Genomic DNA, 142,817 nt, shown 5'->3' on the forward strand with positions numbered 1-142,817 from the left:
CACTGCCTGGTGTGAGTGGACGCCAAGAGTACAAAAGGACTACCCTGAGGCTATGTAGGCTCTGGGCTTGCTTCCAGCCAAGGCCTTCTAGGCTATGCAGCAGCTCACCTGCCCCGCTCCGCCATTCCTAGGCATAACAGATCATGTGCACATCAGATTCACCCAAAGGAATCCCCTCCCCCATCTAGCTGTGAAAAGGAGAGGCCACTGGCAACGCTTTCCTGACCTCTTCTTGACCTCTCTTCCTCTTTTCTTTGCTTTTTAGAACCTCAGGTCTCTCTCTTAAGCAAATCCTTCCACCTCTACAAAGCCCAAGCCTACTCTGCAGAGACCAGGGGAAATCTGCTTGTCTATGACCTAGTGACCCTGTTAGTAAGAGAAGAATAACTTGCCTGCTGCTTTGGGGAACTGTCAGGGGTGCCAATGAGACTGTGGGTGACACCAGAGCTCCACGTGTACCAGGCACGGTCCTGGGAGCTACCTTTTTATTTGTTTCTTTCATCTTTGCCATAAGCCTCAAAGAAGTGTAGCGTTACCCTCTCCTTTTCCATAGGTGAATACTGACGAGTGTGCGGAAGACACAGCTGCCCTTGAGCAGAAGTGGGACTTGAACCCAGGGAGTCAGGCTGCTGCCTGTGTGCCCAACCCACAACACCAAGCTGTCCCAAGCACTCTACAAACATGGAAGTGTTTCAGGCAGTCTGCATACCGATCCCCTCTCCTCACCGATCCTGGCCACAGCTAGATTAATGAACTCTGCTCTGTGCTGGGCAGTAGAGGACGGGAGCCAAGCAGTGATGTACAACCGCCTGCCAGGGGGAAGCCAGCCTAACACCTAATCGGATCAGACACCCCTCCCAGGCCTTCCTCTACCTCCTCCACTCAGCTCCTACCCCCCCCCCACACACACACACACACACCCTGCAGTTCTACCCTGCCTGAGGTCTGCAGCTGCCCTAGTTGATTTTATAAATGGCCCTTGCAGGAGGTGGGCACCTTGGCTAATTGAATCAGCGCCCAGGAGGCAAGAGGCAGGAGGCTGGTTAGCATCACCAATGAAAAGTGGTGGCAGCCACAGCTTGAGTGGAGTCACCGGGGAGGAGCCTAAGTGAGCCAGAGAGGCCCAAGCAATCTGGGCCCTGCCTAGATGCTGAAAGTCCACAGTGGAACCTCCTGAGACACCCCGCTGTAAGCATGGGGCAGGTTTATGCAGATCACACCCAACACACACAAGCAGCTTGAACACTCTGGAGAAAGTCGGAACGATGGGAAAAGAAAGAGTCAGAGAAGAAAGGAAGAGAGAGAGGAGCATAGCACATTGGCGGTCATGAATTTGGGTACACACCTCTAAGCTGGGGGACCTGTGTTCTTACCTGCCCTGAAGCCACTGCATAATTCAGTTGAGTGTCACACAAGAACTTCTCAGTCAACGGCAAGCTGTATATAAAACTGTAAGAATAAAGTAAATGAAAAAATTCCTCCTGTCTGGTTTGTTTGTTTGTGTTTGTTTGTTTGTTTGTTTGTTTGTTTTGGTTGGTTGACTGGCTGGTTTGTTTTCAAGACAGGGTTTCTCTGTGTAACCTGGCTATCCTGGAACTCACTCTGTAGACCAGGCTGGCCTCGAACTCACAGAGATCTGCCTGCCTCTGCCTCTTAAAGGCATGAGCCACCACACTGCAGCCTAGTATTTTCATGGTTCCTCGTCTATGCTCAGATGTTTCCGTACACAAATACCATTGTGTAACTATTGCATGTACTATTTCACACATGAACAAGCTCTACTTGTTTGTATCCTAAGTGAAACAAGCTATGCTATACATATAAAATATAAATATTATAGATATAATGATTATATAAATGTATATAAATTATACATTGTACGCATATATATGCCATTTAGTATATAGCAATTATATTAACACAGAGACATATATAAGCATACATACACACATACTGTATACCCCAAGTATGCAGTTAGATGTCATCTAGGTATAAAATTCAGTGGTGACAACAGGTAGTGACAAATTTCTCTCAGTGCAAGTCCCTTCATTAAGTAACCTATGACTGCAATTAAAATATTAAGGCCATCTACAAGTGTCTTAGATACAGCTAAGCCTCTCGTGGTATCAATGGATACCAAGCAGCTTGCCTTGAGCCCAGAGACCCTCTCTGGGCTGATGTCCTTTGCGGTTCCATTGCCCTGGCCCACAAAGGCAGGTCTGTCTCCTTACCTTTGAATTTGTCCCTAGCAGCCTAGCTGGCTCAGTAGTTCTTCAAGGAGGCCTTGCCTCCAGGTGTCTGCCTGAGCTCTTTTAAGCTGCATATCTCCCAGACCCATCAGTAGCCATCTCTGCTCACTGCTCTCCACTGAGAGAACTCCTTGAGTTGGGTCTGGGGCTGTGGAGCCTTCCAGAATCCCCGCTTCTGGGTGAGGGGGACATACAATGGGAGACGCTTTGTGGTGTTTGCTGAATGAATGATGCACGCATCATGGAGACACAGTGGCTAAAGCTGGCTAGGAGGCACTCAGCTCCCTTGCAGAATGGGGCACACCCACTGGCTCATTTCCTCTCAGAGGGCATCGAAAGCCTAGTCAGCGTTTCCCCAACAGCCCTCTAAAGACTTTCATTGCCCCTCCCAGCTTCCCTAAATGCTCTACTTCCGCAGCTACCAACCCTCACCCCACTTTTCCCCAGTCAAGCTGGCCACCACTTCCCCTTGTGAGATCACGTGATCTCAGAGTAGCGCGCCCAGAAAGTTCTGTCTCTTGAAGGTGAAGGGCGCAATGGGACAGGGATTGGCTCAGAATCCCGTATCTTGAAAGCGTGCACACACTTCCGGAGTAGAATTCTGAAGGTCTGAAGGGACCCGCTCTATAAAGCAGACTCCTGAAACTGCCCCCAGATGCCTTCAGACAGGGAAATTCGTCCCTCAGGACTAGGCACCCACCACGCCTGGCAAGCCTTGCCCCTGCTTGCAGTTTCCACAGGCTGACACTGCCCCCTGCTGGTCATATCCAGCATGACCACGTCAATGCCACCTGAGGAAATTAGTAACGTGCTCTGAGACGCGTCTACCGGACTCCTGCACCAATGTTCTTCACCCATAACCTGAGGCACCGGGGACCCTTGGAGAACTGAACCTACACGGATCTCGGAACTCAGATTGGATGCAAACCTTAGCACAGACAAAAGGGTCAGAGAAGCCTCTCACCCAGTCCAGCTTACCTACTCCTTCATTAAGTGGCAAAAGCTCCCAGAAAACAAAACCTAGGTGGCCACACACCTGAGGTCTTGAGGGCATTGATCCGTGCGTCTGTTGCTCATTGCTCTCCTGAATTCTAGAACCTCCTCTAGCTCCATCCCCACTCTGACTGGACATACTTCGGCCATCTTAATCCCAGTATGTGAGGAGCTAAGTCCTCGCTGGAAACCTCCCTTCTTCGTGGGCCACATCCAGCAGACACTCATGCTCCACCGGAGCTAACTCTCTAAGACATTTTGGATCCACTGGAGGACTTAAGCTCCACCTCTCACCCCCAAGTCCACTTCCTGCAGCTGCTAGAATTACTGTCCTAAAGATTTGGCCCGGTGGGATTCCTCATCCAAAAGCCTTGACCCTTACCCCGCCCTCCTTACATATTCTGAATCTGCCATGAAGATGCTACTCCTTCACTTACAGTAGGTTTCTGTGTTGATAAGATCTCCCAAGGTTCAAGCTATCCTAAGTCAAAATCGCATGTGACACACCTGACCTACAGAGATCGGAGGTCATTGCCAATGCCCAGTACTGGGGAAAAGCAGTATTGATGAGCAGGGAAGAGATCAAAGTTTAAGGTTCAAAACTGTGGTTTCCACTGGATGTGTATTGTTTCCATGTTATCACTAAGTCAAAACTCCAACCGAACAGTGATGGATCAGGGATTGGATAGTGTCAATCAAGCCTTCCCGCCACCGAGTCTCCAACTGCTTCCTGACTCCTCCTCAGTGTCATCATCATTCTCCCCAGCCAGGATCTTTTCTCCTCAGACCCCTGAAGTACCATCAAACTCCTTCCAACTCTGCAAGGCTCGCCATAAACACCACATTTGGCTATGAAACCTTTCTTGGTCTCTCAATGCTTATCTCCTCTGAGGCACACGGCCTTGTTTTGCTTTGTGTGGCATTTATGTCCCCTTCTCAAGGATGGGCATCTGTGCCTTGTCTCTCTGAGCTCCTCACACCCTGAGGCCAGGAAAGTCTACAGCTTCCTAGACATCATGTTCCATTGTATGGGCTGGCCAGACCAAGATGAGAAATACATGACCATTCCTCTGTACCAGCTCAGGTTTTGATCAGGAGAGAAACCATCAGGACACAAAGTCTGTGGGGAAATGAGACACAAGAGAGTCTTGTGCCCTAAGGGTTTAGGGGAAATTGCAGGGCTGGAAGGGCTCCTGGCTCCCATGGTATCACAGGCACCCTCAAATTACAAAGGGCAGGTCTGGGGCAGGAGAGATGTCTCAGCAGTTAAGTACTTGCTGCTCCTCCAGAGGACCCAGGTTTAGTTCTAAGCACCCACATGGCAGCTCCCAACTGCCTGTCAATATAACGCCTTCCTCTGGCCTCTGCGGGCACTGGGCATGAATGTGGTATGCATACATACAGAAAAAGGGAGGTGGCCAAGTCAAGTCCTAGGAAAAGCTGGCCAGGGCCACACAACAGGTAAGTCTTATTCCTAGTGCTTAAAAGACACAATAAGTAATTCCAAGTCTTGGGACTGATAAGATGGTTCATGGGTAAAGGTCACCATGACTGATGACCTGAGTTCAATCCCTGGAACTCACATGATGGAAGGAGAGAACTGACTCCAGCAAGTTGTCCTTTGACCTCTGTGTGTGCAATGTGGCACAAGCCCTGCCTGCCCATATACACTAAATAAGTAAATCAATGTAAAACAATGTTAAATGCCAAGTGTTCCCAGCCATCCAGATTTTCTACCAAGCCTTCATCCATCCACTGCCATTTTTTTTTTGGTCCTTGCGAAAATCAAAGTCTCCAAAGTTATACGCTCATGGGTTTGGAGGTGGGGCCTTTGAGAAGTGACTGGGTGATGAGTGGACTGCCTTTGTTGACTAATTAAGTCACGCGTGGGCTAGTGCATTATCCAGGGAACAGCTTTGCTCTCCCTGGTATACTTGGTGTCTTCTTGGCACCTGGTGTCCTCTGTGGTATTATCATGCAAGAAGAAAAGGCCCTCACCGGATGCCCACTCTGTGTTTGTGGACTCCGCAGCCTGAAGACCCATGAGCTGACAAAAACCCAAAACTCTTTTCTTCATAAACTACCTAGCCTGTGGCATTCAGTTATAGCAACAGAAAACATCAAGATAGACATTTTCCTATGGCACCCAGACCTTCTAGGGCCTCTGACCCAGTCTAGGCCCAGGAAAGACCTCACGGCTAGGTGAAGAAGCATTCAGTGGGCCAGCCAAAGCATCCACCCCACCTCACAGCATTCACGCCACAAAGGAGCAGTTTAAAATGAGTTTAATGACTAGAGGTTGAGGGACGACAGCCACCCTCCCTGCTAACCGGAAGCCAGGGTTGTCCCAGGGAGGGAACATCTGTAGGTGGGAGGCCCACACAAGCCAAGGAACCAGGGGATCTGTGGAAATCCTTTTGTCTCCTAACAGAAATGGCCTAAGTTCCCTTTAGACCCAAGGCAGGGAGAGGAAGTGGAAAAGTCGTAGGAGGAGGGTGGGTCCCTCCAGGGCCCTCTTCCTGCTCTGGGCTGGTGACTCACACTGTAAGCAAACACTGCAGCCCAAGCCTAGGGCTCAGGACGGGGCAATGACCAAAAGGACTCCAGCAGAAACCCCCTCCACAGCTTCCAAAGACCTCCCTGGGGACCACATCTTCCTTCTCCCAGCCACCCCCCTTACTTTGGGCCTTTTTTAAGTATGACATTGTCATACTCCGTTACCTGTGGCCAGCCAGGCACAGAGGAGTCTTGCTGGAGTGGGTTGGGACCCCCATCAGCAGTGGCCTGCTCCCTCCACGTCTCCCCCTGGAGCTCCCGTGGTCTGTCATAGAGGGAGAGGGCAGCCACGCCCTCAGGCTCGTCGTATATATGGTCGGGTGGAGGGGCCACAGGACCCTCCTGGATGCTGTCGTAGAGCGGGTCAGGAAGGAGCCGTGGAGGACCTTTCAGGATGCCCCTGAAGCTCTTCCCCAGGGAGAGAGCCACTGTATCGAAGGGTACGGCATATTCGCCCTCGAGGCCCCCTGGCCTCATGCCGGGCACCGGTGTGCCAGGGGAAGGAGAAGGCAGAGAGTCGTGGGGCCGGGAGTAGGGGCTTTCGGGCCGAGGCAGCACGGTGGCCATCATGGACCCTGTGGCTGGCAGGGTTGGAGGCCCAGAAGGGGCGGCATTCTTCTGGGCAGCAATGGCCTCTTCTAGGGCTTGGAAGATCTCATTGCCTTGTCTTGTTTCAAACTCAAAGCTGCCTTCTCCAGAGACACAGCGTCGGCCAGCCTCGAAGGAAAAGGTCACCTGTGGGAAGGGGGGAGGACATTCTTTCAGCACCGTTGTTTTCTGGACGTCCACCCAAACACAGATGTTCTGGCCCCGGTCCCCCTCCATCAGAGATTTCTGTTCAAGCGCTCGTCCCTCTGCCCCCGTTTGCTGGGGTTGGCTGGTGACTATTTAGGGAAAGGCTCTCACTCTGTAGCCCAGGCAGGGCCTCCAACTGTCTCTGCCTCAGCCTCCTTAGTGCTGACATTAGCTGTGTGCCACTACATCTGGCCAACAGTTTCTCCTGACAAGAACACTTACTCTCTCTCTCCCTCCCTTCCACTCAAGCATCAACTGACTGACAGACACTCAAGAAATGTCAGCCGCGCCTCGGCCCTCCCCACCCCTTCTCCACCTCATCTCTCTCGTCACCCAGACCTCTTAGGTTTCACTCCTTTCCCCTCCCTGGTTCTCCCCCCACCCTACCCCGTCTCTCTGGCTGGCCCTCCCTTCCTTCCATTCTCCCTTTCTTTATTGGCTTTCTGGGTCTTTCTGGCTCTTCCTCTTAGGGAGCTCATCTTTGGTCTCAACCTGCCCAGTTCCACCCCTCGCTCACCTTGTCACGCCCAAAGCGCCGAAGAAACCTGTAGGGCCAGTCATATAGCTGTGTGCCTGGCTCAGGGCCACCCCATAGCTCCAGGGCACTCACCCCGGCCCTGAGGGTATAGGAGCCTCGGAGCCGGCACCGCTCACTGGCTTCTGTGGGCCTCATGGTCACAGCATATTCCTTACAGGTCACCCCTGGGGAGGAGGAGAAAAGGAAAGAGGCAGCTACAAGAAACAGTGGGCCTCCTTCCGTGGTACCCATCTGAGGCAAGCATGCCAGAAGTTCTCAAGGAAAACTTGTGACCTATGACCCCACCTCGGATCTTAAAGCCTGGACCGCTGACCTCACCTCTTCCCCTAGAAGACATCTCTCATGCCCTCAGCCACATCACCCTGATTCTGGGCCCACATCCTTCCTGCCAGCACTGCCAGAGCCACAGCTTGGTTTTCTGTACTCCATCTCTCCCCTAGTCCCTGCAGTCAAACAAGCTACAGGTAGAGCCTGACCCCGCCCTCCTACTACCAATGCCCCTCCCCATGGGTGGAGCTTAAATGGAAGAGCCCCTCCCCTTCTCCCCTCCCTCCCTCTCTCCCCTCTGTCTCCATCACCAGCCCACAAAGCGAGAGCTAGGCCTCCCTTATCAGCACTGGGTTCTCTAGTCACAGGACACCTGCACAGCCAAGCCCAGACAGACAGCAATTCTTTCCGCATACAATCACTCCGCTGCCACAAAGAGAGGGTCAAGACCAAGACCGTCGGCCTCCAATCAGGCAGGACAGGGTGAGCCCAAGGTGACATGGGGGCAAGCTGGTCTCCAACCACCTTTGGGTCACACCAAGAAGCCAGGAAGAGGCACTTGTAAGCAGGGCCCCGGGGTGACCACAAGACAGGAAGGCTTGACCCCGCAGCCAGTCCACACCTCCTCCCACCCTCCTGCAGGGAGAGAGTGCCCCCTCGGCCCCTCGCCCTCACCTGTAGTAGAGCTGCTATACAATTCATTCTCCTCCATGCAGGGTCTGTCCTTCTTTTCCTCCAGTCCTGAGGGCTCCTTCCTCTGCCCCTGAGGAGGTGGTCCCAGGTCTTACGGCCAAATCCCACCCCGAGGCCACTCTGACCCACAGTCTTTCAATGTGACTCTGACTGCACTTTAAATAGGGCTCCCATCAAGAAGAACTCCCCGAAAAAGGGCTTTGTTTCTTCAAGCCCCTGCCCACAGGAAGTATCTAACATTGCCCTCTCTAGTGTGTCCATGGGCTGCTTTGTACCCCTCACCGGGAAAGCCAACAGGCAGATGGCCTGTATCCAGTCACTGCGCTCTGCTGAGGGGGCTGCCAGCAGGTACAGACGCTCCTTGGTCTCCAGGATGAAGGCACTGGTGTCCCGGGGACTGCTGGCCTCACTGCCTGCCTCAGCCACCCGTAAGCAGTCGCTGAGGCGGACAACCTTCCGAGTGGCCTCTCCTCGCCGGGTCTTCTCTGGGCCATCCTGGAGCTCCAGTCTGGCCAGGGCACAGCCAGACTCTCCATATAACACGGCTGTGAATCGGCGCCACTTCTGAGCCCAGGCATGACAGGTAGAAGCCAAGAGGGAGTCATCAGAGGTGGAGAGACAGTCATTATGGGGAGAAGAGGGACCGTGGGAAAGGGAGTGGGGTGGGGCAGCAACCCGGGATGTGGAGAAATAGGGGTGCACATCACAGAAGAACCAGAGAGGCAGTGAGGACAGTGGAGACCGTGGAACGGGAACGAGAGAGCTAAAGATTAGTCAGGAGACCAAGATCTGCAAGCCGGGTAAGGACCACAGTACCTGGCCTATGGATGCAGAGTGCAACAAGACAACAGGCCCATCTGTCAGGTACTGGGGAAGAGAGCCTGCCTGAGTCACGGAAGCCCAGAGAGGAACAGTAAGGGGAGGGCAGGCTAGACCAGAGACAAGTGTCCACTCCATAGGAAGGCTCTGACTCCAAGGACTTCCAACAACTTTCCTTTTTTGTCTCACCATTAACAAGAAACCAAGAGCTAGAGACCCAGACAGGGAGAGGCAGGGACTGGGTGACAGCAGGAAGCAGAGGATCTTCTCCTTCAAAGAGGCTAGGGAAGGAGGGGTTGAACACCCTGGGGGCACAGCTTCATAGCAATCAAAGGTGAAAGGAACCTCCACTGTCATCCCCAACTGGCCCCCTAACTCTTCCTTCCATACCCTTCCACCTCACCTCCCCCCAATCCAATGAGCAAGAAAACAAAGAAAAAGATGAAGTTGGCGTCTGCTTCCTTCCCCCAGTGCACACACACGAGGACAAACAGCCCTCAGCAAAGAGGGTGATCCGGGGCCTGGTTTAGGAGGCAAAGCACCTTCAAAAGGCGGGCAGGCATCTTCCCCACGTTCTTGTCCAAACTGGTGGAGCACATGGTCTCAAGAGGGTCAAGGACATCAAGATCCCCTCTACCCCAGGAATCAGCGCACCCTCCCCCACCCCCAAGCTGCCCTGCCCCGCCCGAACCCCCCGCCTTGCTCTTACCTTGCCGAAGGTCTGCTGCTGCTGAAGATGCAGGAAGCCTTGCTTCACCGCCACCTCCTCCATCCTGACCATCACCGGTTCAGCGCCCCACGGCCATCGCCTCTGCCCTCTCTCCTCTCTCTTCGGGGCCTGTTCCCCCTTCTCTCTAGTTCATTTCCTCTCTGCCTAGAGTTTTCTACACTATTCTAGTCTGCTTGATGACGACAGGCTGATAGGCCCTGTGGTTTCTTGCTCTGTGTGTGCTTTTTTTTTTTTTTTTTGAGTACACTTCAGGCTGAAGCTTCCTTCCTGCATTTCCAGTGAGTAACATACAATTTCCAAAAAAGCAAAATCTCACACTTCTGCCGAAGCTGGTGTGAGGGACTGAAACAGAAGAAGGAAGAGGCCCCCAAAATCAAGTGGAACAAGAAAGCCGGCAATGAGGGCTCTGTACTGCAGGCAGGATGCTGACTATATCAGAGCTGGAAGAGACCTCAGGAATCAGTCCACACGACCTACTCACCGCAAAGAGAGAACTAAAGGTAGGGATGGTCTGAAGGGCCTGTAAGGCTACCAGCCAGGTCCCACGTCTCCCAACTCAGGCAAAGCTAAGCCATATTCCCAGTAATGTACAGAAACAGACATAAGACTGGCAATTGGGGATCCCCAGCCAGCTACACACACACACACACACACACACACACACACACACCAGTCCCATTATATAAAAGTATTTCCTACCTGCCAACAATACACAGCCCTGTGGATAGTCTAGGATAAGAGCATTCCCTCTAGAGAAGATTTATTCCTCAAGTACATCTCAGCTGTTGGCTGTCTTCCTCACGGGTGTTCCACAGACACTTGGGATTCATGTGGAACTTACCTCAAATCACGGGAGCTTCAGAATTCCTCATTCTCTTTCAAAAGCCATATTTCAGTCCTTGACAAAGGCAGGCCAGGCAGGAGCACATCTGTTCGCAACTTACCTGAGATCACAGAACTGAGATGGGGTAGATTGTTAATGCAATGGAATTTTATTTATTTGTTTGTTTCATTGGTTGGTTTTTGATGTTTAGAGACAGAGTCTCAAGTAGCCTGGGCTGGTCTCCAATACATGTGTAATCATGCCTAATTAATGCGATTTTTTTTTTTTAAATCTCACGTGTGTGTGTGTGTGTGTGTGTGTGTGTGTGTGTGTGTGTGTGTGAAGCATACCTGTGGAAGTCAGACATCAACCTCAGGTATCCGTCCTCACCTCCCACCTTGTTTGAGACAGGGTCTCTTGTTTGCTCCTCATAAGCCAGAGTAGCTGGCCCACGGGAGGAGGCAGCTTCTGGAAGTTCCCTGCCTGCGGGGATTGCAGACACTAATTTAATATCGATTTACGTAAGTTCTGGAGATATGAACTCACACCCTCATGCCCGCATTGCAAGCCGTTTGCCCGCTGACTCATCTTCCCCGCCCTAATGCAACATCTCTCAGGCCCTAAGCAGAATGCAGATGCCATACAGAAAGAGAATCACTCTTAGGAAAAGTCATGTTCCATGGAGAAATTCACCTTAGAGCCAGATGGCTTGAAGAAGCAGTCTGGAATAGTTAGGGGAACTGAGAATTAGACCATACTTCTGGGGGTAATCCCATAAATGGTGTTTATATAACTCAGCCCATTTCTTCTACCACGGGGTTTCAGTGGCACACTGCTCATGCCGTCTGCTGTAGACGCCATGTGCAGACCAAAGCAGCTCCGAAAGATGAATGGGACAGCTCTGGGTTTTGGGGGGCAGGGGTGTTACTCTAGCTCATTACCATCAGCCTTGCTGCCAGGGTTTGAGCAGGTTGGACCAAACACCAAGGAGCACCACGAATGTTGTGGTGGGAACACTGACCTGGGAAGTGGCTAGGAGTATGAAACGGGGCATGGATGGCCTCCCCTGTCTTTGGAGCATCACAGACTCTTCTCTTCCTTTCTCACCTGAGAAATTCTACTCGAACCCAGGTATACAAAACGGGTATACAAATCAAGCATTTACTGATAATCAAACATAAGGGAACATTTTAAAAAGAAGTCTTTGGTATATGTGTATTGTTTATTAAAGAAAGAAGCAAATTTCCATACTGAGATAAGTACATTTGCTCATTTTTACACAAATAACTACATGCTGGCTGAATATTTGATAATGTATGACACGAAAACCTCATTAATCAATCCCCACAACATACTCATTGAAAACGAGGGACACTGGAGCTAGTGGTGGTCTGGAGGGCTCCTGCAAGTCTACCAAACCAGAGCCCAAGTCTCCCAACTCGGGCAAAGCTGAACAACATACCCAGTATTGAAATTCTCCTGCCTGCCTCCCATCTTGCCTGTAGGGATCGCAGATGCTACTACAGTACCAATTTACAGAACGCTTGTCCTCAGGGCTTTTCAGAGTGGACTGATACTCTGATTTTACAGAATGCTTGTCCTCATTGCTTTTCAGAGTGGACTGATACTCTGATTTTACAATCATCAATGCTGAGAATTCACTTCACATTCCCACAGAACAGCTGGGCATGGTGGCACACACCTGTAATCCTAACGCTTGGGAGGTGGGGCCAGGAGGATCAGGAGTTCAAAGTCATCCCTAGCTACACAGCTAGTTCACAAGGTAAGCCTTGGAAACAAAAGATCCCTCCCCCTCAAAAAACACATACATACATACATACATACATACATACATACATACATGCATACGTAGTATAAAATGGCAGTAGTATGTTTAGGGTCATTTCAGAAGTTGTTGGAAATCCTACGCAAATCCTAAGCCAAAATACATGTAATAATCTTTTGTGAAACAAGTCAGCAATTCAAAGAGCAGTGTTTTGTTGTTGTTTTGAGAATTTTTTTTCTGGTTGGCTTTTTTGTTGTTTTTTGTTTGTTTGTTTGTTTTCAAGACAGGGTTTCTCTGTGTAGCCCTTGCTGTCCTGGAACTTGTTTTGTAAACCAGGCTGGCCTCGAACTCAGAGAGATCCACCTGCCTCTGCCTCTGCCTTCCAAGTGCTGGGATTAAAGGCATGCGCCACCTCCACCCAGCTCAAAGAGCGGTTTTTAAAATCAAATATTCTAACAATACAATCCAAGGACATACTAATTTTACAGGTGCTGAGGAATGAATGACTGTAGGAAAATATTCTTTTTTTTTTTCTGTTATCAAGCCGTTATGTTTCTATAGCAGCAGAGAACCTGGTGTGTGCAGTGAAAGTGCAGCAGTTTGTGGCATATAATAATCTCGGATCTGAGCTAAGTGTTTCAGGCAGAGTCTCTGGCACTCCATGGTTTGACAGTATGCACAGCAAACAGTGAGCATGTTGTCGGTTTAGAAGCATGGCTACAATGAAGTCTTGCAGAGCAATGCAGGGAAAGCACTGCCAGAATCCCCTTAGATTCATTACACATTTGGTTTAGAATTAATTGTTAGTCTTGCATGTTCAGAGACCTTTTACAGTTGCCTTTTTTTTTTTTTGCTACTCCATCCCCTATGTTCAGTTTCATGACCCCATATAGGGTTATGACTCAAGAGTTTAAGACCCCAGGCTCTAGAGAGTCTGGTTTACCTGGAACCTATGTGGTCTTTGCCTCTGCCTCTTGGAAAAAGATGGGGTTTGGAGTCACCCTGAGTGCAGGCAGAGCAATAGCCTTCACACTCTAATGGGCCAATCTTATCAAAAGCACAGGTTCCGGCGGTGGTGGCTCATGCCTTAATCTCAGCACTTGAGAGGCAGAGAGAGATGGATCTTTGTGAGTTCAAGGCCAACCTGGTCTACAGACCAAGTTCCAGGACAGCCAGGGCTACACAGAGAAACCCTGTGGTTCTGAGCAGTGTGGGAGTACATGCCTATAATCCCAACGCTTGGGAGGTAGAGGCAAGAGGATTGCAATAAGTTCAAGGCCAGCCTGGTCTTAATGGTGAGTTCCAAGCCAACAAGGGCTGCACAGCAAGGCTGTGTCTCAAAGCATCAAAAGAAAATCAACCCAAAAAAGAATACAGATTCTTACTGGATGGCTCTGATGTGATACTGCTGTGGAGTGGGCCAGCCCATGCCTCACAGGTGGCGCACGCCTTTAATCCCAGCACTCGGGAGGCAGAGCCAGGCGGATCTCTGTGAGTTCGAGGCCAGCCTGGTCTCCAAAGCGAGTTCCAGGAAAGGCGCAAAGCTACACAGAGAAACCCTGTCTCGAAAAACCAAAAAAAAAAAAAAAAAAAAAAAAAGAATGCTTTCTTTCTCAACCAAGCCCCAATCTTCCAACCTGAAGGTAAACCGGATATATTCCACTCAGAACCACAGGGGGGCGCCCAGGTTTACCAGATTCCCTGGAAACTTTTTAAACCTGGCCTCACAGATTCCAGACACCCGGATCCCATCCCTGGCCTGCCCAAGCTGGAGAGGCACTCTTTCCACAGCCATAGTCTGAAAGGGGTAAGGAGCTAGAGGCTACTAAGAGGACACATGTCTTCCATCAAGTTCAACTTCACCCGGCCAGGTTGGGAATCCTGAAGTGGAAACACTAACCACAGTACCTTCTGCCTGGCCTCTGGGGAACCACAGAGCAGGAATCAAGACTCCGTTCCTACAACAGAGGTGTAGAAAATGAGAAGGCTTTGGGGTCTCCAGGCCCCAGTGTCGGGAAGCAAAAATGTCACAAAGGGTTCCCAAGGTTCATACTGAGGGACAGGTGGGGTTTGGGCTAGCCCTTGGCTTCCTTACTCAGAGATTAGGTGACTCCAAAAGATCTCTGAGGTGGGGGGCAGCTACTCAATGGGCAGCTCTGGGCACACAAGAGAAAGGTTTAAAATGGGCAGAGAGATGATGTGGACAGGAGAAGGATAAAGGACTGGGCAAAGTAAGTGAGGATGAGGACAGGTGCCTGCCACCTCAGCTCCAGTGGTTCCTGACTGTGGAGGGTAGGACAATACACACCCCGGGATTCACTGTTAGCCCTGCCACCTCAGCTCCAGTGGTTCCTGACTGTGGAGGGTAGGACAATACACACATCCCGGGATTCACTGTTAGCCCTGCCACCTCAGCTCCAGTGGTTCCTGACTGTGGAGGTAGGACAACACACATCCCAGGATTCACTGTTAGCCCCGCCCTTTCCCCCATGAAATATGTACAATGGTCCTCCTGTATCCATGGTTTCACAGACTGTAATTCAAAATCACTAAATGGAACACTCCAGAAACAAGCAATCCTTTAAAAAAAAAAAAAAAAAGTAAAATGACACCTTTCACTGTTCTACTTCATTATCTATCATTATTCATCTTATTGTGGCTACTTTATAACTTTATCTTTTGTATATATGGGGAAACAGCATATAGATGTTCCCTCCTGTGTAGTTTCAGGCAATGTATCTTCCAAGGATAAGGGAGGCATATTGCACTACGAAAAGAGAGGGTTCAGTTCTCAGCACCTTGGACCAGGAAAGGCACCGAGTAACTTTAAGAGCAAACTGGCCAGAACTGAGCCAGAACTGAAGAGTGTGCATTGTGAGGGAGAAGGGTATAGAAGAGATGAAGTCAGACCACACGGCATCTATTCAGTGAGAGTCCCTTGAAGACTTTAAACAGGAGTGTAAATTGTCTGTACTTGAGGTTAATTTTGCAGAGGTATGGAGAGGTACAGGAAGAAGGGAAGCTATAACAGGAACCAAAGTAGGGCTTAGAAGAAATGTAACAGGGATATCAGCAGTGAAGATAGGAGCCGAGTGGGGTGTGAATTAGATATATGTTCAACTGGACATGAAGGTGAAGACTGTGGAGAACTATGAGGCCGAATAATCAAGATCATTCCTTAGTTTATTTTGAGAAACTGGGTAAATTGGGTGAGGTACCATTAGAAGGGTAAGAGAAAGGGAGAACCAAGTGTATCAGGAGAGACTGGACAGGCACCTGAGTAGTCTAGCCTACCAGAAAGCTGTAATGTCTACCCAATCAGCCAAGTAGGGAAGCCAAAGAATGTCACTGCCACCGAGACCCCAAGAATCTACAACTGCAGAGCAACACAAAGCAGGGAGCCCCTGATTCCACCTCCCCTTACACACACCTTTGCCACTTTACAGTCATGGAACTAATGATTGGCCACTGGAAGGCTGAAGAAAGAGAGGGGGAGAGAGGGAGAAAAGAGGGCGAGAAAGAGATTAACAGGGAGAGCTTGCCAGAAACAACAGTAAGCTCTGTCTTACTTCTGCGTCCTAAATCTTCTGAGTCAGTCTCATTCACTGAGCCAATTTTGCAGGCTGAACCCCAGCTACAGGGAAGTCTGGGTAATGTAGTTCCTACTTGTCCTACCTTTGCGAACCAGAAGACACACTAGGAGGTAGACGGAGGTTGAAACGACAGATGAAAACCAGCCCAATATATCCGCAACAGAAATACTGTGGGCCTCATTACCATCCTCATTTGCACCGCAAGCGGCAGCCCCAGTAACAAGGCAGGTTTGGCTCTGTTAGCAAACTTAAAATAACTAATGTTGTCGAAATCCTGCTGATTTAATCTGGGAGCCTTGAATATAAGCCCGAGTGGAATCCAATGGAAAATAGGAATCGACCTTCTCTAGCACAGAAAATTGGTGGAGACTTGGGCCTCGGCGTGCAGATATTGACCTCACCCAATCCAAGAAGGATAGCTTTCCCCTTCAGACAGGGGATCCTAAGCACCTCTCCCAGCATCTGACCCCTCCCGGGGGGCTGCCTGTAGCACTGGTCAAAATAGCAATCGTTTTTTGTAAAATTAAACGGCGGCTCTCTACATTTTTTTTATCATTGCTAATTGGAGGCTATATCCACGGCTGTTGGTGGAGGAGAAAAAGACATTAATAAAAACAAGGCGATCGCGACTGGATTTGCTAGTGAAACCCGGATCAGAAACAATGACCCTGGCCCCCTAGAACAGGCTAGAAAAAACACAAACGCGGCCTGGTTAAGAACAGTGTTCCGGGAAGTCATGAACGGTGCAGGTAACCCAGGTGGAGGTCTTTGGCCCTGGGGCAGGGACGTCCAGCGGCAAATCAAGCAGGCCGCACGTGGACAGGCGAAGCAGGGTGCAGGGTTCCGGGTGTAGCCCTGACAGCACAGGGAACGGCAGGCAGCGTGGTCCACTTCCACGCGGCGCCCGCCCGCGCGCGAGATCGAGCGCGGCCCCTTTAAAACCCATGTAAACAAAGCTTTGTTCCCCCAGCTCCCCTCCCTTGCGCTCCCCCGGCCCTCCGCTTCCTCCCACCCGGCGTCTCCGGGCCGCTGACGTTGCCCGCGCCTCTACGCCGTCCCAGCCGCGCTGCGCATTCTCCAACCCAGGCCGGCCGGCCGGGGCCTGCGCAGCCGAGCGGCGCTACGCCACGAGCGTAGAGCGCCGAGGCCCCAGCGCGCAGGCGCAGCGGCGACGGCGGCGGCAGCGGCGGCGGCGGCCCCGGCCGAGGTGCGCGCTGGGGGGGAGGGGGGGCCTGAGAGGAGCATGAATGGAGCAAAATGGCGGATCATGTGCAGGTGAGCGAGCGGCGGGGGAGGGGGCGGCCGCGGGAGCGGGGCCGAGGAGTGCGGGGCGCACGCGGGGTCCCAGGGCTCGAGCCCGCCCGGGGCCCGGCAGGCCGCGTCGCCGCCGCTCCGGAGAGGCCGAGCCGCCGCCCGTCCCGCAGCTCGGGGCCTTTCCCGCCTCCCGGACCGGGGGCCTCCGCCATCCCCTCCCACCCGGCCCCACGCCTCACGCGAGGCGCTGGAAGGGCAGAGTGGTCAGCTGGCGCGCAGAGCCGCGGCCCGAGGCCTCCGCGCAGCCCTTGGGGAGCCCCCCCCCCCCACACCCCAAGCCGGGAAGGAGAGGACCCCCTCGCGGACTGTCCTGAGGGGGCCCCCCCAGGTCACACCGCCGGCCCTCCGTGATCAACAAAAAGAGAGCCTCACTTCGCGAACCCCTCTCTCTCGATTCTTTCCTGTCGCCATCCTCCTCACGCCCCCGAATCCGAGAGACCCCCCCCACCTCCCCCGGCCGGTCCACTACCCCAGCCCCGAAGCGTCCTCCGCTCCCACTTCCCATTGGCACAACCGGGAGGCCCGAGCACCCCGTCCTCCAAAATGGGAGCTGAGGCCTTGGCCCGCCTCCCCTCGCATCCCCCTTGCCACAGCCTAGGAGTTGAGCGCCCACACCTCCCGTGAAACACGGGGTGGAGGGGGGTGTGTCTGAAACCAGAGCTGCAGGGTTGGGTGCAGGCAGCACTCGGGAGGGTCTTGATCCTGCTCCAGAGCTGATGGTGGGTGCTTTGGGGCCAGGCCACTTTTTCCCTCGTAGATACAGCCAGACCGGAAAAAAAGGATAACCCACACCTAACCCAGTAGTAGCTGGAGCAAGTGCCAGCTGTTTCTTGCAAACTAGGTAAAGTTTTTGCTGTCTGGGGCTTCTACTCTCTGACAGTTACTGATGCAAATCCATTGTCAGGAATCTTTGGGTTTTCTGTGTAACAAACCCCACAGCTTTGGGGCTGTGGGAAGTAAAGATGAGAGAGCAGAGTCGCCTTTATTTTGCACGCTGTGTGGCATCTTTCCCCAAGTTCAAAGAGTAGTCTTATTCTGAGTGTGTTCAAAGAAAGTGGGATGGTGGGACTTCTAGTCGTTTCTTTGACAGAAGAAACTGATTAAAGACTCACTTCATAAGCTTGAGATTGGTGGAGCTGCACTCTGGAGTGGGTGGAACTTATCAGGATAGAATTATATCGCAAAACTTAACCACAAATGGAAGACCACAAGATTCGTGTTCTGCAGCAGTGTGGTGGCCTAATTCAGAAGGAGCAGTAAAACATGGCAGAGTGATGATAATAATAGCGTAGAAGCTACAGTAGTAGCTGTTTCTATTGTAAAGGCATGAAGGTATTCATACGATTTCCTTTTTTTTAATTTTTTCATCTTAAAAAAGTCGGTAGTTCAGAATTAGCTCTTACACTTAAAGGAACAGAGCCAAAGCACAGAACTGATGTGAGACTTGCATAAAGTAAACCCAGGCGAGCCGGGTGGTCTTTGACGCATGCCTTTAATCACAGCGCTCAGTAGGCAGAGGCAGGCAGATCTTCGAGTTCGAGGTCATCCTGGTCTACAGAGCAAGTGCCAGGACTACATGGAAAAACCGTGCCTGGGAAGGGGGTGGGGGATAGAACCCAGGTGAAACAAAGTTTTTGAGTCCAGTCTTTTTGCTAAAAGGGGAAAATGTGCAATGAGTATTCCAGAACTTTCTGATTGTACTAGGGATCAAATCCAAAACTTTGAGAGTAGATCTCTTGAACACTGCTTCAGGGAGTGCAGAAGTCATAACTTTTAAGAATGCACACACGCACACATGATGTTTGCACATACGTACTTAGAGAGATGGCTCCTAGCACCCACCAGGTGGCTTACAACTATCCAGAACTTCACATCCAGGGGATCAGACACCTTCTGACCTCCACATCAGGCACACACATGGAATACATACATACATACAAGCACTCAGACATGTAAATTTTTTAATTTTTAGACAGTATATCTGTGGGTTCCGTCTCTAAAAGAAGAATCTCTTCACACCCAGTCCAGTATTTTTTTAAGCAATACTGTTGTCATTTTGCATTAGAATGTCAAAATGCATCAAAGCCATCTATCTTCTTAGTCTTTTGCCACAAGGAAGGTCTCATTTTTAGTGGGCTGTTTTTCTTCCACCCACCCAAAAATAAATAGACCAAAGAAAGAATTAATCAGCTTCTCTAAAGGAAGGAAAGCATACTTAGGTATTTTGTTTTTATTCTTTATTTACTTTAAGACTTTAATGTGTCACTCTGAATTAATTTGGAGTGCTGGAACATGCTGGATTTTGTTTTGTTTAGACAACCAAGCTGAGTGTTAGTTAGACCCTTTATGGTGGTATTTTAATATGAAACCTTGCCATGAAAAAGATGCATTCTTCCCCAGGTTGGTTAGAGACTAGTCTGCAGCACCCCGAAGGGGGTACCTGTTAGCACTGTTGCACACACAGCCTAACAAAGGACTCTACCGCTGATGATGGGGAGCTGCATGTGCAGAACTAAGGAGTTGAGTATCTATACTTTTCTGAAACCAGGGTGAGCAGTTTTTTTAATGCCAAATAAGTGTTATGATTGTCAGATCTTCTCAGGCTTCTGAAATCTTAAGACATTAATTTTGTAAGGTTGGTATGGGTTTGGGGTTCTTTTTGGTGGGGGACGGGGGGCGTGGAGATGGAGCCCTGCTGACCTCAAACTTCCTATGTAGTCAATGTTGGCGTTGAACTTCTGATCCTCCTTCCTTTACTTCCCAAGTGCTGGGATTATAGGTGTGTGCCACCACACCCAACTCAGGTTGTGTTTTATTGAGAATTTTAAGTACCATGAAACTTTAGTCATGGAAAAATTATAATACTTGGTTGGTTTGTCTGTGAGCCCTGTTATCGTCATAGTCAAGGGCCTTTAGAAGAGTAGCCCTAATGTAATGCTTTTCTTACTTAAAAGGTGTGATCTAACTTTGAATAGTGTAGTTACAAAGTATTACCTGGGGAGAAAACTAAAACTAAGCAATCATGGTAGATAGATAGGCAGGCAGATAGACTAAAACTCATGTATTTGCAATCACGATAGATAGATAGGCAGAGAGAGAGAAAGAGAGAATGTTATATAAAGTTAAGTGAAGGTGATAGTGATTCAGTATCTTCTCATACAGGCCAGTGAATGCAAAGAGATAAATATTACTCAGAGACCAGTGGTATCGAAAAAATTAAGGAGGACCAGGCAGTGGTGGTATACTCATTTAATCCCAGCACCCGGGAGACAGAGGCTGGTAGATCTCTGAGTTCGAGGCCAGCCTGGTTTACAGAGTAAGTTCCAGGTCAGCCAGAGCTGTTATACAGAGAGACCCTGTCTCAAAAACCAAAAAGAAAAGATTAAGGAGGATCTTGCCAAAAGGAACTTGAGAAGAAAAGGAAGGAATCCAGTATAATTAGTTGAGTATATGTACATATATTAGGCATATAAATCTAATAGAATAATTCTGGAGTTTTGTTGACGGAGCTCTGCTTTATAACTATAACAGGAAAGACTTTGCAGAGTAGTCATAGTTTGTTTTAAATTTCAGGTGCAGTAATTAAATATTGACTGCCAGTGTAACTCTAGGGAGTTAGAAGAATCATTACAGCTGGCAGGTTAAAATTTAACAAAGTCCAGAAATTAGCCTGGTTATATAGCAAAAGTGATTGTTGTTTCGGGTTTTTAAAATAAACAACAACTTTAGTAGCTTTTTTGTTTTTGGAGACAGGGTTTCTCTGTGTAGCCCTGGCTGTCCAGGAACTCACAGAGATCCCCTTGCCTCTGCCTCCTGAGTGCTGGCATTACAGGCGTGTGCCACCATTGCCTGGCTAACTTTAGAAGCTTTTTCAACTGAACAAATTGGTATGAAAATTCTTACTGTTTACTGTGCAAAAGATGTAGAATGAGAAAATCCTGGAGCCTGAAGCTGAAGTGCTGGATTCTCGTGTTCTCTTTGCACAGCCTCAGAAGCAAGCTTCAGCCACACAGATGTAGACAGAGGGAATGCATTGTTTACCCTCCCCAGATCCCTCTCAAATGTGGATTTACAAAATAATGTCTGTGATTTATTTTATTTTTGTCATGGAATCTCCCAGTATTTTCCTGGCTGGCCTTGAACTCCCAGGTTCAAGTGCTTCTCATTCAGCCTCCTAAATGACTGGAACTACAGGAGTATGCTACTCTGCCAGGCAAATATGTCTATTTTAAAATCATCTGTTTATATTTACTTGGTAATTCTGATATCTGTAGATTTCCTCTTGTGGGAATAGCCTTGAGAACAATTAAAGGATGTATCTATGCATGTGGGTACCATGCGAATACTTGAGCAGTAAAACAGAAAGTATGTGAGGAGGGTAAAATCATCTCTAATTTAGTTTAAGGTTATAGAAGCCTCAAAAAGATCCTTGACAGTATCTTACAGGAAATAACTTCCATAGTGATCAGCTAGGTTTTCTGTCCTGGTTGAATTTTGAAAGTAATACTGTACCATTACCCTTTAAGAAAGGAGAGTAGCCCATTTAAACCAATAAGCCAGTATCTCTCTTTAGGTATAGCTACTTTGCTCCCTTCAATATGTGTAAAGAAGATAGTGTTTGTGGTTTTTTTCTTATTTTTAAAGCCAGACATTTGTTATCTCACAGATTTTCCCCAGGGTCAGGGACCTGGGAGTGGCTTATCTCAGATGGTCCTGGTCCAGGGTCTAGTTGACAAGGTTTGAAAGTGCAGCCCCAGCTTGATTGAGGATGGAGAGTCTGCTGTCAAATGCACCTTCTTTGATAGGCTCAGTTCTTGGTAAGCTGTTGGCTGGAGTAAGGGCTTTAGCTTCTCACCAACTGTGTCTGGAGGCTTCCATTCACCACCACCTTACCTAGTACACCATCTTTACAGGCTTTCCTTTTTTTAAACTCTCCAGTGATGTCCATTCAGTATAAGTGACTCATCTGTGTCCCCCCCCCCCCCCTTTTCAAGACCAGGTTTCTCTGTGTAACAGCGTCCTGCAACTTGATTTGTAGGCCAAACTGGCCTTGAACTCAGAACGATCGACCTGCCTCTGCCTCCTGAGTGCTAAGATTAAAGGCAAGTGCCACCACCACCTTTAATCCTTTTCTGATTTACTGAAACATGATCTACCTAAAGACAGGTTTAGAAATTTTCATTTTTCAGCTTAATGAAGTTTCGTAAAGTCAATATTCCTTTGTAAGCAGCTCCCACATTAATATTGTCAGTACTCCGAAGGCCTCCTGATGCCTCTACTCATACTCTGTCACCCCACCACCACCAGGATAACTCCTAGCCTGTCATTTAGTTTTTAAATAGGCTTTCACAATTCAGGCTGAGTAAGTTGAGAATTTCAACTTGGAAGCCAGGGAAAAGGTAGTAGTTACTCATCATGTAGGGTATTTTTACTCATTTTTGAGAACACGATGGAAGCTATGTTAGTATTCTGATGAGAGGAAAAGGAAGTCTGTGTAGCTTTGGACCCTGTCCTGGAACTCACTCTGTAGCCCAGGCTGGCCTCGAACTCACAGAGATCCACCTACCTCTGCCTCCCGAGTGCTGGGATTAAAAGCATGCACTACCACTGCCCAGCTTACAGCCTCTTAAAAAGTAAGAAATGCTTAACAGAATGAGGATAGTATGAGGGGGCTGTCTTAGTAAGGGTTTCTATTGTTGCAATAATACACCATGACCAAAAAGCAAGCTGGAGAGGAAAGGGTTATTTGGCTTACACTTCCAGACCACTCTTCATCATTGGAGAATATAAGGACAGGAATTCAAATAGGGCAAGAACCTGGAGAGGCCACACACAGGGCTGCTTACTGGCTTGCTCAGCCTGCTTTCTTATAGAAACCAGGACCACCAGCCCAGGGTGGCACCACCTACAATAGGCTGGGCCCTCCCACATCAGTCACTAATTAAGAAAATGCCCTACAGCCTAATCTTGTGGAGGCATTTTCTCAGTTGAGGTTCCCTTCTCTCAGATGGCTTTAACTTGTGTTGAGTTGACAAAACTATCCAGGACAGGCATATATCAAAGTCATAAGGAAGGGAAAGGAATTGTTAACCACAAACAACACTAGACCCTTAGTTATTCCGATACCTTCATCCTTGGCTCTTATCCACTTCATACATATGTACTCTTACATATGCCCAAAAAAACACATACACTCTTACTGCCGCAAAATGAAAAGTATATACTTTCAAGAAAATAGAATTACAAACTACACATTAGCACTACTTGGACTTTTAGGTGCTTGCCATTTAAGGTTCAGAGCCGTTCTCTTAAGATAGGTATTGTAGAGATGTTAGGAATGGATTTTTCCTTGAAATGAGTTGACTAAACAAAGAACCGCTATCCCTAGAAGACTAGAGAACTATTGGAAGATTTGGATATGATTATGGTGGTTGTAACTATCAGACTTAATCGGGTTGGGGAAAGGAGGATATCACCATTGGGCCCTTCACAGTAGTTTTCAGACTTCTAATATATCTTCTTTGAAAAAATGTCACACATCCTATCCATTGCCTGAATTTTGGGAGGGGTGAGTACTAACCCAGCATGTTTCTAACCAAAGCCCAGATTGGCAGGAACCAAGACTCAGAAATTACTTGATACATTTTGTTTGCTGTGCCATTCTGGGATTTCTATGTACTGTCCAAATGATAATCGCTGGCAACAAGTCACTGTTTCAGTTATATTAAAAATTAAGTTCTTTAGTCATATTATATGGATAATGGTTGCCATAATACATGCAGATATAAAATATTTACATTGGTAGACGTAGGGTATCTTTCTCCATACTCCATCTTATATTTCAGACAGGGTCTCGCTGAATCTGGAGCTCACCAATTTTGGCAATACTAGCTGGCCAGCAAGCCCCAGGGATCCTTCTGTATTTGCCTCCCCAACACTGGGATTATAGATACCTCCCACTGCACTTGACTTTTTATGTGGGCGCTGGGAATCTAAATTCAGGTCCACATTCTTGCATGGCAGCATTTTATCAACTGAACCACCTCCTTAGTCCTATCATTGACATTTCTTTTGAACAGTGCTAATCTAGAGTAAGTATGCTTTTGAACCAAAGAGGTGTAACAAGCAGAAATGGAATATGGGTTAGAAAGTTGTATTCTCACGAGCCAATAAAAATAAGCTAAATTATCCTTTCAAATGGGTGTGATACACATAGACATATTGGGTGAGTTTTTTAAGATTACTTCCAGCCAGGCAGTAGTGGTGAATGCCTTTAATCCCAGCACTTGGGAGGCAGAAGCAGGTGGATCTCTGAGTTTGAGGCCAGCCTGGTCTACAGTGAGTTCAGGACAGCCAAGGCTACACAGGGAAATCCTGTCAACCCTTTTTTGGGGGGGGGGGGGGCGTGAAGGATTACTCCCTATATACTGCGTTCTGTTCTCTTAGCCAAGTGATGACAAGAAGCAGTGTACATATAAACAAAATTTAATAACTTGAAAAAAGTCAACTTAATGTTTTGCCCAGAGCACTTAGCAAAAGCAAGCCTAGGTGATACTCTTTATAAAATAGGTGTAAATAAAAATACGTCACAAACATAAGGGTATCTTAGAGGCTTCTAGAAAGGTACACATTAAAACAGCTCTAGTCATTTCCAATTTCAAACATAACTTGTCACTTTATTACATGACTTGAAAGTAACAAACTGGCATTGTTTAGGACAGTATTACTATATTGGTGATTTGGTAAGGTGAAAAAATGGTGGCTAAATAAAGTCATCAGTAAGCATTCATTAATCAGTTTTTTAAAATCATATTCTGCATCAAGATTGCTAGGCATATGAGGATATAAATGTGAATAAGATATAGCTCAAAGACCTTAACAGCTAGAGATGTATGCCACTAATGGTTATAAAGTGATATCAGAGATATGACATATGTATGTTGGGGTGCACCATGTAGTGCAGGTCAGTTGAAGAAAGAAGGCATTCCCAAGATGAAATTTTAAGGCCTATGTGGCAGCAGGAAGGTCTCCCTCTTCTGATGGACTGAACCCCAAACAGCCATACAAAGGCATATTTATTAAAAGTTACACAAAGTATTTCTTCATCCCAAGGTCCCTAATTTAATTTACACGTCTTACTGAAGGAGAGCATCACATGCTCTCATGACTTTAGTCCTTATTATGTATCATGTGCAATGCACAATAATCCAAGAGCTTCAGGTGTGCCTGAGGCGTCGTGTGACCACAGTCCTGGGATGGCTGCAAAGCCCCTTCAGCAAAACAATCACTGTTATCCACAAGGATTTTTCAAGGTCAAAGTACTTCTGAAAACAGTTGTTCATTCTAATATCTACCCCAGATACAGTGACTGCTAAATCCCTTCAACATGTGTACACATAGAACATGAGACACAGGTGTCAGCTCTACTTCACAGAGCCAAGAAAGGCTTCTTATTCTAAAATGGTGTATGGTCAAGCTAGCTCTAAAAATACCTGGCATTCTCCAAGTTGATAAGCACACACTGCCAACCCTTATGCAGAGAGAGTACCATATGCAAAGTTATTATGTTCCTTGATCATTGCAGGACGATAAAGAGAAATATGGTGAGGGATGAGGCTGACTGTAGGAGACCGGAACATGAAGAATCCTGGTGGCAGAATAACTAACTGGCAAATGTGGAGAAAACTAACTCAGTATCAACGAAGTAGAAAGTGAGGCAATAGTATATGCTAGAAACAAATAGATCTTGAAGAAACTATTAACTGGGGGGTAGAAAATAGAGGCTAAATCCTCTAGGAGTCATTTGACAGCATGTTTATGTACATGTTAGTGGGGGTGGGGCGCATGCGCGCATGTGTAAGTTGCAGGTATTTGTACACCAGAGGTTGATGTCAGGTAGCCTTCTCAATCCCTCACTCCCTTATCTTTTAAAACTGTCTCTGAACCAATTAATAGTGATACGAATGGAAAGAAAGCCAGCTTCCACATTTCTGGGCTGCTGAGTGGAGGAGTGACTAAATAAAATACTGAAGCAGGGAGTGAGATGAGTGTCAAGAATGGAGTTTGAGGTACTTAGATACATTTGAGCACAAAGACATCCATTTGGCATTACGTTTTTCAGTTACCACATTGAGTTAGAATCCATATTTTCTCTATATGTGTTTTGTTTTGAGACAGGCTTTCACTGTGTAGTGAGCCCAGGCCAATTGCAAACTCATGGTGCTGCCTCAGCCTTCTAGTTTCTGTAATTTCAGCCATGTGCTACCTGTGTTCAGCTTAGAACCCACATTTTCAAAGTAAAGGCCATTTCAGTAGCCTTAGATGTTATAAATATGTTAAGTGTTAGCTGGTCACAATGTGTAGCTGTCTATTTCCTTTGTTTTTGTTTTTCAAGTCAGAGTTTCTCTGTGTAACCCTGTGTAGCCCTGGCTGTTCTGAAACTCACTCTGTAGACCAGGCTGGCCTTGAACTCAGAGACCTACCTGCCTCAGCCTCCCAAGTTCTGGGATTGGCTGTCCTGGAACTAGCTCTGTAGAGCAGCCTGGCCTCAAATTCAGAGATCTGCCTGCCTCTGCCTCCATCTCCCAAGTGCTGAGATTAAAGGCATGGGTTCCCACCACCCAGCACCACTAATTTCATAACTCCAGCTAACCAGCATCAATTGTCCCAGTAAAGCAAAGGTTTCACTTGAGTGATTCTGGTATCTTGTTAATCACAGCTGATTCTTCAGCCTCAGCTAATCAGAACCACACATTCTTAACTCAAAATATGCAGCAGCTCCGCTAGTCTCTAGCTAGTCTCTAAGTAGCTCACCTGCCTCTCTGGAACTTGACGAGCCAGGTCTTCATTGTCTGCATTTCTCTCAACAGTCTTCCAGACTCCCACAGAACAGCTCACCGAGTTTTTAAGGCGCAATGGCTCTTCTAGCAAGTCCTTCCACAGTCCTTCCCAAAATATATGTTCAGGTCTCTCACAGCAATGCCCCACTATCCTGGTACCAGTTTCTGCTTTGTTAGGGTTATCATTGCTGTGAAGTAACACTATGACCAGAGCAGCTTGGAAGGAAAGGGTTTATTTGGCTTACACTTCCACGTCACTGTTCATCATTGAAATCAAGACAATAACTCAAGGCAAGCACCTGAAGGCAGAAAGCTGATGTAAAGACCTTGGAGGGAAGCTGCTTACTGGCTTGCTCCCCATGGCTTGTTCAGCCTGCTTTCTTATAGAACCCAGGACCACCAGCCCAGGGGTGGCACCACCTACCATGGGCTGGACCCTCCCGCATCAATCACTAAGAAAATGCCCTCCCACAGCTGGATCTTACTGAAGCATTTTCTCAATTGAGGCTCCTTCCTCTCTGTTGATTCTAGCTTGTGTCAAGTTGACATAAAACTAGCCAGCACAAGTAAACTCAGATTCTGTTAACATTGGTAAGAGCAAAATCTTTGTGACAGTCAGTATTGAAAGTGGCATGCAGTTATGCAAGAAGAGCTCATATTCTTAGGGGTTTGAATAAACTATACAACATTGACCACTGTGATCGCTACCACCTCTTAAAGGTTTTTGTGTTAGGACAAGTGAAAACAATTCTTGTTTTGAGTAAGTTTGTTTGTGAGATGGTCACAGTATGTATCCCTGTCTGGCTTGTAACTCACTGTAGAGACCAGGCTAGCTACTTCCTCACAGAAATCTTGCTGCCTCTGTGCTATTATGCCCAGCAACTAAAAGTAATTCAACATTAAACTGCCCTTGATTTGTGTTATCTGTATAGATGAATGGATGTGGTTAGCTCTGGAGTCTTGGAATTGAACCCAGGGCCTTACACATTCTAGGCAAGAACGCTATCAAGCCTCCCCATCCTATTTTTTCCTCTTGGAAAACAGATTCCCTTTTCTATAGTCACTTCATCTGTTTATCCCCCATCAATTTGTTTTGGGAATATTCATAACATAAAAGACTTTTTAAAACTCTTTTCTTCTGTTAGAAGAGTATTCTAAATCTTACATCACAATGTATCTGGTCTTTCTTATTTGCTGACTTAATTTTCCTGAAAAGTATTTTCATAATTTATACAGCAGTGTAAGTTTGAAAAATGAATTGAAAATTTAGAATTCCAGAGACTGAGAAAAACCAGCAGTGTGTGGGGTGTGCATGCCAAAGCCTTTCAAGAAATATCCACTTATAATTCTTTTACTTTTTTTTCTGAGAGTAAATATGGAACTATGATTTTTTTTTTTTCCTGAGAATCAAAGTACAGGACTCCAAGATTAAGTATTTCTGATTTCTTTTATCTTTTTCTCTTTAATGTTCTGTTTGGGATTTTCTTATGACTCTGCCTTGTTGAGCCTTCTAAAAGAGTTCAGAGTGTGTTCAGGGTTCTCTCGTGGGAAGAGATAAGGAGAGATGAGAAGCTTTCTTGTGGATTTTTATGTCAGTAAGAACTCGGTGTCCTTTTTTTGTGCCTATATTTCTTATCTTCTCTCTTATTCTTCATAACTTTCAAATGTTTGTATCAGGAGTTAGGCTACATGTAAGTAGGCCAGAGGAGATCTAAGTCTTAAAATACTAGCAGGTAATCTCAAAACTATAGGTTGTTCATTGTGTGTGTATATGAGTCTAAAGAAATAAAATCCAAAAAGAGATCATTTAAGGAAAGTTGGCTGTATGTTAACCTCTATTAGGGCATCAAAGAGACGTGTTTTCTTGTATTACAAGAAAGTATTATTTTATGTATGATATCCTGTTGCACTGTACTGCCAAGATTGTAGACACAGATCACAATCTGGGACTTTATAAGATAGGTGAAATTGCCTTCTCATTTTGGTAGATTTTTTTATAATTAATTTTATGTGTATGGGTATTTTACCTACAAGTGTATCTCTACACCACATGCATGTCTGGAGACTGCAGAGGCCAAAAGATCTCCTGGAACTAGAGATAGAGCAAGTTGTGAGTTGCCATGTAGTTGCTAGCAATCAAATTCCAGTCTTTTGGAAAAGCAGCCAGTGCTCTTAACTCCCATCTTTTTGCTGGGATTATATGTTAGATTTTTACTGTTCTTTAATAGATGATGTACTATCATTTGAAAATTCTACTACTTTGAGGCTTCAAAGCTATATTAATTTAAAATTTATATATATATATTAAAAATTATATAATAATAATATTATTATTAATATTTTAATTATATTATAATATTAAATATAATTTAATATTAATATAAATATTTTATTAATAATATATATATATTTATATATAAATATTATATTATATTTAATATATAAATATTAATAAATATAAATTATAATAATATTATAAAATTATTATATTATTTAAATTATATATAGATAATTAATTTAATAAAAATATTAATTATTATTATAATATAAATATTAATATATAAAATTATATAAATATATATATTAATATATATAAAGTTATATATATAATATAATATTTATTAAATTTATATATTAAAATATATTAATTATAATAAATTTTAATTATTAATTAATTTTAAATATAATATATAAATAATATATTAATTAATATTAAATATAATATATTTAATTTTATTATAATATTATATAATAATATTTATATTATAATATATATATTATATTTATTATTAAATAATTATTATAATAAATATATAATTAATAATTATAATTTATAATTTAATAAATATTATATATAATATTAATATATATTATTAATTTAAAATTAAATATATAAATTATAAATTATTATATTATAATATTATAATAAATATATTAATATTTATATTTATTAATAATTTTATATATAATTTTAATTATAATAATATATTATTATATTAAATTATAGATTATAATATTATATATAATTATATAATTTAATATTATAAAAATTAAATTATTTATATATAAATATTAATATAATTATAAATAATTTATTATATAAATTATATATTATAAATTAAAATAATTTATAATATTAATAAATAAATATATTAATATATTATATTAATTTATTATTATATAAAATCATTAGTTCCCTAGGAGTGTGTACATGTTTGTTTTAACATTGGAATATTGTCCTGACCTTTTTCTATTTGTTTTTGTTTGGTTTGGTTTGGTTTGGTTTTTCGAGACAGGGTTTCTCTGTGTAGTTTTGGTGCCTGTCCTAGATCTCGCTCTGTAGACCAGGCTGGCCTTGAACTCACAGAGATCCGCCTGCCTCTGCCTCCCAAGGGTTGGGATTAAAGGCATTCGCCACCTCTGCTTGGCCCTGACCTTTTTTTTTAAACAGAGATGGGCCAGAGAAATGGCTCAGAGATTAAAGAGTACTAGTTGCTCTTCCAGGGGATCTAGGTTCCATTTCCAGTACCCACATAGTGACTTACAACTTTCTCACTCCAGTTCCAGGCGATCTAACGCCCTCTTCTGGCATTCATAGGCACCAACTGCACACGTAGTACACGCATTTAACATGTTGGCAAAACCTATTTACATAAAATAAAAATAAAATTTAAAAGCCCTAATTATATAAAACAGTAGCTTGTTTCATGTTGAGTATTGCATTTTTATTACTATATGGATATATTAAGAGAGCATTTTTTAACTGCTTTTATTTATTCTTTCACATCATGCCTCTCAATCCCACCCATTCCTCCCCACAAAAAATAAAGCAAAATAAAATGTGAGAGAAAAAAAAGCGAGGAGAAGAAGAAAGGAGAAAATCTCATCATGGAAGCTACAGTGAGTCATACAGCAAACCCCTTTATCCATACATTTTTACACACAGGCATTTACCACAAAGAATCATTGGTCTGGTTCAAGGCCTGTGGTCTGTGCTTCACCATCATTGCTGGGCCCTCACTGGGACTCTACTTGGATATCCCATTCCTGCCATGTGTCTTGGAGATCCTACGCCTTGGGTCTACAGGACCAATCTGGGGCTCCAACAGATTACAGATGGGGTTGTTGCTGGTGTAGGCCAACAAATAACCCTGGTTCTGGGCCTAGGTAGTTGCAGGGTTGGTCAGCATGCCAGCTCTCCCTTGTCTTTGCCTCCAGGGTGAACTAAGAGAGCATTTTCAAGTAAACATTTCTCTGCCAATCTGCTGTTCTTTTTTTTGTTTATCTAGACCTGAATATTTGGAATCTTTCATTTATGAATGCAATAAGTTTACTACATGCCTGTATTTATCTGAATAATAGCTACCAGACTAATGAAACAGAATTTTTTTTATTTTATGTATATGTTTTTCTGCATTAATGTATATTACCACGTGTGTGCCTGGTACCCAAAGGTGCCAGAAGAGGGCTTCTTTCTGATCCCCTGGAACTGGAGTTAGACAGTTTTGAGCTGCCATGTGAGTACTGGGAACTGAACCGAGGTCTTCCAGAAGAGCAGCCAGTGCTTTTAACCATTGAGCCATTTCTCCAGCCCATTTGTGTGCCACCTGAATTTCAGTTGCAGGGGTGTTATAATAGCAAAAAGATTAAGAAAGTATACAGCAAAGCAGATCATCATTATCTTTGTGGTTAACCAAAGAAAGTTTGTTTTCAGCTTTGCTGCTTGTTAGAATTTGCTCTTACTTTTTTTTTTTTTTGGTTTTTCGAGACAAGGTTTCTCTGTGTAGCTTTGCGCCTTTCCTGGGACTCACTTGGTAGCCCAGGCTGGCCTCCGCCTGCCTCTGCCTCCCCAGTGTTGGGATTAAAGGCGTGCGCCACCACCGCCCAGCCTTTTTTTTTTTTTTTTTTTTTTAAATAACTTTTTTTTTTTTTTAAAAGATTTATTTATTTATTAGGTATACAGCATGTATGACTGCAGGCCAGAAGAGGGCACCAGATCTTGTTGCAGATGGTTGTGAGCCACCATGTGGTTGCTGGGAATTGAACTCAGGACCTCTGGAAGAGCAGTCAGTGCTCTTAACCTCTGAGCCATCTCTCCAGCCCCAGAATTTGCTCTTGGCGGTGGTGGCACACGCCTTTAATCCCAGCACTCGGGAGGCAGAGGCAGGCGGATCTCTGTAAGTTCGAGGCCAGCCTGGTCTACAGAGCAAGATCCAGGAAAGGCGCAAAGCTACACAGAGAAACCCTGTCTCAAAAAACCTAAAAAAAAAAAGAAATAATACAAATTACACTGAAAAACCAAAGAAAAAAAGAAAGAATATAAAGCAGGGCATGGTGGCACCTGCCCTTAATCCCAGCATTAGGAGACAGAGGCAGGTGGATCTGAGTTTGAGGTCAGCCTGGTCTATAGATCAAGTTCCAGGGCAGCCAGGGCTACACAGAGAAACCCTGTCTCCAAAAAACAAAAAAGAAATAACTAAAAGAACTTTTACATTAGTAAAAACTATCTTTGAATAAAATGCCATTTTCCCTCATGATGATTTCTCTCTTAGCACTGCACTAGTTATGATAACTGTTTTCTAAAATGCTTAGCACCAGAGATATTTCAGATGTGAGATTTAGGGAGGGGCGTTGTTTGTTTTCATTTTGAAATTTAGGCCATATATATTATGAGATCTTAGAGATGGAACTGAAGTTTAAGCATGAAATCTGTTCTATACATATGTTTTGCTTATGACCTAATTATAATTTTATCCAGTAATTTCAGTGTACTTGGGCTGTGACCCCTCACTTAAGGTCACTTAGAGAATTTTCCATTTGTGGGTTCATATCAGCATTCAGAACGTTGTTTTTTGGGTCTTCAGACTAGGCATGACTCATCTGCATATTTAAGTTCATGTTGGCACATGTGTGTTCAAGTGCAGATGCATGTACACACAACTTACTATGTCATAAAAATACAACTTAGTATTTTTTGTTCCAAATAGTTCTTAATATCTACTCTAATATTTTACAGTAACCCAAACTGTTCTTATTAAAAATATTTAAGTCAGGCAGTGGTGCATGCTTTTAATCCCAGCACTCTGGAGGCAGAGGCAGGCAGATCTCTTGAGTTCCAGGCCAGCCTGGTCTACAGTGTGAGTTCCAGGACAGCCAGGGCTACACAGAGAAACCCTGTCTCAAAAAAAAACAAAACAAAACAGAAAGACTATTTAATGTTCTTTGATTGAATCTATTCCACATTGCTTTTTATATGAAAAAAGTAGAAATGTATGTTTTGTTTATAATTGAAGTCATGTTGAGTCAAGTCTTGCTTCCCCACCCCGAGGAACTTTGTCAGATTTTAGTAGTGCAGTCCTCTTAACCTTTGTCTGGGATCTGAGTCTCTGTCCCTGTGACAGAGTTTCCTTTCTTAGTATTTAATGGGATAAATCCACGGAGTCTTACTTGATCAAAGGAATTTCTTTGGGGGTTAACTCACAACCAGAATAAAGGAGTTGGTCATGGAATCCTGGAGGAGTGGGGCACCAGCATCCAAGACCAGGAGGTAGCAAAGAGAAAGAGCACATGCAGGTCTTAAGGGTCCCTGGCGGCCTCCCTAGGGACAGTGGGTGCTTCAAGGCATGGCACAAAACCATCTACTACAAACAAGTATTTGCTCTGAGAGGAGAGAGAGAGAGAGATCCTATACCTGTGATTTTCTTTTCTTTTTTTTTTTTCTTCTTCTCCCACCACTACCCTTATTTGTTCTTTTCTAGAACAGAAACCATAAGATTGATATTTTACTTCAGTTTTGGTCTGTCTGCTTGCTTGCATGTGGTGCTGGGGGTCAACACAGGCCAGGCAAGAGCTCTTCCACCGAGTTGTATCCCACCCCGCTAGCCTGATAGTTTATAAGTGGGTCAGTAGATCAGTTCAGGTTTTGTTTTCTTTATTTATAATAAGTTGTATTTTTCTAAGTTATTTTATATTTTCAAAGATTTCTAACAGTCATAATATTTACACAATTGTCGTTTCTTTTCTCCTTTACTTTCACAAGAATGAACTTCTTTTTTCGTATGTGTCTGCTTTTACACCTTGTTTCTACAGCGTATTTGAAAAACTGTCTTCTTTTGTCTGGAGCTTTTTAAATTTAGCTTTCACTTTAGAGAAGTAGTAAAGCTGGGTATAGAAACAGGAAGACCAGTTGTCAGAGTCTCTCACCCAGTGATGAGATGGTTTATTGACTTTTTGAGACATGAGTCTCTCTGTAAAACCCAAGCTAGCATTTTTGTAGCTTGGGATGGCAGACTTCAGACCCTGTTGCTTCCAGAGAGCTAAACTGCAGATGTGTGCTACCACACCTGGCTTTCCATTGTCTTCTGGTTTGTTTTTTTTTTCCTTTATCCAGAGTTCAGATCAAGACACACACACTTTCTTATCTCCCTGTAGCTGCTGAGATATTAAATTAACACTTTCAGAATAATTTTCTTCTTAGTGGCCTGTTTATTGAGAATACTTTTCTCCCTGACAAATTAAGAACCCTAGAGATTTGCTCACACCTCTCCTGAAGATGCAGAGCAACTCATGTCCTTATAGACTTCCCAAAACACAAGCCCCTGGTTACCTAGACCTCAAAGCAGCACTCTTCTGTGTGACATCAGAATAGTCACAGGTTAGCTTTAATGTTTGCAATCTTGTTTTTAGTTCTTCTTCATTTTGGGACCTAGTTGTTTAATCCTATTATGCTTTAATTAGTGCTACTGTGCACTTTAAAGGGTTCTTATAGTGTTTAAATACCAGCTGCAGAGATTTGTGGTGGGAAAATTCGAAGCTAACTAGTTTGCCAATTGCTGGAACCAAAAATCCACTCAACCTTATTTGTTTGTTTGGTTTGTTTGTTTGTTTGTTATTGCAGAGTCTCGCTGTGTAACCCTGACTGGCCTGAAACTTACTTTGTAAATCAGGCTGGCTTCATGTTCTCAGAAATCCTGCCTGCCTCTGCCTAGGTAGTGCTGGGATTAAAGGTATGCACCACCATGCCTGACTCACTCAGCCTAATTTGCAGCCTAATTTTCACTTTTTTTTTTTTTTATTTCAAGGTTCAAGCTTAACAAATTAATTGGAAAGTGACATTTTTAGTCAAAGTCATACAACCAAAGTGAACTGCAGTTAAAGTTTTAATCTCCAACTTCATGGTGGTTTAAATGAGAAATATCCCATAGTCTCTGGCATTTGAGTACTTGGTCAGTTGGTGGTGATCTTGGGAGGTTTGGGGGTATGGCGGTCTAGTGCACCCTCCTTTCCACTAAAAGCATAGGGTTTTAGCATATATTTGGTATACACACACTATTTTTACTAAAGACAAAATTTTCTCCTTTCTCATAGTTAGGACTTTAAGGGACATTACTTATATAGTGTAGTGTGGCAGAACAAGCATTGGATTTGAAGAAAGACCTAGGTTTTAATACATTTAATAGGGGTATGACCTTGGACAAGTAACTTTAGCCCTTGGAGCTTTAGTTTTCTTGTACATAAAATGGTATTGAAGCTTTATACTAACTAAGTCCATAGGATCATTATACCTGTCATGGTCCCAGAAAGGAGAATGTGTAGAAGATGAGGTCTGACTAGCTGACCTGCCTACTCTACCCCTTGTCTGTTTACCTAACTCATATTAGGTGGTCCTGGAGACTTCCTTTTCCTTTTTTTTTTTTTATTATTTATTTGTGTGAATGTATCCTATATGTGTGTAGGTGCCCATGGACTCCAGAAAGGGGCCTTGAATCCTCTTGGAGTTGTAGTTACAGATGGTTGTGAGCTACTTGACATGTGTGCTGGGATCCAAACTCAGGTCCTCTGCAAGAGGAACAAGTGCTCTTAACCACTGAGCTATCCCTCCAGTGAGACTTTTTCCAAACACAATAATAGCGATTTAAAAAAAAACAAAAAACAAAACAAAACTGTAGGGTTTCTCACAGGGCCTTTGTTCCTCAGGCCGTTTTACTCTTAACCACTAGTGGATAGACTGATCCACAATAACAACAGCAGTTCAGCATCTCAGGTGCTGGAATCATGGACATGTATCACCATTCCATGATGCTCAAGTGAGAATTTTTATTGTGGCAATTTAATTTATTTTTTAAATTTGTACCCTCAGGTGCTTCTAGAGATAATTATTCTCTGCCACAACCACTCTATGTCAGTAGATGTAACCACTGGAAAAATTCTATCTTTTTGTTTTTCCACGACAGTTTGAGCCATAGAATCTGTGGTCCTGCATAACATCCAGGTCACTAGTTTTCTGTCCTTTAAAGAAACATCATATACAGGCTTTCTTCACCAGTATTAACTTGCCAGGATTAAATAATACAGTCAACAATCTGGAAAGATTAATCTCCAAAGGTGCCAGAAAAGCAATGTTTCCTAAGTATTTCATGCCTCATAGGTCATAGAAATTGGGAAACTGTATATTGTGTATCTCTTAGAAAGTCATGATGTGTATTAGCGTACTAAAGAACCTGAGACATGCTTTAGTGTGAAACTGCTTCTACTTTTCACTTGGCAGTTCCCAAACTGAAGTTTCTTTGATTCACAGAATTGTAATAGCAAATATAGAATGCTTGCTGTTCTGTAGGTGAAGTTTTCTAGAGGTGTTTGGTTTTGTTTCCATTGGGTATAGAGGATAATACCTTCCTTACTGTGTGGTGTTGGGGGTCAAATGCAGGTGAGAGTTGAGAGGTGAACACTGAGTGGTTTTCTGTGCTCTGCTCACTGTCTAGTTCAGTGCCTGTTACACAAGACGTGTCTTAGCACAGGCTAAACTTCTCTGGAGCCAGTAGGATGGCTCAGGGCACAAAGGCACTTGTTGCCGAATCCCTTATGGCAGAAGGAGAAAATTGACTCCTGCAAGCTGTCTTCTGATCCTCCTTGCAAACTATAGCACATGGGTACACATACATAAAGAAAGTATATTTTTTAATTAAGTGCAATTCTTTTAAGTTTTTATTTTATGTGTATGGATATTTATAATATCTGTGTATCATGTGCATGTCTGATGCCCTTGAAGTCCACAAGAAGACATCAGATTCCCTGGGATTGTAGTTTACAGATGTTTGTGAGCCACCATTATGGGTGCTGTGAATCAAATTCGGGTCCTGGAAGAGCAGTCAGTGCTCTTTAACCATGAACCAACTTTGCAGCCCCTTAAGTGGTTAAAAAACAAAACTTACTCTGTCATAAATCCTAGGTCAGTCTTTTTGGTCTTTCAAGACAGGGTTTCTCTGTGTAACAGCCCTAACTGTCCTCGAACTTGCTATGTAGACCAGGCTGGCTTTGAAATCACAGAGATCTGCCAGCCTCTGCCTCTGAATGCTGGGATCAAAGGGGTGCACTACCATGCCCAACCTTAGGTCAGTCTTGATAGACTCAGGCTTCATCAAATCTATGTTCCAAATTGTATTATCTTCTTTAATGGTGAGGGTAACAAGGGCTCAAAGAAAATTCAGACTTGCGTGTCTTCATTAGTTTTCAACATGTACAAAAACTGTTTAGAATAATGTCTTTAAATTTATACAATTAGGGGCTGGGGAGATGACTCAGTGGTTATGAGCACTCACTGCTGTTCCAAAGGTCCTGAGTTCAATTCCCAGCACCCACATGGGAACTTACAACTGCCTGATGCCTTCTTCTGGTGTGCAGATGTGTGTGCGTACTGACAAAGCACCCATATATATATAAAATACATAATAAATCTAAAAAAATTTATACAGTTATTGATAGATTGTAAATTACTACTATGGAACATACACAAATACATATTGGTTACATTAATCAATCATTTTTATTTGGTTATTTCTAAAGTGTACTTGAAGCAAAGCATTATGACACACACCTTTAGTCCCAGCACTTGGGAGGCAGAGGAAGGCAGATCTCTATGAGTTTGAGGCCAGCCTGATCTACATACTAAGTTCCAGCACAGCTAGAGCTACATAGTGAGACCCTGTCTCAAAAAAAAAAAAAATTGAACTCCATCATGAAACTATTTCATTTTTAAGGTACGTTGAACCTTAAAACCTTTTGCTTCTCAAAAGAAGAAACTTGTTAGTGCTCGTGTGTAACTAACATTTAATTGATGTTTTGCTGGCAGACCCTGCAGGAGCTGGGTTTGGTGTCCTTTTCAAACTGTGCTTGTCTAGTTCCTTTAGATTGCAACCAGCTGGTGGCATGGTTATTTCTTTTTTGAGTTTATTGGTTACTGAAAGATCTGCTAAAATCACTAGAAGTTACTGCCTACTAATTTGATTTGGTTGTACAGGATCAGGTAGAAATTAAAGTACCCTGAAGCAACAAGAAAGTTGGTGCCTAATTGAAGGTGTCTTTGTTCCTCTTTGATAAAACACTGAGACTTCATTAAAAAGGTCCTGTGTCCAAATAGATAACGCAGTTTTTGCCAGTAGAATGTTATATGGCTAAAGGAAATTCTGAGGCCTTGGAGTGATTTATAAAGGAATTATAAATTTTGCACTAAATTCCCACTTTTAGGGCTGGAAAGATAGCTCAGAGGTTAAGAGCACTGACTGGTCTTTCAAGGGTCCTGAGTTCAATTCCCAGCAACCACATGATGGCTCACAATCATCTGTAATGAGATCTGGTGCCCTCTTCTGACCCACAGGGATACATGCAGCAAAACACTGTATACATAATAAGTAAATAAATCTAGAAAAAAATCCCACTTTTATTACTGAATGTCAGAAATAGGATAATGTTTATGAGTTTCATGTCAGTTTTTCTCAAACTTTCTTAATATGTAGCCCCTTTTAAAGGGCCCAGTGGTGTCTCACAGACCTAGTATTTTGATTTTAATGTGATAGATATAAACAAACATATAACTAGGTATGAATTCCATGGGGCTCCCACTATTTTTTTTAAACAAAGCCAATTGCATTAAAATTAGCATACATTTAACGTGTTAGATGGTACTGTCTGTATTACTGATTGCAATCCTATACGTTCATTTTGTTTCTACTGAGATAAAATTCACCACTAGAAAGTAAGGCTTACAGTACAGTCACAGTGGTGTGCACCCATCAGCACCTTCTGATTTCAATTCAGAACATTTTCATCGTACTTAAAATAAACGATGACCACTAAGCAATCACTGTAAATTCAGTTCAGCGTGCCGGTACTCTGCCGTGCAATGACCCAACTCTCATTCCTGATGTAATGCCGCCACTATGTGACAGACGTGTCCTCTACATGCCAAGCCTCCCTCTGCTCCTTTTTAATTAACCCTCAGTTACTAAAGTATTCCTGTGTGTCAGTAGGCCACCAGGAAACACGAGTGTATCCTAAAAGCTTGAGGAAGTCATTTAAAGTGATCTACCAGATGATCCAGAATATACAGTGTTCCTTTTTTACTACCCATCAAATGAAAATCTGTTATTTTAGATGCCCACAGAGACCTGGCAGATCTCTAAGACTATTTAGAAAAGACCATTAGCAGTCATTCTTGAGATTCTGCATGTGCTTCTTCATGAGAATATGGAGGATGGCTGTTCTAAACCCCTTACTACACTTTTGAATGTTTATAGGAAAATGGCCCTGCTGTCTGCAAAATAACTTTGGAGGCGGGGGAGTTTTACTCATTTCTCATTTTGGTAAAAATAAGATTTTAGTTACATAATTATTTTTCTCCTGGGAACATAAAAATACTCTATTTTGAAAATTTAAAATGGGTAATGAGGTGATTTTAAATTTATTCTTTATATTCTTTCTTTGCTCCCTATATTAGGTTTTTTGGGGCTTTTTTGTTTGTTTGGTTGGGGTTTTTTTGTTTGCTTGTTTTTGTTTTTTTTGAGACAGGGTTTCTCTGTATAGCTTTGGAGCCTGTCCTGGGACTCACTCTGTAGACCAGGCTGGCCTCGAACTCACAGAGATCCTCCAGCCTCTGCCTCCCAAGTGCTAAGATTAAAGGCTTGCGCAACCACCACCTGCCTTATTAGTATTCTTTATAGCTTAATAAACAGATGTAAATTTTACCTATACAATGTGTCCATTGTCTTCAAGGAGTAGCTATTTTTGGATTTAGAGTGTATGTTTCTTTTTGAACTTTACTGTTAGTAAGATGGGATTTAATTTGTTTCATATACCCAAATAAAGTTGGTTGATTAATGTATTCAGTATGGATTTGTGTGTGCTCAATAATGGTAATTTATAATCTGTCAATAACTATGTAAGCTATCAATGTTATTCTAAACAGTCTTTGGCCGTGTTGAAAACTGTAGAAGATAAGCAAGTTTGGATTTTCTTTGAGCTCTTGTTACACCAGTAAAAAAGATAATACAATTTTAGAACATAAATCAAATTAAACCTAAATCAATTAAGAGTGACCTAAGACAGAGTAAATTTTGTTTAAAATATTTAAAGAAACTGAAGGACTACTCCTCCAGAGGTCCTGAGTTCAATTCCCAGCAACCACATGGTTGCTTACAACCATTCGTAATGAGATCTGGTGCCCTCTTCTAGACTCTAGGCAGACATACAGGCAAAACGCTGTATACATAATTAATAAATAAATAAACAAGTAAATAAATAAATAAATCTTTAAAAAAAAAAAAAAGAAACTCCAGATTTGACTCAACAGTTAAGAGCACTGGCTACCATGTGGATGCTGAGAATTGAGTCCAGATCTTCTCTGTAAGAGCAGTCAGTGCTTTTAACCACCGGGCCATCTCTCCAACCCCAAGATAACTTTCTAAGCTTTCACATGTGGATGAAAACAATAGTAGTATTTGTCTTTTTTCATCTAGTTTTGTTTTTGGACATTATTAAAAGCTAGAGTAATCACTTGTGACAACTGAGTCTTGATTTTTTTTTCACAATTGAGCCAAGTTATTGTAAAATAATTGTGATAGGAGGTGATTCCAGGTATTGTGGCAATTCTTAAACATTCTATCAGGAAGATAGCATATTTGAGGCAGACAATTTTTAGAAAATTTTATACTATCCTGAAAAATTAGAGAGCAGGTAACATGGTAAGAGAAGAGGTAAGTGAATTAAACTCATGAGGATTTCTTGTTTGGTTTTTTTGGAGATAGTCTACTCTGTAGTTCAGGATGGCCTTAAACCTGGTTTGTGAGCCTACTTCCTTCCAGTCCCCCAAGTACTGACTGGGGTTACGGGCTTGCACCTCACTGAGACATTTTGTTTTGTGGCATTTATTTTGTTTTGTTTTTTAAAGAATGTTCTGTTGTCTTTTTTTCCTTTTTATACCTAACCTTTTTATTGAACATAGACTTTTTCACATATAATATCCCAATTATGGTTTCCCCTCCCTCTACTCCTCCAAGTTCCCCTCCCTCCACCTCCCCTTTCATCCAGATTCATTCCCTTTTTGTCTCTCTTTAGAAAACAAACATTCCAGGCCGTGGTGGTGCACACCTTTAATCCCAGCACTCTGGAGGCAGAGCCAGGCAAATCTCTATGAGTTTGAGGCCAGCCTGGTCTACAGAGCAAGATCCAGGACAGGCACCAAAGCTACACAGAAAAACCAAAAAGGAAAAAAAAAAAAAAAGAAAACAAACAGACTTCTAACAGATAATAATATAATAAGATTAAAGAAAAACTCACATGTTGGAGTTTGACAAGACAAACAGAAGGAGAAGAGACCAAGAAAAGGAACAAGAATTAGAGACCCACTCAATTGCACACACTCAAAACACTAAACTAGAAGCCATAATATACACACAGAGGACCTGGTGCAGACCCGTGCAGGCTCTGTGCATGCTACTTCAGTCTCTGGGAGTTCATAAGAGCTTTGATCATGTTGATTTAGAAGACTGTGTTTTCTTGTTATCTCTGGCTCTTATACTCTTTCCACCTATACACTCTTTCTACCTCTTCTTGCATAGGGTTCCCTGCACCCTGGGGGGAGGGGGGTGATGGAGACATTCCATTTAGGGCTGAGTGTTCCAAGGTCTTTCACACTGCATAATATCTGGCTGTGGTCTCTGTATTTGTTCCTAACTGCTGCTGAAGGAAGCTTCTCTGATAGCTGAGCAAGGCACTGATCTATGAATATAGCAGAATGTCATTAGGAGTCATTTTATTGCTAGGTTTGTTTTTGGGGTTTGGTGTTGGTTTTTTTGTTTGTTTTGTGTGTGTTTATGTGTGTGTTGTTGTTTTGTTTGTTTTGTGTGTGTGTATGTGTGTGTGTTAAAACAGAAATATTTGGTTTTACCTTAGGTCCTTGGGCTACCTAGTCTCTGGTTCTTGGTCACCTATGGGTTTCATCTCGTGGAGTGGGCCTTAAGTCACATCAGATAGATTTTGGTTGGTTACTCCCACAAGGTTTGTGCCACCATCATCCTGCCTTATCTTGCAGGCAGGACAGCACTGTAAATCAGAGGGTTTATGGGTGGCTTGGTGTTTACATTTCTCCTCTGGTAGTGTGCAAAGTACCTTCCTGTACTAAAAACATTAGAACGTGGGTTAAGTAGGTATGTCTTCAGAGCAATGGAGATTGACGTCAGATTGTGGAGAGCAACCTATAGTCTTGGCAACAGTAGATTCCCTTTGGCCAACAACTCAATTAGGTGTAACCCAAACCCAGAACTGGAAGCTTCATTGGTGACAAGAGATGGCCAGTTGGGACTCTGCCTCCCCCATTATTTGGTGATTTCATTTAAATTGCCTTTATATCTATATTTTTTTAGGAAGCTTCTACTATATTAGGTTTCAATACTACCCCTCAAAGATCCTTAATTTTAACTGTGTCTCCCCATATTCCTTCCCTCATTCCCCTCTCCACTTCCCCTCCCCACTTGATCCTCCTATTCCACCCACCCCCATCCACCTGTAACTAACTATTCTGTTTCCCTTTCCTAAGGAGATCTAGCTGTACCCCATAGGCCCTTACTCAGTGCCTAACTTCTGGTTCTATGGTTTGTAGCTTAGTTATCATTGACTTACCAGTTAAAATCTACATATAAGTAAATAAATAACCTTAAATGTCCTTCTAGGTCTGGGATACCTCACTCAAGATGATTTTTTTTTTTCTAGTTCCATCCATTTACCTGTGAATTTCATGATTTCATTTTTTTGTTGTTTTTGTTTTGTTTTTGTTTTTTGTTTTTCGAGACAGGGTTTCTCTGTGTAGCTTTGCGCCTTTCCTGGAACTCACTTGGTAGCCCAGGCTTGCCTCGAACTCACAGAGATCTGTCTGGCTCTGCCTCCCGAGTGCTGGGATTAAAGGCGTGCACCACCACCGCCCAGCCTGGTTTCATTTTTTTAATGGCTGAGTAATACTCCATTTGTGTAAATGTACCATATTTTCTTTACCATTCTTCTGTTGAGGGACATCTAGGTTGTTTTCAATTTTGGGCTGTCATAGAGCAGCAATGAACGTGGTTGAGCAAGTGTCTCTGTGGTAGAATGAAGCATCCTTTGGTGGTATCTCTGGATCTTGAAGTAAATCAATTCCCAGCTTCCTGAGGAACCATCACACTGATTACCATAGTGGCTGTACAAGTTTGCACTCCCACCAGCAACGGATGAGTGGTCCCCATATTCCACATCCCCACCAGCATGAGCTATCACTTGTTTTATTGATCTTAGTCATTCTGACAGATGTAAGATGAAATTTCAAAGTAGTTTTGATTTGAATTTACCTGGTGGGTAAGGATGTTGAACATTTCTTTAAGAGTTTTCGGCCATTTGAGTTTCCTCTTTTGAGAATTCTGTTTAGATCTGTACCCCACTTTTTAATTGGATTATTTGTCTCCTTGATAAACCTAGTTTTTTTAGTTCTTTATATATTATGGATATTAGTCATCTGTCAGATGTTTAGTTGGTAAAAATCTTTTCCCGTTCTATAGACTGCTGCTTTATCTGAATGATGGTGTCCTTTGCCATGCCAAAGCTTCTCAGCTTCATGGGGTCCCATTTATTGATTGTTGATCTTAGTGCCTGTGATAATGGTGTTCTGTTCAGAAAGTCTTTCCCTGTACCAATAAGTTGAAGGCTATTTCCCTCTTTCTTTTATATCAGGTTTAGTGTATCTGGTTTGTTTTGTTTTGTTTTGTTTTTTGGTTTTTTGAGACAGGGTTTCTCTGTGTAGCTTTGCGCCTTTCCTGGAACTCGCTTTGGAGACCAGGCTGGCCTCGAACTCACAGAGATCCGCCTGGCTCTGCCTCCCGAGTGCTGGGATTAAAGGCATGTGCCACCACCGCCCGGCGTGTATCTGGTTTTATGTTAAGGTCTTTTTTAAAGTGTGTGTGTCACTGTGTGGTTTTGTGTGTGTCTGTGTGAGTATGTGCAGTGAGTGCAGTTGCCTGTGAAGGCCAGAGGTATCAGATCTCCTACAGCTGAAGTTGCAGGCAGTTGTGAGATTCCTGATATGGGTGCTGAGAATTGAACTCAATTCCTCTGGAAGAGCAGTATGCGTGTGCTTCTTAACTGCTGAGCCATCTCTTCAGCTTCAATGTTGAGGTCTTTGGTCCATTTGGAGTTGAGTTTTGTACAGGGTGATAAGTATGGATCTATTTGGATTCTTCTACATGTAGCCATCCAGTTTTACCAGCACTGTTTGTTGAAGATGCTATCTTTTATCCAGAATGTGTTTCTGTCTTCTTTATCAAAAATCAGGTGTCCATAGGATGTGATATTTGTCTGGGTCTTCAAGTAGATTCCATTGATCTATGTTTCTGTTTTTGTACCAATACCACTATTAAATTACTATAGTTCTGTAGTGCAACTTGAAACCCAAGAGAGTGATACCTCCCACAGTTTGTTTGTTTGTTCGTTTTAATTATTTAGGATTGTTTTAGCTATCCTGGGTATTTGTGTTTCCATATGAAGCTGAAAATTGTCCTTTCAAGGTCTGTGAAGAATTATGTTGGAATTTTAAAGGGTATTGCACTAAATCTGTAGATTGCTTTTGGTAGGATGGCCTTTTTTACTATATTAATCCAAGTTGACACATGAGCTTAGGAGATCTTTCCAATTTCTGCTGTGTTCTTAAATTTCTTTCTTAAATGACTTGAAGTTTATATCATTCAAGTTTTTTACTTGCTTGTTAGAGTTATACCAAGAAATTTTACAGTTTTTGAAGCTATTGTAAAAAATCTGTTTGTATATAGGAGAGCTAATGATTTTTGTGAATTAATTTTGTACCTACCTACTTTGGTGAATGTGTTTATCAGCTGTAGAAGTTTCCAAGTGGAATTGTATGGGTCACCTATATATACTATCATATCATCTGCAAATAAGATGTTTTGACTTCTTCCTTTCCAATTTATGTCCCCTTGATCTCCTTCAGTTGTCTCATTCCTCTAGCTAAGACTTCAAGTGCTCTATTTTATAGGTATAGAAAGAGTGGACAACCTTATCTTGTTACTTGCTTTAGTGGAATTGATTTGAGTTTCTCTCCATTTTTGTTGATGCTGGCTATGGACTTTCTGTAAACTGCCTTTATTATGTTGAGCTATGTCCCTTGTATCCCTAATTTCTCCAAGGCTTTTATCATGTAAGGGTGTTAGATTGTTGTCAAAGGCCTTTTCTGCATCTAATGAAATGATTATATGGTTTTTGTCTTTCTATTTGTTTATGTTGTGGATTGCATTTATCAATTTCCATATGTTGAACCAAATTCCTGTCTCTGAGATGAAGCCTACTTGATCATGATTGAAGATCTTTTTGATGTGTTCTTGGATTCAATCTGCAAGTATTTTATTGAGAATTTTTGCATCTATGTTCATAAGGGAAGTTGTATAATCCTCTTTGTTGGGTATCAGGGTAACTGTGGCCTTGTAAAATTAATTTGGCAATGTTCCTTCTGTTTCTATTTTGTGGGATGGTTTGAGGAGTATTGGCATTAATTCTTTGAAACTCAGGTAGAATTCTTCACTAAAATCATCAGGTCCTGAGCTTGTTTCAGTTGGGAGATTTTTAAAAACTACTTCTATTTCATTGATTTTAGCACCGAGTTTGATTATTTCTTGCCTTCCACTACTTTTGGGTGTTGTTTCCTATTTTTGTTCTAGAGATTTTAGGTGTGCTGTTATGTTACTAGTATGAGATCTAGCTCCCCCCCCCCTTTTTTTTAATGTAGGTGCTTAGTGCTATGAACTTGCCCCTGAGAACTACCTTCATTATGTCCTATAAGTTTGGGTATGTTGTTTATTCATTTTCATTCAGTTCTAGAAAGTCTTTAATTTCTGTCTTGACCCATTTTTCATTCAGTAGTCTGTTGTTTAGTTTCTGTGAGTTTGTAAGCTTTCTGTTTCTATCGTTGAAATCTAGCTATTTGTCAAATATTAAAAATCTGTGGTCCAACAGGTTGCAGGGTATTATTTCAATTTTCTTGTGTCTGTTGAGTATTGCTTTGTGTCCAAGTATGTAGTCAGTTTTGGAGAAAGTTCCATAAGGTTCTGAGAAGAAAGTATATTTTTTGGCCGGGCAGCAGTAGCACACGCCTTTAATCCCAGCACTCGGGGAGGCAGAGGCAGGCGAATCTCTGAGTTCGAGGTCAGCCTGGGCTACAGAGTGAGTTCCAGGAAAGGCTCCAGAACTACACAGAGAAACCCTGTCTCGAAAAACAAAACAAAACAAAAGTATATTCTTTTGTGTTTGGGTAAAATGTTCTGTATATGTTAGGTCTATTTGGTTTACAGCATCAGGTTAGCTCCAGCATTTCTCTGTTTAGATTTTGTCTGTCTGACCTGTCTATGGGCGAGATTGCGGTACTAAAGTCTCCAATATGGGCCAGGCAGTGGTGGCGCCCACCTTTAATCCCAGCATTCAGGAGGCAGAGGCAGGTGAATCTCTGTGAATTTGAGGCTAGCCTGAGCTACAGAGCAAGCTCCAGGACAGGTTCTAAAGCTACAGAAAAAAAAAAAAAAAAAAAAAAAACCTGTCTCGAAAAACCAAAATATAAAATAAAGCCTCCCAATGTGTGATTTAAACTGTAGTAGTGTTTCTTTTATACAATTGTGTGTCCTTGTGTTTGGTGCATAGGTATTAAGAATTGCAGTGTCCTCTCAGTGGGTTTTTCCTTTGAGTATGTAGTGTCCTTTTCTGTCTCTTCTGATTTGTTTTGGCTTGAAGTCTATTTTGTCAAATATTAAAATGTCTGTACCAGCTTGCTTCTTAAGTACATTTGTTTAGAATATCTTTTTCCATCCTTTTGCTCTGAGGTGATGTCTATCCCTTAAGTTAAGGTGTGTTTCTTGGATGCAGCAGAAGGATGGATCCTGTTTTTGCATCCATTCTGTTAGTCTGTGTCTTCTTATTAGGGAATTGAGAACATTGATGTTGAGAGATATCAGTGAGCAGTGATTGTTGTTTCCTGTTATTTCCTTTTGTGGTTGTGGGTGTAGGTGTGGGGCAGGGTGCACACGCACTTGCTTCTCTTCTTTTTATATGCTAGTCTGGGATTATCTATTCCTTGTGTTTTTTGATTAGTTAACCTCTCTAGATTGGAGTTTTCTTTCTAGTGCAATGGTTCCTAACCTTCCTAATACTGTGATCCTTTAATACAGTTCCTCATGCTGTGGTGACTCCCACCCATAAAATTACTTTTGTTGCTACTTTTTGTTTGTTTGTTTGTTTGTTTAGTTTTTTGAGACAGGGTTTCTCTGTGCAGCTTTGGCGCCTTTCCTGGAACTCACTTGGTAGCCCAGACTGGCCTCGAACTCACAGAGATCCGCCTGGCTCTGCCTCCCAAGTGCTGAGATTAAAGGCCTGCGCCGCCGCCGCTGCCGCCACCACCACCACCACCACCACCACCACCACCACCACCACCACCACCACCCCACCCCCGCTTGTTGCTACTTTATAACTATAATTTTGCTACTGTTATGAATCAAAATGTAAATATCTGATACACAGGATGCCTGATATGTGACCCTGTGAAAGGGCTGTTTGACACCAAGGGTCATGACCCACAGGTTAAGAATTGCTGATGCCTTCTGTAGAGCTGGATTTCTAAATAGATTCTGTTTTAATTTGTTGTTTTTTTTTTTTTTATGTAATGTCGTATTTTCTCTATTGTGCTTGAAAGTTTTGCTGGGTATGGTAGTCTGAGCTGGCATCTGTGGTCTCTTAGAGTCTAGCATATCTGTCTGGGCCCTTCTGGCATTTAGAGTCTCCATTGAGAAGTCAGGTATAATTCTAATAGGTCTCCCTTTATATGCTACTTGTTTTTTTTCCCTTATCGTTTTTAATATTTTTTGTGTTCACACATAAATGTACACATTTAGTGTTTTGATTTTTGTGTACCAAGGGGACTTTCTTTTCTGGTTCAGTCTATTTGATATTCTTTATGCTTCTTGTAACCTGATAGACATCTCCTTTAGGTTAGGGAAATTTTCTTCTATGGTTTTGTTGAAAATGTTTTCTATGCCTTTGACCTGAGTTTCTTCTCCTTCCTGTATTCCTGATATTCTTAGATTTGGTCTTTTCATAGTGTGGTGATTTGAAAAAAAATGCCCCCCCAAAGGGAGTGGCACTCTTAGGGATGTAGCCTTGTTGGAGTAAGTGTGTCACTGTTGAGGTGGGCTTTGAGGTCTATTTTCTCATGCTTCACTACATGTGAAAGTCAGTCAACTTCCTGCTTCCTTCTGGTCAAGATGCAGCCAGCTCCATGTCTGCCTGCATGCTGCCATACTCCCTGTCATGATGATGGACTGAACCTCTGAAACTGTAAGCCACCTCCTCAATTAAATGTTTTCTTTGTAAGAGTTGCCGTGGTCATGGTGTCTCTTCACAGCAGTAAAAACCCTAAGACACATTTTCCAGATTTCCTGGATGTTTTGTACCAGGAGTTTTTTAGACTTAGCATTATCTTTGACTGAGGTACCCATTTCTTCTATTGTGTCTTCAATGCCTGAGAGTTTTCCATCTCGTTATTCTGTTGATGAGACTTGTCTCTGTGGTTCCTGTTTGAATTCCTAAATTTTTCATTTTCAGATTTTCCTCAGTTTGGGTTTTCCTTATTGATTCTATTTCCACTTTTAAGGCTTGAACAGTTTGATTCATTTCCTTCCACTGTTTGTGTTTTCATAGATTTCTTTAATGGATTGTTTATTTCCTCTTTAAGGACCTCTATCATATTCAGAAAGGCTGTTCTGAGGTCTTTGTCTTGTGCTTCAGCCATGTTGGAATACTCAGGGCCTGCTGGAGTGTGGTTACCTGGCTCTTGTGGAGACATGTTGTCCTGGCTGTTATTACTGTGTTTTCACACTGGCATCTATGCATCTGGGTTTGGGGTGATTGTAATTCTAGGAGCTGATGTCTGGTCTTTTCTTTGTTGGGTTGGTGTTTTATTCCTTGGCTTTTGTTTCCTCTCTGGTTTTTTAGGGGAGTGTGGTGTCTGTGTGTTGCCTGGTAGGAAGTACTTCAAGGATCCTGATGGGTGTGGCTTCTAAATACTCCGGTAAAAATATGTTTCTGAGTAGTAAGAGCTGACACTTAGGAAAGGGGATGGACTGGGTAGGGCTGAGGGATCCACAGAGGCAAGGATAGCTGAGTGTTCCACCAGGATCTGCTTAGTCTCTTGGGAATGGGGGCAGAGAGTGAGGAGAGGCCACAGGAGAACATCTGCTGCAGAGCTGGCAATGATCCTAGGGGATTGGACTTGAAGCAGTAGAGGGAGAGGTGAAGATTTGCAGTTAGCCTACCTGGTTTCCTGCCAGTGTGGCCTGCGAGTTCCCAGGGAGTGCCTGCTAGAGTTGAGGTCTGGGATAAAGCTATGAGTTGGGGGAGTTAGGAGGAAAAGATCTGTGTGATCCCCTGAAGATTTGGGGAGGGGTGACTGTTTTAGTCACTGTTCTATTGCTGTGAAAAGACACCATGATGAAGGCAACTGTTATAAAAGAAAGCCTTTAATTGGGACTTGCTTACAGTTTCAAATGTTTAGTCCATTATCATCATGGCAGGAAACATGGTGACAGGCAGGCAGGCACTGGAGCAATGGCTAAGAGCTGCATCCTGATCCATAGGCAGAGACACAGAATTGAGCCTGGCATGGGCCTTTGTAACCTCAAAGCCCACCCCAGTGATACACTTCCTCTAACAAGGCCAACCTACTCCAACAAGGCCATGCCTCCTAATCCTTCTCAAGTAGTGCCACTCCTGATGACTAGGCATTCAAATATATGAGCCTAAGGGGCGCGGGGGAGGCGGGGTTTTTATTCAACCCACCACAGTGGCCACAGCTGGTGGTCTGCTGCAGAGCTGGGGATGAGACTAGGGGATCAGATTTGGAGGCGCTGAGGGAGGGGTGAAGATCTGCAGTTAGCCTACCTGATTCCCTGGTCAGAGTACTCATTTAGGCATTTTTGAGAACATAATTAGGAAACACATTTCATCTAAGTTTATTATCTAAACATTTGAGTCAAAGTTCATAAATTCTTAATACTTTAAAAGCATAATAAAATAATTGGTTATCTTCAAGCAAGGTAGGAAATCAATGTATTGTCTTGAAAGTTGGCAAGGAAAAGAATTGAGATGGGCCAGGAAAGATTGCTCAGTGAGTTTAGAAGAATGTACAGTGAGTATTCTCTCCTTGGAGCTCCTCCCACTCTTGGGAGTTCTTTCTTTTTCTTAATCTACCTTTACTCTGATCCAAAAATAAAGGTGGGGTGGTTTGCAGAGGGTTTGGTTCTCAGCGCCCATATGGTTCCCAGGGATCCAACACACTGTTGTGGACTCCGAGGGCACCTGCACCGTGTGTACATATACACACACATATACACATAATTAAAACTTAGAGAATTGAGGTTTACCCAGGCCAGAGAGGTAGCTCATCAGGTTAAAACATTTGCTACCAAATCTGATGAATCTGAGTTTGATCCTGTCTTACTTAGTTAGGGTTTTTATTGCTGTGAAGAAACATCATGACCATAGCAACTCTTTAAAAAAACAATTTTTAATTGAGGTGGTGGCTTACAGTTTCAGAGCTTCAGTCCATTATCATCATGGCAGGAAGCGTGGCAGTGTGAAAGCAGACATGGTGCTGGCTACATCTTGATCAGAAGGCAGCAGGAAATCCACTGATTCACTGGGTGTGGCTTGAGTATATATGAGACCTCAAAGCCACCTCCACCGTAACACACTTCCTCCAACAAGATCACACATATTCCAACAAAGCCACGCCTCCTAATAGTGCCACTCCCTTTAGGAGCCATTTTCTTTCAAAGCACCACAGATCCCTAGGCCCCACATGGTGGAAAAAGAGAACTGACTCCTACAAGTTGCCCTCTGACCTTCACACACTGCAGTGAACCAGCTAACTGATAATGAAAAACAAAGCTGGGATTGATGGTTTACATCGATATAATCTGAGTACTGCAGAGACAGGCTGAGTTCAAGTGTGTGTGTGTGTGTGTGTGTGTGTGTGTGTGTGTGTGTGTGTGTGTGTGTGTGTGTGTGTGTGTGTGTGTGTGTTGCGGGAGGGGGAATTGTTAGTTTTGAGACTGGCTCAGTATATATTATAGCCCAGACTGCCTTAAGCTCTCACCTACCTCAGCCTCCTGAGTGTTTCAGTTTTTGTAAATTTCTTTAAAATTTGGCTTTATAGAATACAGCTGGATTTTCATGTTTACTTCCATATTTAGCCTATGATGATGATATATTATGTTGAATACAGTGTCTGAACAAAATCTAGTCTAACACAAATATTGTAGTGGAAAGGGAAGAGTTTGAGATTGTTGTGGGTATTCTGCAAATGGTAGTTTTGTGAAAGTTAGTTGCATTGTGTAATCTAATCTTTTCTGAACATTCCTTCCTCTGGTAAGTGAAAACCCATTGGTCTGCAGAAATACTTTATAATTCTCATATTGTCACATGCAGTGTCTTTAGATATCAGTGTTTTTATTGCACATACTTATTGTGTGCATGCCAGAAAGTAATGTGTGGGAGTGGGTTCTCTCTCTCCACCTCAGGTGGAGAACTCAGGTCATCAGACTCAATAGCAAGTGTCTTCACCTGCTGAGTCATCTCTCTGGTCCTCACAGTTGAGACTTAATAACAGTAAGTTTTCACCATCAAGCACAATCTCAAGTAAAACTAACTAAGTTTTTGTTTTGCTTTAAAGGAGTGGATGGCAGCCAAGAATTCAAAGCTGCCCATATGTTTGGAAGTCACTGTCGTTGTGGTTTGTGCTAAAGTACCATTGGATTTGCCTGCCATTGCTTTAATGCCCTTGCCGTACCATTTGTGCACGCATCAATACAGAAAAAAAGATACAAAGGATTTAGTGCCATTGTGAACAATAGCTTGGGTCTTACAGACCTCTTGGAAGTTTCAGGAAACTCCAGGAGTCCATGAACCATGTTTTTAAGAACTATAAACCGGAGAATTTTATATATTCTCTCTGGCTGATATATTCACCACTCTTCTTGGTTATATTTTGAGAAAAAGAAAATTGAAAATAACCTGGTTTTTTTTTGGTTTTTTTTTTTTTTTTTTTTTTTTTTTTTTTGGTTTTTTGAGACAGGGTTTCTCTGTGTAGCTTTGCGCCTTTCCTGGAACTCGCTTTGGAGACCAGGCTGGCCTCGAACTCACAGAGATCCGCCTGGCTCTGCCTCCCAAGTGCTGGGATTAAAGGCGTGCGCCACCACCGCCCGGCGAAAATAACCTGTTTTTAAGGAACTGGCACACACTGGCTTTCCCTGGCTCATCTGGAATTAAGAACTTGATATTTTATGGCTGTTCCTTAAATGAAATATTTAGGGCTGTAGTGTTAGCGTGATTGACAGTGTTTCAAAACACTCTACTTCACATCATCTGAGAGACATAGAAGCCCTTTACTCTTTGGATTGCTGTAGCTGAGCACATTTCTTTCACAAGCGTATGTTTGCTGTAGTACATATGTTTAAAGAAAAAAAATGTAAGGATAGAAAGACAAATTTTGATAGTACTAAGAGATGAGTTATATTATCAAACACACAATATTCCTTATTTTGTTCCCTCTTGATTTGAAGATAAGGCTAAAATGAGAGGTCTCATTTTCTCCCTAAGAATCACAGACATTTAAAATCCATGCCTCTATAATAAAGGAGTCTGTACTTGGGCTTGGTGGCTCTTGCCAGTAATCCAAGCTCTTGGGAGGCTTTGGCAGAGAATTGTTGTGAGTTCAAAGCCTGGGCTACATAGTGAGTTCCTGGCAACCTCCTAACCTGCAATAAGTGAGACTCTGTATCACAAAACAAAATGACAAAAAGCACCTGTTATTGACTACATGCATATATGTGTATATAGCATTTATATGTTCAATATTATTGAATATTGTAAGTACAGTATAAACTCATTAAAGGATAAGTTAGCATTGTTATGGTGTAAAAATACCTGTTGCTGAGTTCTTGATCAGTATGATCTGAATATTCAGAAAGACTTCAAGGGGGGTTTATTTTTTTATTTTGAGGCAGACTTTCATTTTGTAGCCCAGACTCACCTCAGATTTGTCGTCATTCTGCCTCAGCTTTTGGAATGCTGGGGTTTTAAGAGTGCACAACCATATTCTTGAGATTTAAAACAAACCACTAATGTTGGTAGACAAAGAACATGTAGACATACTTTATCTGGGGGCCAGAGATGTATTTGATAAAGATGAAAATCTCAGTACCCTCAGACATTAGGCAGCTAGTTGAAACATGAAGTTTAATGTAAAGTATTTGTTGATCATTGAATGCTTCGATCAAGTGCTATATCCAAGAGTGTAAATCAACAATCAATCATTGATGTTGAGGGAAAAGTCTCTCTTCTGGCCAAAGTCTCTGATTTTCTTTTCTTTTTCTTTATTTGTGTTTTTTTATGTAAAAATGTTCATTGATAACTTAAATAAGAGTTTTCAAAATATTTACTTTATACGGAGGAGTGTTTGCCTGCATGTATGTATGTGTGCCATATGGGTGCCTTGGTGCCTGTGGAGTCCAGAAGATCCCCTGGAATTGGGTTACAGACTGTTGTGATCCATTGTGTGAGTGCTGGAAGGTCCTCAAAAGAGCAGCAAGCACTTTTAACCACTGAGCAAGCCATCTCTACAGCTCCTAGATAAGAATTTTTATTCAGTATATTTATTTTATATTTTCTATGAACTGTATATACCAAAACTGTCCTCAAAATCTAAAAAGAAAACAATGAGTTTCCTGTCCTATATGATCTCAGCAGGTACCTAAACCTACTTACTCTATTACCCCAGCAGTGATTATTATCAAATCTTTTTAAGAACACTGATATTGTTGTTATTACTGCTGCTGCTGTTTTTAGATATGTACAATCCCTTGAGGCACAGAAATGAATAGAGAAGGCCAGAGAGATGGCTCAGTGTGGTAAGAGCACTTGCTGCTCTTGTAGAAGATCCTAATTTGGTTCCCAACACCTACATTGGAATGCCCACAGCCACCTGTTAGTCTGTCTCCAGGGCATCAAACACCCTCTTCTGGACTCCAAGGCACATGAATTTACATGTGCATATAGACACATAGACATACAATTTAAAATAAGATCTTTCTTTTTAGAAATCACTCTAAGAAAGTTTTAAATTGTCGTTTTTATAAATACTAGGTTGAGACATATAAAAATAACTGTCTTTGCAGGTTAAGAGGAGTAGGCATTTTGACACTTTCATGCCATTCAACCTAACAGAAAATGAAGAATTGAGCTTTTCTGGATTTGTTTTCTTATTCATCCTCAGGAAAATAAGCCTAGGGCCATATTCAACATCCTTTCAAAAGCATCTATACCAGAATATTCCTGAATGTGTTTACACACCAGAATGCATCACAGGCACTAGTAAACTGTCACATTCTCAAACTAGTGGACATGGGATTATTTCAGTGAAAATATGTCCTGTTAAAAGGCAGTGAGAGGTTTAGTTAGTATGGGCACGGAACATATATGGTCCCATCCCTGGCTGACAATCCTCACCAGGAAAAGCTTGCTGTGCCGAGGCCCCTGGGCTTCTGTCAGTACCAAATTAACAAGCCAGGGTCCTGAAATGAGAACAGGCAAATGTTTCCACAAGTAATGTTCTAAGGTTTGCTGAACTCTGGAGAAAGCTCTGGATACATTGCTGCTTGCTTCTGTTTCACTGTTGGGTCACATCTTTTCCAAAAACCTCATAACCTTACACAGTAGTTGCAGAGCACCACAAGCCAGATTAGTTTATTATCAATTTCCACATTTATGTTAAGTGGCTTCTGGTAAGTCCAAGTCTTCATAGTAGAGCTATCTTTGCTCTTTGGCATGCAGTTGTTGCTCCAGCAACCATCAGAGACTGACCCAGACAGCCTCAGGTTCTTTGCCCACAGAGGCCACTGCATGCAGGGCTACTGTCCACTGAATAGCTTGACCCTGACAGAAACTGAGATGTGTGATGCCTCCCCATGACTGCCACTCAGAGGAAGTTGATTTTATGTGTTAATTGTTAACTGAGTAACAGAAAGAACTAGCATTTAAAAATCCATTCATTAAAAGCAGTGTGATGGGGGGGGGGAGCAGAGTTTTAAAGTGTGTGTGTGTGTGTGTGTGTGTGTTAAAGGCCAAGTGCTTAACTTTTCCCTAGTCTACCTCTAAGGTATGACAACCATCCTCTAACTCTGTCAGGAGTCAAGTGAGGTCATGTGTAGTTGGATTTTTCTTTGGGCTTCCAGCTCACAAATAAGACACAGTCTTATTATTAATTATGAAAACTCAGCCTTAGCTTAGGCTTGTCCCACTAGCTTTTTTTTTTTTTTTAATTTAACTTTATTTATGTGCATTGGTATGAAGGTGTTTGATTCCCTGGAACTGGAGTTAGAGACAGTTGTGAGCTGCCATGTGGGTCCTGGGAATTGAACCCGTGTCCTCTGGGAGAGCAGCTAGTGCTCTTAACTGCTGAGCCATCTCTCCAGCCCCATCCCCCACTAGTTCTTATAACTTAAGTTAACCTGCTTTTATTAATTTATGATTTTTTTTGCAGGGGGGCGGGGTGGTTGGTTTTTCAAGACAGGGTTTCTCTGTGTAGCTTTGGAGCCTGCCCTGGAACTTGCTTTGTAGACCAGGCTGGCCTCGAACTCATAGAGATTCGCCTGCCTCTTTAATCTATGTTTTAACATGAGACTTTTTGTTTCTTTTTTCATTCTGTATGTCCAACTCTCCATGTCTCATTGGTATCTCCTCCTACTTCCTCTCTCTGCCCGGAAGTCCCACCTATACCACCTCTCTAGCTATTGGCCATCCAGCTCTTTATTAAACCAGTCACAGCAGTATATCTTCACACGTGTACAAAGATTATTCCACAATAGTCATGCCTAGGGCAGTGATCATTGTTGACTAATTTTGTTAGGGACTTGACAACAGATACTCAGTTTATTGTAGTTTGGGAAGTCCTGGGTTTCTGAAGAAACTGTAGCTGGGTGTGAGCACTTTAATTACCAAGATGGAAAGATAAGAGTTGAAGATACAAAATCTGTCTTAGGGTCATTTTCATTTTGTTTTGTTTTGTTTTGTTTTTTCAAGACAAGGGTTTCTCTGTGCAGCCCGAGTTGTCTTGGAACTAGCTCCATAAACCAGGCTGGCCTCAAACTCAGAGATCTGCCTGTCTCTGCCTCCCATTTAAAGGCATGTACCACCACCGCCCAGCAACTAGGATTGACTAGGATCATTTCTTATTTGATTTTTTTTGTTTGGTTTTAGTTTTGTTTCATTTTGTTACTTCACAGTCATACACTAAAATATTTTTTATCTAGTTGGGCTGAATGGACCTAAAATTACCTCATTTCCTTGGATGAAATGCCTTTAATCTTACTTATTTCTAGAGTTTTAAGGATATTTCCAAAGAAACACTTGCCTGAAGATTTAATTAGCCAAGTACCATTTGTGGAAGTAATGCTTCATGCTCATAAACTACAGGAGCTAATTTCTGCTTGTCTGAGGAAAGCAGATTGTCTCCCTGTCAGACGTGTAAGATTTGGTGACGTGCCGCTGAGATGGTTAGGAAGCTTATGTCTATGTTCTGGGAACATGGCTGTTGTCTTTTCAGCTGCTACGTCAAGGCAGTTTCAGGTGGTAGTATACACGGAACGTTCCGCTGTCTTCCTCAGAGTACTGTCCTTAAGCTAACTGCTGTAAAAATCATATGTGCCTTTTATTTTGTTTTAAATGAGCATTATTACAAATCTTAAATTTATACAGAAAAGAAAACATCTATAAAGTGCCTAGCACATAGTTGGCATCTCGCAAACTAATTGTCTCCCTTTAGGTAGACTTGGTGTGCTCTCACATCCACTGAAGAGTTTGCCCATTTGACTAACCCCACTTGGCCACCAAAAGTTTGGACTCATTTTTTTTTTAAACCTCTCTCTGAGATCTGTCTTAACCATCCAAGACTGTAGCCTGTCTACCTCCCTGTGTACCCACATAAAGTCTTAGTCTTCCAGCCAGGCAGTAGTAGCACATGCTTTACAAAGGCAGGCGGATCTCTGAGTTTCGGGCCTGCCTGGTCAACAGAGTAAGTTCCAGGACAGCTAGGATTAGTTATACACAGAAACCTTGTCTCAAAAACACGGTGAGGGTAGAGGGGTGTCTTAGTCTCCCTTATGATGCTTTCTGCTTTTTATGGTGTTTATCACCCTCTCACATTTCTATAATGTGCTTCATATGTTTGGTATTATTTGTCTTCCCACACTGATGCCAATGCCAGAAAGCCAACATCTTTGTTTTGCTCACTAATATTACCAAGCATTTAGAACAGGATTTGGCACAGGCACTCATACCTGTCATTAAATGGATCCTGTTTTCCATATGATAGAAAGGGGCTTTGAAGAGATAATTTTCTGATGTCATGTGTGTAGTCCAGTGGAACTACACATAAGCCACTGCAAAGAACACTTTGAAGTCAGTGTTCATTACCCTACCATTCTGTCCATTTAGCTTAAATATCAATTCAGCCCTCAGCATTTGGTCACACTTGAAGAAAATAGCAGCCAGCCCTAGATATATGATGAGCTGGTGTGTTGCTGAGTTACTGCTGCTTTTCAGAGTATTGTGTTCTTAGTCAGTAGTTTGAGAAATCCTTTTTAAAGAATATTTATGGTACTCAAACTAACTTTATGCTCGTAACAATAATTATATACATAATGGCTTGTATCTGATTATGAGTCGTGTGGTTATGTTGATGCTGATGCTGTCTGTCAAGATAGTGAGAATCCCTAGAAGTGCTAGAGATGCAGCAGTTCTTCACAATAGGATTGGTGACAGTCCAACCCCGTCTGGGCAGACTTAAGTAAAAATCATCCATCCCATCCTCACATTATACCCTCCTAGCATGTCATTCACCCTGTCGGTTCTCTTTATGAGAATTAGTTCAAAAAACATAATGCCAGTTTAGGAAGTAAAGAGATGGTGAATTACCTTTAGTCCTTTCCTGCAACAAGTTTATTAATGAAAATACTAGTAGGAGTGGAGAGATGGCTCAGCAGTTAAAAGTATGTACTGCTTGTAGGGGACCCAAGTTTGATTCTCAGCACCCACACTGAGCACCTCATAACTACTTGTAACTCCAGTTCCAAGTGAGCCAACAACCTCTTCTGACCTCTGTGGGTACCTGCACATACAGACAGGCAGGCACACACCCATACACATAAAAAGAAATTTTAAAGTATATTGTAGCTTCACCAATTAAGCCAACCAGGCATCTTTCTCCGTTGAGGCCTTGTGTGGTTGTGAACAGCAGCCTCCTTGGAAGTGTGTACCACATTGCCTACATGGGTTGTCCTAAGGGATCTTGGGGACAATTTTCTGGATGCTGTTGATGCCTCTGATCTCAATGCCATCTCCAGTCCATTTTTCATAGTGCCTTTGAGAAGTCCTAGGGCAGTGGCAGTGGTCAGTGTGGGTCACACTGGCCAGGTCATCATGTCTATCCACATTTCATAATACCACTGTTCAGTTTACTCCATGGGATCACCTAACTAGGGATTTCTAAGGGTGGATGTATTTTTTTTTCAATTATATAATTTAGTTTACTTTGAGCCAAATTACTATTTTCCTATATTTAAATGTAGAAGAATTTCATAGTTTCAAATATCCCACTAAAAATGAAGAAGCTGTAATGTTCTTTCACATCTTCTATAAGCAGATCTTAGCAATAAATTGATTTTGAGTTTGTGGATTTTTTTTAATTGGATATTTTTATTACCAGTCATAAAGGTGTTGAGTTGTTTGTTTGTTTGTTTGTTTTTTCTTCAGAACTGTTTGGTTTTTTCGAGACAAAGTTTCTCTGTGTAGCCTCAGCTGTTCTGGAACTCACTCTGTAGACCAGGCTGGCCTGGAATTTACAGAGGTCCACCCACCTCTGCCTCCCGAGTGCTAGGATTAAAGGTGTGTGCCACCACTGCCTGGCTGGATATTTCATTATTTTTATTACATTTACTCATTGAGGAATTACACATGTAGAAGTCCGAGGACAACTTCCAGGAGTTGGTTCTCTCCTTCCACTATGTGGTTCCCACAAATTGAACTCAGGCCATCACTACCACTGAACTATCTTACCAGCCCTGTTTCTAATTTTATTTTTATTGTTAAATTTGTTTTTATTGTACTTTTTTTTAGATTACTGAAAATTTGAGTAATAAGTGGTTTCTACATAACCTCCCATCTCCTGCCCCCCATAGTTTCCTGTTTTTTCCATTTCCACTTTGTGTTGTGCGTGTTTGGGTTTTAGCAAGGCTATAATATTATGTATTTGTCGTTAGAGAGTCATTTCACTGCTCTAAACATCCCCTGTGCTCTTTTTCATCCATCTAACCCTGAACTAATTTTTTACTTTTCCTACTCTGTCATGTTTGCCTTTCCCAGGATGTAAAATGCAGTTGTAATCATTCAGTATGTCATTTTTTTCACTTTTGTTTTGTGTGTACTTAAGTTCTTAGTGTCTTTTTGTATCCAAGTTTTGACTGTATAAATTTAAGTTACTATAAAGTTTGTGTATAAGTTTTGATGCAGACATGAGTTTTCAGTTTCGAGGGGTGTATACCAAGGAACTCAGGTGGTCTATGTTAAGAGTGTGTTTAGTTTCATAAAAACTTCAAACTGCCTTCTAAAGTGACGGTGCCAGTGCACACCCACAATAGCAGTCTTTATTGTTTACATCTTTACCAGCATCTATACTGTCAGTATTTGTGCAAGGGTAGCTCACTGCTCTTTAAATGTCAGGACCCTGGTGATATTGAAGTTAAGCTGCTTTTCACATACTTACCTGCCATCTGTATATCTGGTGAGGTGCCTATTCTGATCTTCAGGGGATTTTTGTTTAGGAAGATTTTTAGTTTGCTTTGGTTTAGGAAGTTTTGCTTATTTTGTTTGTTTTCTGTTTTTTGTTTTGTTTTGTTTTGTTAAGACAGGGTTGAACTGTAACCCAAGCTGACCTTAGACTCAGGGCAGTCCACCTGCCTCAGCCTCTTCTTCCAGTCTGTTGCTAGCCTTTTCATTCTTTTAAGCAAGTTAGATTCCCTTTGTAAGTGCATTTTTCGTAAGTCTAGAAACTAGTAAGGACTAGAAGTATAAAGAGAAGTGGGGATCCTGGCATATAGACAATTGAATCAGTCAGGGTCATCCTTGGCTACATATCTAGTCCAAAAAAGAGAGCACCCTGAGACCCTGGAGTTTCTGAAATCCTTCTTTTCTAGTCATTTCAACACAGTGAGGAGACTTGATGATTAATGACCTCAGAGACGTGTGAGCACTTCCTTTGCTCTATTGGATATAATGATTCAACTTTTACTATTTTAAAAAGATTTTGCATAAAATACTCTTAAGTTTGAATATGCAAAAATTATTAAAAGCATAGATTTAGGCTGGGTGGTGATGGCACACACCTTAATCCTAGCACTGGGGAGGCAGAGGCAGGTGGATCTGAGTTTGAGGCCAGCCTGGTCTTCAGAGCAAGTTCCAGGACAGCCAAGGCTACACAGATAAACCCTGTTTCAAACTCCCCACCCCTAAAAAAAAAGTAGATTTAAAATCATCAATGTATACTACCCAACAGCATCCCATTACAGTGTAAGTTACCTAATAACTCAAAACAAATAACTCTTGGAAAGAGTCTACCTGATGTAAAAGTTTATGTAAACATTCACACTTTGACTCCTTTAATGCCTAACCAATAGGTTATCGCTTTCTGAACTTTGAAAGTCAACTGTTTAACCATTCTTGCTACATAATAAAGATCAGTGTTAAGTTTCTTTAAAATCAGATAATATTAAGATAATATCACACTAGTTTAACTAGTTAGAGATGTGGGGTGACACTATTATCATTCTCCCTGTATAGATAGTCCTACTTATAGAAACAGTCTTTAGGAGAATGATTTGTTAGTTATGTTTTGTTGCTGTTTAGAACACTTGAAAGAAGCAACTTAAAGGAAGAAGTACTCATTTTGTCTCACAGTTTAGGAAATACATCCCATCATGTTGGAGAGGGTGTGGTGGTGGGAGAATCTCTGGGCTGTGGCAGTAGAACATGCAGTGACTGGTTCATATTTCTTGACGGCTGACTAAGAAGTAAAAGACTTCAGCCTCTGTGGCCTTACACCATGTGGGCCATGTCTAGAAGGTTCTATAACCTCCCAAACCAGTGTTTCCAGTTGGGACCAAGTGCTCAAGCACATGAGATATGGGGAACATTACACACTCAAACCATAACAAATGGTAAAATAGCAGAAAAATGTATTTGCATGTGGTTGTTTTAAACTGCAGGTTTGGACTCCCAAATAACTTAGGTGACCACATCCCTTCTTGGGGTGACCTTCCTGACTTACATACTCTTTTATCTTGCTATTTTCATAGCAGTGTATACTGTTTTGGGCTTTTAATACTGTTAGCATGGCAGAATCAAGTTTTATAAAAGACATTTGAGAGACAGCCTTAAGGTTTTTATGAAGAAGGAAGTGAAAGTGACAAAAAAAGTGGGTTTTTTTTCCTTATCATAACACCATTTATAAATCAAAAGCCAAAAAAAGTACACATAAACCTTGTGCATGTTCAAACCAACAGGTATCAGTACTAAGAGGGGGAGATAGACATGGGCTCTAACCACTAACCAAAAAGCTATCTTTAGTTGGTACCCACTGTCAAAAGAAAAATCTTTTTTGTTTTCTCCAGTGGAGTCTCACTGGGTCTTTTAACCACACCTCAGGGTAGGTGTGTCCAACCTGTGACAGGTTGCAATGTCAGAAAGTTAGAAATCCCTACATTTAGATAAAAGCTTAAAATGAGAATTCCCTGTGGTGATATTTTATTTGTGCTTTAATAAAGCTTGCCTGGAGATCAGGGGGAAAGGTCAGCCATTTTAAGTAAACAAAGTCAGGCAGCACACGCCCTTAATCCAATCACTTAACAGGCAGGGTCTCTGTGTATTCAAGGCCATACTAGGGAACAGAGCCAAGCGTGGTGACACATGCCTTTAATCCCAGTACCAACCATAGAAACCTGGAGGTCTGTACAAACAGACAGTGACAAGGAATTGAGGTAGCTGGGATAAGAGCCAATGAAGGGGCAGAAAAGCAAAGCATATAAAGGCATGGGTAGACAGGAAGTAACTCCCATTTGGAAGCTGCAGAGTTGGTGAGGTAAGGTTTGGCTGGTGGCTTTTCCTATTTCCCTGATCTCTAAGGCTTTCACCCCTATATTTGGCTCTGTGTTTTTTATTTAATAAGACCATTTAGAAATTTGTCTACATTTGGCGCCCAATGTGGGGCTCGAACCTACATGAGATTAAGAGTCTCATGCTCTACCAACTGAGGTAGCCGGGCTCTCCCTCCTCTTACATTCTGTCTCCAATTAAAGAGGACAGGATTGAGAAGTGGTCTTGATGACTGAACATGGCTTACCCCTTAAACTATTTTGCTCCCTGCAGCCAGCTCACAGTTGTCTTCTTGGGAAGACACTAAACCATCCTCTTGGTATTCTTGGCCTATCTTGAACTTCTCATGCCTGATTCCATTGTTACCTTCTTATGGGGTCCTCCTGTTTGAGTGAAGACATTCTTAAGCAGTTTCTTGAAAGGAGGAGCATGGATAAGAAATGAGTGTTACTTTACATGTCCTAAAATAACTTTGTTCAACATTCACTCTTTGCTTGAGTAGAGCCGTCTAGATTGAAGATCATTTCTTCTTCAGTTTTCTGAAGGCGCTGTTCTTTGGGCTTTTGTTGCCACTAGTGTTTTAGTGATGGCCAGAGCCATCACATTCTTGATCCTTTGTTGTTTTGTTTTGCCCTATCCCCTCCTTCAGTCAATCAATTTTCCATTCTCTTTTGAATTCGGGTCATCAAGCTTGGTGGCAGGTAGCTTGCTTTACCTGCTGAGCCATACTATTGTATCTTTTTGTCCCCAGTGCCTTTTGATGTAGCTTGCCCTTACACTGGGCACATCCAATACAGTGAACTGTTTTCAGTCTAATGTTCTTGAGTTCTGGGAAAGCTTTTTTAATTACTCTGCTGAGAATTTCTTCTTCCCCATTCTATTTTATGTCTGTAACTCCTATTACCTGGGTATTACTAAAACCTGCACTCACTACTCTTTGTCTTAACTTTGCTCTTATTTTCTATCTTAGGCTTTTTGTTCTGTTGTTTGTGCAACTTTAATTTTATTACCAACCTTCTGTCTCTGCTGTCATATTTGTATTTTCTAAGATCTCTATCACTTCAATGTTTCTTTTTCCCCAACACCCTTGTATTCCACAGATGTGGTTTTCTGTTGTTTTTAAATCTCTGGTGGGCTCATCCCTTTCCCTTTCTTCTTGTCCTTTCCTGCTTAGTTTCTTTTCTCAATTGATTCTTGTTGCTTATTTAGCTCTGCCTTCTAAGCTAAGGTTTTCTGCAGGTTGCTGATAATCCTCAATTGCTTGTTTGTAATCAAGAGGAAGAACCTACTCTGGAGCTGATGGGAGTTCTTAGGATGAGGTGGGTGAGCTTGGGCATCACAGTAGAGCTGTCTGTGTGCATTTGTTGGGTAACTACATGTCAGTGTATCTTCAATTCTCAGTATTCAAAGGTGAAATTCTTCCATACTCCTGCCTGAAGAGCAAGGTCAGTCTACCAGCATGGTGAGGGAAGGCTTGGTCATATTCCATGTGGAAGCAGCCAGTTGTGAACCTGTTTGGTATGTGGAGTGCATGTCCTCAAGTGTACTCCTACTGCCTCTCTGTCTCCCATTCTAAGAAAGACAGGCATTTAGAGACATGGAGTAAGAGAGAATGCCAGGGCATCTGACTTTTTTTTTTTTTTTTTTTTTTTTTTAAAGATTTATTTATTTATTATGTATACAGTATTCTGCCTGCATGTGTCCCTGCAGGCCAGAAGAGGGCACCAGATCTCATTACAGATGGTTGTGAGCCACCATGTGGTTGCTGGGAATTGAACTCAGGACCTTTGGAAGAACAGGCTGTGCTCTTAACCACTGAGCCATCTCTCCAGCCCCCGCATCTGACTTTGTAAATGCTTGCATCATCCTTTTTTGGGTAGCACACTTCACTCTACTGTAAGCCTGCATTATAAATCAAGTTTGTTTTCTCCTTTATCCCTGCTGGAAAGGAACTTCCACTGTCTTAGGTCATTTAAATCAGTTACTACTGGTATTTCTGGACTCTTAAAGTCCTCTCTGTCTTCCCTATCCTTGTTGGGTTGAGTTGACATCTTTTTTTTTCTCCCTAATCTTTTTAGTGTTGTTTTAGTTGAATTTGGGGAAAAGTAAAATGAGTGTGTGGTCAATTGCAATTTTAACCCAAAGTCACTGTAGAATTCTTACAAATTTAGTTACCTATTTATGCAAGGCATTTTTATGACATCCCTATTGTGTGCTAGACATACTCTTTTTGTCTTTTTCATCATTCATTAATACAATCATGTTTGTATTAGTACTCAGTGAGGTCATTTTAAATATATGTAAGACAAATGGCAGTTGAAGCAAACATTTAGAATACTTGTTCAAGATTTTGAAATACATTATAGATATTAATATAGATGTTATGTAAATAGGATAGTAAATACCTGTTTGATCAAATATGAGGCCAAAAGCACAACTGTATTGTAACCTCATTATTCCCTGTAATTACACTGTATAAAATGTCTGGGAACACTGAATTTGACAGATTCTGAACCATTTCTCCTAGAGGAAATACAAGGTTAGGTACCTGCCAACCTCTGGACACATTTTCATCAACTAGTCAGTATATAAGCTGTGCTTCTGTTTAAAGACACATTATTTAGTACTATTATTGACACTTTAACACTGAACCATTGGCCAAAAGCACTATCACCCATGCCTGAACAAGCTTTATCAGACATTTTTCATTTATCAGACAATTTCTTCATAAAGGAGCACCAGCTAGAAACCACCACTTGAGCACTGTACATGGGGTGGGGGGTTCATTTTCAGCAGTGAAATCACCAATAAAAAGCACAAAACTACAAAAAGTGAAAGCCCAAAACATAGTATGAAATAAAACAACAACAAAAAGGACTATATACTTGTTTATATTGTGAGAGTCCCCCTTTAGAGAGGACTGTGTTTCCAGCAACTCAGGCTTTTCCCTGTGCATGTCCAGTGACTAAAAGCACTGTGAGTGAATGTAGATTTGTGGGTTGTAAATATATTTTAGTAAGTAGGTAAATTTAGAAGAACAGAATTCATGAAGAATAAGGACCTATATCTCCACAGGGACAGGACATTTATCATCCCTTTAGTAGAATCATTACAGATTTTGTGTGTATTTGTATGCAAGCAAATGTAAAGGCTGCTCTATTCTAATAGATAATAGCCAGTGGCAATTTACATATACTATTACCTCATTGATTTTTACAACCTTATGAAGTAGGTGTGACTTTAAAAGGAGAAATTAAGATGATTTTGAATACATTCTCTTTTCCTTCCCCACCTTCAGCTAATAGAATAGGATTAAGTATAGTTTGCTCTGTATTTTTTTTGTGTGTATAAGTGTATTATGGGGGGCTGGAGAGATGGCCCAGTGGTTAAGAACCCTGGCTGCTCTTTCACAGGTCCTTAGTTCAATTCCCAGCAACCACATGGTGGCTCACAATCATCTCTAATGCAAACTGGTGACCTCTTCTGTCATGCAGTTCAAATAGAGCACTCATATACATAAATGAGTACATCTTTAAAAAAAAGAAATTAAGTGTATTATATGTGTACAAGTGTAGGTCAAAGATCAACCTTGGGTGTCATTCTTCAAGAGCTGTCCATCTTGGTTTTTTTGAGAAGGGTCTTACTGGGACCTAGGGGTTCACTAATTAGGCTGAGCTGGCTGACTAGCAAGTTTCGGGTATCCACTTGTCCCAGCCTCCCTAGCACTGAAATTTTAAGCATGTGCCACCACGTCTAGCTTTTTTTACCCTTAACACAAGTTCTAGTGGTTAAACTTAGGTACAAGCACTTTACTGACTCTGACCAACTCCTCTGATTATAATTCACTCTTAAATTAAAAAAAAAAGCAAGTGCCCTGATTGTTGTCTTCATGAACACTTTACTATTTGTCCATCTAATTAAAAGTAGAAAGATAAGCAGGGTATAGTGGTGCACACCTTTAATCCCAGCACTAGGGAGGCAGAGGCATCAGATCTCTGAGTTCAAGGCTAACCTGGTCTACATAGTTCCAGGACAGACAGGGCTACACCGAGAAATCCTGTCTCAAAAACAAATAAAAGAGGAAAAAATGGACAATAGTACTATTCATAGAGTTGTAGAATTAGAATTTCTTTCAAAGATCGTGTAATAGCCCAGTATGGTGGCCATCCCTTCAGTTTCCCAGCGCAGGGAGGCCGAGATAGGTACATCTCTGAGTTCCAAGACAGCCTGATCTAGACAGCAAGTTTCAGAACAGCCTGGGCTACACAGTGAGACCCTACCTCCAAAAAACAAACACTCATATAATTAAATCTACTTACTTCTATGGGAAATAAGCTCCTGTAATTAACTTGTCCAGAGTCACACGGTTATGAGATCAGTATCCAAGCTGCTTAACATTTAGAAACTTTCTTCTCTACCTAAGTTGTATGTAGCCCTCTATGTTTAAAGGATTGTGTTAACAAAATTTGTCAGAGTTAATAACCAAAGCTAAGCCAAAGTCTACTGTACAATAAGGATTGTTACATCTCTCACCCTGTAGTGAACCACGTAAGTCAAAATTTGCAGTAGAGCACAAGGAAAGAGCCAGGTCTTTTCTGGGGAAGTGTAGGAGCCTGCCCCCCTGGGAAGCACTTCTTGGCAACAGCTGGCTAAGAGACAGTGTTTCCCAACCTCCTAATTTTGTTGTGGAAAGCTGTAAAACCAGATACTGTTCATCAGTTTGTCAAACTTTAAAGCTACACTGCGAGGCCAAAACCAGCAATGTCACTGGGTCATTTCAGGCTGCTTGTGTGAAACCTCAATAGGTCTAAATGCTGCAACTTGTAGGCCTCTGTACTGTTTGTGACTGTGACAAGGAACCTAAGCCAGCTTAAGACAGATTAAGTGAATGCTGATGGGTTAAATAGATAATTAAAAAGAACATTAAATGTCCAGGTAGTCAGTCTGTTTAGCTCATAAAATAATTTGTTAACATGTTTTGGCTATATATTACCCACAATGCAAAGATCATGTGTGTGTTTTTTATATTAGAATTGATTCATATTTTGAGTCAGTATGGAATTTTGCAGTCTCACACAGTGGCACTCTTACTATCCTTATCTAATGCATGCAGCCCTCTGCAGAGTGGTATCTCTTGCGGAAGTATGCATTTTATCTTGCTTTAGTCAGTAGACATTACACAGCACCTGTAGCTAAAAAGTGTTGCCTCCTCAGTACTCTTTGAAAATAGGATATCCTCAAATACATCCAGAAACCTTGCCTTAGTTATTTGATGAGCAAATATAGGAGGCCTAGTTCCAATGGCATGGGTTAATGTAACTAGTCTCCAGTGTAGTTGCAGGGTGTTGAGGAACATCTCTCCCATTACCATAGAAAGCAATGGACAGAATAAATACCTGGAGAATTGGGGAGGGCTGTGTCATTTGTCTACACATTCAAAAAGCTGCACAAACTATAAATACACAGCTCGATTAATATAAAGTAGACATTCATGGGTAACGTGCACCCAGGCTAGAAATCAGAATATTTATCCATTCTACTTTAAATGTGTTTGGCTTTCCATTTGGGAACCACTCCATTTATGGTATTGGAAGTTTAGCTTTAATAGACACTACCATGTTTCTGACATGTTTGAATCAGCTCAGCCTAAGTATGAATCTTCTTGAAGTGCAGCCCGACAGTGATCTTGGCTTTTCCATTTTAACTGTCCTAATGAGTATCTTTGTGATTTGAACTCCGATTTCCTGGAGATGCCAGAGATTATAAACCTTAGCCTGCTGGCTGTTTGGATGCCCTCTGAAACGCATATTAATGTCTAATCTATACTGATTTCATAAACATTTTTCTTAAACTTACTTTTAAAAATAAATAATTTGCATATGTAAACTTTCAGAGAGCTGGAAATTTTCCTATTGACTCCAGTGTAATGAGCCTCTCTGAAATAACTTATGAGAACATGGCTGGTAAGTATAAGTAGGAAGAGACTTTTAAGTGTTTGGTTTTGGTTTGAGGGGGGGTTGTTTGTTTGTTTTTGTATTGGTTTTTTCTTCTCATTTAAACTACCAATATTTTCCAGCTTGGTAGCACATGCTTTTAATCCTAGTAGTTGGGAGGCCAAGACAGACAGATCTCTGTAAGTTCCAGGCCAGCCGGGCCCACACAAAACAAAACCACCAATATATTAAGAACAAAATAGAAACTGGTTACGAATAATTTTTTTTTTTTTTTTTTTTTTTGGTTTTTCGAGACAGGATTTCTCTGTAGTTTTGTGCCTTTCCTGGAACTCACTCTGTAGACCAGGCTGGCCTCGAACTCACAGAGATCCTCCTGCCTCTGCCTCCCGAGTGCTGGGATTAAAGGCGTGCGCCACCACCGCCCGGCTACGAATAAAATTTTTAATTAGCTTCTGGAAGAGACTTTCTGTTTTCTTTAGCTTTATGAATTCTGATTGCTGTTAATAAATTATTCCTGCCAGGCTTAGTGGCAAATGCTTGTAATCCCATGACTCTGGAAGCAGATGCAGGAGGATTGCTGCAAATTCCAGGCCAGTGAGGGCTCCATAGTTAGTCTTTGTCCCTAACTAAGTAAATAAGATCATTATTAATTAAAGGAGTTGATTTTGAAAAAAAAGAAAAAGAATAACTTGAATTGTCTTTAAAATAATTAAAGACAAGGTGTTTTTTTTCCTGCTTATATATAGTAGTATAAACTTTGACATAGGGACTGGAGAGATGCCTGAAGTTGAGAAAGCATACTGTTCAGAGTATGGTGTCACATGCCTTTAATCCTAGCACTTGGGAAGCAGAGGCAGGTGGATCTCTGAGTTTGAAGCCAGCCTGGTTTACAGAGACACATCAGCCAGGGCTCCACAGAGAAACCTTGTCTCGAAAAACCAAAAATAAAAAAGGCATACTGCTGTTCTAGAAAACTGGAGCTTGGTTCCCAGCACCCATGTAGGACAGTGTAACTCCAGCTGTTCAAGATCTCGTGCCCACTTTTGGTCCATATGGGCACCTGCATTAATGCGCATAGATACACACATTTAAAAATAAAATATTTCTTAGATTTTAGTTCGTAGCTTTGGGCCATGAAGCAAGGCAGGACTGTTTTGTTTTGTTTTGTTTTTCTTTGAGACAGGGTTTCTCTGAGTAGTCTTGGGCACTACCACTCACTGCCCAGCTAAAATATTTCTTAAATCATATAGTTGTAGTAAAAACTTCAGATCATGAGGCTGGAGAGATGGTTCATTGGGTAAGAGCACTTACTGCTCTTCCAGAGGACCTAGGTTCAGTTCCCAGTACCCAAATCATGTGTCTAACCACTGCCCGTAACACCGCTTTCAAGAGATCCAACACCCTTGGCCTCTTTGAGCACCCGTACACACATGATGCTCATAAACTCACTTAGGCACATACATACACATAAATAAAAATTTTTTTTATTTAAATTATAAGCAAGGTATAGTTACTCACACCTATAATTCTAACGCTCAAGTGACAGAGACAAGTTTGAGGCCAGCCTGGTCTGCTTATCAAGTTCTAGGCCAGTCAAGGCTACATAGAAGTCTCATTTTTCTTTATTAAAAAAAAAAAAAAAAACTCAAGGGCCAGCAAGATGGCTCAGTAGATAGAGGTACTTACTTACTACCTGCGTTCTAGAAACTGGATCCCAAGTGAGGGAAGAAGAGGAGTCCTGCAGGTTGTCCTTCTCTTCACACTCGGGCCACAGCAAGTTCACACACACACACACACACACACACACACACACACACACACACACACATAAATTAATTAATGTCATTTTAAAAAGCTAACCTTTACATTTTTCAAGTTACAGAAATTTCAAATCTCCCATAACCTCACTTCTCAGTTGTAAATGACTTTATATTCATCCAGATTTTCTTATATAAATTAACATACAAATGACAATATACTTGTCTTTTGCTGTTTGGCGTATGTGTGTATGTATGCCACAGTGGGTATGTGTAGGTCGCAGGGCATCTTTGTAGAATCCATTTTCTCCTTACACTTTTGTGTGGATTCTAGGATCTATGAGTTTAATAATGACAGGTGCCTAGCCATCCTAGAGTGAACAGCTTGCTTGTGATGGACAGCAGCAGCAGCTTGCATGGCAAGCAGGTACCTTTACCTGCCGTCTTGCTGGCCCACTGTTTGTTCTTTTTACCTACCAATAATAATTGCCACTCAGTGGTTAAGAGTTCTTTAGTTATGCCTGTGTTGATCAGATACTCATTACTAACAGTAAGATACCGTCTTGACTCAATTTTTTTTTCTAAGTATACCCTTGTCCATCTATCCCATTTACCTTCTAAGTCCCCCAGGTAGCCTATTTCTGGCAGAAGTTCAGTATCTTCTCTTTTAATATCCCTAACACTAATGTTTTTCAGTGTGCAGAATGCCAGTGAGGAGGATCTAAATGGGTTGGGCATGACCTATTTTTTTTTCCCCCAATTCTTTTTTTTAGTTGAATCATCCTAATTATGAAAGTTCAGCTATTAAGTTAGTAAATCCTCTCTGGTTTTGGTTTGTTTGCTTGTTTATTTATGTGTTTGTTTTCCCCTTAGGACTGGTGTCCTGCACCTTCATCGTAATGCCATGGTGGCTTTTGTCAGATAGCAGTCAGGTCAAGGACACACTCTCAGAAAAACACTTACAAATCCATACAGATCCATGGGTTATGCTCGTTGTTTCCAGTTAATACTTATATTTAATTAATGGGAACGTATTGAGCCCTTCCATATATACATACATATAAATATATATATGTGTGTGTGTATATATATATATATATATATATATATATATATATATCCTAATCTATGAGTAGAAATCTCCAAAGTAGGTTGTTGTTTGTTTGTTTTTTTAAGCAGTGAGGCTAATTTGACTGTTAGGTATTTGAAAACCAAGAGTATACAAACTAAGATAGGTTCCAAGCTAATTTCTGCTTTGTTGTGTAATATGGTATCCAATGTATGAACAAAACTATTTTCCTTATGTAGAATTAGCTCTTCAGTTGAATCATCATACTGTAAGGTCTGTGGTCTCAACAGTAGTTCTTATGTTGAAAAATGAGTAATTGGGCTGCATTTTATAGTTTGTATTTTATATGTGTGTATGTACAAACATGAATACATGTTTAACATGTATTTTAACATCACGTGGCTATTGGCAAAATCAGTCTGGTTCTAGGCTAGAGTTAATGGTCTGAGTTTCTTGTAATAAAGCAGTACTTTACTAGTTTGAAGATCACCTTACAGTTTGTAACTTCGCTTTTCTATTTCAGTGGCACCAGATAGAATTTGCTCTGTAGACTATAGGCATGACAGTTTCAGGAACAGAAAATAGCCCTTCATCTCTGGAGGCTTTTTTTGTGACAAGAGTAGCATCATATAATAGCAGTAGAGAGAAAGCTGACCATCTGTTTTCATGCTGTTGTGGGTTGCCATTTTACAGTGGAAGTAGTAGTTTTGATAGCTAATCATATAATAATGAGATAAATTATTTTAGGTTATGTAAAAACAGAAGACTTAAAGTCTCCCTAACTGCTAGATTTGCTGTGGAAACACTAGGAACAGACCATACATACCTCATTCCTCTTGCCTTCCATGGGTACTTGGGTCAACATAGAAAAGGTGACTGTGAGCCCTGTGTTTTTAAGACACCGCCACTGATTTTGTGGGAACAAAACTCTTGCCTATTTAAAGGTGACTATTAGCCCTGTGTTTTTAAGACACTGCCACTGATTTTGTGGGAACAAAACTCTTACCCATTTGTTCTGGAAACACAGAGGTGAAGCTGTTGTTCTTCAGACTTCTGTGTAAATGGCCAGGTTGGTTTTGTTGTTTTTAAACAGTCTTGTTTCATGAGCTGAGAATTCATTACCAGTCTTACTCCTCAGTGTGTCCTGTCTGCTAAATTAACAAATCAAAACGGCAACTAAAGCCCACCATGACCTGTATGTTGGATCTGGTAATAAGGGATGCTTAGCCATCCTAGAATGAGCAGCTTTGTTGAAATAAACATAAAAGAAGAGTTGCTGTGGGGAAGCTACTGGAACTGATTGATCAGACCTTCAGGAGCCTCATTATACCTTAAGCCGCAGCAATCCTATTTAGAGAGTGTGTGCTGGCTGTGAAGTTTAGGCGGTTGATGCAATTACCTAATACCAAATTTAAAGCCAAACTTTCCTTTGTAGTAATGGTGTCTTCTTGATGTTGTCCCTGTTGTCTGTTTTAAATAACTTGTTCCTTTTGTTATAAGGGGATCATTTTGCATGAGGAAATTGAAGTCTGATGTTCAAACAAAACCTTATGAAGACTTTAATCCTTTGTTTTAAAATGAGTGGATTGGCTGAGTATGGTGGCACACCTTTAATCCCAGCACTCAGGAGGCAGAGGCAGGTGAATCTCTGAGTTCAAAGCCAGCCTGATTTACATAAGGAATTCCAGGATAGCCAGGGCCCTGTAGAGAGACCCTGTCTCAAAAAAGAAGAAAGTAGGGATTTATAATTAAATTGATTCCACTTTCAGTGGGGTCTTAGGCCAGTACTGGCAAGCATAAAATGACATCCGAAAGTGTTTTTTTTGGGGGGGGGTGTCAAGTAGACTCACAGAACTTCAGGCTTAAGATCTGACTTCACAGATACAAAGTCTCTGCTTTGAGCTGAAGCTAGTGAGAAGTAGCTGGAAGTCAGGAGAAACAAGTGAGTCTCACTGTAGTCCCAAGACACTTTTATTTGTTCCCTTTTGAGGATGAAGGATGGTGTTTTACTCTTTGAGGGTTTTCTGGAGTCTACCTTTGGTGAGAATTTATTAATCACATTGAATAAAATAGAAATCCTGCCCTAAGGGCTTTCCTGCCTTGTGGAAGAGCCTTGTGAAAGTGGCAGCATAACGAAAAGCATTTCAGACAATTTCCACAGCCTGTTTCAGTATCACTATTTTTATTCTGGTCAGAATGGTCACTTCTAATAGCCAGATCCCTCAAACGACTAACCCAATCCTTGCTTACTAACTGTTCAAAGTTCTTAAAGTCCAAACCATTCGTTAAAGACTAACATTTGCTGTTGTCTTCAGTCAGTGAAAGAGGGTAATTAAGTGTGGTTTTAACTAGTTCTTTTCAAAGTTACCTTGAACACTTGTTGAGTGGAAGTAGATTTGTTTGTATCTCTTTGGTTGTAAACAAAGCACACACCCAAACCCTTCCTCCCTCTGGAACAGGTTCAAGATTTGGAGACAGGTTTGTTGGGGGCGTTTCCCTTGTCTTATCTACAAGTGAGCAGATGCTAGGGTTGAATTTATTTGGACCCTTTCACTTTAAATGTGGAGCTGAAGCAAGAATTTAAATATATCAGAAAAGTGTGTGCTGCACTTGAGACATGCGGGACTCAGGGAGAAAGGTGTGTACCATATTCTCAAATGTTCTCTTAGAAGCTTTGTAGGGGTGATGTCTTTATCTACGCAGGTAACTGCAAGCTAGCAACTATTGCACAAAAGGAAAATATTTAAAACCATGTAAAGGTCTGTGTTGCATTAAATTATAGTTTATGTGCTTGATTTTAGCAACAATTCTTCTACTGGTACTTTTACAATTGGTGACAAAATAAGTTTTGAATTTTTGTTTGAATTTTTTTTTCTTTTTTTTCTTTTTTATTTATTTTTTTTCTATTATCAGCTGATAACAGTACAAATTCTTATCCTAATAGTGTAATGTTTCACTGAGGCTTGTCCAGTGATTGAGTAAAACCAAAACTTATTATAAGCCACAGTCATCCTAGGGTCCCCCCTGCTATGCAGCCTCCCTGGTTCTGTGGATTGCAGTCTGATTGTTCTTTACTTTATATCTAGTATCCACTTATGAGTGAGTACATACCATGTTTGTCCTTCTGGGTTTGGGTTATCTCACTCAGGATGATATTTTCTAGTTCCATCAATTTGCCTGCAAATTTCATGCTGTTGTTGTTTTTCTCTGCTGAGTAGTAGTACTCCATTGTGTATATGTGTACTCCACATTTTCTTAATCCATTCTTCAGTTGACGGGCATCTAGGTTGTTTCCAGGTTCTGGCTATTACGAGTAGTACTGCTATGAACATAGTTGAGCATGTATCTTTGTGGTATGATTGAGCATTCCTTGGGTATATGCCCAAGAGTAGTATGACTGGGTCTTGAGGTAGATCGATTCCCAATTTTCTGAGAAACCGCCATACTGATTTCCACAGTGGTTGTACAAGTTTGCACTCCCACCAACAGTTGAGGAGTGTTTCCTTTGCTCCACATCCTCTCCAACATAGACTGTCATTAGTGGTTTTGATCATAGCCATTCTGACAGGTGTAAGGTGGTATCTCAGAGTCGTTTTGATTTGCATTTCTCTGATGACTAAGGATGTTGAGCATTTCTTTAAATGTCTTTCAGCCATTTGAGATTCCTCTTTTGAGAATTCTCTGTTTAGCGCTATAGCCCATTTTTAATTGGATTGTTCAGTATTTTGATGTCTAGTTTCTTGATTTCTTTGTAAACTTTGGAGATCAGACCTCTGTCAGATGTGGGGTTGGTGAAATTTTTTGAAAGAACTTAGGAGGTATTTATTTGCAAAAGAAAGTATTTCATTTGTGTTTATTTCCCAAAGTAATGACTCAGAACTGTATAGGTATCTTATGCATTCTATCATACTGTTTTTTAATGTTTCAAATAAAGAGGCTACACTTGGTTATAAAATAAAGGCTACTCAGCATCTGAGAGGGGCAGTTTCTGCTTCACTAGCTTGGTTAGCTCTGTCCAGGAATTTCAAGTTCGAGTATAATAGATAGGTAATTGCCTAAACTGACATATTTCTTACTGATCTTTTCTAGAGCCTGGCCCAACTAGAGAATCTGTGCAAACAGTTGTATGAAACAACAGATACAACCACTCGACTGCAGGCAGAGAAAGCCTTGGTTGAATTCACCAACAGCCCTGATTGCCTGAGCAAGTGCCAGCTGCTCCTCGAGAGAGGAAGTGTACGTAAGAGTTAACTAGTCCTAAAGGGTTCTTGTTAGAACTAAGGAAAATGCTCTGCTTCTAACTCTAGGGACAGACTGGGATAGTTTCTGCTCTGAGTCTTGAGTATCTGTTGACAATGGCCTCCTAATCAGTAAGCTCTTTATACATATATTTCTGTCCTGCACCAGATTCCCGGGATGCGTTCTCAATTTTTTATGTTTCGGTATCATCTGTCCTTCATCGGATGTAAGGGGTATGTCAGTCCTTGTTGTTGATAGACTTCGTGGTCTCCTCTTTTTTCTCCTCAGCTCTGCTTACTGCTTGCTGAACAAATCTGAGGAAAATGACCATGACAATGGAAGTTAAAATGTTTGTTGGTTTTTTGAGGCAATCTCACATAGTATAGGGTAGTCTCAAACTTGGTATGTAGCTGAGGATGACCTTGAACTCCTGATTGTCCTGCCTCTGGTTCCCATGCTAAAATTTAAAGTGAGATCATGTCTAGCTAGGAAGTTTGGGTTTTAGAATTCGAATCCCTGCCAACTGAAGCTGAGGAGATTGATCACTGGTTAAGAGCATCAACTGCTCTTGAAAAGGACACAGCGTTTGGTTCCCAGCACCCATGTCAGGTAGCTCTCAAATACTAGTAATTCCAGCTTTGGGGGATCAACTCCTGGCCTAGCCTTCCTTAGACAGAGGAATAGCATAAACTGAAGTTCCATTCTTTTTTTTCAATTTTTTTTTCTTTCTCTCTCTTTTTTTTTTTGTTTTGTTTTATTTTGTTTGTTTGTTTATAAGACAGAGTTTCTCTGTGTAGCCTTGGCTGTCTTAGAACTCATTTTGTAGAGCAGACTGTTCTTAAACTCAGAAATCCGCCTACTTCTACCTCCCAAGTGCCGCGATTAAAGGCATGTGCCACCATACCCAGTTTGGTCTTATTTTTCTTGCTATTTTTCCTTAATGCTCTAACCACTTTCTAGACATGCCTATCTTTATTATCTTTTTCACAGATAAAAGGGAAGAAACTAAGAAAAGATACAAATACTAGCTATAATTTCTGTGAGCCTGGTAGAAGTGGAAATATAAATGATGATACAGTATTGTGTCTTGAACAACAATGTGTCCCTAAAAATTTTGTTTATAAATATTTCAGGGGTAGTGAGTAGCTCATGCCTGTAATCATAGCAGTGAGATAATTGCCATGAGTTCAAAGCTAGCCTTAGCTATAAAGTTAGACTCTGTCTCAAAAAGAAAGAAAAAAAAAACCACCAAAATAATAATAATTTACTTGGAAAAAAATACCCTTTAGGCCAAAAGGATATGAAAGTGTGAAAGGGCTAATTAGTTGAAAATTAGAATTCTGATTGACTTATTGTTTAGTTTTCATTAGTATTGTCCAAATATTTATGTAATAATTAATAGTTGGTTAAAATCACCCTTTTTCAAAAAAAACCTCAGTTCAGGAACCTAACTCTTTCTCTAAGTAGGTGAAGATTACAGAGTCGTGTCAGGTTGAGTAGTGGTCTGACTGAGGCTTTTCTTGCAGTCACTGTTTGCAGACTGGTCCAGAGCTTGTGTCATGGGAGATGTACAGTAAGCTCCTTCGCTCCTGCTGCCAGAGCCCACATACTCTGAGCTGTTGACTGTAGTTTCTCACTGACAGTTAACAAGAGAGAAAGAAGCAGAAGCAGTCCAGTACTGAAAACAGTTCCATCTCTGCCCACTTCTCAGTGGCTCAGCAAGCCTATTAAAATTATGACTAAAAACTTAAGTTTCTATTTTTACAGTAAACTGTTTTTAAGTGTATGAGTATAAATCCTAGTCACTTTTGTAACTTTTTTTTCTGTTGTGTTACTCATTTTGTTTTGTTTTTTGAGATAGGATCTTGATGTATATAGCATTTAGCTAGCCTTGAACTCACAGCTGTCCTCCTGCCTCAGCCTCCTGAGTGCTGGGATTATAGGAGTGCACCACCACCAATTTTTTTTCTTAGTCTTAAGAATCTTTCCTGCATGGTGGTGTTATGTAAAAATACTAACATGAGTGAATGTCCTTAAAACTTAGTTTCATGACAGTTATTTTTGACCTTCAGTTAGATTATTTTTAGTGGTTCTGAATCTGTTCCTGTTGCGTGATTTTATGTAAGATTACCATACGTGATTCCTCCTTGTCTCATGACCAGTTGGAATGTTTTAGTGCTTTGAAAGTCCAAAAGTTGTTAAAAGCCTCACTAGAGAATAAAATGTTATTCCATTATTAGGACATACTTTTTCTCAGAAATAATTGATCTGAAGTTTACTATAAAATGATCATATGCACTTCCTAGAGCTGTGCTAACGGACAGATACAGTTTGGAGATGAACGCTGTAGTATAGTGGACTGTTTGGTACCGCAGTTCAGTTTTCCTTTTATTCTAGTTCAACACTGCAGAAATGTCACAAGGTGAAACAAAAACCTTATAGCTGATTTACCCGATACGATGGTCAGTGTTTTTTTCACTCTTTTTCCAGTCATCCTACTCTCAGTTGCTAGCAGCTACATGCCTTACCAAGCTCGTGTCACGAACAAACAACCCACTACCATTGGAACAGCGGATAGATATCCGTAAGTATAGAGCTTTCTGCTTGGTCTCAGAGAAATTTAGTTTGTAGTGTGCTGATAGTAACTAAATAGTTAAATAGTTGAGTGTAGTTAAGTGTATCTAGGATTCAGGGTTTTTCCCAGAGTTTTGGGTCCAGAACCATCCCTTTGGTTGCTAACACATTTCCTTATTCACTTTTTTGTTTTCTTTTATTTGTTTTTGAGATAGGGCCTCACTGTGTACCTCAGGCTGGACTCAAGCCCACATTCCTCTCATCTCACCTCACACCTGTGAGGTTTATAATCATCCACCACCACACCTAGCCTCTGTCATTTTTTTATTGTCACTGATACCTCCGAAAACTTTAAGACATTTTTAGTTCTGCATATACAGCATTAGTTAGCCATGTAAGAGTACATTTAAGGCTACTATACTTTAGATTTGTCACTGTGATGATGAAAAATTCTAAATTCAAAAGCTTATAATAACTTTTCTGAAAAGAAAATTGTGATTTTAAATATCCCCATCCTGTCTATTTATAAATGACAGTATTCTAAGTCAGACAAGTCCTTGGCAATCTCTTAATTACTCTTGGTGATCTTGATAACCCTTGCCCATAACCGAGGTCAGCAGGGCAAGCTTACAGTGGTCTAAAGCATGCACTGAACCCTGGGGTCAGTCCCCAGAACCATGAAGATCATCCTTGTCACTGTCATCGTCTTAAATCTGAAGCCTCATTTCTCCGGAGCATAAAGAATTAAGAGAGTTCAGTCTGAATTTACTGTTTCTGCCTAGTAAATGTATTCTAAAGACAAGCCTCTGTGTTTTAAGCCTCCTTAGCATGCAGACTATTTCATTTCTTAGGGAACTATGTGCTCAACTACCTTGCCACTCGGCCAAAGTTGGCTACTTTCGTGACACAAGCACTCATCCAGTTATATGCCAGAATCACAAAGCTGGGCTGGTTTGACTGTCAGAAGGATGACTATGTCTTCAGAAATGCAATCACAGATGTCACAAGGTTTTTACAGGTACAGTGTACATATATGTTTGAGAGAGAGAGAGAGAGAGAGAGAGAGTGTGTGTGTGTGTGTGTGTGTGTGTGTGTCTGTGAGCACACAGGTGCTATAACAGAAATGGGGAAAGCAACAGAAATAGACTTGATGCTTATCTACTTTTTTTTCATTACATAAAATATCATTATCTGAAATACTCCATCTTTTTTATCATGTGTGACCATTTTTGCATATTAGCATAAATAAATTTTGTCTGTTTTGAAGATTCCTATACACTGTACCAAGCTAAAATGTCATAAAATAATTAACTGGTGTTCTATAGGTAAACATTTAGTTTGCTTCAATTAGGGGCTGTCGAGTATTCAGTAATTACTATAGCACACACATCTTGTCACACTTTGAGTAAGTATATCTGTCAGTGAACTCCTAACCTTGAAGTTAATCAGTCAGAAGGATAAAACTATTTATGGCTTTCAAAGATATTTCCAAATAATCTTCAAAAAAGTTCACTTTTTAAGAGTACCCTCTTTTTGTATCTCAGCCCTATAAGCTAAGCATTTTGTTTTTATAGCTTAGTAAAAATAACTTAGGTAAAAATAATTAGTAGTATTGTTTGGGTTATGAGTGAGACAGACTTTTATGTGTTAATTTGCTGCTTTACTTCTTCTACTGTGAACTTCCTGTCCAATGTACATGGGTATTTTATGCACATGTACGTTTGCAGGCCTGGTGCCTGCAGAGGCCAGAAGAGGGCTTTGAATTCCTTGGGACTAGAGTTACAGATGGTTGTGAGCCTCCATGTGGGTGCTGGGACTTGAACCCAGATCCTCTGGAAAACTACTGAGCCATTTCTTCAGCCCACCTCTTTACTATTTCTTAATGTTGAAAAAAAAATCCCTTCTAAAACTTGGTTATTTATTTCATTTTATTCATTTGCCTAGAGGTATGTTTTGCAGTTTCTCTTTTAATAATGTTTATGCTGTGGTGCTTTGGAGAACTTCCAAATTTGATAAGGTTAAATGCAGCTGTCTTTCTTTAGGGAAGGTGGTTTTTGTTTTCTATAAGGCAGCAGGCTGAAACTAATTCCTTGCTGCCTTCTGTAGGCAGTTTTCCTGGTAACAAGGAATCTGTAATTAAGTAGTATGAGTACATTCCAAAGCCAGGCCATGCCAACTTTCTCCTGTGCATTTCCTTACCAGGACAGTGTTGAATACTGCATCATTGGCGTCACAATTTTATCTCAGCTCACCAATGAAATTAATCAAGTAAGTGCTACAGCCTTCCTTATTGAAGTAAGTGACACATTTTTTCTTGGTATTGGTGCTTTCTGCTGTTTGTGGGGTGATGTTTTTTGGCAGTTGTGTGCTTTTGCGGTAAGTGATTAATGCCTTTTTCAAACAAAATAGACCCATTCGGTTTTCCTCTGTAAATGCAACCCACATCACTCTTTTTAATCTGGCCTGCTTCTGAGATCACCAAAGTGTCTTACGCTCCCAAATCAGTTTTCCTTATTAGTATCAGTGTTCTTTTTTTTTTTTTTTTTTTTTTTAAGAGATGAGAATGATGATGTCATCTGTGTCAAAACCATACCGGAGTATGGGAGGTTGAAGCAAGAGAATCATCATGAGTTTGAGGCTAAGCTATGTAGTAAGACTCTGTTTCAAAAAGAAAGAAAATACTGCCTTACTCTAGTGAAAGAGTTTAATTGTGAACTAGCAATTATAAAAGTGAAATCAGTTACATGTTTGTGGCCTGTCTGCTCCTGTGTACATTCCTATCTGCCAACGTTATTTAAAAATCAGTCCTCAGGCTTAGGGTTGTTGCTCAGTGGTAAAGTGCTTAAGGAGCACACATCAAGCCCTGGTCCTTAGAGACACACCCACTGGGCATGGTGGTGCACTTCTGTAAATCCCAGCACTGGCAGGTGTAGACAGAATGATCAAAGTTCAAGGCCAGCCTAGGCTAGAGATCCTGTCTCCCCAAAAAAAAAGGTAAAGTAAAATTTTTAAAATATAAGTAAATAGAAGTCCGCTCCCATGTATTACTACTAAGATCTTGCTGGTGATCTTTCAGAATGAATAAATTTTTCTTTTCCGGTTATTCTTTCAAGTAGTCATTGATGTCACCAAGAATTACAGAGGAAACACCAGTGGCTATTTTCTTCTTTTTTTTCATGTTTTCTCCTTTTTGCTCTGGCTATTATTATTTTGGTTGTTTGCTTCTATATTTAACTAAAATTATAAAATTATTAAACAGACAAGTATTGATATTAGTTGTAACATCTCACATTAAGTTGCCAGCATATTAATTACATTGGCATTATTGTTGCTATTGCTAATAATTATGCAGATGTTTTATTAATCCTAAGAACTTTAAACTGTTAAGTTGGTACTCTTTAATGCTCTAGATTATAACCTGTTCAGATTGGGCATCTATATTGTATCATCTGTTAAGTGCAGTTGCCATTGTGAGCAGCAGTACCACTAGCTTAGGCTTTGGAGGAATATGATGGGCCAGCCACCATTCTAAGTTAACTTATTTTATTCTCAACAATCTTGGGAGGTAGGTATTGTGGCTGTTCCATTTTCTGGGTAAGGAAACTGTGATACATGATAATTTGTCTACAGTTTCACAGTTAGTGAGCAATGCTATCAAAATTAGAGCCCAGATAGTCTTATACCAGATCCTGTGTTGTTAACAACAAGGTGTTCAACCACTGTTACCTGTACAGTAAAGAGAGCATCCATTAGCCAAATACAAAAACCATAGGCTTAATGTTCTCTCTCAAAGCTTGTTCCCCACCCTGTAAATAACATGAAGATTGGTAATTTTTAAAAAACAATTTTCCATGTGTTTTACTTAAGTGATTGTGGTGGGGAGTGGACCATATAGTGACCATTGCTGCCTGACAAAGTTCCAGCATTTCAACTTTTCGAACCACAGTTCTCCAGCACCCTTTTACTTTCATTATTGTCACTATTATACCTTTCCCTTGGGGAAATTCTGTGCAGGCTTTAAGAGGTGTAGCCTCTTTAAATAAAGTAATTCTTTGGGAAAATCCCCAACACCTTGGAAACATATAGCATGATAACTCTGCCTAGTCCCATTCAAGTTAACACCAAGGTGCTAGAAAATTTAGGGAAGTAACATATGCTTGATATTTGATAATCTAGATTTAGACATTCCTAAGGCTGGTTCAGGTTCACAGCAGTGTTTGTCTAGCTTCGTCTTTGCTCACTTTCAAGCTTTAGCTATTTGGATAAACTAAGTTATACAAGAAACTACAATATTCTGTAATGGAGTGTCTGATCCCCCAAGAAAATCCTTTTCCCATCGTCAGGTATTTATTTATATATGTCCCTATTCCCTCAGGGGCTTGAGGAAAGTTCCTGCTTGCTAAAAAGGGAGACATTCTTATCAAGAGGAACTTGTGGTGCTTCCATTAACATATGACTGCCTATTGTCAAGGTCGATGGGAGCTTCCTCAACCCCACATCTCAAGCCACACCCCAGCTTACATGCCTCCTATCTCCCATTTATTTCTATATGCAACTATAGAGTTTAAAAGGTGGCAGCCATATGGATTCATCCTCATATCCTGTCTGTCTCCTACTCCACACATCTTCTTTGGGACCTGAACCCCACCCCCCGCTGGTCACTGGAAGTGGAGGGCAGGGTGTAAATGAAAATGTGCTTGACATAGTTAACATGTTTGTTATGAACAGTACAACAGTATATGGTACTATATATGTATAAACTTTAGCAATGGCCTGGCATGGTTGTTAGCATTCAGACCGGCCCCTTGGGGACCTGGCCAATAAGCAGGCAATACCTTGGCCCACCCAGCATCTTGACCACATCCTACGTAAAGTCCCCTTTAAGAGAAAACTCTCCTAACCCCCCCCCCCCCCCCCCCGGTCTCTTTGTCTCTCTCTCTCCATACACACACACACACACACACACACACACACACACACACACACACACGAGGTTGTGTCTGCACCTCTGTTCTCTACCTTCCTCCCTCCCTCCCATTCTCTTTCTCTCTCTTTCCCTCTTCCCTCTCCCTTCGCCCTCCCCCAACACTAATAAAACCCTGTCTCAAAAACAAACAAAAACATAGCTTCATCATGTAAGACATACAGCACAGTGACATGGACAGTAGAACTGGAATAATTTGAACCTCTTAAGTAATTTTCCATTACTTACTGGTTGGCACATTCAAATTTGAAAGTATACTTCTCTTTACCATTTCTATTTGAACCTAGAGGTGACATTTTGGAAGGTTTGCTACTATGACTCTTTAGTGTGACTAAAACAAAATGAACCCTTCTTGGGTGCATTGATCAGTAAATCGAAGAAATTTAAGTTTCAATTAAGTGGCTAGACTACAAATACTGTAGACAACCGTAATTATTTTACTCCACTTGTTGAGTGTCTATTACGTGTTAAAAATACAGGATTACTATTCTATAGCCACAGAAAAAACAGTGGAATGAGAGACCCTTAGAATAATTTCAGATCTCATTTCAATGTTGAAATAGGCTAGAGAATGAAGTGAGGCTACAGGCCATTCATTTATTTTCAAGTTCATGCCATTAGTGATTGTTTTGAAATTGGGCAGTTGCTTCTGCCTGGTGAGTTAACTTACCAAAGCCTAGCCTTGCTGCTCTGTCTGGTTTTTTTGCTAAGCAACAATATGACATGATAGCAATTGCTGGCAATGCATACCAACAGTTGGTGCAGTTTTGCTTTTCCTTTATACACTAGAGAGAAATGAGGTCATGGTAGCCATGAGCAACACCCATCACCCTATTCTCCACATCTTCCTACCAGATCTGATTTAACAATAAATTAAGCTGTAAAAATGAATTTTGTGTTTATTATTGCATTATTGGAAATATGGTTTATTTGAAATCTACATGAACCCCACACACACACTGGAATTATTTTAAAACTTGGATTGGTTTATTCTTGTCTCCACAGGCAGACACCACCCATCCTTTAACCAAACACAGAAAAATAGCTTCTTCTTTCCGAGACTCATCACTGTTTGATATCTTCACACTTTCCTGCAATTTACTAAAACAGGTATGGTTATAAGTTCGGTTATAATTCCTGGTCCCTTTTCAGGGGTAAGAGTGGGTAGGATTGGTTAAACGTCAGCATCTGACTGAGGCCATCATCTCTCGAATTACACACATCTGGAGAAGGAGAAACAGCTAGCCAAGTTGATCACTGACTTAGAAAAAGGATTGTGTGGTTCCCCCATTTAAAAGCTACTCCTCTGGGTAAAAGACAGTAAGAGAACATCTATTCCTTATTCCTGTTTTCAAGGAATCTAGTTTACTGCAAAGTTAGAAATTTGCTGTTTGTTACTTTATAGCCACATAAAATGTCTCTATACAGAATGGAAGCCTGTTAGCTTTATGGTGTTTAGATTCCTAAGTGTTCTGCAAGCAGGTTCAGACTACATTGTTACCATACAAAAGTAGGTGAGTCTTCTATCCCCTGCTGAGTTAAAAGCAGCAAATAAGCAAGCAGCATCTTCTTTAAAGAGTAGGTTTTGAATTTCTTAGCATCCACTTAGATTTAATAACCTGAAGGAATAGGCAGTATCACATAAGGAAATTAACTGCTTTAAATAGAGAGCTGGTTTTAATTTCATCTATTGATAGCATTAAATTTAATCAAAAAAAGTTAGGTAGAGTACTTACCATGCATGAGAGCCTGCCTGGGTTCAGTCCCCAGTGTCACAAAAAACAGTAAGCCTGTCATGATGCAGTTTGCCTAGGCTACAGAATAAGGCCCTATCTCACAAAGATTAAGGAAGGGGGCAGGGAGAGTCTTACACTTTTGTAACAGTGGTCAGGTGGCTTTTTCAAAATAGGAAGCTATTTGGGGATAGCCTCTGGGTTTTTTGGTTCACTTTTATGTGTTTTTGCTCTCATTTTCCTATATTCCTCTGTTTTAGCTCCAGAAACAAATTTGTATTCTTTCTGTTGCCCTATTTATAACGTCCATCTTTTATTCACTTGATTATACTGCAAATTTATAAATGTTCCATTGTCCAGCAAGCTGCCAGGCAAAGCTGTAGTACCCACAAAGCTGTGACATCTGCTGAGAGAAATAGCCTGAGAAAACTAAGGATGAAATCCTCCCTGATCCTATCAGCTCATCACTAAGGCCACAGATACTATGGACCAGTATCTAGCTCTTAAGTCTACAGATACACTGCAGATAAATATGTAATATTCGGGAGTAATTTTGTTTTAGTTCTCATTAGAAAAATATTTGCTAATGATGGTTCTACAAAGAGGAAGGGAATTGTAAAGCTTATTCTGAACTAGGTCCATAGCTTTATTTAAGCCATGCCTAGAAATTACTAAGATCGCACACCCAAACACCAAATCCTGTATTGCTTAGGATTCCCAGTGGCCATTATGACTACATATGAAAAAGAAGTGTTAACCAGGGGATTTCTCTAAATGTCAGCTTCATATTTTTATATGTGTTGATACTAAAAGAAAAAGTAGATTTTTTTGTGATAACATTGTTAATAAAACAGCAACACCTTTCTGGAGTAAAAACATTTTACTGTGCTGAAGTACAGCCCTCCTTTTCCAACTTAGCAGCATACTTCTGAAGCAGGGAAAAGAGACTTGTTTGGAGCTCATTCATTATGTGACAATTTTTTGCAGGCATCGGGAAAGAATCTGAACTTGAATGATGAAAGTCAGCATGGCTTGCTAATGCAGCTACTCAAACTCACCCATAACTGTTTGAACTTTGATTTCATCGGCACATCTACTGATGAGTCCTCAGATGACCTGTGTACAGTACAGATCCCCACCAGCTGGAGATCAGGTAACAGAGCTCCAGCCTAAGTCTAAGTCTGCCTGCCCTGTGTCTATAGGTTAATCTAGAGAGGCCCCTGTAATTCTTTATTTTTTTGAACAAAATTTAATGTTTTCATGCCTTTGTTTACAACATGGTAAGGATTCACGGAGAAGTCTTGTGAATTCCCCCAAGCATAAGAGAACTTAAAATTAATATTATCAGACTTCTGGGGAGTAGGAGGGCTTGTGTTTTTGTTGTTGTTTTTGCTGTTGTTTGTTTGTTTGTTTTTTAATTTTATGTGTATGGGTGTTTTGCTTACATGTATGTCTGTGAATCATTTGCTTGCCTGGTGCCCTCAAAGGCCACAAGAGATATTGAATCTTTAGGAATGGAGTTACAGACAGTTGTGAGTCACCATATGGGTGCAGGAAACCGAACCCAGGCCACTGGGAGAGCATCAAATGCTCTTAACTGCTTTGCCATCTCTCCAGCCCCCACTTCTGTTACTTAAAAACAAGGTGTCATAAGGTGTTACTTGCCTGTGGTCCTAGCTGATACAGGAAGATCCCAAGTTCAAGGCCAGCATGTATATGGCAAGACCTAGTCTTAAAATAACCAAAAATAAAGGAAAGAATTTCAGAGTGTGTTTCTTCTAAGAACAAACTGTAGAAAGAGGAGTTAAGATTATCTAAAGTTCCTTGAAAGTCAAAAGGATAAACACTTCATAGAGGAGCTGAAAGCAGTAGTTTTTAACCTAGAGGGAAAAGAAAACAACTCTCACTAGTTTATTTATAACTTTCTAAGAAAATATTCTTTTGACAGATAGATAATCAGAAGAATATGGTCCCTAATACATAAAGCTGTAAATGCATGTAGGCCTGTGTGGCAGAGTCAAGTCATATCCTTTATCTTTTTCCTCCTAGCATTCTTAGATTCTTCTACTCTGCAGCTGTTTTTCGACCTGTATCATTCCATCCCTCCCTCATTCTCACCTTTGGTAAGTCAGTTTTTAAAACAAACCTATTTTTAGAAAGTAGCATTGGTAAATAAACCTTAGGTCTGTTTTGTTTTGCAAAATCATAGAAATAAACCAGACATGATGGCTGAAAGATCTCTGTGAGTTCAAAGACAGCCTTGTCTACATATCAGGCTCAAGGACAGCCAGGGCTACATAGAAAAACCCTGTGGGTTTTATTTTTGGCAGGGGGAGGGGAATGGTGATAGAAATATGTCATAGGATGTACTTGGATTAGTTACCCAGTGTGCTGACGCTGAGGTTATAGCCTAAAAGTTCTAGCAGCAGAGTCTTCATTGTTTTTAATTCTTCCTGTCTATTGTCAGGTTATGGCTAACTGTCAAGCTTTTTCTGTCCCATCTTGTGCCTGTAACCCTAGTGATTGCCACAAGCTACTGTGTGAGGTCCTATCTCCCATATACCAAGTTTGAGGGAAAGAAGAAAAAAGTCTCTGAGGCCAAAGTTACATAGTGATAAATTATAAAATGAAAGACAAATATGCCTTTCTTCAAAAAAGCATTGGAATTCTTATCTAGTGGTAATGTACCTTAGATCACAAGGTCATTCAGGGTCTAAAACGTTGTTGGTCCAGGGATTTGGGGACTTAAATACTATTCTACATGAAATATACATAGGAACACAGTAAAGTAATGGAGATTTCTTCAGTGGATCACTTTCCTGGTCATTGTACTTTTCCAAATTAACACAGGCCTTCCCTTTAGCATAAATATGAATTCAGTGTTATGTACATCCTTAAGTCACTTCAGGAAAAAGTAGCACAGTCGAGAGGGGTAGTCAGTGAAAACACTGTTTATAGTTGAGCAAACCCACAGTGACCTAACAAGGCATGGTGACATGTGCCCTTTCAAAGGCTGGTGGAGTACAGGCCTAGGAGAGTTCAGCCTACACACTGGGAGACAGCTATACAGCAAACGCTGTGGCGGTTGGTAGTCCAGCCAAGAGGCAGGAAGGAGGACATCTTTGTCTTCTCCCTTCTGCCCTCCTAGTGCTTCCCTGTGGGTGAAGCCAGCCCAAAGCAAGAGCAACAACTGTGCTGCTGCTGCTGCAGCAGCAAGTCCACCTTCCTGGGAACAAAGCGTGCAGAAAAGGCCAGAAACTGACATGTACAGATAGACAACACATAATTAGCACAGTGGGAAAAAGAAGAAAACATTTTTTCAGGGCATAGATTTGACCTGATTATTTTATCATATAGTTCTGTAAGCAGAGCTTGATTTTATTGAAACAGAAAAAAAAATCTAAACCTCAAGCTTTATTGAAGCTATACATTGCTTGACTTTTTTTGTGGCTTAACTATATATAAGTAGGAATCAAAGAAGTGATTGGAGTAGTCACAGATATTATCTAAGGAAAACTTCCACGCTGGATGTAGTCATGGTCGTTGCTTTGATGAACTTGGATTGAATGCTTCTTTCTTTGATAAAGCTGCTGAGTATTAGAGGAGGCCATAGCTGCCCGTCTTTCTGAGTGTGTGTGTCTGTGCTCTGCCTTGCTTGCAGGTGTTGTCCTGCCTCGTCCAGATTGCCTCAGTCCGGAGATCCCTGTTTAACAATGCTGAGAGGGCCAAGTTTCTCTCCCATCTTGTTGATGGTGTTAAACGGATACTGGAAAATCCACAGGTAAGGTTTCTGAGAATGTGTGTATATACTGAATTTGTGTGACTGAAGTCTGAGGGAAGTTCATCACATGGCAGAAATCCCAGGAAGCAGCTTAGGCTACACTTCCGAAGATCTATGGATGATTATGGGGCACATTTGCTCCAAGGGAGGAGTATGAGTCCCGTAGCTCTAGAATACAGAAGTCATGGGACAAGGTCATCAGATACAAGCTACCTAAGATGGAACCAGTGATTCTTACTCCCTCAGGAAATTAAAAATCAAAAGATTGGTTTTGTTTCTCAGTGTTTTACATTAATATGAGTAACCTAACCTATGAGGCTATCTCTAGGTTGGAAGGGAAATACTTCTTTTTCAGAGATACATTCCATAATTTGATGACTTGACTTCTCTCTCTTTTTTTGGCTCCAAAATTCATCTAATACTACTTTTTTTCCAAATATTCTCTATATTTGGGGAAAAAATTCTAGAAGAAGTATGTTTTAAAATATAATTAAGCTTTGTCCCTTTCTTTTAAAATGCCTTTATTCATTCAACACACTGCATTAAGACTTACTGTGTCAGGATTATGTATATGAATAAAACAAAGTTTCTGCTCTGATCACTAATAAAGAATAATATTCATAAGGAAATACAAATATACTGATACCTTTAAAGTTTTGTGGTACTGGATATAATTATATACTAGGATGTAATAAACATCTAATACTTGTGATACAATGTGAAACACTTGTGCCGCTTTTGTTTATGATAACTTCACTTAGTGATCGTTTTGACATATGTAGAAATAAATAGATTCCCTTTGATCTATGAGAAGCAAACACATCAAAGATGGTGCCCATTTCTGCCATTGATCATCTTACAACCTTAGGCAAGTAGTGTGATCCTTCTAAGTCCTGTTTCTTACTCTGCCACTTGAAGCTAGTGATCCCATCTCATGGGTGAATATTTTGTGCTGATGGGAAAATAAATGTGATCAAACCTTTTAAAAGTAATACTTGACTTGTTTGGAAGCCTTTGATACCTTTGTTCTCAATCGTGATTTGCAGCCCAGAAGCTGAAAAATAGACTTCCCCATGCCATGCCAAGCATGTATCATTCTTGGAGTGTGGTGATCATATTTTCCATTTTATTTTCTTCCTATGTCGTTGCCAGAGTTTATCAGATCCAAACAATTACCATGAGTTCTGCAGACTACTGGCCCGGTTAAAGAGTAACTACCAACTGGGAGAATTAGTAAAAGTGGAAAACTACCCTGAGGTTATCCGGTTGATAGCCAACTTCACAGTGACCAGCCTACAGGTTTGTCTTTCATCTCCTTGTCTTTCTGTTTAATTATTGGGTTCTCGTCTCTTGAATACTGGTTTTAACCCTATAAAAATATTATTGGAATTGGAATATAGCTTGGTGGTTGAGCACTTCCCTAATACGTGTGAGGTACTGCTTCAGTCCTCAGAATCACAGGAAGAAAAAAGAATATTTTTATTACACTCACACATACCCTGCAAAATAGTTACTATTGTGGACTATTTACATTTATAAGAATGTAAGGAAAGGGTTGGAGTTGTAGCTCAATGGTAAAACTCTTGCCTCATATTTGTGAGGTTCTGCATTTGGTCCCAGCACCACAAGAAAAACAAGTTTAATAACCTTGGTTACAGGAACTTGTAGAAATGATAAGGGCAATATTTAAATTGGAGAGAAGGGCTAAGGACATAGCTCGATAGTAGAGTGCTTGCCTAGCATACTTAAAGCCCCGCTGGGTTTAATCCAGTACTGAGAGAAAAGCAAAAGATAGAACTGGGACCTGGACTGCAGAATGAGGGGGGCAGATCCCTCTCCCTCTTGTCGTGGAGCAGCACATTGAAGAGTCCCTTGCTGTGTAGTTCACATCACAATCACCTGAGAGCTTGAAGGAACACAGGGCTTGGGTCTCATCCCCACAGTTTCTGGTTCACTAGTTCCAGAGTGGAACTTTGGCATCTCTTATTTTTAATAAGTTGACCAGCAATTCTCTTGTATTCTGATGTCTCAGACCTACTTTCATGTGTCTTTCCTTGTCATCTAGATTTATACAGCCAGCACAGACCACCTTTCTCATTAAACTCTGGAATCTGAAATACTAGTGTATTCATTACTTTTTTGTTGGTGTGATAAAATACCATGACTAAAAGCAACCTACAGAAGGAAGAGTTTGTTTATTTTCAGAGTGATGAATCCATTATGGGCCAGGCATGGTGGTTCATGTCTTAATCCCAGCACCCAAGAGGCAGAGGCAGGTGGATCTGTATGAGCCTCATCTACTTATAAGTTCCATGTCATCCAGGGCTACATAGCAAGACCCTGTCTCAAAAGAAACCAATAAAAAGAGCCCATTGTGGTAGAGAGGGGGTTAGCAAGGTCAAGCATGATGGGCAGGGTCAAGAAGCTCACATCCTCAACAGCAAAGAGAGAATGAACTTGGCAAAGTTAGGAACTCTTAAAACCCTGCCCATAACAGACTTCCTCCAACAAGGCTGCACCTCCTAAAGCTTCCCAAACAGCACCACCAACTGGGGTCCAAATGTTTAAATGCCCAAGCCCACTTGGGGCATTTGTCATTCAAACCACCACTAGTAACTGCCTTAAATAAGTTACCAAATACATAGATTCAAGCCCCTAAAAACTTAGTTATCTTGTTATTCTTTGTATCAAATGGCCTAGGATTTTGTGTACAGAAATGAAAAGCATGCCTTTTCTTTTGTTGACCCTCAGCACTGGGAATTTGCCCCAAATAGTGTGCACTATCTCCTGAGCCTGTGGCAGCGGCTGGCAGCCTCCGTGCCATATGTCAAAGCCACAGAGCCCCACATGCTGGAAACATATACTCCTGAAGTCACCAAAGCCTATATCACATCCCGTTTGGAATCTGTGCACATCATTCTAAGGTAAGGAAACATGGACTACCACCATATTCCCTAACCAGCAGCCTTGTTGTCAGACTTACTAGGAGTCAGATCCCAAACTGACAAAGGGAGACGTGTGTAAAATCTGTGTTTGTTTATGGCCATCTGTCTTTGTCTTTCCCTCCGATACCTTGTTCATGTCCCCTGAATCACCGTCCCCAGCAGTGTCTGTGATAGAAACACATTGCATGTGCTTGCCCTTGCCACTGATTTTCTTCAAATGTGAGGGCTGCTTGTAAGACACAGGTGGTAAAAGTTATAATGTCTCAGTATGGAATTTAGTGAGACTTCCTAAGGAAATAAGTAGCTAAATGAGATTCTAAGGTCAGATCATAATCCACTCTAATTTCAGAACTTGTAAGGCTATGTAGTTCTAGCACGCTCATCATGGATTTGTCATGTTAGCATAAGAGTTCCCATCTACCTTAACTGTTAACTGGACCAGAAACCCATAGTTAAAGAACTGTCAGACCACGGCTGGAGAGATGGCTCAATGATAAGAGCCCTGGCTGCTCTTCCAGAGGAGCTGGGTTCAATTCCCAGCACCCACATGGCAGCTCACAACGGTCTGCAACTCCAGTTCTGGCGATCTGACTCCCTCACAGGCATACCTACAGGGAACACACCAATGCATATAAAATAAGAGTAAATAAAAAGGAGCCGGGCAGTGGTGATGAATGCCTTAAATCCCAGCACTCGATCTCTGTGAGTTCAAGGCCAGCCTGGTCTACAGAGCTGGTTCCAGGACAGCCCAAGCTATACAAAGAAAGCCTGTCTCAAAAATCCAAGAAGAAAGAAAAAGAATGTCAGGCCTTTTAAGACATGTCTTATATTAAGTCAAGTTGCCTTTGTTTGTGGTATTTTGTTTTTGTTTGTGGTTTTGTTGTTGTTGTTTGATGGGTTGTTTGGTTTTTGTCCTTTATTTGCTCAGAGTGGGTACATTCAATTGTCTTTAGTCTGTGGTTGGTGGGTGGGTGTGTGTGTGTGTGTGTGTGTGTGTGTGTGTGTATCAGGAGTCAATTTGCTTTTTCTATCATGTGGTTCCAGGGGCCAAACTCAAGTCATCAATCTTGAAGTGCCTTTATCTGCTCAGCCATCTCACAGGCTCAAGTTGGTAGTCTTACTGTTTATGACAAATCATTTCAAAATATGAGTATTCATGAAGTTCACTGGAAAGCCTTTGTCCGGTTCATCTGGCTTCCAGGAGGCAGTGCTAGAGGCTAGAGGAATGTGTAGAAATTCTAGACACAGGAAGCCAGTTTTAATAACTATATACTTTTGAGTATGTTCTGCATTTCCTTTTTTATAAACTATCAATAGTAATAAGACCACCTTGTGATCTTATGAGAATTAATAGCCTAGCATTGTACATAGCAAGTGGGAAACATACAGCAGCCAGCTCTTGGCTGCTGCTGTATCTGGCATTGCCATGCTGCAGTACAACTGTAGAGATCTCAGCCTAGGGCAAGGTGTTATAAAATCTGAAAACTAGTAGATAAGGGAAGACCTGGTACAGAACCACAGTTCTGAAATCTGAGGTGGGAAACTAAACTATCATTTTGGTACCAAAATATACTTGGGAAAACTGGGTATAAACCAAGCCAATTTATAAACTTTGTTTAAAAAAAAAAATCCCACTTAGCATGATTATTATAGTTATGTGTTTGCTATATAGCAAGATTGAGTTTGATAAAATATGGGGTTCATCAAAGTTTTTATATTGCTGAGGAAAACATACTGCCTTCCTCATTAAAGTTTCTGAATTCCCTGACCTCATTTGGCCACAATAACTTCAAATGCAGGAATATGTACTTAGAGTCCCAAAGTATACAGTAATCGGAAAGATTGGCTAGGAATGCCTAGAGTAGCTCAGCAGTAGAGCACTTGCCGGACATGCACAAAGCCTGAGTTCAATCTCGGCGCCACAAAAGCAAATTTTGAAAAAAAAAAAAAAAAAAAGGGAAAAGATGCTACTCTTTACAGGTCTTCAAGATAGCTCAGTGAGTAAAGGTGCTTTGTCTTCAAGCCCGACTACCAGTCAGTTTCCAGGGCCCACTTGGCAAAGGAGGAAACTGACTCCTACAAATTGTCCTCTGACCTACATATATATGCACTTGGGCATGCATACATACATAGTTACAGTAAAAATATAATCTTAAAACAATTTTAAATAAGCTGGGCGGTGGTAGCACATGCCTTCAATCTCAGCACTTAGGAGGCAGAGGCAGGTGGATCTCTAGGAGTGGAGTTCTAGGCCAGTCTGGTCTACTGATCAAGTTCCAGGACAGCCAAGGCTACACAGAGAAACCCTGTCTTTTTAGAATATAAATATATATTTTAAATATATTATTAATAAAAGAAGGAAAACCTAAGTGCCAGGAGCTCAGAAGGGTTAGAAACGTAAGTGCCAGGTTCAGTGGCAGACAAATGCTAAGGAATTGGGAAGGTTCAGTGACAACAAGAATTTTTTAAATTTCCTTCCTTGGGAAAAACTAGTGTTGATCCTCTGTTGTTGAGGAGAAAAAGCTGCTGTGTCAGGGAAATTAATGGGCATGTTTTTTTTAAGAGGGTTGCCTTCTTTCTTGGGAGTAGGGATGGCCTGGAAGATCCCCTGGAGGATACAGGTCTGGTCCAGCAGCAGTTGGACCAGTTGTCCACCATTGGGCGTTGTGAGTATGAGAAGACATGTGCGCTCCTTGTGCAGCTGTTTGACCAGTCAGCCCAGTCCTACCAGGAACTGCTGCAGAGTGCCAGCGCCAGCCCAATGGACATTGCAGTACAGGAGGGTGAGTGCGGTGTCCAGGGAGCACAGAGATACTGTCAGCCCCTTCACCTCTTACTTCCTCCCTTTGTGCCCTTCTCCCGGCCCAAAAAAAAGGATTATCTGCTATCACCTCCATGCACACAGAGTGAGTGAATGAATGAATAAATGCCACAGGGGACTAGGGTGGAATAATAAATCATACCTGCATTGGGTTGTTCCAAGGAAGAACTGCACTCCAGAAACGGTGGTCTTTTCTGATACAGGAGTGCTTATTCTCTGATCAGTTTCCCTCTTGATGTCAGCCTTACTAGAGTAGAATGATAGCCATCCTATATCAGGAAAGATTTTATGGCTTTACTAGAATTAAGATTAAGGAGTCTTGCCAGGTGATAGTAGTGCACACCTTTAGTCTTTGAGGGTTGGAGGCCAGCCTGGTCTACAAAGCGAGTTCCAGGACAGCCAAGACTACAGAGAAACTGTCTCGGGGGGAAAAAGATTGAAGAGTCTTCTAGTAAAAAGTATCTTTACAACACTAGCAAGGGGACACTAAAGAGTCTTCTTCCTACTCCAGGACGACTGACATGGTTGGTTTACATCATCGGCGCTGTGATTGGTGGCCGAGTTTCTTTTGCCAGCACCGATGAGCAAGATGCTATGGATGGTGAGCTCGTGTGTCGGTAAGTGTACCCAGGGAAGCCTTTTATTCTGCTGGAGTACTCAGCACCTGTTGGGCCCTCCTGATGCTTTCTACCAGTTGCAGAAAACCTTCTCAGGCAACATAATGCCCATGAGGATGTGGACCTACTATGCTAAGCCAACTAGCTCTCTTTTGTGCCTGCAGTAAGAACTCTACCTATGATTTACACTAAGAAGAAAAAAAAAAAACATTTTAACAGTAATCAGCAAGGAAATGCTATATATGGAATTGGGAAAGCTATTGAGGGGTAACTGTTGATCTCTTCAGGGGCAGTATCTAAGAGTTGGAGACTTGGGTTTTATTTGCAATGCTGACACAGGTCTAAAGGAAAACTGGTTCCTTGGTAGCACTCCTGCAGCCTGTCACAGCCACAGAATTTCACATTATTTTGTACCTGTGTTCTCCTTTTATTAAAAACCACTAAGTGAGTGTTAAAACTTACTGAAAGTTTTCTAAGTTAAAATGGGGAGGCAGAAGCAAGCAGATCTCTGTGAGTTCGAGGCCAACTTTGTCTACATATCAAAGCTCTGGGCCATAGCGAGATCTTACCTCAAAAAAAAAATGTAATTCATTTTACTATAATAATAAGCCCATTGCTCACATAACCTTTCTTGTTTATTTACTTGTTTCTGAGAGTGACTTCAGGTATTATGCTAGGCACGTGCTCTACTACCAAACTGTATCCTCCGCCCCTTTTTCCAAAGGGGCTTTACATCTCAGAAACAAGTAAATAAACAAGAAAGAAGGTGTTATGAGAAGAGTAGTGTTATCTACAATTTTCAAGCCTTTGTCATGTTTAAGATAGCTAGATCCTCATCCCTGCATCAGTCTGTGGTGATACCACACATCTGCAGCTTATTACCGCAGGAGTCTGATAGAAGGGGCCAGAATGTTACTGTGTGTTTTAAAATGATTGTAGGACCATACAGAGAGCTGCCATTGTTAAGACTTCTGAACTCTTCGGGTATCTTCCCTAGGGAAAACCCACAGGAACCTGGTGTCTTGCATTGTATTGGTCCCAGACATCTCAGTCTATAAATCTTAGCCTTATAAAAAAATTCCCATTTGTGTCTTTTTACTCCCATATTGTTTATCAAATGTTCTTTTGACTTTGGGTACCTTAATTATGACAAAAGTGTGCATGGTATTGCCTCACTAGCACTTTTTAAGGGTCGTGAGTAAAGATTCCGTAAGAATGAAATCTAATACCTTTCTGTTACCTCGTGTGTGTCATAATAAATGCAGTGTAGACAGTGTCTTGTGGACTGTTCTCCTCTTGGGTGTTGCAACACAGTAAGTGAGTCTAATTTACTCATGATATGTCATAAATAGTTGCTGTCTTCATTCTATCAAATGCCAAATGACTCAATTGTAAGAAGACCATTACCGGGTGGAAATGGCATACCATTATTCCTCATTCAACATTGGCCATATCCTTGTTTGGGAGAGAAGGGTCCAGAGCAAAGGATTAAAGTCATAGGTAGTAGTACATCTGCTGTTTGTCCCTGAAAGTGGTCCTTGCCTATGACCTTTCCGCCATGGCTCTGTGACCTTCCTTTCATAGCTCTATGAGAAAAAGAGATTGAGAAGCACTGGGCTAGTTCAGTCCCACTCATCAGCATAGTTGAATTTGAATGCAAGAGATCACTTCATCCACAATCTCACAGAAGTTCCAGAAAAAAGACCATTACCTTTATATTCATATTTTACTACTGTTTATAAGCAGAAATAGAGACTTAGTTTCCTCACCACCATTTAGAGCCTGAAGAGAAGACAATTTCCAAAGTGTGGATAAGGAGAGAGACATGTGATGATTTTGAAGTAGCTTACATTGTTTAGAATGCCCAGGATATCCTGCTGTTGAGAGAATCATCACTCCTCTTCTTCCAGGGTACTCCAGCTTATGAACCTGACAGATTCCCGCTTGGCTCAGGCGGGTAATGAGAAGCTTGAATTGGCCATGCTGAGCTTTTTTGAGCAGTTCCGTAAGATCTACATTGGGGACCAGGTGCAGAAATCCTCGAAGGTAACAGACTCACAGTTAGCTCCATTTCTCACTTCCCGGGTGTGGAGTTGCTGATGGAGGGGAAACAGTTGATCACAGTTACAATAAGCCTCCAGATTTCCAGTATTGGGAAAATCCAAATGTTTTCTCTTAGTCTGAGAATTCTGAGAATCATCAATGAATTGGGCCTGTTTCTCTAGTGCTCCATATGCTTAACAAATGGCCAGTCGAAACATCTGTTGTACTCTCCCAAATTGGCAGTTCTTAGTCTCTATACATGAATTAATGTTGAGAACAGCCGGTAGTTTTGGCAGTGTTTGGAGAATTTCAGGATTGAAGTGGTCCAATAAGAGAATATAGTCTCCCTAGTATTTAGAACATTAAAGCTAGCCTATCCCTTCAGTGCATACTTCCCAGAGCTGTCCTACATCATATCCCCTTAGTGTGGACTCATCTTAGACTCGTTTTATGTCATCTGATGATTTTCTCTTACTTTGCATGACACCAGCTGTACCGCCGACTCTCAGAAGTTCTGGGGTTGAATGATGAGACGATGGTGCTGAGTGTCTTCATAGGAAAAGTGTAAGTGTTGTGGCTCACCGTCAGCAAGAGGCCCTGCAGTCCTGTTGCAACTGTGCAGTGACCCAGGCACTGTGTTGCCACTGCCTTGCTATTCCAGCCTTGATCGTTTGCGTCAGAGAATTGTGCATTTGAGTGTGTGACACGCTGTGCTTAGAGATATGGCCCGGCCCCAGAGCATTCCAGGCTTGTGTAGCATTTTACCGAATCTTCTCTTTAGCCTTTGGAATCACAGTTGAAATCCTGTAAGGCATTCATAAAATGGAGCTCCTCCCTGGTGATTGGTATTTGTCCTCTCACTCTCGGTCACTGAGCTGTCCGGGATGCCCAGAGTAGGCATTTGTTTTCTGGTGCTGATTTCCATTAGGAATGCCTGCCCGACCTCCAAGTGGAGAGCCTCACTCTCCCATGGGCTTTTTCTCAGGAAGCATCATACTCTCCAGGAGTCTTGAGTTTCCAAAATCTACTCCTGCTGTCGGAATGTCTTCAAAGTTGGTGCTTCCTAATTGGCCCTTTTCTTGTTTTTGTTTCTGTTGTTTTTAAGTTATGTCCCTTGGTTACATTTTCCTCTTTTTAGGAGCTCAATTTATCATAGCACACACTAGGAGTCAAATAATAACCCAGGGCTGTGTGCAAAGTACCATTTTGCTTCCTTGCAACTGTCCCAGCCTAAACACTGATACCCATGAGCTGGTTACTAATTTAAGATGGAAAAAGCCAAGGGGGTCTAAAGGACTCTGCCAGCCAAGACCAGAAGCAAGGGTTACTAGAGTTCTGCAGCTGACAGTGGATGGTGCAGGTGCAGAGGTGCATACGTCTGCATGTTATCACTGCCGCAGAAATCTCTTACCCTTGCTGCAGAAATCAGCCCTGGAGTGCCCCAGAATTCCAAGGGCCTGGGTATGGGCCAGTGTAGCTTTGGAACCAAGTAGTGAAGATTATCTGAAGGATAATTTTTCTAGTCAACCAAATGTAAGTACAGAGATTTTATACCCTTTTTTTTTTTTTCCTGTGGTCGTGATGTCTGTGAATTGGTGATACAGATGTGTGCTGAGTTTTGATTGATGAATTTCTTCTTTCATCCCTTAAGGAAATCAGGTGCAACAAAAGTTTCTCTTGCTCTTTTTTCTTTTTTTTTCCTCCAGCATCACCAACTTGAAATACTGGGGGCGTTGTGAACCAATCACCTCCAAGACGCTGCAGCTTCTCAATGACCTCTCCATTGGATATCCTTTAAGTGAGACTCTGAGCAAGTTAGAAAGTCACATGGTTTCTGCTGCCACTTTAACTTGGGTGTAGCTGGGACTCAAGTGTCTTCTATATTCCTAGGAGCCAAAGGCAATACACACACAGAATCTAGCATAATTCCAAGTCCCTAAAAGTAAGGCTGAACACAATATAATAGTTGACTATAGACATATCCCTGACTGATCCTAAAATTCATAAATACTAGGAGGCCTGGGACCTGGTTCACTGGTATGCTCTCTGTAGCTAAGCTCTTAGCAAAGCTTCATCCTAACACTAAGCTTTCCCACAGTAGTGGCCTGGAACCCTTGATCTGAACAACATCTGCTGTGAAGTTTGGATTGCTCCACAGTTGGGAGGGAGCCAGTAAGTGCAGAAAACACTGTACAATTTCCCCAGCAACTTTTTCTCACAGTCTTCAAAGACTGTTCATAGCTAGTCCCTTTCTAAAAAGGAGAGGAGTCTATTCACAATGCACAGTGGATACTTGCGCAGGGCTTTAAGGCATAAAGTCCCTCTTGAAATCCTGCCAGGAGGAGCTACTCTGGGATAGTCTGACTCTGAGGAGAAATTTCTTAAAAGTAGCAGTTTAGTGTAAGTGTTCTCTTGTTAATCAATTAAGTACTAACAAACACTTTCCTATTTGGCATATTGTGCTCCTGTGGTTTAGAAAATAAGTTATCTAGGGAAAGCATGCTAACTCTGAACATGTCTTAGTTTGTGCCACACTTTCCTTGACTGTGTCCTTTGTCTTTACATACAGTAGTGTAAGGAAGCTAGTGAAGCTTAGCGCGGTACAGTTCATGCTGAACAATCACACGGTGAGTGATCTCGGCCCTTGTCCTGTCTGTTCTCCGGCCACCCACATAGCACTTCCTTAGCACTGCAAAGCAGGTGCTTCAGTTGAAGCCCTGGGTCCTGCATCTCTGCCAGATTACACTCCCATCGTCAGAGCTGCTCAGGATGCCTGGGCTGTATTAAAGTCACCTACTGCTGTATATACTTGGCATAAGCCAGTAGTAACAGCCATGATAACTTTCAAAAATTAAAGCATCCGTGTATCCTTAAAGAGTGACCATGGGGCCGCTAGCGTGCAAGGGCTCAGTAATTCTGAAATTACTGACTTCCATTCTACCTCTAACCCATGTTTTTACCTTTTTAACTTGTTTTCTTTTTTTTAATAGAGCGAGCACTTTTCATTTTTGGGTATTAACAATCAGTCCAACCTGACAGACATGCGGTGTCGGACTACCTTCTACACAGCACTTGGGCGTCTCCTCATGGTGGATTTAGGTACTGCAATGAACTCTAGTGGCTCAAGAAGTAATCTGGCCCTATACTAAATTTTTATCTGAGGACAGAGTAGTAGATATGGGGGAACTCTTCTCTGTTGTTTCAACAGTAACAAAAACATCTGAAGTAACACCCTCTTTTCACAAAAAATACACCATGCTGTCATGCTCCCTGTACTGGAATAGAGTAACAGTATGCAACCAAGTTTTAATCTGGGTATGCCATGGCTTTCAAATTCTATTCAAGCTAGATGCAGTAGTGTGCACCTGTTATTCCACTATTTGGGAGACTAAGACAGGAAATCTGGGTTTGAGACCAACCAGAGCAATATAATAAGATCCTTGTCTAAAATAACTTTTTCAAAGAATATAAAATTCTCTCTCTGACAACCACATGTGTAAAATAAAAGAATTATTGAGATTCTTAAGTGCATCTTGTTGGCAAGAACCACCTCCACCCCACACTAATAAGCAGACCCACCTTACCCAGTCAACAGAGGTTTAATTATATAGATCTCCAGTGCATGGGAACCAGGGAAGTTCAGTCACCTGAGTAGCACTGGTGGTCCAACTAATAATCACGAATGCTCAGTGGTGTTTGCTGTTGTGATTTTGAGCTATTTTAATCTACTTCTACTCAAATGAAATACTACTAAGGAAAGTGCATGTAATTAAAGCCTCCAAAAGCATCTCACCTAGTTCTAACATGGCAGCCTTGGTACGAACCAAACAGTATGCAGTACCTTGTGCACATGCAGGTCTCCTCTCCGCTAACATTTGACTTTAATTACTACTAACACCCATTGGAATAGTAAAGGGAGCCTTTGGATTGCCCTGGGATGACCTCCTCTTTCACCCCATCTTATTTCTCAAGCATTCACAGCTTGGACTTGTTGGCCTCAGAGTCACACCTAGGGTTGTTTCCCTTGCAGGAGAGGATGAAGATCAGTATGAGCAATTCATGCTTCCACTCACGGCAGCATTTGAGGCTGTGGCCCAGATGTTCAGCACTAACAGCTTCAATGAACAAGAGGCAAAGGTGAGTCCTCCACCTATGAACCAGTTGGCTTCTGGCTAAAGGCAGAGCCTGGTAAAGCTGGGATTGGGCAGCTGCCAGCTGCTGAAAGGGTGCAACTTATCTACAAACTATCCCCTGGTTGGCATGTGAATCTCTTGTGCTCTTGAGAGTTTTCAGTTGAAGGTCTGATAGTCATAAAGCCTATCCATATTAAAGTGTATTCGTAAACAGTGTTTAGGGATTGTTGTATACAGTTTTAGATGTATCAACATGAAGTTACAGTTTTCTTACTGCCTTTGGAATCACTGTTATATCTTGCATAATGTCCCATTTTAATTTTTAATGGTGTTTATTAGTGATTTCACTGTTTTTCTAGACCAGTACCAGGTAATTAGTCATTGCGGGGAAAAAAAGACTATTTTATCTGTGTTTTCTATTCTTACCTTTGTTTTCATACTTTTCTTGAGTTAATTCAGTTCTTTTCAGCTCTTTCTTACTGTAAAGCTGTAAAACTATAAGAGCCTCTAGTCATATTCCAAAAGTTTTTCTTTGAAACTTTTTTAGTTTGACAACAGACTGTACTATCTTAACTATTTTACATGTATAGTGTTACGTGTTTCTCCACTATCATGAAACAGATTTTCTCTTTTTTAATTGAAAAAAAAATGTTTTCACACCATGTGTTTTGAGTACACAGTGTACTCTTCCCCCAGCTTCTTCCAGATCCTTCCCACCTCCCCCACCTACCCAAAACAGATTTTCAAAACCCCAAAATTTTGATAGATGCCATTTCATTATCATTGAGTTCTTTGTAACTCCTTATTTCTGTGAAGATTTCTTTTGAAGGGCCTAGGAACTGTGGTTTCATGGTAGGGCACTTAACTAGGGTACTGGAAGCCCTGGTTTCAAACTCCAGCACCACAAAACAGACACAATAAGAGATTAGTCTCTGAAATTCCATAGTCCGTGCATAGGGTTTGGGTTGAGTTTTTTGTTTTGTTTTTTTTTTTTTGTTTGTTTGTTTTTTGTTTTTTGATTATGTATAGTGATCTGTCTGCATGTATGCCTGCAGGCCAGAAGGTAGTGCCAGATCTCATTACAAATGGTTATGCGCCATCATGTGGTTGCTGGGAATTGAACTCAGGACCTCTGGAAAAGCAGCCAGTGCTCTGAACCTCTGAGCCATCTCTTCAGCCCCCATGTGTAGAATTTCAAGTCAGTTTTTCAGTTCTTGATTCTGGCTCTCAAAATCATTTGATTGTTACTCTCCTGTTTTTACTTAATACATGCTTACTCTCCTGGCCTGTAGATACCCATACCAAACTAGGAAGACCTGAGGATGTTAGCGTTGGTAGTAATGCTTTCTGCAGTATTCCTAAGGACACCCAGGCTGAGCAGAGAGACACCAAACAGCAAAAGGGTGTTGATGAAGGGAAATGTGAGGTTTGACCTGACAGTTTATCTTGTAAAAGCCTCTCGAGCCAGCAAGGTAGATCAGTAGGTAAAGACATTTGCTGCCAAGCCTGACACCCTGAGTTTAGTCGCTGTTGCCCACACAGTAAAGGGAGAGGACCAACTCCTTCAAGTTGTCTTCTGAAATGTGCTCGGACATGGACATGAGCATACATGTGTTTGTACACACAAAAAATAAATAAAATGTTTAAAAACTGTCTTAATTTTGAAAGATGGAAATCTAAGAGACTTTACAGCAAGGTAGTCAGAGAACAATACCACTCTGTATAACTTTGTCAACTTTGTGCTTGTGTTTGGGCATCTGAGTCATTCTAAGGGGAGTTATTTTACATAACATACCAGTTAGTTAAGAGTATCAGTGAATGCTAGCTCTTTTCCATCATCATAGTGCCATCCAACTAAGTAAAATTACCTAAAGAAACCAGGCTGACCGTGGACTATAGTTGTCACCCATTATTTCTGCCATGGCCCTTGTAACAAGTCTTTTAGATTGATTTATCTTAGGCTAGAAAGTTAAGCTCATGGTATCAGCTCAGAGAGAATTGTTTGCTTAATGGAGACTGTTCATAGTGTAGTACAGCAGCTTTTGCTAAACAAGTCAACATCCTCAAATTCCCAGGGATTTCAATAATAGATTTTAAGGCAGTTGTTCTATTAATCAGGATGCCCAAGTAGAAATGCTATTGAGAAAGAGAATATTAGATTTATAGTTTGCAGGGGGTGATTGCACATGCCCCAGAGTATATATGGAGGCAGGGGACAGCTCTCTGGAGTCAGTTCTCTTCTACCTTTACGTAGTCCAGGGATCAAATTCAGTTCACCAACTTACACAGAAAGTGCTTTTCCCCCCTGAGCCATCTTAGCAGCACCAGAGAGGGGATCTTGATGCAAACTGCATCCCTACTCTGAGAAGCAGCATGACCATGGGGAAGTTCCGAGGCCTTGTCCATAAATGGAAAGTATGATGTCTTACAGCTCCAGCGTTGAACACATGAGTCTTATTTCTCGGTACTAAGGATCCAGGGAAGGTACCATGTTCACTTCCTCTTGGTAGAGTGTTCTTGAGTTCCTTTAAGATAAAGAACTCTGGACGTAAACCTTTTCTGCCTTTATATAGCATTTTTCCCTTTTGAAAAGCTGAGTTATTTTGATTTCCTTATCTTTACATATCTCTTTAATGTCTTAAAATGTACCGTCCTTGAGAGTCCTTTCCTAGCAGACAATGAGGCCATGGGTTCAAGTATGGGGAGCAAGATAGCTTAACTTCATTTTTTTCAATAATGAGCCATAAGCCATACTGTTTTTCTGAGTATAGAGTTTGTGTCCCTTATGTGAAATATCTGGGCCAGAGATATTTGAGATTTCAGGAGGCTTTTTTTCTAGATTTTGGTATATTTGCATATATATAAAATGAGATAATTTGAGAATGGGATGGGACCCAAGTCTGAATACAGAATTCACTTGTGTATCACATCCACCTTATGCACTTGGCCTAAAGGTAACTTTGTTTTTCCTATTGTTCCTGGGGACTTTCTTATTCTTTTGCAGTGCAGGGAACTTAGGGGTCACAGCACTGACCTGTTTTCCCCAGCCCAGTAAGTCTGTATGAACAGTTTCATCATTTACTGGACATACTGAAAAGTATTTTGTATTTTGGAGGATTTTGAATTTCAGATCTTGTTAAAAAAAATCTCCAGCCCATGTATCAAGTTTCCAAAACTAATTTTCCAGGTGAAAAGATTCCATTCTAGCATGAAGGAAATGGATTCAGAATATTGGGGGAAGGGGGTGCTGTGAAAGGAAGACTTTGATTACAATTGTGTGAAATTCCTATCAGAGGGTTATAGTTGGGATGTTTCTCCTGTTTCTACATCCTGTTACAGAGAACTCTTGTTGGCCTAGTGAGAGACCTGAGAGGGATAGCTTTTGCCTTCAATGCCAAGACCAGCTTCATGATGCTCTTCGAATGGATGTATCCTAACTCATACTAGAAACCTATTGCACAGACAGTAACTGGAGTGAAGCTATGTGTTGGGAGTGCGAAGGACGAGGTTTGGGGAGGCAAGAAAATGGTTTTCCAAAAGATCTGCTAAAAGTTGGAATGGAACCAAGCACCAATGTGGAACTGCTGCACATGAATTTTACTATGAGGAAGCCGTGGTGGTGCAGGCCTTTAATCCCAGCACTCAGGAGGCAGAGACAGGAGGATCCTTGAGTTTAAGGCCAGCCTGGTCTACAAAGCAAGTGCCAGGACAGCCAAGGCTGCACAGAGAAACCCTGTCTCAAAAAAACAAAAACAAAAAAAAGGAAGGAATCAAAAAGAGAAAGCCAGACGTGGTCTCCCATGCCTGTAATTCCAGCACTTAAGAGAGCGAGACTGGAAGTCATGGCTTTGAGGCCAGCCTGGGTAACATATCAAGTTCTGTCTAATGAAAGTAAAGGCAGGAGAGAGAGACATAAAAAACTTGTAGATCTATCTAGGAAGAAAGCCTTAACTTTACTGACTTTGTGACGTGGATCAATCAGTCATCAAAATCTGAGGACGTGTTTTTCCAGTAGTTTCTTCCAACATAAAAGAAATAGTTGATCTCTTGTCGTGTAAGTGGTAAAGTATAAATAAAAATATGGAATATGGGGGCTGGAGAGATGGCTCAGTGATTGAGCGTACCAACTGATGTTCCAAAGGACCCTGGTTCAATTCCCAGTACCCATATGGCCACTCACATACAGTCAAAATACCAATGCCCATAAAATAAATTTTAAAAAATACATATTTAAAAAATAGGAAATACACTGTGTTCTTCAGAAGAAAGGCACTGAGAATTGAAATGTATCTCTCAATGCCTGTTGTATGGATGTATGTTTGCTTATGTGCGTGCATGGAGAGAGAGATTGCGCACATAGAAAAACTCCCCAGGATAGCGGTTAGCAAACAAAACAGGAAAATAAAGAGCTGTAATATGAGTTTGTGCTTGATGAGCACTGAAAAATTATTTAAACTCTTTCTTGTGGCTTCAGAATATCTTCCTTAGCATCTCCTTTATAGCTATCCCTCCTACATGCCAATTCTCCAGCGGGCAATTGAGCTCTGGTACCATGACCCAGCCTGTACCACACCTGTGCTCAAGCTGATGGCTGAATTAGTTCATAACAGGTAAGCGGGATGGTAGCTGCTCTGCTGCTTGAGAACCCCTAAGGTGATTCACTTTCTTGTACTCTGGGCAGATTGGGGAGCACTGCTATCAAATTTGAAAGCTTCTAAAAGTGTATGTGTTCTTGTTTGAAAGAAGGATACTGCCAGCCATACAAAGCCATTGCTGTCTACAGGAAATAAATCACCAGATGAGCTCAGGGTGGTGTTTGTTGGGGGGTGGGTTGTTTTGAGACAAGGTCTCACTAGCCCAGGTTGACCTTAAATTATATGACTGAGGATGACCTGAACCTAATCTTCATGCCTCCTCCTGGGTGCTAGGATGATAGGAATGCGCCAACATACCTGATTTGTGCAATGCTGGGGATCAAATCAGAGCTTCCTGCATGCTAGGAAACACTTACTGACCAAGGTAGATCCCCAACCCTGGGTATCCGTCCTTTCCCCACCACCAGGATATCCACTCTTAAGAAGAAGTAAACTTGGCAACCAAGATTTTGTTTTCTCCCCTGCCCAAACATACACAAGTTGACATTTGATAATGGTACTCTGTCCGTATTTTAGAATAGTGATATATAAGAAAGATATACTGTTTTAAATACCTTTTTTTTTTGAGATCTTATTTTATTTTTAATTATGTGAATGGGTATGTACATGAGTGCATGTGCCTGCAGAGGTCAGAGGCATTTGGCTACCTCTGAAACTGGAATGTAATTACAGGTGGTTTTAAGCCACCTGATAGGGACACTGGCAACAAAACTCAGGTCCTCTACAAGAACAGTACATGCTCTTAACTGCTGAGCCATCTCTTCAGCTCCTAAAGTTTTTCTTTAAACCTTTTCTTAATGTGTGGCAAGTGGCTCAAACTTAGGATCCTAACACTCAGGAAGCTGAGGTAGAAGGATTGCCACATGCTAACCCAGGCTACAAAATGGGATCCTGTCTCAAAACAGCAGTGTGTAAAGTGGTAAAGTGGGTAAAGTGTTTGCTATGCAGGCAAGAGGACCTGTGTTTGTATTCCCAGCACCCATATAAAAGTTAGGTATGGCTATACATATCCATAATCCATACTGAAAAGACAGAGATAGGCAAATTCTCATGGTGCGCTGAACAGTCTAGGCAAAACACTGAGCTCCATGTTCAGTAAAACACTTTGTCTCTAAATACAGTAGAGGAACCAGGCATGGTGGCACATGCCTTAGTCACAGCACTCAAGGGGCAAGGCAGGTGGATCTCTTTGAGTTTGGTTAGCCATGGCTATGTAGTGAGACCCTGTTTCTGGGGGGGGGCAGAGGGAGGAGGGTGAAAAGCAGTGTAACAAGAACCCCTGATCCAGGCCTGTGGCCTCCAAACACATAGGCAAGCACACATGTACACACACATGCATATATCAACACACACACAAAAGAAGTTGTTTATTAGCCTAACTGTAGCTAGACCAAGATAATAAAAAAAAAAATTCGGGGTTGGGGATTTAGCTCAGTGGTAGAGCGCTTGCCTAGCAAGCGCAAGGCCCTGGGTTCGGTCCTTAGCTCTGGGGGAAAAAATAAATTCAGTATACAAATTTTAGATTTGTCTTACATTTTAGAGCAAAAAGAAAAAAAATAGTGCCTTAGCTTTGCATTTGTGGGTATGTTAATTTCTCATGATACTGCTGAGAATTTTTAAAACTGCTATAGTTATGAGTGAGTATAATATTCAGAGGAGCCATAACCTCCCATGAAGCCTACATTCAAAGAGCTAATCATTTATAAAATAGTTATCTGAGAGTACCCAGTCTTTGTTAAGAAACTTCTTAGCTGTTGTGGACAGAATCTCTGCCCTCAATTGATGTAACATATGGTAAGAAGGACACTAAAAACAAGTATATGCTGGGCAGGTGGGTTGCTATGAATTTGAGGTCAGACTAGGCTATAGTGAGTACCAGGCCAGCCTGGACTGCAGCATCAGACCCTATCCCCCCAAAATTAAGAAGTACAGAAGAGAATTTTAGCAGTGATTAAATGCTATTTTAAAAGTAATAGAATTGAACTGGGCGGTGGTGGCACACGACTTTAATCTCAGCTCTCGGGAGGCAGAGGCAGGTGGATCTCTGTGAGTTCGAGACCAGCCTGGTCTACAGAGTGAGTTCCAGAACAGCCAGAGCTGTTACACAAAGAAACCCTGTCTCAAGAAACTTAATTAAAATATATATATATAATAGAATTGAGAAGAGTAGGAAGGGGGTCAAGGAAAGCCTCTCAGTGAAGCTGGGTTTTTTTTGTTTGATCTGTGTGCCTCTGCCTCCCCAAGTGCTGGGATTACAGGTGTGTACCACCACCACCCTGCTGAGAAGCTGATCTGGGATCTGAATGACAAGATTCTCATAGAACTCCGGGTGAAAGCTGTTGTAAGCAGTTAATACTATCGTAGGCACCCTAAGATAGGTCAGGCTTGCTGGAATTTGAGACAGAGCACCACCTCTGTGGCTGGATTCTGGTGAGCAAGCAGAGGACATAGAGGAAGTCAAGTTTGTGGGCAGAGGTGCCTTTGCTAGAGCCTTGCAGCAGTAATGAAGAACAGACATTTATCCTCACTGCAGTAGGAAGTTAGTAAGCATTTTATGCAGGTTTGTTGGTGATCTTGCTTACTTCATTTAAGGGTGTCATTCTAGCTACCTGCCATGTGAAGAATAGACTGTAATGAGGCAAGAGTGGAAACGGAGACCATGTAGAGAGTGAGTGGACTTGAGCATGATTGGACAGGCAGGGTGTCAAGAAGGACCTCTGGATCTTGCAGGCCTTGACTAGTCAGGTGCCGTTCGCTCCAAGGTAGAGTAGCTAAAAGAGATATTCTGGCCTCGCGAACAGTCAAGAACCAAAACTGAGATTATTAAAATGTATTCTCCCTTGCCTGATATTTGAGTGTTAGAGCATTCCAAGTCCCTTAGTGTTCTTCTTAGAAAGTGGTAACAGTGTTTGCACCCCTCCGTCTCTTGCCACCGAGACTGTGGGTAAATGCAAACAAAGACTTGGGAGTTAGTACCAACAAATGACTGGTAGAAACTATACCTTAAAGAAAATTGAGAATTTTAAAAGGCTTAATTTTATCTACAGTCCTGTTGTTTAGTTTGTTTTGGTTTTATTTTAATGTTTTCATTGTTTGAAGAGCAGAACTTGAACCTAAAATGGTGAGCTTTAAGAAAAAGCAACATCATTTAATAAAAGGTATGGTTCTTCCCTCAGTGGGGTCAGCAGTTTGCAGCCGTAGTGCTGAGTCACCTATGGAGCACCAGTGAGAACCTAGAACATCCTGTTCTACCAAGAAAAACCTTTGACTTTGTGTCCTTCTGTATTTTCTGCTCAGATCTCAGCGACTCCAGTTTGATGTCTCATCTCCCAATGGTATCTTACTTTTCCGAGAAACCAGCAAGATGATAACAATGTATGGTAGGTACTTTAGAGAAGCATGTCCCTGGAAGTGAATCCAGCTGTATGTGGTCTCAGGTTAGACTAAGAGTATCCAGGAGAGCATTCCCATGGGGTGCTGTGTTCCTATACATAAGTATGAGACTGCTAGATGTCACCTTTGAAAGGCCTGCTGAAATATATATTGTATATGCCTGTGTATAGGACGGTTAGGATGACTTAAACTGTGAACGCTTAAACTATAAACACAAATGCCTTTAATCTCAGTACTCAGAAGGCAGAGGCAGGCAGATCTCTGTGAGTTCAAGGCCAGCCAGAACTACATAGTACAACCCTGACTATAAAAAAGTATTATGAACATAGTTGTATAAATACTTCCTGTGTTTTCTCAGGCAATCGTATCCTGACGCTAGGAGAAGTGCCAAAAGACCAGGTCTATGCTTTGAAGCTCAAGGGTATCTCCATCTGCTTCTCCATGCTGAAAGCTGCTCTCAGTGGAAGTTACGTCAATTTTGGGGTCTTCCGTCTCTATGGAGATGATGCCTTGGAAAATGCCCTACAGACTTTCATCAAACTGCTTCTCTCTATTCCTCACAGTGACCTCCTGGTAAGCCTAAGCCCCATTGGCAGTATCATGCACAGATCATGTTAATTTTTTATGCCTATGACCACAACTGAATGTTTTTCCTAAGAAACTACAACCTCATGCCTTTAATCCCAGCACTCAGGAGGAAGAGGGAGGCAGATCTCTGAGTTCAAGAACTACCTCGTCAACATCAAGTTCTAGGCCAGAGAGAGCTATATAGAGGTTGTGTCTCAGACAGACAAGAAACTGCAACCTTATTCCTTTCTGCTATAACTGTGTCTTTTGTTTTCCCAACTGAAGGAACTAGTTTATTAAAGACCTTCTCCCTTTGTGCTAAAGTACCAAATGATTCAACTGATTTTCTTCCTTCTCTTTTGCCCAGGATTACCCCAAGCTCAGCCAGTCTTACTATTCACTACTGGAAGTCCTGACCCAGGACCATATGAACTTTATTGCAAGCCTGGAACCTCATGTCATCATGTACATCCTCTCTTCTATTTCTGAAGGACTTACTGCACTTGGTAAGGACCAAGGTTGTCTGGTGTGTGCCACTTACCAGTCTCTAAAAACATTGCTGCTGTAAAATGTTGGCCTTGACAACCCGATGTGATACTCATGGTATAGTCTCATCAAGCAAGTGCTTACTGATCCTGGCGCAAGTACCACTGTGTGAGACATTCAGGATACAGTGACAGAACATACTTTTTCCTTACAGAGTTTTTCATCTGGTGGGTAAAACAAATACCTGAATAGACAAGACACATGGCAGGTGAATACAGAGGAATAAGTAAGCTCCTGGTCATGAGAAGATGGGGTCAGGAAAAGCCTGGCATCAAAGTATACATGTAGCCAGGCGGTGGTGGCGCACGCCTTTAATCCCAGCACTCGGGAGGCAGAGCCAGGCGGATCTCTGTGAGTTCGAGGCCAGCCTGGGCTACCAAGTGAGTCCCAGGAAAGGCGCAAAGCTACACAGAGAAACCCTGTCTCGAAAAACCAAAAAAAAAAAAAGTATACATGTAAAAGATGGATAGGAGGTCCACGACAGTTGCAGGCATAGCAAGACTAACATTTATAGGCAGGAAGAAACTAGGAAATCCAGCTGGCTTATGAGGAAGGCTATAGAGAAATAAAGTCAAGCTGAAAATAAGTAGAAACAGTGTGCACATCCAGCAAGGTCCCCTTGGGCGCATTAGAGGATTGATCCTCTCTCTTGAGCATCGTAGAAGCTATAGAAGTGTTTCCTCAGCTAGTTCCCCAAGTTCCCTCCTAGTCCTTGTAGTCCTGTCAATCATTTTGGTATTAGGCTGAGCAGTCATGATAGAAAGGACTTTTGAATTATCTGTTGTGAACTATTCACACCTCACTGCCACTTTCATGATACATCTGTACTTCTTTCCAGGACAAAAGCCTTATCTAGGATAGTCCATCCCCAAGGTATCAGACCTTGCCTTGGGAGCCTGCCTGCACATTGCCCGGTTCCTCAGATAAGCTGTGGACCTCCCCAAGATGCTTTAGAGATAAAGGCCAGTACATAGCCCATTCTAACCAAGGTCAATGTTGACAGGCCATATAAAATTGGATTTGACGATGCCCTCCTCCACCAGTAACTCAGGCTCATACTTCAGACCCCTGGGTTCTCTAGCTCTTTCTGTTTCTAGCAGTATGGTTTTGGATGAGTCTCATTATCTCTCCAGGCTGGTGTCTCTGTTGTCAGAAGCCATACTTAACCTCCTAGAGTTCTCAAGAGCATATATTAAAGTATTTGTAAAGTAGTGATGGCCCATGCCTTTAATCCCAGTACTTGGAGCAGAGGCAGGTGAATCTCTTTGAGTTTGAGGCCAGCCTGGTCTACAGAGCTAGTTTCAGAATAGCCAGGACTACACAGAGAAACCCTGTCGTGGGGGAAGCATTTAACAAAGTATTTGGCACAAATATAGCACTTGTTGAATAAGATTTTTTTAAGTGAAATAAAATACATTAAGCCAATAATTTAATACTTAACATTATGTATTACATTCCATTTCAAAGTTAAACTGGACCTTGTGTGTACTCAATAGTGACCTTGGCTGAGGTCCCAGTCTAACCACATAATCTTAGGGGATTGCAGCCAGTATTAATCTATTTGCCCAAGTCATCCGCAGCTCAGTATTCCTGCTCTCCCACATCTTTCTTCCAGACACCATGGTATGCACAGGCTGCTGTTCCTGCCTGGACCATATTGTGACATACCTCTTCAAACAGCTGTCACGAAGCACCAAGAAAAGGACAACACCCCTGAACCGGGAGAGTGACTGCTTTCTGCATATCATGCAGCAGCATCCAGCTATGATCCAGCAGGTAAGGAATCTGAGCGTTAATTGGCAGTGGTGGTATGTCCCACTGTGGATGAACTTCTTCAAGAGAGGGAAGGCTAAGCAAGCTGATGCATATCTCACTATGTTCATGTTCTTAAAATGGCAGTGGATTTTGAATTTTCTAGATCTGAAAAATAAATGATCTGAGTGTCACCTACCCATGTCCTATCTCATGAGCACTCACTTCCACGAAAATTGCTCTTCTCCCTCACTGCTGGGAAACGGAGCATGAGTTAGCCACACCTAACTTTCTTAGAGCAAGTATACAAGACAAAGCTGGGCAGTTGTGGCACACACCTTTAATCCCAGCACTGGGAGGCAGGGGCAGGCAGAACTCTGTGAGTTTGAGGCCAGCCTGGGCTACAGAGTGAGATCCAGGACAGCCAAGACTATTATATGGGGTAGGGGGTTGGGGTACAATGCCAAATGCCACATACAATGCCAAATAGATAAGGAAGTAGAAGTCAGTAGTATCGCGTATGTTTAAGCTGATAATGTCCAAGCCAGTTTCATGACTGCTCATTGCTCTCAAGTAGCAGTAAAATTATTCACAACTTAATCACACTCTCAAAGAGTCATAAAGCTCTCTTCTCTAAGACCAGTACTTGGAAATAATAGTACAAGGAGCTTTTTGCCTGTTTAAATTTTATATGCTTCACCCCATCCTATTCCCCACAAGTCAGAGTGAACAGGGAAAGACTACCTATAAATAAAAGTTTACCATGAAGATTCACAGATATTTTTCTAGTTTACCCTGCATAGAAGAGACCTGTTTAGGCCGGGCGGCAGTAGCTCATGCCTTTAATCCCAGCACTCGGGAGGCAGAGCCAGGCGGATCTCTGTGAGTTCAAGGCCAGCCTGGTCTACAGAGCTAGATCCAGGAAAGTCGCAAAGCTACACAGAAAAACCCTGTCCCAAAAAAAAGACCTGTTTGGAGCCTGTCCTCCTACTTAATGTAACTGCACGCTAACTGGATCTCTGCCTTCTTGCTGCTAGATGCTGTCCACGGTGCTGAACATCATCATCTTTGAAGACTGTAGAAATCAGTGGTCTATGTCCCGACCCCTACTTGGCTTGATACTACTTAATGAAAAGGTAGGCCAGGACCAGCAAGGGGCTTAGGAGATAGGTACTTACACCAACCCTGACAGCCTGAGTTCAGACTTGTTTTTTTTTTTTTTTAATTCTTTATTTTATGTGTATGGATGTTTTGTCTGCATGTATGTATATATACCACGTGTGTGCCTGGTACTCTTGGAAGCCAGAAGAGGGCATCAGAGCCCATGGAGCTAGAGTTACAGATGATTATAAGCTGCCATATAGGTGCTGGGAACCAAACTGAGGTCCTCTAGGAGAACAGCCAGTGCTCTTAACTGCTGAACTATCTCTCCAGCCACCACCCCTCCTTAGGAGAGTGTGTGTGTGTGTGTGTGTGTGTGTGTGTGTGTGTGTGTGTGTGTGTGTGTGTGTGTGTGTGTGTTGCTGGGTGTAGTGGTGCACACTTTTAATTCCAGCACTCAGGATGCAGAACTAGGATGATCTCTCGAGTTCAAGGCCAGTCTGGTCTATAGAGCAAGTTACAAGACAACCAGACCGTGAGACCCTGGCTTGAAAAGAAAAGGGGTCTACAGAGATGGCTCAGTGATAAGTGTGTTTGCCCTTCTTCCAGATGGACCAAAGTTTGATTCCCAGCCTCCACATCAGGCAGCACTCAACCATTTGTAACTCCATCTCCAAGGAGTCTGACACTTTTCTGTCAGTTGAGGGCACCCAGACACATACACACACAGAACAATAATAGAAATACATCTCCGAAAACAAAAAGAAAAGGTAGGAATGCCAGCTCCTGTCCCAGCCAGAGGTTTATTAAGCCTTCACACGGCTGTCACTTGGCAAGGAGGCCTGGGGTATGGGCCATCGACTAAATGTGTCCTGTTTCTACTTGCCTATTGAAGTCTGCACACAGGTTTGGCAGCCTATGCCTATAATCCCAGCATTTGGGAGGTGAAGGCAGCAGGAGCAAAAGTTTAAGGTCATTCACAGCTACACAGTGAGTTTGAGGCCAGTCTAGGCTACATGAGACCCTGCCTTAAAAAAATAGTGAAAAAAGTCCTTTAAAGGGAAAGTTGTCCCTAGACATTAGAGCACCTGAGACCTACACTCTAGATCCAGCTGTCACAAAGCCTTGCCATTCCCCTGAAAGGGAGTCTGAAGCCAGGTCTGGTAGCACATGCTTACAGCTCCAGCACTTGGGGAGTGGACGGAGAGGCAGATAGATCCAGAAGTTGAGGGTCCCACTGAGGCCAGTGTTTGAACTGTACAGTATGTATTGAATTGTAGTAGACACTGCCTTCTGCCTTCTCTCACCTTCCGTTTTGCTCCTTGACCCACAGTATTTTTCTGACCTAAGAAACAGCATTGTCAACAGCCAGCCACCAGAGAAACAGCAGGCCATGCATCTGTGTTTTGAAAATTTGATGGAAGGCATTGAGCGGAATCTTCTGACAAAAAACAGAGACAGGTAAGTGTCTCGGTCTTGCCAAGAAGTACTGTTATTTTTCAGACTGAGAAACAAGGGCAGTTCCATAAGCATTTCTTTTCACCAGATATGATCTACCTAAAGCAGTCCTGTCTAGTAGAGAGGCAAGCTACATGTCTAGTTTAAATTTCTCCATGACAAGTTTTAGGAGTAACCCAAAACATCTAAAATTATGTCAGTGTATGTTTTAAAATTGAGAATGTAAACTTTATTTTGCTAAATCTTTAAAACCATATAATATATATATTATACTTAATGGCATATCTAAACTGAGATGCTAAGTTTTTGTCAGAAACACCTAATCTGAACTCCATTTCATAAACTTGACACAGATTGATAGATTCTTGTACCCTCGTTATGCCAAACATACTTTGAAGTTTTCAAAGAAATTAACTATCTAGATTATCTTCATTATTTAATTCTAATGAAAGCATTTTAATGTAAGAGTAATTAGACTGTGATGGGGAACTGAATTTAAATATTATTAAATTTGATTCAGCTCTCAGCCTCACTGGCTCACTAACCATCTGTGGTTAGCAGCCTCCATATTGGAAACACAGCTCTATGTCTTCGGTCTTTTTAGCATTGACTTCCTAAGGTTAATACCCATCTCTTGTCAAGCAGTTAATGTTGCCTGTGGTGCTGCCATGAGCCCAGCATGGCCCTCGTAGCTCCAGGTTTGACCATCTCTGGCCTGCTGAGAAGTTACCAGGAAAAAGTAGAAATGTAAACAAGGCTATCTTTCCCTAATAGTCCTAAGACTAAGGCTAGCTGATTAGACAGAGTTCCTGTGTTCTGCTTCTCAGTAGCTATTTCTGTACTTAGGAAAAGGTTTTAGGCAAAGACCTTTCATTTCTACCTCCTGCCCCAAACCACATGCATCCTTTCTGCAGGTTCACCCAGAACCTGTCAGCATTCCGTCGAGAAGTCAACGATTCAATGAAGAATTCCACTTATGGAGTGAATAGCAATGACATGATGAGCTGACAACTCTTGGACTCTACCTGTACAGAGCAGCGTCCCTTTGGTCTGGTCCAGAGGTTGAACAATTGCAAGGGAGAGGGCCTGGCTGATCCCAGCTCCTTCCTCCAGAGGTGTGGGGGAAATGGCAAAGGTCAACTAGCTATTTCCCCAAGAAATAACGGGGGTGTGCGTGCACTCACTAAGGGCAGGGCGCTGCTGGTTCCTGGGGGACTGGGTGGGAAGGGTGGTGGGAGGAGACAGAAACAAACATCTGAGACTCCAGCCCCCTCCTGGGGCCACCCAAGCAGGGAGAGCCCAGTGTCCTGCCACAACCTGCCTTGTATAAACATGTACATTTTTTCATAACATTTTGAACAAGGTTTATATTGACTCAAGTTTAAAAACAAAAGTGTGACTGAAAAATTTTTACAGAGTCTAGTGCACCAATGCTGATGTGAGGGGTTATGTATGGTGAGTGAAGAAAAATGTGTATTGTGGTGGCCTGAAGCTTTATTGGACAAGGATGTGTGAAAGTGCAGAGATATATTTAGTGACACAGTGTAGAGAGGCAAAAAAAAAAAAGGAAAAACTCCAAATGTATATTTTTTCTTAATGCCCTTTTCCCACCCCCACCCCCAATGATGCGTTCCTGTTGCTGTATTAACCCTTGTTATTAGGAACTCTGAGCCATGCGGGAGCACCATCCTCCCCGTCCATGGATGCTGCCCTGGGCCCCCCAGCCTCCTGCAGTAACAAACAACTCCAGCTAAAAATGTCTGGTGTTCTGATCTCTATCCTTTCTCCCATTTTACTTAACCCTCATCCTCAGACAGATGCCTCTTGCTGTTAAAAGTTGGATTTATGTCTTAGGATTCTTGGTCTCTGTAGGGAGACGATGGAGAATTGAGCCATTTGCTCTCTTGTTGAGCAATTTGCATGAGTCCACCAGAGGCCTGATGTGTGTGGCCATAACTTTGTCTTCCCCAGCCCTTGAGGCAGTGTGTGTGGATGTGTGTGTGGATATTTATGTATGTACCCTGCACTCATGAATGTATGAACTGGAGGAAGTTACTACAGAGGAGGGGTTCTTAATAACAAGGTCTACCTAGCATGAAGTATTTAACATTCTCCCTTGAAAAATATACATTTTTATAAAATAAAACCATAATAAATGTTTTGAATATTAAAAAAGAAAAGTTAACCTACAGAGGACAATTCAATGGAGAAAGCTATTTGCCTTGTCCTTTCCCACAACTGTTGCTGCTAGTTGTACACATCTCTAGTTCAGCTCTTACCCATGGGACATTAATCAATTAGGTTTTATTTTTATTTTCCTCAACCCTCACAAACAAGCCTGTTAATTTCCTTCTCCTCTGGCGACTGTGTGGTGAATCTTTTCTTGCGTGATCAGGTTGCGGATAGACTTGTAAGGGTGTTTGCTGCATACAGTGTAAGCATTGTGACCGCCAATAAACTTCAGTGGTTTCTACTGACCTGGTTTCAGCAGTCAAGTGTAGTGTGTCCAGGGATGTGTCTCACTTAAACACATGGAGATAATAATTTAATCAACCATGCTTTCTTTTTTAAAAGCCACTGGATACAGAAGTCCCTTTGCCTTATGAAATTAACTCACTGTATCTGACTCAGTTCTTTAAAAACATGACTGGTTCAGCTAACACACTTGAAGCACAGTGTAATGCTCTCCAGAGCTGTCGAAATGAAGCCACTCCTCCTCTCTTCAGGGAATGAGATGACTACCTGCATATAAGCAGCAGTTGAAGAAAGCCCCGTTGTGTTAGTCCTTCCGTCTGCTTCTCTGATAAAGGCTGGGCTTCATTTATCAGGCCTTGAAAAGTGAGAGGCAGATGTTTCTCCTGGAATACCACAGAACGCACAGGCCAGATCAAGCATATAAAGAACACTAGTTTCTGGGATTATGGCCCTGTGCTACACAGTGCCTTCAGTAGGAGGGATCTCCGTTGTCCGGGACCATTGAAAAGCACAAAAGTAGAAGATAGCTGTGTGTTTCTACCTACACAGGCCTAGTCTGTGCACATTCTTAGGTATGCTAGTTAGTACCTTTCTGTGCTGTTTGAGCCTTTGGGAGCTGGTACTGCCTACTGGGTCCTAAAAGGCAAAAAAAAAAAAAAAAAAAAAAAAAAAAAAAAAAAAAAAACCTGTGTTTTCATGTCGACAAGGCAAGTAGAATGGCAGGTAATGTTGAGGTAACAGTTGGTCAACAAAATCCCAGTGTCCTTCCTTCTCTCCCACAAAATGATCCCAAGGCAAGAAACTCACTAGGATGATGGTATCTTTGGTGCATCACAGTGAAGTGTCCGTGGTTAAGATCTTCCACAGCCCCACCAAACTTTGTAAATCTTAAGTCTTTTACTCTTCTCAACTGGTGTGGTATCAAATGCCTTTAACCCCAGCAGTTGAGAGGCAAAGGCAGGCAAATCGAGGTTCAAGGTCAGGCCGGACTACAAAGAGACAATGTCTATCTTCTTAGAAATCATGGAAACTATTTGTGGGTATCCATGCTGTTCCTGGGCACTGGGTTCATCAGATCAAGGTCTACACAATGATTCCTGGAATCAGCTATTCTGAACATCTGTTCTTTTAATGACAACTACTAAATCTTATGTGCATATGTATTTGTTAGCTTAACCCAAGTAAATATAGTATTTTCCTACTAAAGTGCAAACCAAAGAAGGGGTTTTACCAGAGTGGGAATAATAGGGTTTTAATTCTGTTCTTTGATACATGGTCTCATGGCCAGGTTGGCCTCAAACCGATGTTGTAACCAAGGCTAGCCTTGAATTCCTAGGCCTATTTGGCTCCATATACTAAGTATTGGTATTACAGGCATGTGCCTCCTCCATGCCTGGCTAATAAATAATGACTTTCAGCACAAGTGTCAATTTTCTAATGGAAAGTGACAAACCATTTTCCTATAGTGCCCCAGTCAGCTCTGTCCAAACTAGAATTTCTGATGAGATCTACAAACCTAGGTTGTTACCCACTAATGTGTCAAGCAAGTACCAAAGCAGAAATGGAGAGGAAAAACAGTTGAATTAACCTGCAAAAGGCCTTTAAAAAGTACACTTTTGAAACAAATTTGAAGAAATCAAAATGTGTATCTCCAAGTATAATGGAACATTAACTACATAGTAGATAGATCATGTCTTAGTATCCTTCCAGCTATCTTCTGGATCGATGACACTTGAGTGTTTTCCAAACTTGGGACACCAGCAAGTCAGCCACTTTGGTGTGCTTCAAGAACAGTGTCCATTAAAGGAAGCAGCTACCAGACAATGGGGCTGAGACCATCAGAGGGAAGTGTAGAATGAAGTTTGAAAATTACTGTCCTCGGCATTATGGCATTGTGGTTCTCAGGACAACCTGACTGTCCTTGTCATCTGTTTATTCATGACATTGGCACCTGCTGGCCAGGGTCTATCTAGTAGTGGGCTACAGAAAAGGAGTCAGTGGAGTCAAAACATTGATTTCAACTCTTCTGCACAGAATCTATTAATAGTATACAGTGGCTTTAGGAGTCAGCAGGGTGGTTCAGCATGTACCAGGCCTTGATTTTAATCCTCAGCACCCCATTCCCGAAGATCAGTGAACAAACTATTTATTTTACATCCCAGCTGCAGTTTCCCCTCCCTCCTCTCCTCCCAGTCTCTCCCCCATTACCTTATTTTTTAATATTTTTGTTTTTGTTGTTGTTAGTTTTGTTTTTTCGAGACAGGGTTTCTCTGTGTAGCTTTGGTGTCTGTCCTGGATCTTGCCCTGTAGACCAGGCTAGCCTCAAACTCACAGAACTCCACCTGGCTCAACTGCTGGGATTAAGGGCAAGCACCACCACTGCCCAGCAATATTTATTTTTTAAAAGTTTAATCAATTTAAGATTTTTTTTTTTTTAATGTGAGTGCTCTATCTGCATGTACAACTGTATATCAGAAGAGGGCATCTTATCCCACTAAAGATGGTTGTGAGCCACCATGTGGTTGCTGGGAATCAGGACCTCTGGGAAAGCAGCCAGTGTTCTTAACTGTTGAGCTATCTCTCCAGCCCCCACATTATACTTTCAATTAAAGACTTCATAAAACACTCAGCACACACAAGCACCTATTAACCTAATCCATCTCATCACTGGGTTACAAAGGAGTGCAATCTGGGCAGAGGAGAATCATCTAATTGCTGCTACCGAACCACAAGTTAGGCCAGTCAAGCACTGGGATTCATGGTCTGGAGAACAAGCCCACAGGAAAACAGTAAAAAAGCCAGACATGGTGGCTCATGCCTGTAATGACAGCACTTGAGAGACTAGAGCAGGAGGGTTGCCATGAATGCCAAACCAGCCTGTCATGGAACAAAGGGAGGGACTGCTGGAGACATGGTCAAGAGCAGTTGTTGCTTTTGCTGAAGATCTGAGTTAGCTCCCAGCACCTACATCAGGCAGTTCACAACTACCCGTAACTCCAGTTCCATAGGCTCCAAGAGCTTCTCTGGCCTTGCACTCGAATGCACATATGCATATGCATAATGGTAGTTTAAAAAGCTCAGATCTGCCTGCCTCTGCCTCCCAAGTGCTGGACTTAAAGGCATGCAACACCACGCCTGACTGCAGTTCAATTTTCTTTAAATAAATAGATAGTAGACATAGCCTTATGAAAAGCTCAGAGGAGGTGCGCGTAGTGGTGAACACCTGTAATAGCAGTAGGGGAGCAGTGCAAGAATCAGATCAAGAACAAATAACATGACTGCCCTCTTCCCCACCCCCAAACCCCCACCAAAAAAAAAAAAAAAAAAAAAAAGGCTCAGAAGAGCCATTTACACGATAGGTACTCCCCACAACTAGTAAAGGGTGGAGAACATAGTCTTAAAGTCAGAAAATATATACCTCTCCCCAGCTCTCAAGGGCAGTTAGTAGTAAAACATCTGAAGCCCAATTCAACTAGAAAGTGAAAATAACGAGAGCTGAAGTGTAAACACTTAAAGAGTACAACCGGTCATTACTTCATATGATTAAACACCTCTTAAATCCAGTCTGGGGCTCGAGTCACAAAGAATATCGAGTTACAAACTTTACTGACAAGCTATAAACACTGCAGCAGAACCCTTCCACTTCACTAGACAGGTGCAACAACAGCTCCCGCCGCCACACCTTCCACGTGCCGTTTACAAAACCCACTTTTGTCAAATGTATAAACTATGCTCTTTGCTTATCTGCTGCAGGCCCAGAGACCCAAAGGCCCTCCTTCCCTTCTGTCCACATCCCTAAAGTTTTAGAACCTGCTTGTTTGTTTGAGATGATCCTAATCATGTCCCTTATCTGTCCCAGCAACCAAAATGTGCTCCTTCCAAGCCAGGACCAAAGGATCAGGTCACGTCGTGATGGATGACAAGGATGTGGCTTATGGGCCGCAGATACGTTGGCTGAAGGCAGGAGGCGGAGGGTGGAAAGAGGTACTGAAGTGAGTGAAGTCCCTGCGGAGATCCCCGCTTGACCAGCCGCACCTGACACCAAGCAGAGCAGCTGGAACCAAAACCTGCGGATGCGCGGCCCCGGAAGTGATTCCGCGCGTTCCTTGCGTCAGAAGGAGACGCCGCGCCTAGGTTGCATCTGTGCTGCACGGAATCCCCATATCAGAGCCCGCTCCTGTTCTGCGCATGCGCAGTAAGGATTCATGCGCCGGGTGGTTTCCGACTGTAACTGCAGGGCTAACCTAAAGCGGGAAGACTTTTACTCTGGGCCCTGTGCTTGTAGAAATCTGAGTTTATTTGCGTCGCGTTCTCACACTGGTATCCGCCGCGGTTGTCACAGAGTCCCTGTCCCAAAGTTGGAGTGATAAACCAGTGGGGGAAGTCCCAGATGCAAAGGGGTGCTCTGCGTAGCACTGCTTCCAGCGAAGCCCTACCCTGACCAAGAAGGCACGCAGAGATAATATGGCCCAAGAGATAGTGTACCCTTCTTAGTGTCTGAGTGAAGAATGGGCCTGCAAGAGGTTGGGGTTTGATCCTAAAAACCGGCTTCTAAAACTCCAGAGGCCCCTTAGCAAAGCAGCCCAGTAACCAGTCGGCATAATCGACCAGCCTAACGGAGAGGACACGTGAAGCAAGGCTAGGGCTGTGAGAAGTTGAGGAATATTGAGAGGCGGGTCAACACAACTTTGTGACCAGCTGAATTTGAATGGTCTCCTGCGATTCCCTAGTTCCAGAATGGAGCGGCACCTGACTAAGAGGACGCACTGGGCAAGACTAAGGGGCGGGTTGTAAAGAAGACAGCGCACTGGATGAACCTGAGAGAAGGCCCCGCTCCCCTCCTGGAGATGTCAAAAACATTTCTGCAAAATCAATACCAGTCACACACAAACTCGGAAGAGGGGAAACACTTCATTTTGCTAAGCAAATATACCTTGAATACAAAAACCAAAGACATTAAGGAATAAAAGAATGTTTAGGGAGCTGGAGAGACGGTTCCACAGTTAAAAAACACTGGGTGCTCTTCTAGAGGACCCAGGTTCAATCCTCAGCACCCACATGGCAGCTCACAACAGTCCATACCTTCAGTTTCAGGGACTCAACACCAGCTGGCCTCCTCAAGCCAAGGCATGCACATGGTGCAGTCTTACATGCACAGACATACAAAACACCCATACACATAAAATATTTTTTAATTTAAAGCTTTTAGACGAATGTCTCTTATGAATTTAGATGCATTCTTACCAAAATGTAAACGTGTCAAAATCAACAATATATAAAAAGGAATAATATGCCGGGCAGTGGTGGCGCACACCTTTAATCCCAGCACTCGGGAGGCAGAGGCAGGAGGATCTCTGTGAGTTCGAGGCCAGCTTGGACTACAGAGTGAGTTCCAGGAAAGGTGCAAAGCTAAACAGAGAAACCCTGTCTCAGGGGAAAAAAAAAAAAAAAAAGGAATAATACAACATGATAAAGTGTGACTGAGTCTAGAATGCAAGGTTGATTTAACTTTCAAGAATAAGAGACTGGAGTGGTGGTTCAACAGTTAAGAGCACTTGCTGCTCTGCCAGAGAGCACTGGGTTCGATTCCCAGCACCCACAAGGTTGCTCACAACTGTCTGTAACTCCAGCTTCAGGGGCTCTAACTACCTCTCCTGGCCTCTGTGGACACCAGGCACTCAAGTGCTCAGATATACCATACAGACAAAACACCCAAACACATAAAAAAAATTAAATATTCTACAAAAAAACATAAATGTAACACCACATAAACTAAAGAAAAATTAGAGATCACCTCAGTAGATATAGAAAATATGATAAAATTCTAAACTCATGATATTAAGTTTGAAACCCAAAAACAGTCTCCTGGTGGCGTAGCTCAGTTTTCAGAGTGCTAGCCTAGCATGCAGGAAGCATAGGTTCAGTCTCCAGCACAACACAAAGCCCAACATGGTGATGAATGCTTTTCATCCCAGCACATTGGAAATGGAGGCAAAAAGATCAGAAGTTCCAGGTCATCCTCAGTTATATAGTGAGTTCAAGGCCAACTTGGAATATAGGAGGCCTTATCTCAAAAATAACTCAGCAAAGAAAGAATAGAAAGTAACTTTTTTTTTTTTAAGATTTATTTATTGTGTATACAGTGTTCTGCCTGCATGTGTCCCTGCAGGCCAGAAGAGGGCACCAGATCTCATTACAGATGGTTGTGAGCCACCCTGTGGTTTCTGGGAATTGAACTCAGGACCTCTGGAAGAGTAGTCAGTGCTCTTAACTGCTGAGCCATCTCTCCAGCCCAAGAAACTTTTTGTGAGTGATGGTATTGAGGAGCAAACCTGGGGTCTTGTACGTGGTATTGAATGTAATCCCAACACACATTCTTAACCTTATAATCTACAAAAACTTACCAACAGCATACTTGAAGGTGAAAATGGGATCTTTCCCCTTAAAGCAAAAGATTATCTGTAGTAACACAGACCTGTAATGCTGGCACTTTGAAGGCTGAGACAGAAAGGCTCAAACTTCAAGGCCAGTCTGGGAATATATAAATGTATGTAGGTGTATGTATATATGTGTGTGTATACATATATATATATACATATACATATATACATATATGAAGACTGTGTCTTGGACAGAAAGAGGGGGAGGAAGGAGGCAGGCCAAGGGTGGTAGTGCACAACTTTAATCCCAGCATTCAAACAGAGTCAAACCCTCTTTCAAAAAGGGGGTGGACGTTTTACCAAAGATCCTAACCAAATGAATGCAGCTCAAAGAGAAAAGGCCCATAATCTCAAAGGAAGAAGTGAGTCTTGTCTTGTTCTCAGTGTCCTGATTTGGAGTTCAAAAAGAGCCACTGGAACTCGGAAGACAGGGCCGATGTGTGAAAGCCTATTGGTTGTTCATGGGTTTTCATTTTCAGGTTATCATACAATGGGTTTCATTATGGCACTTCATAAAATGTGCAGTACTTTGCTGTCATTCGGTCCTCTTCCACATGCCCTCTCCATGTCACCTAGGTAACTAGAACCACTAGTTCTTTCTTCCCTACAAAAGCCAGTCTTGTGACATGCTTGTTTAACCTGTCCAAGACCCTGGATTTGCCTAAATTTGTTCTCTACTACTGATGTACTAAAATCAATTAGATTAAATTTTAAAATATACACCATTTTCCATGGTGTCCAAGACCATGAAATACATATGAATAATTTTAGATCTGTGCTGAAAGCTATAGGATAATACCAAGGAAAATTAGACTGTAAAGTGTTCATAACTGGCTGACTCCAAAAGCACTGTGATGTCCATTGTCTTCGTAGTGGGTTTTTTTTTTTTTTTTTTTTTTTGGTGGTTTGTTGTTAAAGAGACAGAACACAGGGCTTCCCACAGGCTAGGCAAGCACTTTACCAGGGAATTATATCACCAGCCCCTGACATTGATCTCTGTGTTCAATAAAATCTGAAATTTTTTCAGTAAGTGCTTTACATTTTTATTGGTGTGTATTCATTGTATATAGTGATGGGTTGCATAAAGACTATTTTGTTTTGTTTTTGAGTCAGGGTCTTGCTGTATAACTCTGACTGCCCTGGACTTTCACTCGATAAACTTGGCTGGCCTCAAACTCAGAGATCTGCCTGCCTCTGCCTCCTGAGTGCTGGGATTAAAGATGTGCTCCGCTTCATCCAGCTACATAAAGTTATTTTCATGTAAGTACTTTGTTCAATAGAAATTTCAAAAGGCCTTTTTGTAGAAACTGCTGTGTTGATTAAGTATCCATGAAAGTGCAAAGAACCTGAAATAGTTAAAAGTCTTGCTTTTAGCTTTTTTAGATTTATTTTATGTGTGTGAGTGTTTTGCCTGTACATACATGTGTGCACAACATACTTGCCTGGGAGGTCAGAAGAGGTCTTCAGATTTCTGAAACTGGAGGTACAGATGGTTGTGAACCACCCTTTGGGTCTTCTGCAGTAGCAGCAAGTGCTCTTAACCACTGACTGAGCCACCTCTCCAGCCCCTAAAATCTTTTCTTTTGGTGCTCAGGATGGAGCCAAGGGCCTTTCACATAATAGCCAAGTGCTCTACCACTAAACTATACCCTCAGCCTTAAAATATTTTTTAAAATAAAAAAACTGGCTGGGTCACTCATGTTACCTGATCTCGAGATCTGCTATCAAGCCCGTGTGGCTCTAGCTCGAAGGCAGACAAGCAGCCCAATGAAACAGAAGACAGTCCAGAAAGACCACTTGACAATGAAGATGCCAAGGTCAGTGTACCAGGAGAGGATAGTCTTCTTCAGAATTGGTGTTCGAGGAACTGGATATGCATTTGAGGGGAAGGCAGGAAGTGGAGGATCAACATTGAACTTTTCCTACTACATAAATTAAAATGAACTCCAACTGATGTAATAGCACATGCCTGGAATCCCATGTCCTCAGGAAGCAGAGACAGATGCTCACAAGTTCAAGGCCCTCCTTTGCAACATGAGATACTGTTATGGAGTTCATGATACCTTGAGAAATCAATCTGGATTATAATTAGTTAAATTTATTAAAGCGGCTAGCAGGACAACAGTCTCTGAGCCAACGTTGAGATTGCTTCGTGAAAGAGGGGTGAGGGGAGCGTTTTTTAGAGGTGAAAACCACAGAAGACTTTGAACATCTATGCAAGCAAGGCAAGAGCTGTTCTGCTCTGTCAAGATCAGGTGACCTCAAACTAGTCCTTGAATGCCTACAGAAGCAGATTACAGAAGCCAAAAAGCAGTCATGTTGTTTTGTTTTGTTGGAGACAGGGTTTCTCTGTGTTACCCTGGCCATCCTGGAACTGGCTCTGTAGACCAGGCTGGCCTTGAACTCACAGAGATCCACCTGCCTCTGCCTCCCGAGTGCTGGCTGGGATCAAAGGCATGCACCACCAGGCCGGGCCAGGGTTGTATATTTTTGCATGGGGGTGACTAAGTCAGGGTTCCTGGGAACTTATCGTCCAGGAACTGGAGTCAGAGACAAACAGCTAGTGGGCACCAGGATGTGTGCCTAGCATAAAAGGGAGTTTCTTTAGCAATCACAACACCATCGCAGAAAAGTGAACTCAAAATATATCATACACCTAAGAGTCAAAGCTAAAATCAGAGTCAGGTGTGGTGGTGCCCACCTATAATCCCAACACTTGGGAGGAAAAGGCAAAAGAACCTTGGGTTCAAGAACAGCCTTGCTGGCCGGGCGGTGGTGGCGCACGCCTTTAATCCCAGCACTCGGGAGGCAGAGCCAGGCGGATCTCTGTGAGTTCAAGGCCAGCCTGGACTACCAAGTGAGTTCCAGGAAAAGGCGCAAAGCTACACAGAGAAACCCTGTCTCGAAAAACCAAAAAAAAAAAAAAAAAAAAAGAACAGCCTTGCTACATAACAAGACCTTGTCTCGGAAAGGAAGGAAGGAAGGAAGGAGAGAGAGAAAGAGAGAGGGGGGAGAAAGAAAGGAAAGAGACAATACAAAATTTGGAGTGAAAAAAATCTTTGGAATACATATATTTGACACAAGACAAATACCCAGTATATATAAAGAACCTCTATAACTTAATAAGAAAATAATCTCAAATAACTCAACTTTAATAACTGGACAGGCACTTTGAAAATGCCACAGTCATTACCGGTGCTTCCTGCCAGATGGCAAAGCATCTCTAAGTAGCAAAGACACCCTCTCTTGTGGTAAGTCCCCACTGGCTGGGAACAGTGGTTCTCCAGTAGGGCTTCTTTCTGGGCCAACAGCAGCAGCTTCACCTGGAAACTGGTAGGAAATGCAAATTCTCTTGGCCCCACCTAGACCTGCTCAATGGGAAACAGTGGCGGTGATGCTCAGCAGTCAAGTGCCAGGTGATTCCAGGCAGGAGGAGAGGAAGGAAGGAAGAAGGGCTACTTCTTTAAGGCTAATTGGGTACCTCCCCTCCCCTCCTCTTCCCCAGGCTTCTTAAGCCTGGTGTGGGAAGCTGGCCCTTGGGTGAAGTTCTGAAGCCAAATGAGAACCTGCAGTTGGAGGTAAGACTCACGGCTGGCCCCACAGTAAGCCTGAGCAGGGTGTGAGTGGGACGTGGAACCAACCGAGCACATACCCTGGTGTCTCCTCCCTCTCCACACTGGGATTCTGGGAGGGGCCCCAAGGGCAGTCAGGTCATCTCAGCAAGCTTCCAAACTTGGGTTACACAAAATCACCTATCTCTCCTCTGCTGTTTTGAGTGTTTCTGTCTCAGGTCTAGGGATGCTCTGATCTGTTGCAGGGGAGGGGGGAGGCAGGGAATGACTTGGCCTTGGCCTCCAGGAGTTTTCAATGGCTATTACTACAGCCACAATTCCCCAGGCCTCAAGTAAGTCTTCCTTACATTACTCAGGAGGCAGTGATAACAGCTGAGCTCCAAACCAGGGACCCAAGACCCTACCTTACCACCACAAAGCCCCTCAGCAAAGCAGCATGAGTCGCCAGAGCATCAGCAGTGGGACAGAAAACACAGCAAAGCTCATACTCTGGGGTAAGGGCTAAGGCTGTCCCCAGCAAAAGTGGAATGGGCTTGCTGGGGTGCTGTGCCCCTAACGTGGGGGGAACCCATGAGCCCCCCAGCCCCACACTGCCATCTTCTCTATGCAGGCGGTGAACTCAATCACGAAAGGCTGACTTGCACCTTTAGACCCCAAGGGGAAAAGAAGGACAGCTGTAGACTGTTGCTCAGCACGGTAGGTGCCTCCCAAACAGGGGAAGAAGGCTGGAACAAGCGTGCCTCTCTGGCCTCAACAGGTAACAGCTTTTTCCCATCACCCTCCTCAGGTCTGCTTAGGGGAGAAAGCCAAAGAGGAGGTGAATCGTGTTGAAGTCCTGCCCTCAGCCAACCAGGAAGACAGAAAATTACCAGTCACCATTGCCTCGCTGAGGGCCTCCGTCCTGCCTATGGTGAGTCTCTTCCTTTAGGCCCAAGGAAGCGATCACTGCCTAGCTTCATCCTCCAATGGGCCTGGACGTAAATGTAGGTGCCTTCATGCCCTGGGCTTATAGCCATGCTAGAAAGGCAGGATGGCCCTGGCCACAGTGGGGACCCATCCCAATTCCTGCTCCCCAGAGCCTTGCAAACATGAACGAGCCAAATATCCTCTCCAACAGTGTCGTGTTCAAGCCATTTACTACTAGCCACCAAGACATTGTTGGTAGCTTATATTTGGGTTATGTGTCTAGAAATTCTCTTCCTTCTGGTATCTCATACTGTCCACAGTTTATCATTGTTTGTGAATAATAATAGGTTTGTAGTTCGGAGGTTTTTAAAAATGCATTGGGGATGGGGAGTGTGTGTGTGTGTGTGTGTGTGTGTGTGTGTGTGTGTGTGTGTGTGTGTTTAGGCACATGTGCCATAGCATACGTGGAGATCAGAGGACAACTTTCAAGAAGTTGTCTCTCCTGTTGTAGGTTCCAGGAATCGAACTCAGGACAGCGAGTGCTTTTACCTGCTGAACCATCTCTCCTGCCCTTGTTTGTTTGAGACAGGGTCTCATATTGTATCACAGGATAGCCCTAAACCTGTAATGTCCCTGCCTCACCCTCCTTGGTGCTGGGATGATAGGTGTATGCTATCACACTGGGCCCTTTTCCCTCTTCCTGTAGCCTCACTGCGTTGCTCCAGGACTTTTGGTATAATACAAATTCTGCCTGACTTAAAACTGAGCTCGTGAGTTGAAAATGTTGTAATTGGGAAATGCTTTTACTATGCTTATCCCACGGAGAATCCTAGTCCAGCGCCATGCCTTGCTGTGGAAGCATCATTCGTTCGCCTTTGAGAAAGCAGGGTGGGGAGAGCATCATGGTGCTCGTTGTCATGGCCCTGGCTAGACAGGCCTAGGAAAAGATCGAAGTTCAGAATTCGGGTGTGTTTCCTACTAAACAAGTTTAACTTCTGCATCGCTGTAAAGTCAAAACTCCAGAGTGATTGGGAACTGTAATTAGATAAATGTGAACAGTTGATCTTTCCTCTTCCTTAATGTAAGATGGCTCTCCATGAAGTGATTGGCAGACACCAGTTCACCAAAGGAATGAAACCCCCATCTAGTCCTCCCATGCTTTAAGGTTTTTATTTTTATTCAGGAATAGGGAGTTAAATGTCGTCAAATGCTTTTTCTTTTTTTTTTTTTTAAGATTTATTTATTATGTATACAGTGTTCTGCCTGCATGCCAGAAGAGGGCGCCAGTTCTTATTACGGATGGTTGGGAGCCACCATGTGGTTGCTGGGAATCGAACTCAGGACCTCTGTAAGAATAGCCAGTGCTCTTATCCACTGAGCCATCTCTCTAGCCCTCAAATGCTTTTTTAAAAAGATTTTGACTGGCCGGGCGGTGGTGGCGCACGCCTTTAATCCCAGCACTCGGGAGGCAGAGCCAGGCGGATCTCTGTGAGTTCGAGGCCAGCCTGGACTACCAAGTGAGTTCCAGGAAAGGCGCAAAGCTACACAGAGAAACCCTGTCTCGAAAAACCAAAAAAAAAAAAAAAAAAAAAAAAAAAAAAAAAAAAAAAAGATTTTGACTTAGTTTTATTTTACATGCGTGAGTGTTCTACCTGCATATGTCTGCACATTCATACCTGGTTCCCACAGAGGCCAGGGGAGGGCCTTGAAACTAGAGTTGCAGGTGACTGTGAAACACTGTGCAGCTGCTGAAACTTGAACTCAGCTTCTCTCGAAGAGCAGCCAGTGCTCTTAATAGCCAACCCTTCTTTCCAGCCCCTCAAATGTTTTGACTCCCCTGATCCCAGGTTCTTCCTCCATCATTCCATTAACATACCATTATGTTGGTAGAAGAACATTTGAGCCCTTTGGGTTCCTTATTTGATCATGTGAACTTGCAATTCACTTTAATACGTTGGCATCACTTCTGGTTTTTGAGACAGGGTTTCACTGTGTGTGGCCCTGGTTGTCCTGGATCTCGATCTGTAGACCAGGCTGGCCTCAAAATCACAGAGATCCACCTGCCTCTACCTCCCAAGCCCAGCCTGACTTCTTTCTTTACTTAAGGATTCCTGGGGGTGGGGAGTGTGTGAACAGGCTTGCCACAGCACTCATGTGGCAGTCAGAACAGCTTTGTGGAGTAGGTTCTCTCCTCAAGCCTTCTGTGAGTTCAGGGACTGATCTCTGGCTGCCAGGCCTGCTCAGCAAGTGCCTTCACTCACTGAACCATCCCACAAGTTGGCATGGTCTCCCTTTCTTTCGTTTGCTTCTTTTTTTTTTTTTTTTTTTGGTTTTTTGAGACAGGGTTTCTCTGTGTAGTTTTGCGCCTTTCCTGGGACTCACTTGGTAGCCCAGGCTGGCCTCGAACTCACAGAGATCCGCCTGGCTCTGCCTCCCGAGTGCTGGGATTAAAGGCGTGCGCCACCACCGCCCGGCTTTCGTTTGCTTCTTGTTTTCTTGTTCTTGTTGTTCCTTGAGACCAAGTCTGTGTAGCCCAAACTGGCCTCAGACTCTCAGTGGTCCTCCTGGCGGTCCCTCCTCCCAAGTGTTGGGATACAGGTGTGCACCACTCTGACTTCAGAAAAGAGATTTATTCCCAATATGTGGTCATGTTGGGAAGAGGGTTATTTGTGTGTTTGGGGTTGTTTTGTTTTGAGATGGTCTCACTCCTGTCATCCAGACTGGCTGGAACTTAAAATCCTCCTGCCTCCTCAACGCTGGGATGACAGCATTGTGTGACCAGCCCCTACCAGGGGCCAGGCTGAGTTACCTGTGTCTTCTACATTGCTCTGATGTCCCTTCCCACCACAGGCCACAATGACAGGTATGGAGCTTTGTCCTCCAGTGACTTTCCGGCTCCGGGCTGGCTCAGGACCTGTGTTCCTCTGTGGCCATGAATGTTATGGTAAGTTGATGTGTCCTAGGTAGCTGAGGCCTCAAGAGATTCTTGGCTTTTTTTTTTTTTTACAAATGGCTGCTAGTAGCCTGAACTGGAAGGCTGTGTTGAGGCTGTAGCCCTAACTCTTCCCTTGCCTTTCCATGTCTTCTGTAGGCCTCAGGCCTCAGCTGTGTCATGAGAGTGGTGTGGCCCTTGTTTCAGCGTCAGAGGATATTGTAGGGTAAACAGGGTCTTCCAAGACTCTTGCTGGGCATGGTGGCACAGCCTGTAATCTCAGCTCAAGGCCAGTCTGTGCTACATAGCAAGACCCTCTCTCCAGAAAGAGCAGCTCTTAACTATAACTAGTATTTGGAAGCATTTCAAAGATGGGCTTACTAGTAAGTATGAAGCCAGAGTGATAACATGGGTCACAACTTAGGCAGCTTGCCGTATTGTCACCTTTAAGATCCACCTCACAGACTGATGATGGTGGCGCATGCCTTTAATCCCAGCACTCGGTAGGCAGAGGCAGGTGGATCTCTGTGAGTTTGAGGCCAGCCTGGTCTACAGAGTGAGTTCCAGGACAGCCAGGGCTACAAACAGAGCTTGTCTCAAAAACAAAACAAAAAACAAAACAAAACAAAAAAATCTACCTCACATCAGACCTCTGAACAGGTTCCTCCACCTCAGCATGGCACACTGGGGACCAAGTTTCTAGTACATGAACCTTAGAAGGCCAAGCCATACTGTAACCCCACCATCTACATCTCCCTCCCCTGCTCGTTTAGCTTCAGCCTTGTCCCAGCCAATTCTCAACACATATTCTCCTCCTGCCTGCCCTCCTTTCCCTAGCGTGCATGGAGATTTCCTGTCCCTTGCTTCCCCATGGCCCCTATGTTGGAGGAAGGGACAGAAAGGATATGGCTTGCTGCAGAAGGTGAACCCTCTCCACCCCAGTGCTTGTCTGGGGATAAACTTCAAACAGAAAGGGTTGGTGGGGAGGAAATAGGCATTAACCCTGTAGCTCAGATGTTCCGGTTTTCCTCCACCCTGCCCTGTTCCTGCCTACTTCCCATTCCATTACAGAGACTTCAGACATACCCTGGGAAGATGATGAGGAAGATGAGGAAGATGGTGAGGAGGAGGAGGAAGAGGAGGAGGAAGAGGAGGAAGATGAAGATGAAGATGTGGATATATCACTAGAAGAGACACCTATCAAACAAGTCAAAAGGGTGGCCCCCCAGAAGCAGATGAGCGCGGCTAAGGTTGGGGAAAAGGAATGATATGAGGCACCAGGACCTGAGCTGGGCCTCCCAGGTTGGGTATTTGGGACCAGCCAAGGCTATCACTACTAAAGTTCTGCATGTCACAGTTGGGACTGCTCAGTATTCAAGAATGTGTTCTGGTTCTGGGTCTTGGGGTTAACTCTCCAAATAACACTTGGTTTTTGTTCCCAGAAAAAAAAGGTAGAAAAAGAAGAGGAGGAGGCAGTAAGGTAATTCCCACCCTTAATTCCCACTATGGCCACAACCAAGGATTGAAGTCGAGGCTTCTGGCATGTTAAGCAAACAGGGTACCACTGAGTTACAGCGCCAAACTCTGTGTTTGGCCTGGTTGAGGTGTTTTGTTTTGTTTGAGACAGGATATCAGTAAGTTGCCCAGGCTGGCCTTAAACTCGCTGTATAGCCCTGGCAGGCTGTGGACGTGTGATCCTCCTGCTTCAACTCCCTAGGAACTGAAACAGTCCTGGGAAGCGGATACAGGCAATGTGTTTACATACATGCACACATGTAGATTCAACAGCTCTGGAGATTGGCACAGTCCTTGAAAAGCATGAACTATCCTTCTGACCTGACTACCTGAGGTAATTCCTCCCTTCCTCAAATTAAAAAAAAAAAAAAACAGTTCAAGATCTACACGCAAACTCACTCTGGCCTTGCCCAACAGTCCTGGAAACAGTGGCACTCAAAATGTCTGCCAATAAGAGTTGACCAAACAGTGTCCCTTTTTTTTTTTCCTTCTCCATGGTGCAAAGTAAATGGAACATATGTAGACTTTGGAAGCATGTTAACAACCAAAAGGATAGAATTAAGAGAACAGGGCATGGACTCATGTTCATTTCATGTCTTGTATTTTAGCAACAGCTTGGCTAAAGTGATGCAAAAGATTAACACTGGAAAATAATGAAAAACATAAGTAATTCTCATGTGTTTGCTAAATTATGTGCAGTGAGGTTAACATTGCTTTTATTGTGAAAAAATGTATTATATCAGCTCTTGTTAAAATGTGTTTAAGTGACAGCTTATTCATCTGGACCAAATGAAATAAAACACTAGTCTCAGCACACAGAACAATGAGTACCAGAAAGAAACCCCCCAAGACTAGAGACCCTCCACGTGAGAATGCACCGAGGCAAAGCCTTACGGTTCTCAAGGCTGTGGAAGCCTCTGCTAACCAGAAACTCAAACTTAATCCAGTCCAAACCTCCGCCAACTGGAGCGACTGCTGAGTCCCCTAAACAGCCGTCGCCACAGGGACGGACGGTCCGGTGCACGTGAAGATCAGTGTACCTGGGGTTTGTCTAGACACGATATTGGAGTGGTTTAAAGAGGGAAATGGTAGATTGGTTGCAATGATGGCAAATTTTGAGAAAATTAAAAGGAAGGTGGAGACCCTTTCCCTCTCTGCCTATGTAGGCACGGAGTTCCAAAGCAAGACTGGGCTTGTGCTCAGGATTAAAGCCAGCAATGGCAGAGCAGCAACAATCCACTCATGTGACAAACATCCCAAGCATGATTCAGATTCACTGGGAGTTCTGGAGTCTCTCTGGTTTGTAATTCCGAGGACACATCTCTTCAGCATCCCCCACCCCAAGAGATGAACACATCGATCGTGTCAACAAGCTTCTTAACTGTACCAAGATCCTGTACAACACAGCCTAACCAAAAAACCCTCAATCTGCCTGTCCCACAATTGGAAGGAAGAAAAGAAAGAAAAAGAAAAAATATTTTAAGGTGACACATGCCTTTAATCCCAGCACTCAGGAAGCAGAGGCAGGTGGCTCTCTGAGTTCTAAGCCAGCCTGGTCTTCTACATAGTGAGTTCCAGGACATCCAGGGCTACATGATAGACCCTGTCTCAAACAAAAAACAATGAAAAAATATTTAAGTATATATTGTCTATTGAACCTCTACCCCCATTGAGCCGATACCCTCCATATTCCCACCCTTTTATCCCTATCTCCCTCCTATTAGGAAAACAGGTTTTGTTTTTTATGACAGGGTTTCTCTCTGTGTGTAGCCCTGGCTGTCCTGAAACTTGCTCTGTAGACTAGATCTGCCTCTGCCTCCCCAGTGCTGGGATTAAAGGCATGTATGTCTCAAAAAAAAAAAAAAAAAAAAAAAAACATGCACCACCCACCACCACTGCCAGGCAAAAAAAGCATTTTCTTTCTTTCTTTCTTTTTTTTTTTTTTGTACTTGAAAGAAAACCAATAGAAGTCTAAAGAAAATACACTCTTAAAGAGACAGAATAAGGCCGGGTGGTGGCGGCGCATGCCTTTAATCCCAGTACTCGGGAGGCAGAGCCAGGCAGATCTCTGTGAGTTCGAGGCCAGCCTGGTCTACAGAGTGAGATCCAGGACAGGCACCAAAACTACACAGACACCCCCCCCCCAAAAAAGGGAATAAAAAAGGAATAAGCAAAGCTGAAGCTGAGCGCAGTGGCAAAGGACTTGCCTACCATGCTAGAAACCAAGTCTGTTCCCTTCCCCAACACCACAAAAAATGAGACTCAAACGTGGGCTGGGAATAGCTCAGTGGTGGAGTGTTTCCTTCAGATGCATCAAGACTTAAGTTCAATCCCCAGCACTGCAAACAAACTAATAAAACCAAGAGGGGCAGAACAGCAGGGGCGACCAGGTCGAGGGGCCAGCCCCTCTGTCTAGATGAACTGCCCAGCTCTGCTCCTGCACGCAGCTATTGGGAGGGCTCAGCTATGTCATAAAGCCACACTCTCTCCTGCCCACTCTGTCCCTATTCCTCTCCAGGCCCAGCCCTCAGGACAAGAGTCCCAGGAAGAGGGTGAGCAGTGAAAAGCTGGGGCTGGCCCTGGGGAAGGCTGCCAGGGTGGGAGGGAGGGGAGGAAGAAGGGGAAACCTTCAGGGCCCCTTGTCTCCACAGGGGAAAGCTACACTCAGACCTAAGAAGTCTGCACTCAAGAAATGAGGAGCTCACCTTGGTCTCTCCTGTGTCCACCAGAGGATGTCTACCAGCTCTGCTCTGGTGCAGCTGTCCAGCCCCTCCACCTGAATCTAAACGTAATAAAGTGTTGTGGAGGCCACACGGGAGCCCTACAACCCAGACCTTCAGTTTCAAGAAGCCCTTGGAGAAGAACCCCCACAAACCAGCCTAAGCCACAATAAAATTTGCATGATCAGAACCTCCCTCAGCCTCTTCCCTGGGTGGGTCTCCTTGCGGCTGCGCTAACTCATGTGCCCAGCAGAGGGCAACCGCCAGCAAGAAACTGGCCCCATGTTTCTCTTGCTAGGTTTCCACCCCAGGGTTGAGTGGAGGCCTAGGCATCTGGCCTCAGCTCTGTCATCAATGAGCTGAGGCAGATGAGGTTTACAAGGACAGAACTCTAGGACCCAACCAGCTTTTGCTACCAGGAAGGGCCTGGCCCAGGCCCAAACTCTGTTCCATTTCTCTGCTCTTCTCAGGCAGTTGTCACCAATGGGACACCCAATGGGGGATATCCTAGGCTACTACAGTTGAGACTAAGACTCATATGACACCAGGAGTGGTTGTCATGGTTAAAGGGGCAAGTGGTGGGTGATGTCAGCTTCCCTTCTTAAATGAGAAAACCAAAGCAGAGCCTGCACCTAAGTCAGGGAGCCGAAGGGGGAGCTAGAGAGCCTGGCCTCAGCGCCTTAGCTTTTGACCTCTGATGGGAGGACTTCCTGCCAGCATGCAGGAAATCTTGCAAGCTGAAGGCAGGGGCTAGGGTGCAGTCGTCTGTGTGAGGGGAACTTATCGATGGCTAGGATGCCTAGGCTGAGGCCTGAGGCAGGTCTACCGATGGGCTGTGCTTACTGCAGCTGGGCTGTAGGGCACGGGTGTGAGACAGCCCCAACTGGAGATGTTGGACTTGGCACTAAGGGGTGGAGATTAACTAGAATGTTGGTAGCCACCTCTCACACTGCTTAGCACCGCTCAATGCCCCCCCATAAATGTTCACAAACCCTCCCTCCCCCCAGCTCACTCCCTCAGGGAGAAAGTCTGCCAGAGGTTAGGTAAACTGAGTCCCCCTTCCCCTCCTTGGCAGCATGAGTCCTTTGTCTCAACTGACATAGTAGCAGCCATTTCCTTTTTCTAAAAGAGAACCTGGAGCCAGATAAATGAACTTTTTTTTTTTTAGGCGGGGGTGGGGGTGGGGGTGGGGGTGGTGAGGGGTTGGTTTTTCCGAGACAGGGTTTTTGTGTAACAACCCCGACTGTCCTGGCTCTTGCTCTGTAGATCAGGCTGGCCTCGAACTCACAGAGATCCGCCTGCCTCTGCCTCCCGAGTGCTGGGATGAAAGGCGTGCGCCACCACCGAAGAAATGAACTTTTCGAGTCACACAGCAAGGGCTGGAGGTAAGCTCCAGAACCCAGTTCCCATCCCCCACTCTCCAGGCTGCCTCCCACTTGTGGCTGGCCACTGCCTCCCCCAAGACAGTAAGAGCAAACCTGAAAGCTGGGCCTGAAAGTGCCAGGTAACGAGGGGCAGGGAGTCAAAGATTCCTCACATAAAGCAGGCTGCCCCATATCCCTCTGGTACCAGACTCTGGCCGAGCCTCAAGACCAAATTTCACTGCTGGTATCTGTTACCATGGAGACTTAGGCTGCACTAAGGGGGCCAGCCAGTGAGTGGCAACAGGCCCTGTCCCCAGTGACAGGAAACAGGTGCGCAGGCTCAGAAGCCTTGAGCAGTTCTGCCTCCGGGGAGAATGAGCTCAAGGCACTAGGTATTGATGGCCCATGCCTGTCTTCTGCGTCCAGCCGACACGATCACCATTGAATTCCACGTCTCTAGCTGTCTCCTCCATGTACCTGAGCCCTCTTACCTGCGAGCCCACCTGATGCCTGGGATTGAATTCAGGTGGAGTGGCCTTTAAACACCCTGCCTGGAGCTTTAGTGAAACATTTCACTATTAGGATAAGAATTTGTACTGTATCAAGCTGATGAAAGAAAATGCTGGCCATACTTTCAGGAGGGAAGGCTAAAATCTTTTTAGATTATGGATGAGCCTATAGAAAAATGTCTGCCGTAAATCAAACAGTGAAGGGGAAGATGAATAGAAATCTTACATATACAACTTAAGTAAGACGTAACTCTCTGAACAGATTAAGATAGGTTTCTTCTGTGTCCCAGAATCTAATCAATATTTATATGTGGAATTCAGCTATCATTTGGCTTAAAAAGGGTTTATTGGGAAATGTTATCATTTATACTATTTTCTACAGAGAAACTATTTTACTGTTTAAAATATATATATACCCTGCCTGGGAGCTAGCGAGGTCATATGAGTCTAATGGAGGGGGGGGGGGGCAAGTTTCCCTGAAGCAGGCAGAGACTGGAGTGAGTCTCCAAAGATCACAAAAATGTGGAAGGTGGAAACGTTGCAGGGTGGGAGGCAGAGGTGTGTCCAACAGGGCTGAGAGGTGAGTGGGCCGGAGCTGCTTCCAGGAACATCAAACTGTGTTGCTGCACTGTACCGTGCTGGGCACCAGTCCTTGGCCCCTTGGCCCAGCCATGAGGTAACTTGCTGTTAGACATGGAGTATCATTTACCTTCTAGTTTTAACAGGATTTCTCTGTGTAGTCCTGGCGGTCCTGGAATTTGCTCTGGCCTCAAACTCAGAGCTCTGCCTGCCTCTGCCTCAAGAGTGCTGGGATTAAAGGCATGCACTGCCACTGCCCAGCTCTGCCTATTTTTTTTTAACAATTTATTTATCTTTATTTTATGTGCATTGGTGTATGCATGTATGAGGGTGTCAGATCTTAGAGTTACAGACAGTTGTTAGCTGCCATGTGGGTGCTGGGAATTGAACCTGGGTCCTCTGTGCTCTTAACCACTGAGCCATCACTCCAGTTCCCCACCCCACCCCACCCCCCCCTTTTTTTTTTTAAAGATATGGTTTCATATCCCATGCTGGCCTCAGACTTGCTTTGTAGCCAAGGTTGATGATGACCTTGAACTGATCCCCCCCGCTGCTTTCAGCCTCTGGAGTACTGGGATTACAGGCTTCAACGACACCTGGTTTAAGCAGTGCTGAGGATGGGACCCAAAACTTCATGAATGTTAGGCCAGCCTTCCACCAACTGAGCTACATCCCAGCCAGTCCCCAATTCTAACTTTCTTTAAATTTGATTCCAAATCCCTCAACGCCCCCTGGTAATTCCCACCTTCTCAAACACCTCTTCCAATTCACTCCCAGGCCCCCTGCAGAGGCATTTTGAGTCTGCAGAAGAGAAGGTGGAGCTCTAAAGGCCGCTGCTTTAGACCCAGGCTGAGCCCGTGGTTGGGGAACAGGGGAAGGGATACTGCTAGCTTGCTTGTGTGTGTGTGTGCGGGGGGGGGGGGGGGGGGGGGGGGGGGGAGGTTGCAGAATGGCAGACCACTTTGTGGATTGCTGGAACTCGGAGAGGTGAGAAGGAAGCTGGAGGGGAGAGTGTCACCTTCCCAGTCAGCTCTTTAAACGGCGGCGGCAAATAAACCCACCTCCGTGCTGCTCGGTGAACTCCAGGGAGCCAGAGCTCATTCAGACGCATCGTTCGCCCCACATCGCTCCTCCTTCCAGTTCATCACCCGCTAACTTTTCTGTAAAGAGAGGACTAGCCACCAACTTTCAGAACCTCAGCCGTCTGTCCCATTCCAATCCAGCTAAACCCGTCCAGTTCCATGGCGCACACCTTTAATCACAACGCTAGGGAGATGGAGGCAGGTGGGTGTCTGAATTGGAGGCAAGCCTCGTCTACACAGTGAATTTCAGGCCAGTTGATGCTGCATAATAAAACCCTGTCTCAGAAAAAAAAAAAAGAAAAGAAAGAAAGAAAAGAAAAGAAAACTCAGTATGGTCTCTTGAGCCCTACAGTAATAATAAAGCCAATGGCAGGCTAGACCCTGGGGAGTGAGGTCACAACTCCAGGGAACATAAAGAGCCTAGATTCTGGAAATGTGGCTCCTTCAATCACCAGCTGCCTTATTCTGAGCAAATTACTTCCCCGTGTGCCTGTTTCCTATCAGCAAACTGCAGTTAATAGCTGGCTTGGGTACCCAGCTACGTGGGGCTAGGGGTCATGTGCCATGCTGTTGGGCACTGCATCCCAACTGCTAGGGGACGCTGGTGGAAGGGACCTGGGAGGCTAAGGCTGGGTCTCAAGCCCAAAAGAAGGCCCAGACATCTTAGGGATTTCCACGCTGGTTCACTATCCTCTCATTTGGTCCTCCAATACTCCAATGGCTGTCCCATTTTTTCCATAAAACTGCACATGGAGGTCCAGGCAAAAGGGACTCCCACTCTCCTTGAGGTCTCCGTCTCAGACCAGTTTTCGTGACCATTAAGATCCTTCCAAAACCCCTAGCTACACCTGACTCCCCACCTCTGGCCCCAACCTGTTGCACCCACGATTCGTAGCCTTACCCCTCCTTCCTGGTGGCAAGGGGTGACAGCAGAGAAGCCGAGCCAGCAGCCTCTCAAGCCAAGCCCACCCCTGCTCCCTGGAGGGAGGCTCCTCCTTTTAAGGCTGCTTCTGGGAATTCCCACCCCGAGCCAGAACTCGAGACCCCAGCCCCAGCTCGGTACCTGCAGCTCATTCTTAAGGAGATGAGGTTGGGGCATCAAACCTGAGGGCGGGAGCAGCTGACCCTGAGAGGGGGGAGGGCAAGGCGCCTCCCTCCCTGTGCCTGCCCCACGCCCTGCACTTCACCGAGGCCGGCAGGTCCGTGCGGGTCAGGAATAAATCAGAAGAGATCGCAGGGACCAGCCTCCTGATAGAGGACACTCCCGTAGCTCCATCCTTTGCGCCCGGGGACCCCCGCCCGAGGTTGGCAGCCCAAGGGTGCGAGTACGCCAATCGGACCAGCTCCGGCTTCGCAGCCTCACTGGCCCGGAAGGTGGACACCTCGCACCTCAGTCTCCCAATTACGTCCCCCTCCCGCATCCCCCCTCGGCTAGCTTCCTCTTTTCCCTCCGTCTCCTTTCATCCCCGAAAACCTGTGGCTCCGAGAGACCTTGGCTTCTCTGGGACTCTGCCCCAGGGGTCTGCCCACATCCGCTCCTGAGTTTGGGGGGCAGAGGGGCAACCGCCCCAAGAAGTCTCTCCGGCGATGGGAGCCGCCCGCCTGCTGCCTAACCTTACTCTGTAAGTGTGCTGCCTGCGACTGGAGTTCTTTTGCCATTTCCAGCCCCAGGAATATTATACCTCCCTGGGACTACCGTCGGGCAGGTGGGGCAAGACAAAGGTGGGGGACGGGCGTGCCCGGGGGTGCCCACACCTGGAACTGCCTTGTCTCCCCAAACAGGTGCCTGCAGCTATTGATTCTCTGCTGTCAAACGCAGGTAGGCACCCCTACCTAGCCCCCCCCTTACACACACACACACACACACACACACACACACACACACACACGCGCGCGCGCGCACGCACGCACCCTTCCCACCTCACCTCAAAGGAGGGGAGGCAGGACCAGCCTCTCCCTACCCAACAAGTGTTGAGGTTTGGAGAATCATCAGTTTGGAAGATGGGTTGGAGGGCAGGCTGAAGCAGGAAGGCAGACAGACTGAGGTTTGCCTCTGGGGCCCTACTAACCACCCTGCTGGCTTTCTGTTGGTCTCTACTCTCTCCATCCTTTGTGATGGGCTTCTGGATGGTTAAGGGCATTGTGTTTACACTTGAGGACTAGAGCCCCGGAGCGGTTAGAAGCCAGGGGAGGCGGCTGCTCAGGTGAGGTTTGTGCCTGCCGGTAACCTGGAGGGTTTGGATTCGAAACCACTTATTCGGTCCATTCACCCACCATCTGCTCTTCCCAACATGCTTGGACCATAGGTGGCCAGGGACTCGGGCACAGCTGGAGTATCCAACTGGATAGGGAGACCCATTACCTATATAGAGTTCCTAGGTCAAGCCTAAAGGTTTGTTTGGGATGGAACTCGGGTGTTTACCTCTCCACACTCCCCCACACACACACCTCCCACCCACCCACCCCCAAGCCCCCAGCTCGAGGCGAGGCGCAGACCCTTTTTTGTGATCCCCCATAAAAATGCAGCTATTAAAATGCACTGGTCCAGAACCGCTCCGGGGAGAGATGGCCTGGCTTTCCCAGGCCAGAGGCCTGTTTCTCTTCCCATCCACTGGGGACTTTTTTTTTTTTAAGGTAAATGCCTTTTCTCTGGAGTGGGAAGGGGCTGCCTTTGAAGCAGTGGGGGGGGGGTGGGAGAGAGACAACACCCTCCTTTTTCCTCCCCCCCCCCTTTTTTGCTCTGGCCGGTTCCAGGCCTTTTGCTTCACACATCTAGGGGAGAGTAAGAAGAAAGCCCCCAGCCTGGCAGGGAGGGGTCTGGGGGTGGGTCCCAACCTGTTCTGGAAAGGGAATTAGCACAATGGTGCCGCTTGGCCTGGGCGTTTATGGCCTGGCTGAGGCCCCATTCAGGACTGAGGGAAGGTGGCAAGGCTGTCTTTCCCCTTGAAGTGCCCCCTCACCCCCCCCTGGGAGGGGGGGGGGCAACAGACTGAACCACAGCCATGCTTGAGGGGCTGTTTGACAAGCAGCTGTCTCCCGTGGTGGGGAGGGGAGGTCCCCCCACAGCGGGAACATGAAAGGAACAGGCAAGGTCCTGTGGGGAGAGGGACTTGTGGGCTGTGGGCTGTGGGGGGGTGGGGGAGGGGCGTGGGCTACTTTTGTGAAAGGCTTGAAGGGGGACAAGGAGAGGAGGGGGCTTGGGGGTGGGGGGCTGCTATCTGCCCCTGACCTGGAAGCGACTGCCAGGAGAAGGCTGCCCGCCAAGTGGGGCGGACATCCTGAACCTGGGCCAGGAGGCTAAGGCTGAGATAGACAGGAACCCACCCCTGGCAGGGAGGCCTGGGAGGGTGAAGTCACATATTCCAAACCACAGACGCTGGCCTCAAGTTTCTCTAGGGTGGGATGCATGGTAGGGTCCCTAAGATGTTCTTAATCTCCCGGAGTCCTGGCAACCCTTGACCTTTAGGAACTGGTGCCGGGAATGGAAAGAATTGGAAGGGGTCAACTCTGATCAGGTTATACCTTGGCCTTGACATTAAGGTTTCACCACCACCACCACACTGGTATGTCCCACCCCTCTATCTAAGAGAGAGTGGCCTCTAATGCATGCTGAGCTGGGGCCTCGCTCTGTCGTGGATCGGGCCTGAGATAATTATAGGTGGAATTGAGCATTAGGAACAGGGAAGGGCTGTCCCCACACCAGCCCTTCATGCTGAGATGAGGCTATCTCCAGCAGCTGGCAACTGTCACCCTAAAGGGCACCTTGGAGGAGACAGGGACAGTGAGTAATGTTTCTGTCCTACTCAGGTAAGGCTGGATAAGGTGAGCCCCATTGTGGAGATATGGTACTGGACAGGCTTGATATACGGTGGAAATGGCTCCTTTCGCCACCCAAGGAGGCAGGCCACTAAATACCTAGGTAACTGCCCAGGCTGGCAGGGGAACCACAAAAGCAGCCACTGGTACCACCTTCTACTGCTACGTCTACCCCCATACACTAGG

At 42.9% G+C, this 142,817-nt stretch overlaps 4 protein-coding genes and 1 pseudogene across 8 annotated transcripts in view; 4 read left to right on the forward strand and 1 right to left on the reverse strand.

Annotated features, from left to right (window-relative positions):
* Nucleotides 1-5,511: 5,511 nt before the first annotated feature.
* On the reverse strand, nt 5,512-13,838 carry Dok2 (docking protein 2). 2 transcript variants are annotated; one of them, XM_052732797.1, is made up of 5 exons: nt 9,620-13,838; nt 8,374-8,655; nt 8,074-8,155; nt 7,111-7,295; nt 5,512-6,533 (listed from the first exon to the last, which is right to left on the reverse strand). In XM_052732797.1, the coding sequence occupies exons 1-5, from the start codon at nt 9,689-9,691 to the stop codon at nt 5,919-5,921; spliced, it is 1,236 nt and encodes a 411-aa protein (XP_052588757.1). In that variant the 5' UTR covers nt 9,692-13,838; the 3' UTR covers nt 5,512-5,918. The 2 variants fall into 2 exon arrangements, with proteins under 2 accessions (XP_052588757.1, XP_052588756.1); XM_052732796.1 differs by having other exon boundaries at nt 8,074-8,161; nt 9,620-13,837.
* A 3,165-nt stretch (nt 13,839-17,003) lies between these two features.
* Nucleotides 17,004-117,198, forward strand: Xpo7 (exportin 7). Of its 2 annotated transcripts, none has more exons than XM_052732794.1 (28): nt 17,004-17,117; nt 75,469-75,615; nt 78,109-78,202; nt 79,044-79,210; nt 80,395-80,487; nt 84,182-84,286; nt 85,897-86,062; nt 86,959-87,032; nt 88,571-88,690; nt 89,843-89,989; nt 91,442-91,614; nt 94,225-94,418; nt 94,968-95,073; nt 96,984-97,119; nt 97,607-97,680; nt 98,823-98,903; nt 99,680-99,743; nt 100,107-100,215; nt 101,147-101,253; nt 104,589-104,677; nt 105,752-105,859; nt 109,202-109,284; nt 109,656-109,870; nt 110,232-110,370; nt 112,026-112,186; nt 113,200-113,298; nt 114,597-114,724; nt 115,636-117,198. In XM_052732794.1, exons 1-28 carry the CDS (start codon nt 17,100-17,102, stop codon nt 115,727-115,729), a joined length of 3,291 nt encoding a protein of 1,096 aa, XP_052588754.1. In that variant the 5' UTR covers nt 17,004-17,099; the 3' UTR covers nt 115,730-117,198. The 2 variants fall into 2 exon arrangements, with proteins under 2 accessions (XP_052588754.1, XP_052588755.1); XM_052732795.1 differs by having other exon boundaries at nt 80,395-80,460.
* LOC128108084 (uncharacterized) lies at nt 58,631-58,754 on the forward strand (annotated as a pseudogene).
* Nucleotides 117,199-126,577: 9,379 nt separating the features above from the next.
* Npm2 (nucleophosmin/nucleoplasmin 2) lies at nt 126,578-135,465 on the forward strand. 3 transcript variants are annotated; one of them, XM_052732799.1, is made up of 9 exons: nt 126,578-127,214; nt 127,565-127,702; nt 127,819-127,904; nt 127,996-128,118; nt 130,965-131,058; nt 132,118-132,296; nt 132,489-132,526; nt 135,080-135,113; nt 135,195-135,465. In XM_052732799.1, exons 2-9 carry the CDS (start codon nt 127,645-127,647, stop codon nt 135,255-135,257), a joined length of 675 nt encoding a protein of 224 aa, XP_052588759.1. In that variant the 5' UTR covers nt 126,578-127,214; nt 127,565-127,644; the 3' UTR covers nt 135,258-135,465. The 3 variants fall into 3 exon arrangements, with proteins under 3 accessions (XP_052588759.1, XP_052588758.1, XP_052588760.1); XM_052732798.1 differs by having other exon boundaries at nt 126,578-127,702; XM_052732800.1 differs by having other exon boundaries at nt 126,578-127,702; nt 135,213-135,465.
* Nucleotides 135,466-139,918: 4,453 nt separating this feature from the next.
* Nucleotides 139,919-142,817, forward strand: part of Fgf17 (fibroblast growth factor 17) — a 6,530-nt gene continuing 3,631 nt past the window's right edge. The window contains exons 1-2 of the mRNA XM_052732806.1: nt 139,919-140,437; nt 140,598-140,634. Coding sequence (XP_052588766.1) covers nt 140,403-140,437; nt 140,598-140,634 — 72 coding nt within the window. The 5' untranslated portion in view covers nt 139,919-140,402. The remainder of the gene's footprint in view (nt 140,438-140,597; nt 140,635-142,817) is intronic.

This window comes from Peromyscus californicus, unplaced genomic scaffold (assembly GCF_007827085.1).
Source record: "Peromyscus californicus insignis strain IS unplaced genomic scaffold, ASM782708v3 Scaffold_12__1_contigs__length_115047231, whole genome shotgun sequence".
NCBI classification, from domain to species: Eukaryota; Metazoa; Chordata; class Mammalia; order Rodentia; family Cricetidae; genus Peromyscus; species Peromyscus californicus.

Bases quoted from the DNA above. Each gene is read 5' to 3' on its own strand.
- Dok2 (XM_052732796.1), bottom strand. From the start codon at position 9,691: ATGGTCAGGATGGAGGAGGTGGCGGTGAAGCAAGGCTTCCTGCATCTT. The intron at 8,656-9,619 runs GTAAGAGCAAGG...GCCTGGGCTCAG, and splicing joins AGCAGCAGACCTTCGGCAAG to AAGTGGCGCCGATTCACAGC. The intron at 7,296-8,073 runs GTGAGGGCGAGG...CCTCCTCCCCAG, and splicing joins GTATAGCAGCTCTACTACAG to GGGTGACCTGTAAGGAATAT.
- Xpo7 (XM_052732794.1), top strand. The intron at 100,216-101,146 runs GTACTGCAATGA...TTTCCCTTGCAG, and splicing joins TCTCCTCATGGTGGATTTAG to GAGAGGATGAAGATCAGTAT. The intron at 109,285-109,655 runs GTAGGTACTTTA...GTGTTTTCTCAG, and splicing joins CAAGATGATAACAATGTATG to GCAATCGTATCCTGACGCTA.
- Npm2 (XM_052732798.1), top strand. From the start codon at position 127,645: ATGAGTCGCCAGAGCATCAGCAGTGGGACAGAAAACACAGCAAAGCTC. The intron at 127,703-127,818 runs GTAAGGGCTAAG...TTCTCTATGCAG, and splicing joins AGCAAAGCTCATACTCTGGG to GCGGTGAACTCAATCACGAA. The intron at 132,297-132,488 runs GTTGGGGAAAAG...TTTTGTTCCCAG, and splicing joins AGCAGATGAGCGCGGCTAAG to AAAAAAAAGGTAGAAAAAGA.